The sequence below is a fragment of the Gossypium raimondii genome, chromosome 11, assembly GCF_025698545.1.
Source record: "Gossypium raimondii isolate GPD5lz chromosome 11, ASM2569854v1, whole genome shotgun sequence".
Lineage (NCBI taxonomy): Eukaryota > Viridiplantae > Streptophyta > Magnoliopsida > Malvales > Malvaceae > Gossypium > Gossypium raimondii.
In genome coordinates this window covers 36,097,448-36,241,626 of record NC_068575.1, presented here as the reverse complement: position 1 = coordinate 36,241,626, position 144,179 = coordinate 36,097,448, and the positions used below count along the sequence as shown (strand labels likewise).

General features: G+C 34.0%; 5 protein-coding genes, 1 long non-coding RNA gene and 1 pseudogene across 11 annotated transcripts; 5 read left to right on the top strand and 2 right to left on the bottom strand.

The window, feature by feature from the left end:
- Positions 1–41,973: 41,973 nt before the first annotated feature.
- LOC105804068 (receptor-like protein 44) lies at positions 41,974–43,647 on the top strand. Its single transcript, XM_012636564.2, has 2 exons — positions 41,974–43,149; positions 43,389–43,647. The coding sequence occupies exon 1, from the start codon at positions 42,280–42,282 to the stop codon at positions 43,084–43,086; it is 807 nt and encodes a 268-aa protein (XP_012492018.1). The 5' UTR covers positions 41,974–42,279; the 3' UTR covers positions 43,087–43,149; positions 43,389–43,647.
- Positions 43,648–58,288: 14,641 nt separating this feature from the next.
- LOC105804069 (DEAD-box ATP-dependent RNA helicase 16) lies at positions 58,289–63,619 on the top strand. Its single transcript, XM_012636565.2, has 15 exons — positions 58,289–58,636; positions 58,733–58,894; positions 59,072–59,161; positions 59,254–59,382; positions 59,680–59,780; positions 60,042–60,153; positions 60,342–60,473; positions 61,349–61,414; positions 61,624–61,803; positions 62,027–62,122; positions 62,448–62,582; positions 62,724–62,806; positions 62,913–62,950; positions 63,046–63,260; positions 63,350–63,619. Exons 1-15 carry the CDS (start codon positions 58,418–58,420, stop codon positions 63,437–63,439), a joined length of 1,848 nt encoding a protein of 615 aa, XP_012492019.1. The 5' UTR covers positions 58,289–58,417; the 3' UTR covers positions 63,440–63,619.
- A 10,689-nt stretch (positions 63,620–74,308) lies between these two features.
- LOC105804070 (squalene epoxidase 3-like) lies at positions 74,309–78,856 on the top strand (annotated as a pseudogene).
- Positions 78,857–79,259: 403 nt separating this feature from the next.
- Positions 79,260–84,186, top strand: LOC105804072 (GTP-binding protein At3g49725, chloroplastic). The gene is made up of 13 exons (XM_012636566.2): positions 79,260–79,759; positions 79,850–79,914; positions 80,006–80,068; positions 80,172–80,261; positions 80,348–80,460; positions 80,839–80,907; positions 81,465–81,609; positions 81,734–81,789; positions 81,891–81,941; positions 82,072–82,126; positions 82,223–82,279; positions 83,097–83,216; positions 83,288–84,186. Exons 1-13 carry the CDS (start codon positions 79,396–79,398, stop codon positions 83,828–83,830), a joined length of 1,791 nt encoding a protein of 596 aa, XP_012492020.1. The 5' UTR covers positions 79,260–79,395; the 3' UTR covers positions 83,831–84,186.
- Positions 84,187–101,710: 17,524 nt separating this feature from the next.
- Positions 101,711–105,578, bottom strand: LOC105804073 (uncharacterized). Of its 6 annotated transcripts, none has more exons than XR_008191286.1 (5): positions 105,261–105,578; positions 104,802–105,072; positions 103,623–104,717; positions 103,065–103,150; positions 101,711–102,030 (listed from the first exon to the last, which is right to left on the bottom strand). It is a non-coding gene; the product is annotated as an uncharacterized LOC105804073 (long non-coding RNA). The 6 variants fall into 6 exon arrangements; XR_008191285.1 differs by having other exon boundaries at positions 103,065–104,271; positions 104,639–104,717; positions 105,261–105,576; XR_008191287.1 differs by having other exon boundaries at positions 103,065–104,271; positions 104,639–104,717; positions 104,959–105,072; positions 105,261–105,576.
- Positions 105,579–105,964: 386 nt separating this feature from the next.
- LOC105804074 (probable pectin methylesterase CGR3) lies at positions 105,965–110,155 on the top strand. Its single transcript, XM_012636567.2, has 7 exons — positions 105,965–106,133; positions 106,286–106,452; positions 106,557–106,596; positions 106,711–106,746; positions 108,397–108,771; positions 109,294–109,349; positions 109,810–110,155. The coding sequence occupies exons 2-7, from the start codon at positions 106,330–106,332 to the stop codon at positions 109,960–109,962; spliced, it is 783 nt and encodes a 260-aa protein (XP_012492021.1). The 5' UTR covers positions 105,965–106,133; positions 106,286–106,329; the 3' UTR covers positions 109,963–110,155.
- Positions 110,156–142,680: 32,525 nt separating this feature from the next.
- LOC105801085 (uncharacterized) lies at positions 142,681–143,403 on the bottom strand. Its single transcript, XM_012632419.1, has 2 exons — positions 143,313–143,403; positions 142,681–143,216 (listed from the first exon to the last, which is right to left on the bottom strand). The coding sequence occupies exons 1-2, from the start codon at positions 143,401–143,403 to the stop codon at positions 142,681–142,683; spliced, it is 627 nt and encodes a 208-aa protein (XP_012487873.1).
- Positions 143,404–144,179: the final 776 nt, after the last annotated feature.

Here is a 144,179-nt window from a genome sequence, read left to right as displayed (position 1 = left end):
ACCCGAGTTTTACCTAATACTAGCAAATTTAAATCATAAAATCGTATAAAAACTAAATTTAAACCAAAATCCGTAAAGGCCATAATTACAGCAAAATACTCTCAAATAAAAGTAAAATCATAAACAAGTAATAAACAGTGTAAATGAAGTCATGTGGCCACCACTGAGTCCTCCACCGCATCGATCCGCCTATATCTGGGGATTACCTGTATAGATTAAACAGAAAGGGTGAGTTTACGTAAACTCAGTGTGTAATCCCCATACAAATGTACAGACAGTAAATAGATAATCACAGTCTAGGCTTAAGCCCTTTTCAGTATCAGTATCAGTCCAGTTTGGACCTTAGCCCATCTCAGTACAAAAACAGTATGCAGTAGGGCTTTAGCCCATCACAAGATGTCGATGGCGATGAGATATGCAGTCACAAAAATCCTACCCATCTAGCCTCTACACACCATTTCCGTCCAACCCTACACTCCATGTGGGGATATAATCAACCCACCCATCTCTACACTCCAAGTAGTACCGAATGCGGTGCTAGACAGTAGCTTCCAGTTGAGCTGTTAGTAAATTAAGCTCAAGGCCTTTCAGTACACTTCCTCCAAACATTATAATCCCCCAACCCAATGCAATGCAATATACAGATATGACATGCTATAACATAATATCATGCATGTAAACGGGGCATACAATATCAAATCAGTGGGATATCATTAAGCTTAATCATATCAGTCATACAGTCATTTCAGTCAATTAGGAGTCTAGGTAAGCTTACCGACCCTACAGTAGGTTCACAGTCGACTTGGGCGACCCGTGCAACCTTATCAGTCAAACAGTGAAAATGGGCCTACAAGCCATGATGTTTGCCCGTGTGGGGCCAAACACCCGTGTGGCCCACATGACTCAAATTGGTATTGGCCTCGTGATCCATTTTCATGTAACCCGTGCTAGTTAATTATTCATATGTGTTTCCACTATTTACTTATATGATCCTTCAAAGTTGTCTACTTAAGTCATTGTTACTAAATTATTTGTCTCTTAAGCTACATAATTCCAGATTAAGATCTGCAAATTTTTCTTGAAACTAGACTCACATATCTTCTTACCATAAAATTTTCAGAATTATTGGTTTAGCCAATAAGTACATTTTATTCTTTAAAGTTTCCCTTGTTTTGTTTTCTGACAGTTTCGACCTTTCTGCACTAAAAACTAATTATCTTCTCGTACAGAATTTGAATGATGTTTTTATTTGTTTCTCTTGAAAGTAGGCTCATTGAAGATTTTAAACATATAAATTCTAACCCATAATTATTTTTATACAATTTTTAATAATTTTCCAAATTCCGGATAGGGGATTCCAAAATCATTCTGACCCTATCTCAGTACAATTCAAATATCTCATAATATGAAATTCTTTTGCTTACTTTGTTTCTTTTATGAGAAACTAGACTAAAATATCTTTAATCCCATATGTTTTTCATTCTCTAATTCGATTTCCAAAATTTATGATGATTTTTAAAAATTAGCCTACTGCTGTTATCCAAACAGCAAGCTTTTTCGGCTTTTTGCCGAATCTCTTATTTTTGTGTTTCGGGTACACACCTGGTTTTGTTTGATGCTAAAACAGTCCCCCGAGCACTCCAAAGCCTATAATTGAACAAATAACACCATAATCAGTCTTACCTCGCTATTAATCAAAATCCTGAAACCAAAATACTTACTTATAAAACGATGAACACTTACCGCAAAAACTTCAAATCGATACATTTACAAAAATCACGAGGAGAGCCTTAATCTTCTCGAAATGTTGCTGCCAACACCCCAGAATTAGACTATTGAACACAAAATAATCTCTTAAAATGTAACCCAACAACTTATTGAATTTGCACAAGTGCTGCTTAACGCTACGAAATCAAGAGGAAAGAATGGTTTAGGGGGAACAAGGGAATTTCAGCAGTAGAGAAAAGAAAAGAAAAGATAATTGAGTACGAAGCAAAGAAGAAAAAAAATTCAGCAGAGATGGAGGAGAGAAAATGTTAGAAAGATGGAGAGAAAAATGACTCTCTTTTTTTCAAAAAAGGAAAAAAGTGATCAGATTTTGGATATTTTCCCTCATAATCCCCTATTTCACTCCTAAAATCTTTTTCTCACTTCCCACTACACATCCACCACTCAGAAACCTAGTTCAGCACAACTCTTGTCGAAATTAGGAGCAAAAATAAAACCTTTACCGTCTCAAAGATTCGAACCCATGACCTCCTTCACACCAACACTCCACTTATCCACCAGATCAGCAGACCTATTCTCTTAATTATTTGCCAACTTTTACTTAAAAGCATACTGAACAAAGATAGTGCTTATTCATAAAAATACCAAAATTTTCCCAAGTCTTGGCTTGAACTTAGGACCTCCCAAACACTCCCAAAACACATAACCACTAAAGTAGACAAATATTTGTGTCACACATTCACAATACCCAAAATTAAAATTTTGGGGCGTTACATTAAAAGTCAAATATAAGCTCAGTTTTTAAGAAATTAAAAGTTGTAAAATGGGGTTTGAAATTGTAGGCAAGAGGGATCAAAGAAAAATGAGCAGAATCTTCTAAGCAGTTACATATCGAGTTGAGCAAATTAGTGGAACTCAATAGGGATGGTGAGAATTTGGCTGAGTTAATTGATGTTAAACTTCACTTTAATTTGGAAACTGACAAAGAAGAAGCTTACTGGGAGCAACGTGCTCGAGCAAATTGGCTGAGGTTGGGCAATAAATACACGAAGTATTTCCACAGTTTTTCTTATCATAGAAAAAGCCAAAATAGTATTCGAAAATTGATGAAGGAAGATGGTAATTGAGATAGAAATGAGAGAGAAGTGGAGGAAATGATGTGTAATTATTTTGTTAACATTTTTTATTCAAAAGGTGTTGGTTGCATGGAACATATCTTGTCAGGAGTGAATAAATGCATCACAGATGGTATGAACCAGATGTTTTTATCCAAGTACACAAATGAGGAATATTTGCTACGTTAAAAGGAATGGGCCCAACTAAAGTGGCTGGTTGTGATGGTTTTTCAGCGGTATTTTTTTTAAATTTTTGGAGTATCATAAGGGATAATGTAAGTGCTTTCTATCTTGCAATTTTGAATGATGGTTTATTTGTGGAACCTCTAAATGTTACTAATCTAGTGCTGATTCAAAAAATTTCTTAAGCTTTGAAGGTGGAAAATTTTAGGCCTATTAGTTTATGCATGGTCTTATATAAAATAATCTCAAAAACTGTTGCAAACCGTTTTCAACAAGTTTTAGATTATTGTATAGATGAGGCCCAAAGTGCTTTTGTTCTGAAACGTATGATTACAGATAATGTTTTCTTAGCTTTTGAAATTCTTAATTCATTTAAGCACAGAAGAACAGGTAGAAAAGGTTCACTTGCACTAAAGTTGGACATGAGCAAAGCCTAAGATCGAGTGGAATGGGCATTTTTACAAAAAATGATGATGAAGATAGGTTTCGACTCGACTTGGGTAGACTTTATTATGCAGTAAATTAGCACCGTCTCATACTCTATAGTGATTAATGGTATAGAGGGCCAAAGTTTTAAACCTACTTGAGGCTTACAACAAAAGGACCCTTTAAGCCCCTATTTATTTTTAATCTGCAGTGAAGGTTTCTTTTCTTCGATGAGATTGGATATAAGAGAAGATTTTTTGGAGGGAGCAAAAGTTAGTCGACGTGGTCCGAAGATCTCTCATTTATTGTTCGTAGATGATTGTATTCTATTTGGAGAGACTTCAGCTAGGGGTGCGAATGTGTTGAAAGGTATCCTTAAGGAATATGAGGAAGTTTCGGGTCAATGTGTGAATTACGAAAAATCTACTACTTTTTATAGCTCTAATACTTCTGATCAATCCAGGGAAATTGTTTCACAGATTCTAAGGGTTCGTAATTCAACAAATCCCGAAAAGTACTTGGGCCTCACTAACATGATGGGTCAGAGAAAAAAGGAAGCCTTTCAATTACTTAAAGATCTTACAAGTAGTCCTGACCTATACTATGGCTTGCTTTCTACTTCCTAATTCTCTTTGCAAAGAAATGGAGGGCATTCTTGTGAAGTACTGGTGGCAAAAGGGATATGGCAAAAAAGGCATCCATTGGTGTGAAAGGATAAAACTTTGTGATTTAAAGGAGAATGGAAGTACTAGCTTTCGTTGCTTAAAAAAATTCAATTTATCTTTATTAGCAAAATAGGGTTGGCGATTAATTTGTTATCCAGATTCTTTACTTGTATGTGTGTTGAAAGCTAAGTATTATTCTGAAACAAATTTCATAAATGCAAGGTTAGAGAGTCTACCTTCCTATACCTAGAAGAGTATTTGAGCTAAGGATACTTTAAGATGGGATGTGCTGGAGAGTTGGGAATGGGGAAAGAATTCCAGTTATTGGAGCTGCATGGGTGTCTAGTTTAGGGAGTCACAAAATTCAAATTGTTAGTAGTATTCTAGATTCAATTATGGTAGTTGATTTTATTGTTAAGGAATCTAGGCTTTTTAATGAAGAACTTTTTAGAAGTACCTTCAGTGTGACTGATGTAGAACGTATTTAGAGCATTCTGTTGGTTCGTATTTCTCAAGATAATTTATTGGTGTGGAAAGAGGAGGCATCTGGTGAGTATTCTATCCACAATGCTTACAAAAGGCTTTTACAGTTATTGGGTGATCCTAATCATTTACAGCAGCAAACAGAATACGTGCCTTTTTACAAAAAACTATGAGGGCTTAATCTACCCTTTAAACTGAAGATTACAATCTAGAAATGCTATAAAAACTACATCCCTACTTTGTGTAATATACAGTACAGGAGGCTAATAATCGAGGTTGTTTGTCCAAAGTGTGCAACGTTAATGGAAACTCACGAACATGTGTTTAGGAAGTGTTATGTTACAAAGGATACATAAAGATCTTTAAATGCATGTTGGCCTGAGAGAAGGGATAAAATGAGCTTTAGCTACCTGGTATTTTGCATCCAATACCATAGGTTAGTATAGAATCTTTGCATGTGCAATATGGGTTTTATGGACGGAGAGAAACAAATAAATTCATGAGCGGTAAAAAAGATCTAGTTCAAAAATTGGTAATTTTGTAAAAAATTACATTGCTGAATTAGATGGGTTGGAAAAAATCTTTACTCGTGAGTATGATGGGAAATGAAATATAGAGGCACCCGCAAACCCCGTTTGTCAGAATCAACTTTGATCTTGCTTTCAACCAAACCAATAACAGTTCTTGCTTGGGGCTTGTAGTAAGGGATTCTAATGGGGGATTTTGGGAGTCAATTCTGTTCTAAATCAAAATATACGTTCTGCATTTACAGTCAAGGCTCTTGCATGTGTCTAGGGACTCCAACTAGGTGTAACAATGGGATTTAGGGAAGTGGAGGTTGAAGGTGATGCGAGATCTGTTATTAAAAAAATATAGAGTAGATGGACAGATAAATCAGAAATACAAGCTTACATTACCAATTGCCAAAACCTAATTGACAGCTTTCAAACCTGGGTTTTTCTGTTTGGGCATCGATCGAGAAATGAGATTGCTCATTTACTTGCAACTGAAAGTTTGCGTAAGGAGGAACAATGGAATTTGGATCGGGGGTTCCTATTTTTGCATGAATGGTAGCGGAGCTTGATCGACTAAGATATTCATCTGTTGGGAATTGTATGAGTTTCCTAGAAAATCTGAGGATATAAAAGGGAAGGGGAAAACTAGAAGTATCTGGTGTGTTGAAAGGATAATGAATTATGTTTTGTTGTTTTCCAATGTGTATCAAGATTAGTGTTTAATTAATGATATTGTTAAAGTTGCAGAGATGCTTCTAGAGCAACTCTTGAGTTCAACTAGGTTGGGCCATGCTTCTTGGTCCATTTTTTGCTTTATTTTTTTTTGTTGTATTGGGTTGTGTTACTTTAATAAATAATCCAGCTATTTTATTCAAATAATAATAACATTCAATAATTTTAAAATTCATTAATAATATTATAACTTCCTAAAAAAGTAATGACAATATAACATTAATGTAGATTTTAACATCCATAAATGGATTCATTATTAAGGTTAAATAGATAAAAAGAATGATTTTGAAAGTTGATTATAGATTTAGGTTTTTTTTTCAAATTTAGGGAAATAGGCTAATATTTGAGAGAGAAATAGAAAATGTGCCTTGGAGGGTGTGCTTTTAGTCCCCTAGTGGTTACCTTAACAAAAAATGATTCCTGTGGGACGCGATTTCTATTTCTAAGTTTTTTTTGTGTGTTGGAGGAGAAAGATTTATGTGTTTGTGTTCAAGTTTGACATTGTGATAGTTTTAAGGTATGTTTGAGTTCACAGTGATGTGATGGCACTTGGAGACCCATACATTTCATCTATCGTATGGGGAAAGAACCATTACCTTAGAAGCCCATCACATTGCAACTCAGGCTCCTAGTTCACGGTGGTTAGACGGTCACAAGTTGTAGTATAAGTAGGGCCCTCAGTTGATGGTGGTTATGCGGTCACGGGTTCAAGTTTCATGATACCAGAAGAGGATGCTTTATAAACCCCATACATAAGTTTGAGACCATAATCATATGGAAAAACAAAGTGATTTTCCAATATAATCAACTTTTTCTTTTTCTTCATCTCCACCAAATATGACACCCTTAACCTCATTGTCCACAACTTGTGACAAAGTTGGGAGCAGAAAGACTTTCAAGGTGATAAGTCTGTAATAATAGAGAAAAAGCTAAAACTCGAGTCGGGCGATAGTAGTTGTAGTTATTAATGAGTTCTTTAATCACAGTAATCGTTATCGCCTTGAGTCGCATTTCAGCTTTTCTCCATCGTCACAGCCACTTCTCCCTGAAAGTCTTCTTAACCCCAACTCTATCATAGGTTATAGACAATGAATTTAAGGATACTACCTTTGGTGGAGATGAAGAAAAAGAATAAATTGATTATACTAGAAGGCCCCTTTATTTTTCCCTATGATTATGGTCTCAAACTTATGTATGGGGTTTATAAAGCATCATCTTCTAGTATTATGAAACTTGAACCCGTGATCGCATAATCACTATCAACTAGGTCCGTAGCTATACTTCAATCCGTGACCACATAACCATTGCCAACTGGGAGCCCTACTTATACTTCAACCCGTGATCGTATAACCATCTTGAACTAGGAGCCTAAGTTGCAATGCAATGGGCTTCTAAGGTGATGGTTTTATCCCCACATGACAGATGAAATGTATGGGTCTCTGAGCCATCACATCATCGTAAACTTAAACATACCTTAAAACTATCACAACGTCTACCTCGAACACAAACACAAATAAATCTTTCCCTCTCAAAATTTCAACACTCATAAAAAATAATTTAAAAGAGAATTTTTTATTTTTTTAAGGGATGGTGGGTGAGAGAGTTGATGGAGTAAGGAGGAGCAAAACCCTATTTATATAAGCAACCGAGGGGAAATTTCTAAAAAAAATTATGCGAGAGCCTACGACCATCCGAGATTTCAGGGATAGGATGTGCAAAAATTATCTCGGGATTCTCGGGTTCTGAAATTTTTTCACGGGTTAGGATTAGGGTTGAAAATGTGAAGGAAGAAAACACCTCTTGCATGATGCGTTTTCATCGCGAAAAGCATGTCTTACAGCAGATATCGACAATTTACAGGTTGGAATAGAGTTTTTCTCGAAAGATAAGGTGGCTTCAAGTTCTTCGTTAAATGTCGATGATTTATAAGTTAGAATAGAGTTTTGCTCAAAAGACAAGTGCGCAATGTGTGACAACAGATGTCCATGAAAAATCATAGCATCTATGAGAAAAAATACGGGTTTCTGGACAATTAAGAAAGATAACGTTCTACATACTTATGTTATTGCAGGTACGTCACGTGATCATCCGAGATTGGATTCTGGCTAAAATTTTGACATTGTCTTAGTCATTTTGAAATTCTCATGTTGTCACAGGTATGTCATAGGATCATCCCAAATTAGATTCTAACATGATCTCTGACATTATCTTACCTATAGTGAAAGCGAGTCCTAGTATTTCAGTGTTAATTTTGATTGGCAATGTTAGTAGTCAATACAATTACACCTTGTTGTACTATAAGGCCTAAGTTGCAAAACAAAAGGCTATGGAAAAGATGTATAATGGGTGGGATAAATCATGTAATGATTTATGGTATTGGTGTCAAGTACTCATTCAATACGTCCCAAGGATTGTCATTGATCTGCAAACAGAACCTGCATATTATGACGATTGATTGGTGCCCAGGAAAATAGTTTTCCATTGTCTTTTTTGGATATTCAAGAAATGCATCGCAACATTCCGATATTGTAAACCATTAGTCCAAATTAACGACACATTCATGTATAAGAGATATGAGCATAACTTTTTGTTGGTTGTTGCACAGGATGATAATTGAAAAATCTTGCCAATAGCTTTTGCAATAACAGAAGGAGAATTTGCTGATGCTTGTGATTTCTTCTTGACTAACTTGAGAAGGCATGTTGTGTCACAACCCGATATATGCATCATTTCTTATAGGCGAATCAAAATATAGGCTACAATTGATCGATGTGGAAGCCTCTGGGACCGTGCAAACCATAGGCATTGTATACGTCATACAGGCACAAATTATATGGGCCAATATCATAAGGATGTTGAACAGAAACATGTTATTAACATAGGTATGTAGTAGTCACTATTTTCTATATCATTCTTTAATATATACATTTTTTACATTCATGGATATACTTTTTATTTACTTCGACAAGGTATGAACTCATCCAGCATCATTTTCATTAAATGTTGGAGAACTTGTGGGTTATAAACAAAGACGGTGTAGAATACCACGATGGGATACCCAATAAGCAGTGGACTTAATCATATAATGGAGGTCTATGATACGGGCACATGACAACGAACCTAGCGGACTGCATAAACTCCATATTGAAAGGGACGCTCATTTACCGATAACCTCAATGGTCAAATAAAACATATTTTCGTTTATCAGTCTTGTTTCCAAAGCGAGCGAAAAAATATGTTGGATAGATAAAGGACGATCACATTTGGTGCAAGGAGGTGATGAAAGATATTAGAGAAAATGCAAAAGTACGAACTCTATGTTTGTAGTCTGTCACTCGCATCCAAATCAAATATTTTGAGTTGCAGAGTTCCATAGACCCGAAAAAAGTATTATTGGGGATCGTACCATGCATACCTGGGACGAAGGGCCTATGACTGTGAGAGATTTCGAGCACTTCATTTTTCATGTGCACATGCAGTTGATGCATGTGTCTCAGTACGTCTAGATTGCATGAGCTATGTTAACGAAGTTTACAAACTAAAACGCATATATAAAGTATGGAAATCTAAATTCTCACTATCCCAAATGAGCGTTCCATTTGAGTTGGTACCATATACTACGTTGCGTCGCAAGCCAAAAGGTTGGTCAAATTCTACTCAGATATGCGACAATATGGATATTTGGGAAATGATAGACCAACCAATGTTATGCAGTTATTGTATGAACCAAGGGCATAGTAAGTCAATATGTTCACACTTGGGGCAACATTGAGGAGAAAACCTAACTAAGAAATTTATTCAATTTTTTATAGACACACAAAAAAGAAACAAACAATCAATTTGTTCATTTTTTTTCATGTTTTCATTGCTTCTTATTTTTGGTAAATTGTAAGTATTGATATATTATTGATGTAAAATACGAGAATACAATATAAATAAGTTTTCTTTTTTTTCCGTAGATTGTAAATAAGTATATATTATTGACATGGAATACAATAGAATACAATACAAATAATTTCTTAATTTTTTCTTAGATTGTAAATAAGTATATATTATTTATGTAAAATACAATAGAACAATTTTTTTTGATATAATTGGAATAAGTGCATTATGGATGAAAAATTTTAATACAATACAAATTAAAAGTTAATAAAGTAAATGATGATTTACATGACAAAAATTTAAAAAAAAACATTCATTGGCGTTGTTGGCCCGAATGTGTGTCACAACCCGATGGGTGTCGGTTACGAAAAGGATTTCTTCATAGTTGAGGTTTTGATTCCTCATCTTTCTCTTCACCTTGACCGCCATGTTGATCTTCATCTTCATCTCGATCCTTTGTGCTAGAGTATTGTGCCATCTAAGGTTCCCATTGTATATCTTCTGTTGTATTAACAAGTGATTGCGAAGATGACCCACATCGATAGAACAATGATGTTGTGGGTGTTTCCGACACTATCGACAGATAAGTGTATGGTGTCCCATAACCTAGTTGTAGACAGAATGTTGGAATTGTCGGCGATGGCAAATACATCGATGTTGTTGTTGGCATTGACGTGTAATATGGTCTTGAGGATGGAGGTGGTGTAAAAAAAATACTTAGAGAAGGTGTTGATGCATGTATGTTGGTGTAGTACTTGTGTAAAAAATAGGGTTAGTGAAAGCACTAGAAAAATATGAATCATACTGACTGGGAGGTGGTGCAACCATCGATGCCCCATGTAGGGTTGGAGTTAATAATGATTCCATTGAAGCATGTACTCTCAACCTAGGATTCATGTGAGGTCGTATTGGCCCCCTATAATGATGTTGCCTACTTATTTCCTCCTCCGACAGTAGATATGACTTACCATGAAGTCTAAACCATGTCATGTAATATGGAAAGGTCACCAAATCCGATAGGAGAATTGGTTCGCCCATAGGAATTTTGGCCAATCTTCATCGATTTTCCCTGTAAGCCGATCATATGCAGTTCATCGAGCTTCTAAGGTGGCAAAGGAATTCTTTGCCTAAACCCAAATTGGCACATCACTCAATCGGATTCGTACCTCTCGACCATTGCAAAAACTATTAATGACACTTTGATGTGCTAGATATTGTGGTTTTTTACTAAATTATTATAAAAAAATAAAAAATAACCAAAATATTATAATTTTTTTATTTATCAAAATATTATAAATTTTTTATTTACCAAAATATACCAAAAAACAAAACCTCAAAAAAAAAAACTTGTGGCGACTAGACTGCCCATGGGTCGGGCGGCTGACCTACCCTCGACGGCCCCGCCCAAATATGGGAGGGTTTGGGTAAAATATAAGCCCAAATATGGGCTTGGGCAAAATTTTAGGCTGTTTAAAAATGGGTCAGCCTCGGCAAGATTTTTTAGCTGGCCCGACCCGAAAAATATTAAATATATATTTTTATTTTTAAAATATAATAGTTTTTATTTTAAGTTTATTTACTTTCATTTCCTTAACTAGTGTTACAAAATAATAATAATAAAACATCAAGTTTGTTTTACTAATCAAATGTTAGATTTTATTATAACAATTAATACAATTAATACAATTAATAATTTGATAAATTTACTAATCAAATGTTAGATTTTATTACAACAATTAATACAATTAATACAATTAATAATTTGATAAATTTACTAATCAAATGTTAGATTTTATTACAACAATTAATACAATTAACAATTAATAATTTGATAATTTTACTAACAATTAATTTTAATAACAATTAGTTTTAATTTTATTAAAAAATAATTTTAATTAAAACGGGCGGGCGGGCCGGCTCGCCCCCCATTTTTTTTCTTGGTAGGCTGGGCAAAATCTTAGGCCCATATTTCGGGCCGGGCTGGGACCCGGGCCTAGTAAACGGGCTGAAATTTTTTTGTGGGCCCGGCCCGGCCCGGCCCATGGACAGGTCTAGGCGGCACCAAAGGTGCCAAAAAGATTGGCGGCACCAATGGTGCCAAAGGACTAAAATGTAACTATCTACAGTTTCAAGGACCTGACATGCAAATTTACCATTTTGAATTTTGAAGGTGAATTGTTGCCACTGTGCGTGTGGGGGGCACTAAAATTGAAATGTGGCTAATTGCCTTCTAAGCCCTCCTTATTTATTATTTTCTTTTTATTCCCCTTTAACTCACTTTTTTATTTAATAAACAAGCCCTCAACCTATTTTTGTAGTTAAATAAGCTCTTAATCTATGATTTTTACTCATAAAAGCCCTTTATTTTATTATTAAAGTAAATATATTTTACCTAAAGTAAAGCTATTTAAAAAGTATAAACTAATTCACATTTTATGTATCATTTTGGTAATTTGATGAGAATAGTTTATTTAAAAATTTACTAAATTTGATGAGAATAGTTTATAATTATAATTTATTTTTTCTATTTGGGTTACATTTATGGGTGATCAGTTTTATTATTCCTTCGGTTTTTCAATAAGGCATGCCTAGTATTTCTATTAATTTTTTAATTAAATCTAATATTAGTTAAGTGATAATTAAGATACTTAGAATTCTAATTAAGTAATAACTCTATTTTAATTTAATAAACTATTCTCATCAAATTATTTAATAACTCTATTTTAATTTAATAAACTATTCTCATCAAAATACCAAAATAGAGTTTATTAAATTAGAGTTTATTAAATGAGAATAGTTTATTAAATTAAAATAGAGTTATTACTTAATTAGAATTCTAAGTATTTTAATTATCACTTAACTAATTAGAGTTTATTACTTAATTAAAATAAGGAGGGCTTAGAAGACAATTAGCCACATTTCAATTTTAGTGTGCCCCACACGCACAGCGGCAGCAATTCACTTTCAAAATTCAAAATGGTAAATTTACATGTTAGGTCTTTGAAACTGCAGATAGTTACATTTTAGTCATTTGGCACCATTGGTGCCGCCAATCTCTTTGGCACCTTTGGTGCCGCCACAGTTTTTTTTTTGCAGGTTTTTGTTTTTTTTTTTGGTATATTTTGGTAAATAAAAAAATTTTATAATATTTTGGTAAATAAAAAAAAGTTATAATATTTTGGTTATTTTTTATTTTTTATAATAATTTAGTAAAAAACCCTAGATATTGAGATTGGCCAAAAATTCAGTCAAGATGCATTCTTGAATTATTGGATCAACGTATGACATCTATTCAAACTACAGTACGAAATTATAAATTTTATTACATGCCTAATATTAAATTTCAAATCCTTATATAAATATTATATAATTTAAAATTTTAAAAACTAACCTCGACTTCCGATTGTTAATCTAACAATAGTTGGATATCTTTGAGCTCGTCCGATATACCCACATGACTAGTGTCATTGTTCCACATATTCAAATAATATGTTATTTTAAATATATAATAAATATTATGATAATTATATTATCAAATGAATTTTTACCTTAGTACGAGTGGGAATACATAAAGGGCGTTTACTCAGGGACATAAAAATAGTAGCCGGTATCATGCCCATGGTTGAAGGAGTATGCAACCACCAATTTTAATTTTTTAAGGTTTCGTCGCCCGAAACATCTCTCGATACAATGTTGCCAGCACAGCTAATCCCCAACTAAGTTGTCCCGCTTCTTTCAAGTCGACTAGTTGTAGTAGCCACCTCCAATGTACCAGATTTCAATATTTATCTGGCATTAGAAGACTCCCGATTAACCTCAGGATGAATGTTTGTGTGTATTGTTCTCTTTCAATGACACTCACGAAGTTGTCAATATAATTGAAATTGTCTTCTAACCATTTCATCTCGATCCGACTACCACTAAACTTGTCTGACACCTTACCTAATAGTTTCTCACAAATTGCACTTCAATCGCCAATGCATAATACCCCTGTAATGATTCTCTCATCCACTAGTAAACCGAGTTGTAAAGCAACGTACTCAAGTGTAATTGTACACTCACCGCACGAAAGATGAAAATGTATGTGTCTCTGGTCTCCATCTTTCCACCAAAGCACTGATAAGTGCAAGATCAGATTTAGTCCCCTCGAGCAGACGAGACACGTGCAAGAATCTCGCCTCTTGCAAAGGTTGTTCAATAGCATGTGGTGCCCTCACACTTAAATTGTGTATATACGTCTCCATAATCTGATATTCGGTTTGATTATATAAATATAAAGAATTTATAAAATTAATAATATTAACAACTTAATAATTAAATTAATTAAAATTAAAAATTTTAATAATATTTTCTTACCATTTACAATTGAACACCAAAAATATGTTTTTTATCCAAGCAGCAACATTGACATTTTTAAAATTATAAAAATCAAAGAAATTACAAAATATAAATTAAAACAACAAGAATTTGAGAGAAATTGAATGAAAAATTGAGAACTAAATAGTTGAGAGAATTGAGAGAATAAGATTTGAATGCAAAAGGAAGAAAATGAGTTGGGTTTATATAGCAAATAAACTAGCCGTTAGAAAAAAAATTAGTCCATTAAATTTTTTGACCATTGGGAAAAGTTATCGTTAGACAAAAACGTGTCTAGCTGAGGTGGCAACAAGGACGCTGAAAGCGCGACGCCCTTTTTTGCCACCTCAACTGAAAATGCGTCTTGCTAGATGCATTCTTTGTTTCGCTCTCCAAAATCAATCTATTTACCTAACTTTGAGAAAAAAAAATCTAATTCTCCCGATAACTTTAAAAATCGACCTTTTTAGCTAACCAACCCCACATCATTATTTATTAATTGGTATACCGGAACTAGTTACGAGAATGAGATTAAATTTGTTTATTTATTAATGATAATTATGTCTTTTCTATCTTAAAAATATCAAATATATTAAGGCAAGATTTAGTTTTTTAATTCCTTTAAGACTGTACTCGCATAAAAATTCTAAATAGACCAATAATCTAATGGCATGTTTTCAAAGATTATATTTTGGAATGATTTGTTCACAAAGATCCAAACTTAATTAATAAAAAATCATTTGGTACATTTCTATAAATAGAGTTAAAGAAATTAATAAATATTTAAAAACATAAAACGATTTTTAAATATTATTTTTAAAATAAAAAAATAAACTACTATTATATTAAATACTAACCTCTAAAAAATAGTGCTTACCAACCAAATATTGCATCGACACAAGTACAAAAAGATAATGTCGAAATATAATGGTATTTTAAAAACTAAGTACCCCTTTTTTGAGGTGATGAAGGTCAAAGAAAATGTTAGGTAACATCCAAGTAGGAGCCACTTCCTCTTTACTTATCTCTCAAATTGATCCAAAGTGTGTTTGTCCTTGTTTTTAATATAACACCCACAAAGCTAGGGTTGGAGATGACTACACTCTTAAGAGCTTTTACCATCCACGAAGAGAGGGAAAGATACTCTTTTGATGGGCCGAATTTACAAAGAGTTGAGATGAAGGAGAGCGCCTAAAACTAAAAATAATAAGGGTAAATTATTAAATAGTCATTTTGGTTTCCCTCAGATTACATTTTAGTCATTTCTGTTTGAAATGTTACATTTTAGTCACTGGTCCGTTAATTGTCGTTAACGGTGTAATGGTAAGCTTATATGACACGTTAAATCATCATTTCAAACAAAAATTTTAGATTAAATTATACAATTGGTCCCCTTATTTTTTCGTTTTAAGCAATTTATTTTTTTCTTTTATTTTCTTTTAACTTTCCCTTTTTTTCTTTAATTTTCATCCTCTTTTGCTTCTCCCTCTATTTTCCTCCCTTCTCCATCTCTTTTAACGTAAAAGAAAAAAATAAAATTGCTCAAAATGAAAAAAATATAGGGACCAATTGTATAATTTAACCTAAAATTTTCGTTTGAAATGATGATTTACTGTGCCACGTCAACTTATCGTTACACCATTAATGGCAATTAACATTCAGTGACTAAAATGTGACGATAACGTAAGTAACTAAAATGTGACATTTCAAATATAAGTGACTAAAATGTAATCGGAGAGAAACAAAAGTGACTATTTTGGTAGTTTACTCAAATAATAATAATGGTGAAATTAATTATTGTAATGGTGGGTTGGTGAAGTCAAAATTGAAAATAGAAATTAAAGACATTAAATTGAGATATATGTATATATAATAAATTATTAAATAATTATTTAAATTGATAATAAAATATGAAATAAATTTATATTTTTATTTATTTAGTTAAATTATAATTGAAAACACATTTATATTAAAAATTAAATGTATAAAAACAATATATGATATTTAGAAATTATTAAATAATTATTAAATCCATTATTACATTAAAATATATTAGATATCCTATCACATGCGTATGTGTCACGGACTTAGAGTTTTTCCACACGATCCGTACGGCCTTAGGCAGTTTCTTTGCTTAAAAACGCCTAAGTCAGCCTAACTCGCAATGATAAAGGATTCAACAGCAAAAACGCCTAAGTCGGCCTAACTTGCAATGATAAAGGATTCAACAGAATTCCCTTAAGGCACCCACGAGGAACAACAGAAGAACGAAGTAAGAACGAACGTTGAAAGATGAACGAAAGCCACAGAAAAGCAAGAACACTTGAGAGAAAAGTTTGAGTGAATACTCTCAAAATTCTTATTGATAACTTAATGAATTACAATGAGCAAAGAGGTCTCTATTTATAATTGAGCCTCAAGGTACATCAAAGGCTACAATTAAAAGTTGTATACAATTAAAACTCTAAGACACAATTAGAAGTTGTATACAATTAGAACTCTAAGATTACATAATCATATCTTCTTGGGTCACTTCCCATATTTATCAGGCTCTTGGGATGGGCTTTTAATCTCTCCAGGCAACGAGCCAGTTTGGTTGGGCCAAATGACCTCCTTCAAATACGATGGATCGCACAAGTTTGTCATGGTTGCGTGCTCCCATGCGCAACCCATGACATATGCACATGGAAACCACAGATTTAGAACCCATATATGTGTTTAAAAATAACATATAATAAATAATGAAATGTGTGGTTTGAAGTTAACTAATCATAATAACATATGAAATATTTGTTGTAACGACCCGATTTTCAATGGTGTTGGAAAATACGGTTTTAAGATCCTATTTCTGTAAATCGAGTACATAAATATTAAATTATGATATTTATGGAGTTAAAATATAAATGACTTTAAATTTGGTTAAGTAATTTAGCCGAAATTGTGTTTAATTGAGGCCCATAGACTAAACTATAAAAATGCAATTGCTATGAATTTTTAATTGGCCAAAAGTTTAGGGATCTAAATTGAAATTAACCAAAGGTCTAAAATGGTAAATAAACCAATTTTTGATAGTGGATAGTGGATGATGATGGTAATTAGCATTAGGATTAGTTAATTATGATTAAAGTAAGTTAAACCATGGTTTAAACTAATTAATTAGGATTAAATTAAACTAACTAAACTATAAAAGCCAAAGTTAGTGGAAAGAAAGATGAATTCTTCTTCTTCTTCCACCGGTTGTGCATGCTTAAAGAAGAAAACTCCATTGTAGGAGCTTAAAACAATCGGCCAACAATTAGGTAATGCAATTAAATCTTTTTCTTATAATTTTTATAGATTTGAGGTCATAGGAGCTCGATTTAGCTAGCTCATATATCAATTTGTGAAACCATTAAAGTTGTAGAAAGTTTTCATTGTTGAGAATTGAATCATTTAGGTGTTAAATTGATAGAAATTAAGCTTATTTTAAGAAAAATGACTTAATTGTAAAGTCTAATTGCAAGTTTCATACATTAGAGATCAAATTGAATAAAATGTAAAACTATCATGAAATTGTAGTACGAATAGAAAATAGAAGGCCTCTAATGAATATATGTGAAATTAGATTTTAAACCGAAGGTCTAAATCGAAAGATTATGTTTGTCCCAGGTTTAGGGACTAAATTGAATAAACTGTAAAATATGTATGGCTTTGTTATTGATTATGATTTGAGTTGGAATTTGATATTGTGTATTGTAGGATTATTATTCGTAGCTAAAGGCAGCGCATGATCATCGAAAGGGAAAGGAAAGGCAGTAGCCGACGATGAGTAACTCAAATCTTCGGTTTGTATTTCTATGATTTGAATCACTAAATTGTTGCATATTTATACTATTTTGCATACTATTGTATTAAGGTAAGATGAAAATAATTATTTGAATTGAATTGTTAGAATTGAGATTGGTTATTGGAATAAAGGATTAAATTGAATAATATGTAGGATAGTGTAATTTGGTGAAAATATGAAATTGACTTTGAATTGGGCTAGAATATATTATGTTATGTGATAAATTGCTTATTTGGATTCTAAATTGGAGATGATGAAATGTAAATTGTGTTATATGATGAATTGAATAATTGATTTCCCTATTAACTGTTCGGGTAGAGTCGGATATAGTTGGTGTAACACCCCTAACCCTTACCTGTCGCCGGAACAGGGTTACAGAGCATTACCAAGATTTACAATTTTATATCATTTTACATTCATACCATGTACCTATAATAATCAATCATATTATCCCTTATATGAGCCATTGAGGCCTAAAACACGCGTTAGAATCAAGTCGGGACTAAACCGGGTACTCAGAGAATTTTTCGCAAAACTTCAAAAAATTTTCCTAGGTGAAGGGGAAAACGCCCGTATGGCTCACACGGTCAAGAGACACGTTCGTGTGGGCATTCGAAGTAAGGCACATGGGCGTGTCTCAGCCTGTATACGTGCCCGTGTAACTCTTTGACTTAGGTTACATGGCCAAGTCACACGCCCATGTGCTAGGCCATGTGAACATCATCAAATAGGTGCAGGGGTCAAACGACCAAGCCACACGCCGGTGTGCCACGCTGTCTAATCAATTCTGAGCATTCTGTTTTGAAACTTTTAAAGATGTAGGGGACACACAGCCAAAACACACGCCCATGTGCTAGGCTGTGCATCACACACGGTTGAGACACACACCCGTGTCTCTGATCATGTGGATGAAATAAGGTTATTTCCTAGCCATATTTCTCACCCAAACTTGTCTTCCACCTACATTAACACTTAAACACATTCCCAAACCAATATAAAACATTAGAATCAAGCCAAAACCAAGTCTTATGCATATCATATCATCATATGTAACCAAGTATCCATACTTAACAATTTGATCACTTACATATATATACATATTTGTATCAACTATACCAACTCAAACCATGTGATCACTGAATTTTGTCCGGTCCGTAGTTCGTGTTTTATTTTATTTTATCTTATTTTATATATATGTATTTATTATTTTTATTTTATTTTAAATTATTATTTTTCTGGGCTGGCCTCATATGGGCCTAATGATTGGGCCTGTGGGGGTTGGATAATTGAGTTTTAAATAATTGGATTTTGGACTTGTTTGGGGCTTTAGCCCATTTTTAATTTTTTTTTCTTTTACATATATATTAACTTTAAATATTAATTAAATATTAATATTAAAATTTTGAAAAATACAAAAAATATAAATTACATTTTGGCCCTTAAACTTTTCCAAATTTACATTTTGACCCCTAAACTTTTTTGAATTTGCATCGTGACCCCAAATATTTTTTAAATTACATTTGGGACCTAAACTTTCTAGAAATTACATTTTGGCCCCATGTTTTCCTGAAATTACATTTTTCCCCAGAAACTTTGCACCTTTTACATTTTGGTCCTTCTGGGCATGACAAGACCGCCCCCAATCAGCATTCGGGCGTGCCCCGCTCGCCACGCCTGGCACCCCCAATGCATGGCCTCCCTTCTCCGCTGCCACCTGAAAACAAAGAAGGTGACAAAATGGAAAGCTTAAAAAGAAAAAAATTGAAGAGAAATGAGAAAAAATTGAAGAGAAATGAGGGGGAATTTTTTGGGGGGGGGAACCAAAGAGAAAAAAAAAGAAAGCAGAGAAACCAAAAAAAATCAAACAGCAGCAAGCAAAATCCCTCACCACCGTCGCTCAACCACCGTGACCGTCGTCTTCCCTTTACCTCCACCACCTGAAAAGCCACAATCAATCAAAACAATTTTTTGGAAATATTATTATGTTCATTTTATTTGCATGTTTAAAATAAATAAAAAATAAGAATTATTTTAATGCATAAGGCAACGAACCGATTTAACATCAAGCCGTTGATTTCATCGCTATGTTGGGTGAATATCAATAGCTCGTGTTAAATACGGGACGTCCTTCTAAAAATCAAAAATATTCAAATTCTTTTTTAAAAAAAAAGGGGGTTTCTCGTGTTTTAATAGAATCACGATTAAATGTTAAGTTGAATCGATTTGACACTAAAACGACGATTTAGTCCCCATGTCTGGGTGGATATCATTGATTCGTGTTAAATACGATATGTTTTTTTTTAAAATCGTGTTTCAAAAGTTTTCATGTTTTCAAAATTTCTCGTGTTTCAAAAAATAATAATAAAATTTCTCGTGTTTCAAAAAATATATTTGTGTTTTTAAAAAATAATTTCCGTGTTTCAAATTTTCTTGTTTTCAAAAATTTCTCATGTTTCAAAAAATTTTCGACTTTTGCGTTTTCAAAAATTTTCGTGTTTTCAAAAATTTCTCGTGTTTTAAAAATTTTTGACTTTTCACGTTTTCAAAAATTTTCATGTTTTCAAAAATTTCTCGTGTTTTAAAAATTTTCGACTTTTCGCGTTTTCAAAAATTTTCGTGTTTTAGAAATTTTCGTGTTTCTAAAATTCTCGTATTTCAAAAATTTCCGTGTTCTCAAAAAAAATTATTATCATGTTTCAAAATTCTCTCGTTTTCAAAACAAAAATTCTCATGTTTCGATTGGATCACGACTAAATATTAAATTGAACTCGTATTTTTGAAAATTAAGACAACACGCGTTTAACGAGATACTAATTTTGGGCGTCGTGAGGGTGCTAATACCTTCCTCGCACGTAACTGACTCCCGAACCCTAATTTTTAGAAAAGTTTAAAAAATAATTTTTTCATTTAAAAAAGAGAATTTATTAGGTGTTCGATCACACCTAAAAAAGATCGGTGGCGACTCCCTTTTCAAATAAAATCGAGATACTGTTTTCAAATTTGCAATAATCATTTCGACTAGCGCCTGTGCCCAAATTTTTAGGTCGCAACAGCTAGCGACTCCGCTGGGGTCGCTGTTTTTGAGAGTCGAGTCTGCTGTTAAACACGTGTTGTCAAATTTTTAAAATCCTTTATTCAAATTAATTTTTAATCGTGATTCTTGAATTTTATTTTTTGAAAAGTCATGCATTTGCATTAGGTTTTTAAATTAATAATTTTTCTAACTTGTTTTATTTTTCTGTTCTTTCTCAGCTTTAAGTTTTACGATTTTTTTAGTTAGTTTGCTTTTTTAGTAAAAATAAAAAGGTTTGTGAGTTTCTCCCCACACACTGTGCACTTGCATTCTTGCATAACATGAGCTCTCTACCCGGGCTCCATCCGTTTAAGTGGAAGTAAACGCTACACCTTCGTGAGTTAACTCATCCCTCCGCACAGGCTAGTGAAATACTTCCGGGTTACATATGACTTATGCTTTCGTGAGTTAACTCGTCCCTCCGCATAGGCATAAGTAAATGTAATCCCTCTAATTGAGCTCGTGAGCCTATGATGGGTGATGACCGAGGCTCCATACTAACCTTAGTAGGTGATAGTATGGACAATTTGAGTACCTGTCTAGAACCGAAACCACATATAGTAAACCGTATGAGCCATCCAATTAGAGCCATGCCGAACCTCTGTCCGTTGAATAATCACCAAAATAAGTACACGGGAGAAACTCCTCTTACCTTTTATTTCTTTTACATTTACCCTTATTTGTAAATGAATCGGGTCTGTTTAATAAATTGGGTCTGATAGAGTGTCTGAAGACATGTGGGGTAGGCTTTTGTAAAGTATTTTGGGGCAAAAAATAAAAATGAAAATGTGTGGGTTTGTTCCACCAAATTGCATGATTGAATAGCTTAATTTGTTAAACTTTCCATAGTTTTTATTTTTCTTTTTTTCCTCTGTTTATATCTGTTGTGATCACTAACCGAGGTTATTCGTTCTTTATTCTATTTGTCATCATGCATCACAGGCATCTCATTAGGAAGGTGTTGATTAGAGATTGCTAGCCAAAAACAGGTTTCTGATGGAGGAGTCAATTACACAAGTTATCAAGAAGAATGCTGTAGTTCGAGACTAGTCTTCGAGGACTCAGAAAGTAATTGGGACAGTTTAAAGAAAGGGTACATCTCTAATCTTCCCGAGCGTGTGACCTCGAATGCTTGTCAGAATGATCTTGAAGACTTGACAAGGATTTGGAAACAGTGGGACTCAGAGACCAGAGGTATCTTCACTGAAAACTACGGGAACATAGCCCATTTGATAGCAATCAATGTGAACGAGCAGTTGGTTCAAGCCATGGTTCAATTCTGGGACCCAGCCTATCTATGTTTCACTTTCAATCAAGAAGATATGGCTCCGACCATAGAAGAGTATGTTGCCCTGCTTCGCATCGACAATGTGCAACTCAACAAGATTTATGTGAAGGAGCCTAAACCAATGACTTTCAAGAAAAAGTTAATGAAGTTGACAGGGATGACCGATACATGGGAAGAAAAATAGATAAATAAGAAGAATGGAGTTAGTTGTGTTCCATGGTTTTCTCTTCGAGAGTTAGTTCAAAATCATCCAGATATTTTGAGAAGGATAGATCTGTTTGCCTTGGCTATTTACCGACTAGTCATATTCCCAAAGGTTCTCGGACATATTGAAGTTGCAGTAGTGGATTTCTTTGAAAAGTTAAGGCAAGGAATCAACCCCGTCCCAACCATATTAGCCAATACTTTTAGATCCCTAAATGCTTGTAGGAAGAAAGGGGAATGGCGTTTCATCGGATACGCTCAGTTACTTAATGTTTGGATTTTTAGCCACTTTTGGAAAGTGGAGCACACACCTTTCCATATGTTCTCAAAAACATTCGCTCCGTTAGAAGCACACCTTGAAAAGGATTGGCCAAAGGATGTCACTGAACAACACTGGGTCTCAGTTTTTCAGAACCTCCGTGCTGAAGATATAACTTGGAGAGCACCTTAGATTCGTCCCTCTGTTTCGTTATACAAGTGTGAGAACCAAGATTGGGTGCCTTTGCTAGGATTATGGGAAGGAGTTGGATATGCTCCGTTGATAATTCAAAGACAGTTCACTTCGCGACAGTTCGTACCAGTTACTGATGGATTAGTACAATCGGAGTTTGCCTTTACGGAATAGGGTTACATCAAAAAGGTTCGAGATACTGTGAATTCTTGGAGGAAAATCTACCTAATGGAAGTGGCTCTCTATGCTGATACTATCACTGTAGACTATGAAATATGAAGGCAACGACGAGTGAAGAGCAAGCTAACCCTACGGATTGACGTTGTTTGCCAGAATCCGTTCCCAGAGGAAATACTGTCCGAGCTAGAATTGGCAAGACATGAATTTGAACGTGAAAAAGCCAAACTGTTACGAGATATTAGTTCTCTCCAGGAGGAAAACTGCCAGTTGAAGATTGATGTTTAAATTGAAAAATCCAGAACCGAGAAAGTCCAAAAAGAAGTTGAGGTCACGAGAAAGGATTTAAGGGACCTTCATTTGGAAAACAAGAAATTTAGAGGCACTATAAGGAATAGTGGTTTGGGCAAATCATCGGCAGAATGGAAGGAGGAACTAAACAATATTAAAGGTGGGATGGAATTCTGGAAAGCCAAAGCGAAGTAGGAGGAGGAAAGAGTCGCACGTGCTATGATAGAGTTGAGGAAGAAGAATGTTGAATACGAAACTGTGTCTGCAAAATTAATAGCTAGTCAGTCTGAGCGTCAAGAGCTAAAACGAAGAATCCGGAGTCTAGAAAGTACACTGGAAACTCATCAGTAACATTTGGATGACCTCCTGAGAGCTCTAAAAGAGAAAAATGGTCAGCATGACAGAGATATTTGTGCCTACGAAAGAGCCCTCCAAGAAAAAGATATGCATCTCAACAGTTTGATCAATGAAATTCGCAAGGCAGCTGCGCCGGTAGTGCAATTATCAGATGAAGCGAAAGTTCTCAGTTGCCAATACCCTCCTAGCCAAAGGTCAAGCATATCGGAGTTCCTGAAATGTATAAAGAAACAAGGCGATGTGGCTAACAAGTTTGTGTAATTGTTAAAACTAAAATGGCAAAACTTTTTGTAATGGACTCTTTTGATAAATGAAATGCCCAAATATGGGGCCATTTTGGGATCAACACCTATTTTTTCATATTTATGCATGACTAACATTCATTAGTTCCTCATTCATTTATTCATTGCATGCTCATATCACCCTAATCATTTGCTAAGGTTAAAATTGTCTAATCCACAGTTGCTACATTACGATCTGGAATCACGTCACTCTTATAGGACGCGCTTAAGAGCTAGAGCTATGGATGTCGAACTCAATGAAAGGATGGAAAGGATAGAAAGGACCCAAAGAGAGTTGCAAGAGCAACTGACCAAGTCGCAGCAAGAGGCAAGAGATTTGATGGTGAGGTCTCGAGAGGAATCACTCGAGTAAAGGGATCAAATGACCAAAATGATAGAAATGATGACAGTCTTGGTCAAAAGAAAGGGACCTATGCAGAGCCCTGATATCGTAGAGCCGCCTCAGGGAAGAGCTAGTCAAGATCCACTTTATCCTCCGGGATTCACTCCACCTCATGTCCATGCAATGCAAAGAAGATATCCCCAAAGGGAACCTACAGTCCTGAAATAACATCCTGCTCCATTTGCTCATCTATGGCAAGGAATATTTGTATCGAACTCTGGAGCTAATCCCTCAAATCCAATTGTTCCTGACCTAGATGATCCTGCAGAAATAGCAAGACTAAAAATTAATGACAATAATGCTCAGGATAAGTATAGAATCTTGGAAGAGAGGATTAAGGCAGTAGAAGGTGCTGAAGTTTTCTCTGCTTTGAGTGCCAAAGAGCTCAGTTTGGTACCCGATTTGGTTCTACCCCTAAAATTTAAGGCACCTAATTCTGAGAAGTATGATGGAACAAGATGTCCAAAGGCACATCTTATCATGTTTTGCCAGAAGATAATCGGTTATGTGAACGATGATAAATTGTTGGTCCACTGCTTTGAAGATAGTTTGGTTGGCTCAGCTCTTCGATGGTATAATCAGCTCAGTAGAGAGAGAATCTGATCATGGAAGGATTTGGCGTCAGTATTCTGTGAGCAATATAGGCATGTATCGGACATGGTGCCTGATCGACTAACTTTACAAATGATGGAAAAGAAGCCGACAGAGACTTTTAGGCAATATGCACAAAGATGAAGGGATATCTCGGCTTAGGTGGAACCCCCGTTAACTAAGACGGAGATAACGGTCCTCTTCATCAACACTCTAAAAGCGCCATTTTACGATAAGTTAGTAGGAAGTGCCACAAAGGACTTTGCAGATATGGTAATATCTAGGGAGCTTATTGAAAACGCTGTCAAAAGTGGGAGAATGGAAGGCCCCGAGGGTTCGAAAAGAAGGCAGAGGCCCATATGGTTAGAACCGAGAGCCACTATGCCCCCAATTCGTACCCCGCCCAATCACGACCTCATTATCGCCCATCTTCAAACTTCTACTTTCCTCCTCAAGGTCCTTACTATCAAGCACCTTCGTCTTACCCCGTTTATGCTATGAATAACCAAAGATCATTCACCATGTTCCCACCAAACACCATGCCTACACATAGCCAACCCAAAAATGAACAAAGACCAGCAAGACCCAATCCTTAAATACCTCAATTTACCCCAATTCCTGTATCATATGGAGAATTATACCCGAAGCTGTTGGAAAAACAATTAATATCCCCACATTACATTGCACCCCCGAAGCCTCCATACCCGAAGTGGTATGATCCTAACGCTAGTTACGTGTATCACGCTGGAAATCAGGGGCATTCTACAAAAAACTGTCTTGCCTTTAAAAGGAGGGTTCAATGTCTCATCGATGCTGGTATTCTGCGATTCAATGGTGTTATCAATATAACGGGAAATCCTCTTCCTAACCATACTGGCGGAAATGTAAATACGGTGACAAATGAAGACAATTGGCAAACCAAAGGTTATGTTGCCGAAGTAATGACACCTTTGCGGAAGGTATGGGAGATGATGGTTGAAAATGGCTTGCTCTGCCCGTCTAGTAGGATTCTCAAAGAAGAAAGTACAAAAGACTAGAGTTTCTGTAATTTTCTTGGCGTCGCAGGGCATGACATCCAATCTTGTAAGGAATTTAGGAAATTACTTCATGACATGATGGATAACAAGGAGGTCAACGTCTTTGATAGGGTAGAGGGGGCCGAAGAAGGAGAAATATGTGCCTTTGATAATCAATCGATGGCTTTCCCTTATAGCGTCGATAGACCTTTGGTGATTTATCACGAGGTAAAGAAGGAAGAAGTTAGTCGAGAAGTTAAACCAAGTTTGATAATCGAAGTACCTGCTCATTTCTCTTACAAGGACAACAAGACAGTACCGTGGAATTATGATGTCAATTTCGTTGTACCTAAAGGTGAAAAGTCCAAGGTTGTGAGTGAAGGTGTCAGCGGAGTAGGAAACTTTACTCGCAGCGGAAGATGTTATTCTCCCAAGACAGTTGAACCAAAGAAGAAGGTTGCTGGCCCGAGCCAAAAAGAAAAAGCACCAATGTACGAGGTTGAGGATGATGTTGAAATACAACTTGAGCAAGAAGTTAAAAAGGCTGTGAATGAGGAAGAAGCACATGAGTTCTTAAAGTTTATTAAGCACAGTGAATATAATGTTGTAGAACAATTAAACAAGCAACCGACCCGAATCTCGGTGCTATCTCTAATGTTGAACTCGGAGCCACATCGAAACGCCTTGCTAAAAGTGTTAAATCAAGCTTGATAGATGGATAAATAATCTGAATATAGATAATTTCAACTCTTTTAGTGATGATGAAATACCGCCAAATGGTAGAGGCTCCGTAAAAGCATTGCACATCACAACCAATTGCAATGGCTACATAGTACCAAATGTGCTCATCGACAATGGATCTACACTCAATGTTATGCCTTTGGCCACGCTTTTTAGGATGCTGGTTGATATGTCCTATCTGAGGCCTTGCCATTCTATAGTAAGGGCATTTGATGGGACACGACGAGAGGTCATGGGAAAAAATCCAAATTCCTCTAGAGGTGAGGCCTTGTGCATATGATATCGACTCCAAGTCATGGACATCACGCCTTCATGCAATTGCCTCTTAGGAAGGCCTTGGATCCATTCTGCTGGGGCAGTTCCTTCATCTCTCTATCAGAAAGTAAAGTTCATTATGGATAACCGCTTCATTACTGTCGCTGGTGAGGAAGACATCGTTGCATCGATCTCTGCTGATGCACCCTACATCGAAATAAGCGAAGATGCTGTAGAATGTTCTTTTTTCTTATTGGAATTTATCAATGCTGCATTTGTTGCTGAAGGGAATAAAATCCCTATTCCCAAACTGTTGAGGAATACCAAGATGGGAATTAAGCTGACTGTGGGAAAATGAGCTCGTGTGAGGAAAGGCTTGGGAAAATATCAACAAGGGATGGTTAGAGCTTTGAAACCAACGCACCACAAGGGTTGATACGGTTTGGGGTTCAAGCCAGATATACATCAAAGAAGAAAAAAATTGTAAAAAGATCGAGAAAGAATAATCTCGAGAGCTTCAGGCCGGGAATTAGAATAGGAGCCATTGGCATATCCTCCTTTGTCAATAACATTTATATCAGCAGGGGTGATGTACCCAAGGTAGGACAATCCACAAGTTACATTATTGATTGAAAAGGGTCTTCAGAATATCAGCCTAAATGCTATTGACAATGAGAATGATGAAATTAAGAATGCTTCAATGATACGCCATTGTCCTCCTGGATTTGCTTTGAACAACTGGACTGTTGTGGATCGTCTTGTAGTTTTTAAGTCCCCTTCAGAGTAATGCCCAATGTTAACCCTTCATTTTGTATGTCCTTAAACAGTAGGGTTCCTTTTGTAAGAGCTTATGTTTGCTCTTTATCATTACAATGAACATTAATGAAGATGCATTTTGTTTTATATTGTCATTAACTTTGTGACTACTCCTCCTATTCATATCATTTTCCGGCATGTATCTCATATCATCTCATATCATTGTGTGTTGATTCCTATACCTCAATGCTTTTCTATAGCTTTTTTTCATTCACCTTTCAGGTGCTCAGATATCCGTGGCATGAATAATCCCGTTATGAATCCTGAAATTGATTTTGATAAGGCTGTTTGTTTAGGAGAATTCGAAGCTAACGAAAATGTTGAAGATTGTGTCTCGTCTCTTGACCTACTGAGAATGGTAGAACAAGAAGAGAAACAGATCCTACCCCATCAAGAGTCTGTTGAGTTAGTGAACTTGGGAAATGAAGAAAAGAAACAAGAAGTGAAGATTGGGACTTCCATTTCAGAAAACACTAAGCGAGACTTGATCACCTTACTCCATGAGTACAATGATGTGTTTGCCTGGTCTTATCAGGATATGCCAGGGTTGAACACAGATATTGTGGTTCATAAGCTCCCACTGAAACCAGAATGCAAACCTATTCAACAGAAGCTAAGAAGGATGAGACCCAAAATGCTGTTGAAAATAAAAGAAGAAGTCAAAAAACAATTTGACGCTGGCTTCCTAAAAGTCTCCAAATATCCAAAGTGGGTAGCTAACTTAGTCCCGGTACCGAAGAAAGATGGCAAGGTGCGAATGTGCATGGATTATCGTGATCTGAATCAAGCAAGCCCCAATGATAACTTTCCTTTACCACACATCGATACTTTAGTGGATAATACGACAAAGCATTCTTTGTTTTCTTTCATGGATGATTTCTCAAGTTATAATCAGATAAAGATGACTCCCGAAGATATGGAGAAAACCACATTCATAACAATATGGGGGACTTTTTGCTACAAGGTAATGCCGTTCGGATTAAAAAATGTTGGGGCAACATATCAGAGAGTCATTGTGACATTATTCCATGATATGATGCATAAAGAAATACAAGTTTATGTCGATGATATGATTGCCAAATCTCGGGAAGAAAAATAGCATGTTGGGAGTCTCAGGAAGCTGTTTGAAATGTTAAGAAAGTTCCAGTTGAAGCTTAATCCGGCCAAATGTACGTTTGGGGCTACCTCAAAAAAATGACTAGGTTTCATTGTCAGTGAGAGAGGTATCGAGGTTGATCCAGATAAAATAAAAGCTATACAAGAATTGCCTCCCCCGCGCACACAAAAGGAAATCTGAGGATTTTTAGGAAAGTTGAATTACATTGCTCGATTTATTACTCAACTTACCAATCAGTGTGATCCAATTTTTCGACTCCTTCAAAAACATAATCCGGGAGAATGGAACAAGGAGTGCCAAGTGGCCTTCGACAAGATAAAATAGTATTTATCTAATCCTCCGGTACTACTACCGCCGACCCCTGGAAAACCCTTAATATTGTACCTGACCGTGTTTGAGAACTTAATGGGTTGCGTACTGGGACAACATGATGAGTTAGGAAAAAGAGAAAAAGCAATTTACTACCTCAGCAAGAAGTTCACAGAGTATGAGGCAAAGTACCCTTCAATTGAAAAATTTTGTTGTGCATTGATTTCGGCGGTTCGAAGGCTCAAACAATACATGTTGTATCATACGACATGGTTAATTTCAAAACTGGACCCAATAAAGTACATGATGGAGTCACCTGCACTCTCAGGGAGAATGGCACGATGGCAGATCCTATTGACTGAGTATGACACTGTATATGTGAGTCGAAAGTCGATAAAGGGAAGCGCAATAGCTGACTTCTTGGCAAGTCAAACAATGGAGGAATACGAGCCTTTGAGATTTGATTTCCCAGATGAAGATTTGATGTGCATTTTAGAAAAAGAGGGCGAGTCATCAAAAGAGAAATCATGGAAGATGAGCTTTGATGGTGCATCAAATGCATTGCGGCATGGGATCGGAGCAATCTTAGTGTCACCTGAAGGGGACAATTACCCACTCACTGCCAGATTGAATTTTTTCTATACCAATAATATAGCGGAGTATGAAGCTTGCATCATAGGACTTCGTGCAGCTATTAGGAGGAAAATTGAAATTTTAGAGGTACACGGGGACTCAGCATTAGTCATTTATCAAATTCGTGGAGATTGGGAAGTGAGAGATTCGAAATTAGTCAAGTATCATGATCTCGTTGCGAAATTGGTCAAAGAATTGAAAGAAGTGACTTTTAATTACTTTCCATGAGAGGAGAACCAATTGGCTGATGCCCTAGCCACCTTGGCTTCGATGTTCAAAGTAAACAGAGAAACTGAGATAATGTCCATCCAAATGAGTATATATGAGACCCCCGCACACTGTTTTAGCATTGAGGAGGAGTCCGATGGATGACCATGGTTCCATGATATCTTGGAGTATATAAAGAATCAAAGGTACCCTGAGTAAGCAAACGAGAATGACAAAAGAACAATTAGGAAATTGGCAATTGGATTTGTTCTTGACGGGGATATTCTATACAAAAGAGGAAAAGATCAAGTGCTCATGAGGTGCGTGGACGCTGTTGAAGCTAGAAAGATACTTGAAGAGGTTCATGAAGGAATTTGTGGAACGCATGCCAGTGGTTTCACTATGGCCAGACAGATTATGAGACTTGGTTATTACTGGCTGACAATGGAAATGGATTGCATTGGCTACGCACGAAAGTGCCACAAATGTCAAATTTATGGCGATAAAATTCATGCAGCTCCATCGCCCATTCATGTCATTACTTCTCCATGGCCTTTTTCTATGTGGGGCAAGGATGTTATAGGGCCAATTTCCCCGAAAGCTTCCAATGGACATCGATTCATCTTTGTGGTTGTAGACTACTTCACAAAATGAGTAGAAGCCACTTCGTTTGCTAATGTGACGAAGGCTGCAGTCTGTAGGTTCTTAAAAAAGGAGATCATATGTCGATACGGTCTACCTGAAAGAATCATTTCAGATTGCTTTAAATTTGAACAACAAGATGATGAAAGAAGTATGAGAGCAATTTCAGATAAAGCATCATAATTCTTCACCCTATAGTCCGAATATGAACGGAGCAGTAGAAGCAGCTCATAATAACATCAAAAGGATTATCGGGAAAATGACTGAGACATATAAAGACTGGCACAAGAAGCTACCATTCGCTTTGTACGCATATCGCACCTCTATACGGACGTCTACGGGGGCAACTCATTTTTCTCTGGTCTACGGAATAGAAGTCGTCCTGCCTATCGAAGTAGAGATCTCATCCCTGTGCGTCTTAATGGAGACAAAACTAGAAGAATCAGAGTGGGTTCGAGCTTGATATGATCAGCTCAACCTTATTGAAGGGAAACGCTTGAAGGCAATTTGTCATGGATAGATGTATCAGAAAAGAATGATCACGGCCCATGATAAAAGGGTGTGGCCAAGAGAATTCCGCGAAGGAGAACTGGTACTAAGAAAGATCCTCCCGATACAAAAAGACTTTCGAGGAAAATGGTCGCCAAATTGGGAAGGACCATACATTGTAAAAAAAGCATTCTCGGGAGGGGCTTTGATTCTCACTAGGGGTGAGCATTCGACTGAATCGAATCGAATCGAATCAAAAATTTTTGAGTTAATCGAGTTTTCGAATCTCATTTTATCATCCTAACTTTATTTGAAGTTTTCTTGAATCGAGTCGAGTGAGATGGAATTCAAATCGAATCGAATCGAATATATTTGTTCGAGTTGAATTTTAAAAAATAATTTTGGGTCCTTGTAACCATTGTCACCCATCGTAATAAAATTTGTCCACCTTAATCAAATTTTTTATTAACTTTCATCACTTCATAATTTATTTATTAATTTTTTATATACTGGTTAGCTTCTTTGCTTGCTTAGTTGTTTCAATTATCTTGATTCTTGTCACTATGTATTTTAGAATTAAAAATATATTAAATGTAAAAATATGATTTTTAATAAAAGTTATTTTAAAAATAAAATGTGAAATTGATACCAATATAAAATTTTAACACGAATATTTTATGGCATAATTAATAATTCAATTTTAATATAAATATTCATTATGACTAAACAATTCAATAATATAAATAATATAAAATGTGAAATTTAATTTAATAATATTTATAGTAGATATAAATAAAATTATTACTATTTATGTTTAGTGATTTTTTTTGGATAATTTTGATTTTTTATTTGAGAGTAAAGGGTGAGAAGTAAAAGTTTAGGGGAAAAATAAAAAGCTTTGAGGAATAAAAGTTTGAGGGAAAGTAAATAGGGGGAGTAAAATTTTGGAGGGAAAATATTAAAAAAAATATTATGCCTAAATCCAGTGAACTCAGATGCTGTGAAGAAATATTATGCCTAAAAAAAACAAAAACAAAAACAAAGAAACAAAAAAGAAAACAAAAAAAAGAAAGAAAAGAAAAAGAAAAATCAAGATGAAAACCAGAAAAGGACGTCTTGATAAACAAAAAAGATTAGGATGAAAACCCGAAAGGGCATCCTAATGAAGTAGGCTCGGGCTCAAAGGAGCAAGGTGACTTGAACGGGGAGTTGAATGACGAAGTTGCAATATTTGAAGCATTCTCAGAAGCTTGAAATCTTCTACACAATAAGCCGGGCTCGAAACGATCCAGGACGAAGAAACGTGGAGAAGTTCATGCATTGGATATCTAGAGCATTTCTGGCCATTGAATTCGCTTTCTTTTCTTTATGACAATTTATTTGTTAAACTTTCCTTGTCAATTTCCTTTGTTTGTTGCTTTTAACAAATAAATGTGAGGTATTTCTTTCATGCCTACTTTGTCTTTTTTATGCATCTCGTGTTTGATTCATTTAAATGATAAATAGTAAGATGACATATTCTAAACAAAAGGAATGTTGAGCATTGTCTGGATGAGAATTTAATAAGTAAGCGGGCCCCAAAGCAAGAACAAGGTTCAACAGGGGCAGGAGGGTGATATACGAGGAAATGTGGATTATTCGCAAAATTTGAAGATGAATACAAAACCTGAGAGAAAGTCGAAAATGGAGGCAATGATTGAAGGCCCTCACGAAAGTCAGAAAGGGTCATGTGACAAACAACCCAGAGTGCAAGGCATGATCATGTAGACATAAAAGCATTTAGGACAAACATGTGGATATCATAATAACATCATACATGACATATACAAGTATACCAATAGAACAAGGAATTTTGGGAGAAAGCTGTACAAAATCAATGAAGAAGAAAACTTTTAGTTTCACCTGATGTTTTTCAAAACCCTGTTTTTTTTCAAGAATTATATTTTTCAATTTTTGTCTCTTAAAAATCAACTCATATTGCGAGAGGTGAGTTGAGCCTCGGGTCACGCTGAGGTATTTTCAATTTCTGTTTTTCAAAAAAAAAATCAACTTATATTGCGAGAGGTGAGTTGAGCCTTGGGTCACATCCTGAGGTATTTTTCAATTTCTGTTTTTCAAATATCAACTCATATTGCGAGAGGTGTGTTGAGCGTCAGGTCACACACTGAGGTATTTCTTTTAAATTTTTATTTTTCAAAAATCAAATCATAATACGAGAGGTGAGTTGAGCCTCAAGCCGCACGCCGAGGTATTTTCAATTTCCGTTTTTTTTTTAAACTCATAATGCGAGAGGTGAGTTGAGCCTCGGGCCGCACGCCGAGGTATTTTCAATTTCCTTTATTTAAAAAAAAATCAACTCATATTGTGAGAGGTGAGTTGAGCCTCGGGACACGCCAAGGTATTTTCTCAATTTATGTTTTTCAAAAATCAACTCATAATGCGAGAGGTGAGTTAGCCTGGAATCATGCTGATGTATTTTCAATTTCTATTTTTCAAAAAAAAAATTAACAATCGAACAAAATTCAGTTCTTTTAAGTCTTTGCTCTATCTCTGTTTCACAGCGACGAGCAAAGAGGGGCAGCTGTGATCACTGAATTTTGTCCGGTCCATAGTTCGTGTTTTATTTTATTTTATCTTATTTTATTTTATATATATGTATTTTATTATTATTATTTTATTTTAAATTATGATTTTTCTGGGCTAACCTCATATGGGCCTAATGATTGAGCCTGTGGGGGTTGGATAATTGAGTTTTATATAATTGGATTTTGGACTTGTTTGGGGCTTTAGCCCATTTTTAATTTTTGTTTTCTTTTTCATATATATTAATTTTAAATATTAATTAAATAGTAATATTAAAATTTTGAAAAATACAAAAAATATAAATTACATTTTAGCCCTTAAACTTTTCCAAATTTAAATTTTGAACACTAACATTTTCTGAATTTGCATCTTGACCCCTAATATTTTGTAAATTACATTTGGGACCTAAACTTTCTAGAAATTACATTTTGGCCCCATGTTTTCCTGAAATTACATTTTTGCCCCAGAAACTTTGCACCCTTTACATTTTGGTCCTTCTGGGCTTGACAAGGCCGCTCCCAATCAGCATTCAGGCGTGCCCTGCTCGCCACGCCTGGCACCCCCAATGTATGGCCTCCCTTCTTCGCTGCCACCTGAAAACAAAGAAGAAGGAGACAAAATGGAAAGCTTAAAAAGAAAAAAATTGAAGAGAAAGGAGGGGGAATTTTGGGGGGAACCAAAGAGAAAAAAAAAAGAGAGCAGAGAAACCAAAAAAATCAAACAGCAGCAAGCAAAAGCCCTCACCACCGTCATCTTCCCTTTACCTCCACCACCTGAAAAGCCGCAATCAATCAAAAAGAAAAGCAAAGCAAAAAAGTAGCAGTAAAAAAGAAAAAAACGAAAGAACAACTTCAAAAATCTGGCCGCTCCTTCGCCACCGCCGTGTCCACCACCGCGCCCTTGCATTCCCACCACCGTCGCACCTACACAAACGAGCAAAAACAAGAAAATAAAAAACAGCAAACAAAAAAACAAGCAAAGAAGAAAAAGAAAAAAAAGGAAAAGAGAGGAGAAGAAGAGAGTTCCGCCGCGCGCCCCCTTTGACCGTCGGACTAGGCGGAGGGAGCGTCGTTGACGGTGCAAAAGGGCTAGGTTCAGTCCGAAGGAGAAAAAGAAAGAAGAAGGAAGAAGAAAAAGGAAAGAAGAAAAAGGAAAGAAAAATAAATAAATATATATATATATATATATAACAGTCGGGTCTATCTGACTCGACCCGTGCAAAACTTAACCCGACCCGACCCGGATTCGACCCGAACAGCATCACTTAGCAGCAGCACAGCAACCCAATTCTGCAGCAGCAGACCCAAATTTCCAGCAGCAGATCAGGCCCAAAATCGCAGCCCAATCCAGCATCAAACAGTAGGCTGGCCAGCAGTAGCCCAGCCCAGTTTCAGCAGCAGGCCACAGCCCAATGCCCCAGCAGCTCCAGTAGGCCCGATTGCAGCAGTGAAGCAGGCCAGCCCACTAAAGCCCAATCCGAAAAAAAGGAAAAAAATGCCCATTCTTCAAGCCCATAACTTTGGCCTTTTGGTAATTTTTTTATCCATTTTAATTTAGTCTATTTATTTAAATATTGCTTCATTTTAATTAAATTAACATTTTAAAAATATTTTTTTAGAAATATTATTATGTTCATTTTATTTGCATGTTTAAAATAAATAAATAAAAATTATTATTTTAATGCATAAGGCAACGAACCGATTTAACATTAAGTCGTTGATTTCATCGCTATGTTGGGTGAATATCGATAGCTCGTGTTAAATACGGGACGTCCTTCGAAAAATTAAAAATATTCAAAAATTCATTTTAAAAAAAAAAGGGTTTCTCATGTTTTAATAGAATCACGATTAAATGTTAAGTTGGATCGATTTGACACTAAATTGACGATTTCATTACCATGTCGGGGTAAATATCATTGATTCGTGTTAAATACGGTACGTTTTTTAAAAAAACGTGTTTCAAAAGTTTTCATGTTTTCAAGATTTCTCGTGTTTCAAAAAATAATAAAAAAATTTCTCGTGTTTCAAAAAATATATTCGTGTTTTTTAAAAAAATAATTTCCGTGTTTCAAATTTTCGTGTTTTCAAAAATTTCTCGTGTTTCAAAAAATTTTCGACTTTTCGCGTTTTCAAAAATTTTCGTGTTTTTAAAATTTTCTCGTGTTTTAAAAATTTTCGACTTTTCGCGTTTTCAAAAATTTTCGTGTTTTCAAAAATTTCTCGTGTTTTAAAAATTTTCAAATTTTTGCGTTTTCAAAAATTTTCATGTTTTAGAAATTTTCGTGTTTCTAAAATTCTCGTATTTCAAAAATTTCCGTGTTCTCAAAAAAAATTATTATCGTGTTTCAAAATTCTCGAGTTTTCAAAACAAAAATTCTCATGTTTCGATTGGATCACGACTAAATATTAAATTGAACTCGTATTTTTAAAAATTAAGACAACACGTGTTTAACGAGATACAAATTTTGGGCGTCGTGAGGGTGCTAATACCTTTCTCGCGCGTAACCGACTCCTGAACCCTAATTTTCTCTGGATTTCCACGTAGACCTAAAATTACCTCTTTTTTAGAAAAGTTTAAAAAATAATTTTTTCTTTTAAAAAAGAGAATTTATTAGGTGTCCGATCACACCTAGAAAAAAGATCAGTGGTGACTCCCTTTTCAAATAAAATCAAGATACTGTTTTCAAATTTGCAATAATCATTTCTACTAGTGCCGTGCCCAAATTTTTAGATCGCTACTGTTACAATTTGCCTATTAGTTAACCACTAATCAATTATACCAAAACACATATCAACCATAATAAGGTCATATAATTATATATATCAAAATGTATCAAACATAAGCCATTCAAATGACGAATCACAACAAAACATTTACATGCCATCAATGGCCAAATTAACCTATACATGCCATTATATCAAAGTTGATTTAATAAATATACTGAAAAAGGGCGATTGATAGTGTGATGTAGCTCCGACCAGCTTCCAACCTTAACGAGCTTTCGGTTTACTATAAAATAGAATAAATAAAACAGAGTAAGCATTTAATGCTTAGTGAGTTCGTATAATAGGAAATTAACTTACCATTCATTTACATTTAAGGTAAGCATGCAAAATACATCCAAAGTAATTTGCCAAATAGTCTAAGCACACATAACCTCGTCGAACATGTTAGTCATGTATTTCATGTGAATATCAAGAAACAGGGATGAGCTCCTCAAATATTAATTTTCCATGTGTTTTTAGGTGTATACAGGTAGTATCTCATTCATAATTCATCTTTACTTATATCAGAACTTTGCCCATTAAACCATTTGAAATATCGATGGATACACGGGTAGTACACATAAAGTTCACACAACTGTAATCCGTCAATTCATATTCAAGAATGCTCATGTGAACACAAAAATGAAAAGCTCTCTCTCAAGCCATATAATAGAAAGCTCATGTGAGCCATGTAACGGGAAGCTAATTCGAGCTGTATAACGAGAAGTTCATAAGAGCCATAATTAGGAAGTTCAAGCGAGCCAATATCGGGAAACTCCGAAGAGCCATATATCAGGAAGCTCATAAGAGCTATGGTGTGTCTACAACACATGCAGAATCACAACCAATCGGGATGCTCTGAAGAGCTATTAACGGGAAGCTAGCAAGAACCATATAATAGTAAGCTCGAGAGGGCCAAATATTGGGATGCTCATGAGAGATAATAACGAGACGCTCTTTCGATGTATGGTGTGCCCGTAACATATGCAGGACCATAACCAATTTGGGAACCCTATATCCATCAAATCTCATTTATCCAAACACGACTTATTATTTATTGGGCATTATTGGATATGTGATCAATTTCATACATATGACATTTATACAATTCACATATACAACATTCAATTCAAACATATAAATATATACAATTTAGTTACACGAACTTACCTTGACAAGTGTTCGTGAATTGTAATCTACTAATCCAATACTTTTTCTTTTCCTCGATCCAATTCCATATTTGGTCTATCCGGATCTATAAGAGTAAATTTAGCCCAATTTCCTACAATTAATATTCAATTCAATCCAATTCACATCTTAGGAAAATTTACTGTTTTGCCCCTATACTTTTAATTAATTACAATTTCATCCCTAGGCTCGGAAAATGAAATTCATGCAATTTAATCCTTATTCCAAGCCTAGCAGGTTTTTAAATGCAACATTAGCAACCCATGTATTTCATAAAATTTAGAATTTTTTCATGAATTTTACATCTTTACAATTTAGTCCCTAAATCACAATTTCATCAAAATTCACTTTACAAAAGTTGTTTATCTATCAACAACCTTTCATTTTCTACCATAAAATTTCATAATTCAACTATATTCATCCATGTAAAAATCTTAATACTTTGATAAATTTACAAATTAATCCCGAGATAGCTAGATTAAGTTATTATGATCTCGAAAATATGAAAATTATTAAAAACATGACAAGAAAACATACCTAATTGAGCTAAATAGGTTTTCTCAAGACCCAAATTCCATGGCTAGGATTTCCATCTTTTATTTGGGAAAGATGATGAAATATGATGATATTTTAGTATTTAATTAATTTATCATCTTTATTTTATCATCTTTCCAATTTAATCCTTTTCTTTTCTTAAATTTCCATGGATGAATCATCATACTTATCTACTAACTCCTTTTAATGGTCTATTTGTCATATAAGGACCTCCAATTTTTAATTCCATAGCTATTTGATCCCTTTAGCTACTAGAATTCAAATTTTGCGCTTTATGCAATTTGGTCCTTTCCATCTAATTAGACATGTAACCGATAAAATTTCTTTACGAAATTTTCATACAATATTTTAGTCATAATACAGACCATGAAATAATTTTAAAATAACTTTTCTTACGGACTCAGATTTGTAGTCCCGAAACTACTATTCTAATTTCACTGAAAACGGGCTATTACAGTTGTCATGTCATAGGATAAATTGAGTACGAGTTACTTCAATTATGTGTTAATGAGCGTTGAGCGCATTTTCCTTCGGACGTTTCAATGAGTGCAAGGCACAACTTTTATTTCGATTATACCGATGAACGCTAGGCACGATCTATCTACTTTGGATGTTTCGATGGTGCCAAATTTGTGTTAGTTGGGATCCATGTATTCGTTTGAGTTTGAGTCATATTAATAGGAAATATAAATTGCAAAATAGTTAATTGACATTTGAAAATGAGATCGACATTATGAAATTGTATTACAAGTACGCATTTGCGATATATAATAATTGATAGCATGTGAAAGATCATGCAAACCGGTTGAACAAGCCTAAGGGCTGATACAGAATGATGATGGTAGATTTGATTTCAATTCAAGAATGATATACGAATTTGATTGAATGTAATAGAGTGAAAAATAATGTGATTGTTAAGTACATTGGTATGATATATTAATTACTTGTTAATTGAGGTAGTATGTTTAGTTGGTTCTTTTGGCATAAAGAATGTATCTTGTAGCATATGTATAGTGTTATATGTATTGAAGAGTGGCATGAGTTGTATGTGAATTAGTTGGTATTGAATTGGAAATTGATTGTATGCTTTTGATTTGAAATTTGTATTAAATTAATTTGAATAATGAAAATACCATTGAGGTTTATTACTTAGCGTACGATTTTGTTTTCCATGCGCAGGTTAGGTTTATGACGAGGTACCGAGTATCAACTTCAGCATCCAGACAAAGATCCAAACTCAACAACGTTTGTATAGTTTCTTTTGTTGGTTATACGACATGTACCTAGGTTGAGTCAGAATTAGTATTTTGATTTGATTATATGCTAAATACAGGGAATTCAAAATGTCATAACCTATAATTAGGCAAGTTTTGTGGTATGATAATAGCCTAATTGGTTTTGTGTTGATATACATATGTTTATAAGTTCCCACTAGTTAAATGAAGGACTTAAATGAATTGATTGTGTATTCAAATGAAATTATTGAAATGAATGTTAACATGTATCTATAATTGGTACTTTAGACATAAATGAACTCACTAGGTGTATGGATTTGGTGGAAAATTTTATGTGCAAGTAAATTTGAAAGGTTTTAAGTGTTTACAAATAGGCACCAAAACTTATCTATTTGAAAACAGTATGTCACGTCGAGACGTCGAACGGTGGTTATCGCAATGAAATCAGGCCACCATGCCACGACGTGACATCAAGCATGGGTCGTTGAGACGAGACCTAGACAATATGTTACGTTGCGACGAGAAACCCTCTGACGTCATGACATTGGCTTGAAATTTTGTAAACATTACAATTTGGTCATATTTCGATCTCGGGTTTGTATTGAGCTTTCGTAAGCTCATATAAGACCCAAAAATAAATACAAATTAATTTATATACCTCTTTAACTTATATTGAGATGTTTATGTTATAAATTGAACCGTGATTTATTCGTTGCTGCTCTGGCAACAAATATGACACCTTGTAACTCGAACTTGGCAACCGGGTCGGGTATGGGGTGTTACATGTACAATTTTAAAATTAAAAAAATATTAAATTGTGAGTAAAACAAAATTTAAACACATAAATACATAAGATTAACAATACTAAATACACTACAAGTATTTATCATCATGTTGTCATTAATTGTAAGTTAGCATTGAATAACATTATTAATACAACTGTTGGAGATAATAAATTATGCATATTAAAATAAAAATTATAAAATACATTAAAATGAAACATTAGTTGAGTGGTACATTTAAAGTTTTACCAAATCAATTGGCATAAGTTTAAATCCTATTGTATGCAATTTTTATTAGCTTTTGTTAATTTAAAAGATTAAAGTACATTCAAATAATATAATTTATTTTAATTATGAAAAGGATATTTCATAATTTTCATAGTAGAAAATTAAATAATAGTATAAATAATAAATTAAAGGGTAAAATGAAAATTTTGATCTCTATTGAAGGTACAGCCTATGTACTGGATGTCTGCTGAAAAATAACTCAGTGTGGTTGAAAAGTAAACGAGAGGTTTATCCAAATAATCTTTCAGTCAAATTACTTTCAGTTGGATATTATTATTATTATTATTCTTATTTGCCTAAAGATTGCAACTCATGGGAGCTGGGATGCATCCAAAGGGCCCTAAGGCTTTGAGTTGAGGCCTCAATTTATAGCAGAAAAAGCAGAAGAAAAAGAAAGGGTGATTGGGGGATATTTCATTTTCATGGTAGGGAGAATGCAAGAATGGAATGGAACCCCAAAAAATGTGATGGTTCCACACTCCTTCCCCCTACCCCTGGGTTCCAGCCCTTGGATAGGGCTCTCCCTTATTTTAATTGAATTGTCGAACCATCTACTGAGTCCCTGCAATATTTTTAATGAATTAATTTGAAAATGGTTTATTAGAAATGAAGGTGTGAGTGACATTAGTCACTATGTGATGTCTGAATCTAATGCTTCTTCCCTTTTTATTTTTTGGGGTCAAACTTGCATTTAATATTGTAAGGTATTCTTTAAAGGCAAAAGTAAGTTTCAATAAATTATGTAACTGAACAATCAAAGAATTTAATATTAGTAAAGAAATAAATAAAAGTATTAACAAAACCATTAATCGATAATAAGGTTATTAATGCAGTCAATAGTAAAAAAAAAGTTATAAATTTGGAGAAATTGAAATTATAAAATTTATATTAAAGAAAAAGAAATAGTACATAGATTCCAATCAAATTAAAACATGAAAAATGAGAATTGACCAAAAGGGAGTAAATGGCAAATGGAAAAGCAAGCAAACAAATAAACAAAATATGTAAGTCTTCCATTTGGAAGAGATGATATTTCACAGTTAATTCTCTTACTCCATTTATATGATATAATTAGTAAGCTGAAAATTTATTACAGTTGATTCAACATCTGATGGGTCACAGTTTCCCATCATAAGGAAAAGAAAAGGTGGCATTAATGGTGGAACACATAGGCTAAAAGCTTCTAATTCCATCATTGTTTGTCATGGACTAATATTCCTTCAATTCAACGTTTCTAAGTTTCAATCAATCCTTCCACGACACAACTACAAGACAATCACAATTGCCTGCTGGTTCCCCACAACTCAGAACCCCCCCCCCCCCCAAAATTCCCCTCCCAACAAAAGTTAAATGACCAAATCCTCTAATTCTATTCCCTTTCTTTCACCTTTTCCCCCTTTCTAATCCGTTTTGTCACTATCCTTAAGCCCTCAGTTGTGCAGCTCTCAGCCCCACCTTCTCTTGTCTCTCTCTCGCTTTGGCCTCAATTTCATCCAACAGTATTCGGTCTTTCTCCCTCTGTCTCCTTTGTTGCTACCTTGTACCACCGCAACCCAAGGAGGATTGACCTGTTTTTTTTCCTCTTTACATTTCCTTGCCATCTGCTGACCAAGTTTTTGGGGTTTTGTTCCATGGATATGCTAATTATTCTCTTCCTGCTAACCTCCGCCGCTCTTCCATTGGCTTCACCAGATCCAAACGACGAGGCTTGTTTAACCCACGTTAGCCAAACCTTGAAAGACCCTTTGAAGAGCCTGCAAAACTGGACCAAACCCAACTTCGCTAACCCTTGCAACGGTTTCACTTCTTATCTCCCTGGTGTCACTTGCAACAATGGTCGAATCTACAAGCTTTCCCTTACAAACCTCTCTCTCCAAGGCTCTATCTCACCTTTCCTTTCCAACTGCACTAATCTTCAGTCACTTGACTTGTCTTCAAATTCCATCTCAGGCCCCATCCCACAAGAATTGCAGTATTTACTCAACCTGGCAGTGCTGAACCTTTCATCGAACCGACTTGAAGGCGTGATCCCACCGCAGATTACCTTATGTGCTTATTTAAACGTCATTGATCTTCATGACAATTTACTCACCGGCCAGATTCCTCAACAATTAGGCTTTCTATCACGGTTGTCAGCTTTTGATGTTTCTTACAACAAGCTTTCGGGGCCAATACCAGCCTCTTTAGGGAACAGAAGTGGGAATCGGCCGAGTTTCAATGTCACTTCTTTTGAAGGCAATAAGGATCTTTATGGATACCCTTTACCACCCATGAAAAGCAAAGGGTTGTCAGTTTTGGCCATTGTTGGGATCGGGTTAGGAAGTGGGCTTGCTAGTTTGGTGCTTAGTTTTACAGGAGTTTGTATCTGGTTGAAGATTAGAGATGAAAAGATGGCTGCCGAAGAAGGGAAGATGAGTCACCCTATGCCTGATTATTAAAAGCTTGAATCTAAGATTAATTACTGATCTAAAATGGGGAAAAGAAAAGACTGAAAATTCCAGGTATGCTTTTAATTAAATCCTTTCCTTTCTTCTTAATTTTTAAGTGAGGTTTGGGTTGAATCTTTATTTTCCTAAAGCAGTTGCCTTTTCTGGGTGTTTATGATCTTTTTGTGTTTAACGATCTTAGGATTGTCTATAACATTTATTTTCAACAATGTATAAATTTCTGAGCAAATATAAAGTATTTATAAGAGTTAAAGTCGATCCAATTTTAACACTGCTTTTTTGCTACTTGGTAGGCACTTCCCCTGCTGGTTTCTGCTTAATTTTGGGTTATGGAATTCAACGTTGAAGTCTCTAATCCATGGGCGCAACTAAAAGGAGAAACCATACTGTAATTGCATTTTATTATTGACAACCCATGTGACCTTGATCATTAACGTTTTAATCTTTAAATTTTGGAAAAGTGATCCCAAACCATTTTAAAGTGACCCTGAATAACATGCTCAGGTGAATTCGCTATAACATCGATTCTAATGCAAATTTAGGGCTTCCGTATCTCCAACAATTCATTTATCTACTTTTCTCACCTAAAATCCACTTGTTTTTTTCTTATTTACTCACATTTTACAATTTCTTTGTTGATCCTGTTTAGTAATTGGTTGATAGTTTATTCTTGATCGCAATGGTTGGTTTGATCAACTTATTCTATTAATTGATTTGACCAACCGATTTTATTAACTGTTTATTTAAAAGTGTTCTGTAAAACTTAACTGATATGTGTAAAATGACAAATAAGGGCGTGACACATTTTATTCTTAAATATTTATTTGTTTATAATAATTTAGTCTTTATTGGGTGAAATTATTGAAATAAAAACAATTACCAAAGAATTAAAACATCCATTATAGAAATTAATTAGTAAATACTTTTGAAATTTTAAATAAACAAATTTCTTAAGTTTCTTATTTGCGAATATCAACCTTGTGGAAATTGATAAATATTAATAGTGTACCGATATAATTGTAAACTATATTCTTAGTGATAATTATGTCATGTTCTTAGCATGTAAATTGGTAATAATTATATCACTCTTTGAATAAATTTGTCAAATAACATATTTCAATTAATATAAAGTTGCATAAGAAATCATTTTACATAAGTAAATTGAAAATAAATTAAAAATACATAAATATTCAAGAAATGGATACATATCCAAACAAGTAAAAACGAATATTTAAGAAACACGATGTTATCGTCTAGTTGCCATCAAACTAGTACTGATGTCATCGATTTACAAGGACAAAAATTTCGATAAATAAAGGCCAGAGAAAATGTACAACAAAATTTAAAAGGATAGAAATAACTAACCTTACTGAATGAAATCATCTTGCAAATGAATTTCCATAGTTAATTTTTATAGATTCACAATGGAGGTTTTTTTTTTTTTTAAGAATTACTTTAGATTTTGAAGGTGAAAGTAGAAATGAGAGAATGGAGGTTATTAATATCTTGGCACCTCTATTAGGTTTGAGAGCATGTGGCAAATGGAGTAATTTTTTAGTAAGTATGGTTAGATATGTCATTCCACATATCTTATTCATAATCACTTGTGAAAAAAGTTGCCCATCCTTGAAATTTTTTTGTTTTGTAAGTTTTAGCTCAATAAGCTCTTATAAACCTCTATTCACCAAAAATTAAAATTAGAGAGTTTGACTACTCAGTCCTCCATTTGTGCCTAAATCAACTAAAAAATGTTCAAAAATTTGTTTACCAAACACCCTAATTTAAAAAAAAATAATTGGTAAGTGAAAATTTTGAGATGGATTTAGATTTTATTTTCATTCGAGTTTAAAAAAATAAATATCAAATTTATTAGTTCAATGTGTAATTTATTACATGAATTTTGATTTGGTGCAATTATATATCTGAAATTTAAATTGTGGTTCATATGTATATATGAAACTTTGATTTTGATTCAAATGTACACATTTAAAAAATACATACATACATTTATTTTCATATTGAGTTAATATAATTATTTGTATTTGCAATATATCAATATAAAATTATGCTAACTTGATAATGTTGGTAGTTATTTGTGAAAATTGAATCAAATCAAAATTTTATATTTAAAATCGAACAAAATCAAAGTTTGTATATGATATTACATATTGAATCAAAATTAGTATATAATTTTATATTTATCCTAAATTTAAAATGTTTAATTAAAATTAAATGATTTATTTATAATTTTAACATCCACTTTTAAAACAGTAATTAAGTCCTCTATTTGACTTCTTCATTATAAAATTTGAAATTTTGTTAATGCAATTTCATGTTTGGTAGTTGTTTTTCTTTTTTATAATAGAAACATAAGAAATACAATAAATATTTTTATTTTTATTGATTCGAATCGAGGCACCAAATTTAATATTTGATAAACTGTTAAAAAATTCTTTTTGCCTTTATATGGGTTTAAATTAATGCCAATTTCTTTAAAACTAAAAATACTTATTTTCATCATTTTCACTTTTACATAACATCTTTAAAGGAAAAAATGAAAATAATTTTATATATTTTATTTTCCAAAATTATTTTTAAATTTTTAACTAAACATGTTTTCTTCAATAATTTTCATTTTCTAATAAAATGAGAACAATCTTAACAGAGTCTTAATTTCGGGTGTTATATAAGAAATTTATAGGTCATTTATATTAATTATAAAGAGTTTAAATTATATATTTTGCATGTTGTAATATTGATAACGGATTATCATAATTTATTTCATATTTTATTATAATCTATGTTGAATTCTAAAATTTATATTAATTTATAAGTGTTATATTAAAACAACATTTTATAAATAATTTATATTAATTGATGATAGCTCGATGAAGCAAACCGAAAATGTCTAGAGAGAGGGTGAATTGGCCTTTAAAAAATTTGGTGAAAGTAAAGGTAAGAATGAATAAAGAACATAAAGAATTTAGAGTGGTTCAACCCCAATTGCCTACTCCACTACCTTAGCTTTCCACTACTAAGGATTTTTTCAAATTCACTAATTTGTTCAACCTTTGAGGACAATGTTTAACCTTACAACTCCTTAAGATTTCTACCCTAAATCTTAAGTTTCAAGCCCTCTCAAAGATATACAAATGAGCAAATAAAGAAACAATCCTTACAAGATAAAATTGTTTGCAAATTAAAGCACAAATATAATGAGAAACACTTGAGCAAAGGGATAGAGATAAAGCTCACAAGTGTATGTAGGAAGAATATGAAAATTTAAGCTCTAAAGTTGTTTGATTGATATTTTTGCTTGAAAGTACTTTGTTTGATGTTGTTCTACTTTGAAAGATGATATTTATCCCCCCTAATAGATTTCCAACCATTGAGGTTGTTGGTGAAATTAATATAGCCGTTAGGGATATAAAACCAGAGCATTTATTTCACCTGCAACTACGAGTATCGATACCTCCAAAAAGGGTATCAACATTTTTTTGTCATAAATGCCAATTCAGTGATCGTTGGAGTGAAATAATCGATACTTAAAAAATATTTTACCGATACTTCCTGAAATAAGTATCGATATCGGATCGAAACTTTGTAGGGTTTATGAGAAACAGAATATTATTTTGGTATCAATTTTAAGAAAGGTATTGATTATTTTCAAAAAGTATCGATACCAAAATCATGGTATCGATAATTTTTAGGGTTTCTGAAAACAGTATGCCTTTTTGGTCTTAATTTTTCTAAGGGTATTGATATTTCCAAAATTATCGATACTTAGCCAAATGGTAGCGATACTTTTTGGCCTGGAGCAATTCTGACTTGTTTGAAAATTATTTTGATGTGTTAAAATGATTTTAACTTAATTGAGATCATTTTGACTTGGTTAAAAACATTTTCACTTGATTTTAAAATTGTTTCAAAATTTTCTAAGAGTTTATTGTAAATATTCGAGTTTTATTTCTTAGAATTCAAATTTAAAATTATTTTGTCAATTTTAGCTTATATTCAAAAACACTTTCAATTTGTTATATCAAAATCTTTTATCAAATAAAACTTAGTTTAACAATCTCCCCATTTTGATATAACAAAATATTTGGTAAATTTGTTTTGAATAATTGCTCCCTTTAATAGAAGACATTTTAAATTTGAGGCCAAAATAAAATTTGTCATTCAAGTTGGCATTCATTTTACTTAAAAATTTTGGTCACAAAAATTTGCATTTAGTTATCGACAAAGAGTAATCAATCAATTTACATTTTCTTCTCCCCTTTTTGTTATATTAAAAGACAAATAAAACTTAAAGAGAAAAGAAGTTAGCTCTCAAAAGATAGATAAAGTTAAATGAGCATCTAAAAAACATCTTAAGATACAAATAAAGCAATAAAGTGTAATAAATAGATATAGGCATAAACATAAAAATAAAGTTGCAAATGTTATGAAAATGAAATGTATGGTCTAGAGCTAATCTAATCATCATGATGAGGGGAGAAAGGAGGCGTCGAAGGGAAACGGGCTAAGAAAGATGTCATTTGCGTCTCCAAAGTCGAGAGACGAGAGTTAACATTTTTCCTAAGACCTTGAATGTCATTGCTCAAGGAATGGATAGCATCGAAGATAGCACTATTAACCTTGAAGGAGGGTCGGGCAGCATACGAAGAAGAAGCCGGTGGAGCAACGGGCTCAGGTACCGAAATATTGTCAAAAGCAGCGTCGACGTCGTCATCTTCATTATCCGCCAGATGGTCATGTTTTATCCAAGTGTTGGTGGCAGTATTGAAATGATATCTCGCATGATGTAGGCCCTATAACTAATAGGTTGATTAGAAGAAACGGGGGTGTCTCCATGGGTGCTAATGCCTAATTACCTAAACACGTATGATAAATACATACCATGAGGAAGAGTGATATTTGTATTCATCCCCCTTCTAATGACTTTGTAATGTCATTAAACAAGATAAGTGCAAGGTCAAGACGCCTATAGGATTTAAAGCAATCGAGCCACCAATAATCGGTGTTTCGAAGCTTGCCATGCTTTTTGATAGGTCTTAGGTTCCATGTGAGAATTAAATGGAGGACACGATTATGGAGATTGAGTTTGGATACCGATCCAGACTGGATAAAAAGGGAGGGATCAAAATTCTCTTTTTCATTAGAGGAACCTTCGGAAGGTAAGTGAAGATATCACCAAACTCTTCAAGAGTGAGGTGAATAGGAGTTCCCATTAAAAATGAGATGATGGCAGTAACGGTGTCATCAAACTCGTCATGTTCGAGTTTGGCATTAGAAAAGAAAGCTTGAACAAGATTTAAATAAGTTGGCGAAGAAATACTTAAAAATTCCACCTGTTGACACCATTTTCTTGTTAAAACGGGGTCGACTTGGTTTTTGAAAATGAAAACGAAAATGGGAGTCGCCACCAATCTTTTTTGATGAGGTGTGATTGGGTCACCTCGAAAAATGGTTATTTTTAATAAACGGTTTAGATTTATTAAAACAACGCTTTTGGTCTACGAAATTCAGAAAAATGGGTTCGGGAGTCGGTTACGCACGAGGAAGGATTAGCACCCTCGATACGCCCAAAATTGGTACCTAGTTGATTACTTAATGTCTTGGTGTCGAAAATTAAAAACTCGAAAAGAATTTAAAGATACGATCCTTCTTTACATTGCGTTATTTTAAAATTACTCGAATAAATCAAAATGGAAAATGCCTCCTTATCTCGAAGTAACAAGATGTCACGTCCAGTAAGTTAGGACACAACACATCGTATTTTCGAGAGTAAGCTCGCCTTTATTTTTTATTTAAACCTTATTTATTTTAATTTTTAAAGGATATTCGGTTATTTAGGATCAACGCGAGAAAATCGAAGCTCAGTAAGTTAGGGCACGATTTCTCGAATTTTCTAAATACGGAATATTACCTTTATTTTCGAAAAATCCTCGTATCGAGAAAACCAAGTGTCATATCCAATGCGTTAGGACACAACATATTGAAATCCCAATAATGAGTTTTTATTTATGTTTTTTATTAAAGAGCATTCTCGATTATTTAGATTCAACAAAAAAATTAGAACCCAGCACGTTAGGGCCCAATTCTCTCGAAGATCCCAAGTATCGGGTATTGCCTTTATTTCCAAAATTTTCCTTTTTTACAAATTTGGGTAAAAATTGATGGGACGGAATAATAATGATGATGATGTAAGTAAAATAATAATACGAGCAATAGCATCAAAGATAAGATAAATAAAAAAGGACAAATCAACGACATACAAGAAAACAAACATATAAGCAAGTGAGATTAAAATATTTTAAAATAATGATGAAAACGCAAATAGATAAAATTATAAAGACTGTAAGAAGATATATAAGTAAGTACACATCAAAGTTTGAAAATAATAAAATATAAGTAAGTAAATAATGATATTTTATATATTTAAAAAATGTCAAAAGTATGTACGTACATTTATAAGTATATGAATTAAAATATGTAAATATATAAGTATATATATATATATGCATGTAAAAATATGAAATATAAAAATATATATAGAATATGTACATGTATATAAATTATAATAAGAAATATACATAAGTACGTACATGTATATAAATTATAAAAATAATATGTATGTGCATATATAATGACTTAAATCAAATAATACAAATAATAAGAAAGATATTAGGTAAATAATAAATATATATATATATATATATATATAACTTAAAATAAATAATAGAGGAACTCCCCTTTTCTTTTAAAAAAATAAATTAATTAAATGAACTAAAGGATGAAATTAAAATCAAATCAAAATTCGGGAGTCCAAACTGTAAATAAATAAAAAAGGATCGCCGATGACTGAAATGAAACGTGCTCAAAATCAAGGGACCGATTGTGAAAATTCCCCTTCCCTTATGCGCATCGTTTTGCACAGGACTAGGTTGGAATAGATGCCAAATTACATGGCCAAAATCGAAAATAATGAAAAGGTCAGATTGCACCTCAGCGCCAGATGGAGGGACCGAATGCGCAAATTACCCATTAGGGCAAAAAGGAGCAGGTCACCCCCTCAAACGGCGCCGTTTCAATCAACATAAAGCCAAAAAAATACTTCTTTCTGCAGTTTCATTTTTTGCTGCAAAGAACATACAAAATAAATAAATAAATAAAAGGGAGAATCCCTTTTCTCTGCTAGGGTTCCAAGGCTAGAAGCCCCACCGCCGTCACGCCTCCCTACCGCCCGGTGGCCGGAGCCATGCGAGGGCGTCTCCCACTAGTTCTTTGGAGTGCGTTCAGAGACCCAGGCTCCAAAATGGGGAAACGAGGGGAAACAGAAAGCCTCTGCCCCTTCCTAAACTCGCGTCCGACGACGGCGAAGGGCCGACGACGACGACGGCTTCAAGGGCTGATTAAGGTGAGTCTTTTCTTTTCTCTTTTTTGATTTTTTTAATTACTTTAAAATAGATTTGCAAAGAAAAAAATGAAACAAAATAAGATAAAATAAATAAGAGAAAACGAAGAAGAAATAGCAAGGATTCAACCTTTTAAAATTTCGATTCCGCTTTTTGATTTCTGATATGGGTTTTTTACAAAGAAAATCGAAGAAGAAAAAACAATGACAAGCTTCGGCCTTTATAGCCAATTTCAAACTCTTAAATCTATTGTTTTTGCCGTTTTGTATTTTGGATTGTTCGTCTGTTGTTTTCTGCTTTGTTGGTTGCGTGTGGCTCTTTGTTTACAGGTGTCAGAAGGCGTGGACACGTGAAGCTAGCGATTGGCGAGCAGCGGTGGTGGCTAGGAGGCGTGCGGGGAGGCTGAAGAGGCGTGCGCAGAAGGTGGCAGCAACCACGTGCGGCTAGGGTTTCTTTTTGTGTTTGAAAGCTGGTGTAATTTAGGCCATTTGGGTTTAGGGTTAATTTTGGGTAGTGGGCTGGTATTGTAATTTTTATTTATTTTGGGGTTGGTTGGTTTGGGTCATATGGGCTCCGGGCAAAAATGGGCTATTACACCACCCACCCCTAATTTTGTAATATAGGGAGATAAGCAAAGCTAATAGCCTCTAACATGGTTATATTAACTTTCCTAGCCTCTCATACACGTTTTGATGCAAAATATGAGTTAAAAATATACCGAGTGTGAAAGTGTTGAAAACAAGTGCTAAACGATTACTCCAACTCATTAGATGGATCAGAAAAAGATGCACTAGTCCTAGAACGCTTCTTTGGGGCCATACTAGCTATTAACCACTTAGAAACCACTAAAACCAAAAAAAAAATTCTCTTTGAGGAATTTTTTCAAACACTTGGTGGGTTAAGGTTTGAAAAAATTTTTGACAAAGATCTTTAGGAATAGGTGACCTCCTACAATAAAATATGATATATATTGTTCAAAAATATCCCAATAACCATTAACAAACCTGATTTCAACCTACATTTGTCAAAATCAACAAGTTGAAAGTTTTAGTTATTTACCTAAAAAATGTTGAAATAGGAAAAATCTTCAAGAAATGATGAGCAAATCTTGTGAAAAAGATGTTTGAATATGTAAAAGGACTAATATTTGTCAAAAAATTGAAGAAATTTGAAAAACTTTGGAGAGGAGATGAGAGGATTTTCGGTGAAGAGAAAAACTAATTTTAGGGATTTTTGTTTTAAAACAACAACAGGTACCTTAAAAACCTCTGGTATCGATATTTTTACACTAGTATCGATATTTTTATAATAGTATCAATATTTTTAAGTTGGTATCGATACCAAATTACCGTTCTGTTTTCCAAGTGCAGTAAGACAAAAAAACGAGATTTTTAGGTTGTATTGTTTTCTAAGGGTCCTAAAATGACTCCAAAACTGTTCCTAAATATTTCTATGCATAAAGATATGTAATATGAGTAAAAATGCATGAAATGCATGAAGCAAAAATATGTTTAAAAAAATTACTAAGTTAATGCCACTTTTCTAAAATGTAAAAAGAAGTGAAATAAAAATAGAACAGTTTTTCACATAAAACTCCCCCTACCTTTTTGCATATAAAAGTCATGAAATCCATACTCAACAAGCTTTTTACAATAAAAATAATCTAATAATGTACAAGAAGATTATAACACAAAGTCTAGGCAAGGTTGTTAAACCTAGTTCTCCTCTAAGTGTCCAAAATCTTTCTTTATCTAGAGGTTTTGTGAAAATGTCAGCTAATTGGTTTAAGGTGTCTACATACTCTAGAACTATTTCACCCTTTTGGACATGATCTCTAATAAAATGATGTCTAATTTCAATGTGTTTAGTTCTAGAAAGTTGGATGGGATTTTTAGTGAGACAAATAGCACTAGTATTGTCACACTTGATAGGAACGGTATCTATATCAATTCCATAGTCCTTAAGTGTTTCACCCATAAAATTTAAGCACAACAACTACCAGCAGAAATATATTATGCTTCAATGGTGGACAATGCAACACTATTTTGTTTCTTTGAAAACCATGAAATTAGCATGTTACCTAAAAATTGACAAGTATCGGAGGTGCTTTTCCTATCTAATTTGCAACCTCCAAAATCCGCATCCGAGTAAGCATGCAAGCTAAAGGATGAGTCTCTAGAGTACCAAAGACGTAAATTTGGAGCATCTCTAAGTTATCTAAAGATTCTCTTAAGGGCTTGTAAATGTGATTCCTTAGGACAGGATTGATATCTAGCACACAAGTATATGCTAAACATAATGTCGGGTTTACTTACGGTAAGATAAAGTAAAGAACCAATCATTGACCTATATAATTTTAAATCAATACGTTTACCTTCCTCATCTTTGTCAAGCTTTGTAGAAGAGCTCATTAGAGTGGCGTGCGGTTTGAGAGCGTCCATCACAAACTTTTTGAGCATGTCCCTTGTGTATTTAGGTTGATTGATGAAGATACCATCCTTTCTTTGCTTGGTTGGGAGACCCAATAAGAAATTTAGTTCTTCCATCATACTCATCTCAAAATCACCTTGCATTAGCTTAGAAAATTCTTGACAAAGAATATCATTAGTAGAACCGAAAATAATATCATCAACAAAGATTTGAACTACTAACAAATCTTTGTATTTTCTTTTAATAAAAAGTGTTGTGTCAACCTTCCCTTTACAAAAATCATTCTTAATAAGAAAATTTGATAATCTTTCATACCAAGCTCTAGCTTGTTTCAAAACCATATAATGCTTTTGAAAGTTTGAAAACATGGTTTGAAAATTTTAGATCTTCAAAACCGGATGGTTGTTCAACATACACTTCTTCATTTATAAAGCCATTTAGAAAAACACTTTTTACATCCATTTGATATAATTTAAAATTATTAAAGCATGCAAAAGCTAAGAGCATTTTAATAGCTTCCATCCTAGCTACGGGAGCATATGTTTCATCATAATCTATTCCTTCCTTTTGAGTGTAACCTTAAGCAAAAAGTCTAGCCTTGTTCCTCACTATGTTACCACTCTCATCTAGTTTGTTCCTAAAAACCTATTTAGTTCCTATAGTAGATTTATCACTAGGTCTATCAACTAGGGGTCCAAACTTCACTTCTCTTAAATTGATATAACTCTTCTTGCATGAGCAATATCCAATATTCATCATTTAATTCTTCTTTGATATTTTTAGGCTCAATGCATATGATAAATGCAACATACTTACAAGTATTTCTAAAAGAAGATCTAATAATTACCCATTGGGAAGGATCTCCCAAAATCATACCATCCTTCGAGAGTTTATAGTTAAACTCTCTTGGATGAGTAACTTCCCTTTCCTCAATTGAAATTTCTTCTAGAGCATCTTGTATTTGTTCTTGAATTTTGCCTTTTGATGATTGATCCTCTTTATTGAAAAATTCTACATCATCATCATCAACACAAAAATCCTTTCTAGAAGGAGGATTAGAGTCATAAAAAATAACATGTATAGACTCTTCTACTACTAAAGTTCTTTTGTTAAAGACTCGATAAACTTTAGAATTTAAAGAATAACCAAGAAAAATTCATTCATCACTTTTTGCATCAAATTTAACAAGATTATCTTTCCCATTGTTTAAAACAAAACATTTGCATCCAAATGGATGAAAATAGCTAATGTTAGGATTTTTGTTTTTGAAAAGTTCATATGGAATTTTCTTTAAAATAGGCCTAATCATCACTCTATTAATCACATGGCAAGCAGTGTTTGTGGCTTCCGCCCAAAAATATTTTGGTAAGTTATTTTCACAAAGCATAGTTCTAGCCATTTCCTCTAAAGTTCTATTTTTCCTCTCAACAACTCCATTTTGTTGAGGGGTTCTAAGTGTAGAAAAATTATGGCTAATTCCATTTGAGTTGCAAAAATTTTCAAAATCAAGATTTTGAAATTCGGTTCCATGGTCACTTCTAATACTAGTGATATAGTAACCTTTTTCATTTTGGTTTATTTTTTAAAATGTGATGAATTTTTCTAAAGCTCCATCTTTAGTACTTAAGAAAAGAACCCAAATAAATCTAGAATAGTCATCAACAAGCACAAAGCATATTGTTTTCCACCCAAGCTAGATGTCCTAATTGGACCAAACAAGTCTATGTGAATTAGTTAAAGAACTCTACTAGTTTATACATCATTAATAAGTTTAAAAGAAACTCTTTTATGTTTACCCTTGATACATGCATCACAAACATCATTCACATCAAATTCAATTCTAGGTAATCCTCTTACTAAGTCATTTTTAACTAATTTATACAGTATGCTCATGCCAACATGTCCTAGTTTTCTATGCCATAATAAAGAACTATTCTTATTTTTAGTAAGAAGGCATAAGCTAGAGTTATGGATATTATCCAAATGCATCATATATATATTTTCTATCGTATGTCCTACAAGCATAATCTTATTAGAAGCAATGTCAATAACTTTACAACCTTTAGACTCAAATATGACATTGAAACCTTTATCACATAATTGACTAATACTTAGAAGATTATGTTTAAGACCGTTGACATATAAGACATTTTCAATAATGATAGAAGAGTTTTTACCAATAGAGTCTATTCCTTCAATTTGTTTTGTAGAGTTGTCACCAAATGTAACTTCTCTTCCACTTTTTGGCTTCAAATCGATAAAATGGCTCTTGTCACTGATCATGTGTCTTGAGCATCCACTATCGAAGTACCATAAGTTTTTCTTTAAATAACCCACCTCAAAGTAATGTTCCTTTTCCTACAAACATAGAATTAAGATTTGATTTTTGGTACCCAAATTCTTTTGGGTCCATAAGCATTAGTTCTTATAATTTTAGTCCATTTGGGTATCCATTTTGAAATCAAGCTCCTATCTTGAGAAGTTATGAGTCCTTTAGGGACCCATACACTTTTAATGATTTTTCTCTTGTAAAAATTTTGGGGACCTCTATGTTTATAGAAATTAAAGCTATTTTTAACAAAGTTCTGTTTTGAACTTTCTCCTCTTTCTAAAACTTTTTTAGAGTGAACTTTTTCACTCTTAAGCAACTCAAGTAGCTTTTGATGATCCTCATGAGCTTTTGAAAGTAAATTATGCAAGTCTAAATTTTTCTTTTCAAAGTCATTAATAATTTCTTGCATTTTTTTTACTTTCTCTTCAAGTTTATGATTTGTTTTAGAAAGTAAGTCATTTTCATTTCTCAATTTTGAAACATTTTTCTTGTGTTTTGACGTCATGACTTCAAATTCCAAAACCCATTAATCATAGGCATCTTGCAACTCATTAAAAGAATACACATTTAAAGTAGATGGGTTAGAAGCTACCTTAATATCATTGATGGCAATAAGGCAAATATTGGCTACTTCTTAATCTTCATTGTACGATGAATCCTCATCACTTCAAGTAGTAACATGAGCCTTAATTTTTTTTGTTTGCTTGACCCTCTTTTATTCTATTGAGGACACTCAAACTTGATGTGTCCCGACTTCTTGCATTGATAGCATATGATAAAGTCCTTCTTTTTAGTATATTCATTCTTGAATCCTTCTTTTTTTTTTGGAATTGTCTTCCTTAGTTGAACCTCTTGAATCTTTTTGCAAACATTGCCCTTTTTTATCATTATCATTATTACTAGAGTCTTCATCATTCTCACAAGTTGTTGATTTGAATGCAACTCCTACTTTCTTTGGAAGTTCTTTGATTTCCTTTGCATTATAGTTGATCTTCATTTCTTATGTCAACAAGGAACTAATGAGCTCATAAAGGGAGAGTGACTTGAGATCCTTTGACTTTTTTGTTGTCGTCATTTTAGGTTCCTAAGATGTTGGGAGACTATTCAACATGTTCTTTACCATGTCCTTGTTGGGATATATCTTTCCAAGAGCTTTGATACCATTGATGATATGAGTGAAGCGATTGGACATCTCATTGATTCCTTTTTCTGGTTTTGCCTTAAACAATTCATAATCAAGGGTGAGATAACTTATCTTGGATTTCTTAACTCTACTTGTCCCTTCATGAGTGACTTCAAGTTTGTTTCATATTTCTTTTGCATTGTCATAGAAGGAGATTTTATTGTAGTCATTTGGACCAATAACACAAAATAGAGTGTGCATAGCCTTTGCATTTAATTGCATCTTCTTGATGTGATTTTCATCCCATTCACTCTCTTCCTTTGGGATAACAACACCTTCGACCCTTTTTATTGGAATGGATGGCCCATTAGTAACTATCCTCCAAACTTCATAGTCGTTGGCTTGGATGAATATCTTCATTTTTGTTCTCTAAAATGAGTAGTTGGAGCCATTGAATAGTGGAGGCCTCATGGTGGAATGCCCTTCTTCTAATATAGTAGAATTTTGCTCCGATGCCATGGAAGAAATTTCTTGACTTGTAGCTTCTATCTTGAATGCTTTGAGGATATTCTCTCTTGGTGGTAAAATCGTCTCTAGAGTTCTAGCTCTGATACCAATTGATAGCTTGATGAAGCAAACCGAAAATGCCAAGAAAAAGGGTGAATTGGCCTTCAAAAAATTTGGTGAAAGTAAAGGTAAGAATGAATAAATAACATAAAGAATTTAAAGTGGTTTGACCCCAATTGCCTACTCCACTACCTTAGCTTTCCACCACTAAGGATTTTTCAAAGTTCACTAATTTGTTCAACCTTTGAGGACAATGTTTAACCTCACAACTCCTTAAGATTTCTACCCTAAATATTAAGTTTCAAGCCCTCTCAAAGATATATAAATGAGCAAATAAAGAAACAATCCTTACAAGATAAAATTGTTTGCAAATTGAAGAACAAATATAATGAGATACACTTGAGCAAAGGGATAGAGATAAAGCTCACAATTGTATGTAGGAAGAATATGAAAATTTAAGCTCTAAGGTTGTTTGATTGATATTTTTGCTTGAAAGTACTTTGTTTGATGTTGTTGTACTTTGAAAGATGATATTTATCCCCCTTAATAGATTTCCAACCGTTGAGGTTGTTGGTGAAGTTAATATAGTCGTTGGAGATGTAAAACCAGAGCATTTATTTCACCTACAACTGCGAGTATCGATACCTCGAAAAAGGGTATCGATATTTTTTTGTCATAAATGCTAATTCAGTGACCGTTAGAGTGAAACAATGCATATTTAAAAATATTTTATCGATACTTCCTGAAATAAGTATCGATATTGGATTGATACTTTGTAGGGTTTATAAGAAATAGAATACTATTTTTGATTTTAAGAAAGGTGTTGATTATTTTCAAAAAGTATCGATACCAAAATCATGGTATCGATAATTTTTAGAGTTTTTAAAAACAGTATGCCTTTTTTGTCTCGATTTTCTAAGGGTATCGATATTTCCAAAATTATCGATACTTGGCCAAATGGTATCGATACTTTTTGGCTTGAAACAATTCTGACTTTTTTGAAAATCACTTTGATGTGTTAAAATGATTTGAACTTAATTGAGATCATTTTGACTTGATTAAAAACATTTTTACTTGATTTTAAAATTGTTTCAAAATTTTCTAGGAGTTTATTGTAAATATTTAAAGTTTTATTTCTTAGAATTCAAATTGAAAAATTATTTTGTCAATTTTAACTTATATTTAAAAATACTTTTAATTTATTATATCAAAATCTTTTATCAAATAAAGCTTAATTTAACAATTGATTTGTTTAAAATTAAAATATTATATATTATAACATTAAATTTATTCATGATTTAATAACCCGGTCCACTTTTGACCCACCTTCACAAATCATCACCAATTCACCATCCACTTCTAAAACCTTAATACCTCTAATATCTCTCTCTTCCCGCTTTTTCTCCAAAACCCTAATTTCTCCTTGTCGAAGCTAAAACCTCCCTTAAAAAAATGGCTAAAAAGAACAAGCAGAAGCCTCCGCAAGACCCCAAACCTAGCCAGGAGGAAGAAAAGAAACAAGTAGAGCGCAAGGGAGAGGAAGTAGAGGATGAAGAAGAAGAGAAAAGCTTCGAAGACTTGGGCCTCGACCATCGATTACTCCGAGCTCTTATCAAGAAAGGCGTTGGCAAGCCTTTTCCGATTCAACGTGTTGCAATCCCTCTCATTCTAGTAAGTTCATATCATGTTCAAATAGTTGCTTAATTTTAGTTATTTTTCGTTGATCGATGTTTAATTGCTTTCGGTACGGCGAACGCGTGTTATTAGCAAGGGAAAGACGTGGTAGCTCAAGCTAGAACAGGCACTGGCAAAACCTTTGCATATCTTCTTCCGTTACTTCAGAAGCTGTTTCCGTCGGATTCCGGTTCAAAATCCCGGCTTGCTCCAGGCGGTTTCATCCTCGTTCCCTCGCGTGAATTATGTCAACAGGCATGATATATATATTTTAAACTCCTTTGGTTTGTTAAGTGCATTTGAAAAGGAAATAACTTTTTGTGGTAGAATTGGAAATTTTCAATTTATGTTTCGTGAATAACAAGTAGGTAGTAGTTTGGGTATTATAATTTGATTAACTTTTAGGTATTTTCGTGTATAATTGGTTTTCAGGTTTATAAAGAGGCCGTATCATTGGTTGAACTATGTAGAGTTCAATTGAAAATTGTGCAGTTAACCGGTGGAATGCCAGCTTCTGATTTGGTTGGTTTGATTATCGATGTATCGTTCTTGTAATGCTTTAGCACTGAATCACCTTTACTAATTTTTTTTCCCTTATATTGTTAAACTTGCAGCGAGCTGCATTGGCAGGGGCTCCTGATATTTTGGTAACCACGCCAAAGTGCATAAGGGATTGCTTGGCTGCTGGATTACTTCAGCCTGCTTCTATCAGTGAATCACTCGAAATTCTAGTCCTTGATGAGGTAAGAGTTTGAGTAAAATGTAGAGCGACTTTCTAAACTTAGTTCGGTTCATGCAGCTATTTTTATCATAAGTGAAGTTATGATTTGAGCAAGTATGTACTCATGATTTGCAAGCCACACTTCAAACATGTCATACTGTTATCAGGAATGGAACTGTATACCTTAAATGCTTGCTCTTTTCTAACGTGGTTAGCATATATCGAGTAAATCTGTAACCTATATTGCCTTTGCTGTTTCTGTGCACTTTCTACTAATGAAACATGCAAGGAGGTCATTAATGGATATTTGTTTTTACAGGCTGATCTTTTGTTGCAATTTGGCTTTGGAGATGATCTTAAAGCTCTTACTCCTGCCATTCCTAGAAGTTGTCAATGCCTTCTAATGTCTGCTACCTCAAGGTGTGTTATTTGTGTAAGCTTTGTATTCTTTGTAAACCAGGTTATGATGTTTGTGTTAATCGTTTTCACTGTTCTTTAGAGCCCATTGATTTATTTCATCTGATCCATCCTTCTAATTGTATTTTGCTTTGATGATTAAATGATTGTCAGCCACTGCATGTATACGATGTAAAACTGCATTTTAAATTTCCTATTCTTCTTTTTCCATTAAGATTGGCAATACCTGCTGATCAATCTATTTTGGCATTTGGTATTTGGCAGCCCTGATGTTGACCAACTTAAAAAGCTGATTTTGCACAATCCATTCGTTTTGACGTTGTCAGAAGTAGATGTTAAAGATGAGGTTATCTCAAAAAATGTTCAGCAGTTCTGGGTATGAACCTATAACCACTATTAGGAAATTTTTAAGGCTATTCCATTTAGTTAGTTGGTTTTTCTCTAAATTTGGAACAATGGTTTACCTAAATTATTCTTCCCTGTTCTTTAATGGATTGCAAAAGTTATTTGTAGTTCAAGCAAAAAACTTCCTGATCCTTTACCCCTTTATCCTATGTTTTTCAGATTTCATGCAGTGCAAGTGATAAGTTACTTTATGTTCTTGCTCTCCTAAAGTTAGAGTTGGTGTTGAAGAAGGTTTTGATTTTTACTAACACTATTGGGGCTGGTTTCAGATTGAAACTATTCTTTGAAAAGGTATTCTTTTTGTCATCTTAAACTTAACGCTTCCTCATCCTATTCGATAATTAGCTTAATTCTTGCATGCTTTCCATTTGTGTGTCTATCATAAAATTGAAAGTAGTTGCCAACTTGCATAGTTTTAAAGTATGTCAAATGAGCAATGTAGATTTATATCATTTTTGCTGAATGTCAAGACTAAGGTTTTGCTTGGTAGGGTGGAAAAAAATTAGAAAGATGAAAAATTAGAGGAGAAAACAGAAATGAACTATATTTTTTCTTCTGAATTAGTGTGCTTGGTAGGAAAGATAGAAAAATGAAAAGAAAAAGTCATTTTCTTTCCATGCTTTGCTTGGTAAGGTTGAAAAATAGGAGGAAAGAAAAGGATAATTTAAAAAAAATGCATAATCTTGTAAATTTGCACTCTTATCTCTTTCATTTTCTCTCTTATCATTCCAATTTGGAATGACTTTTTCTATACATTAGATGGAAATATTCATCTTTCTTATTTTCTTTTCTCTCACTTCTCTTTCTTACCAAGCACACTCAAAACTTATTTTCTTTTCCCTCTTCCCTTTTCCACTCTCTTCTTTCATCCTTTCACTTTTCCATTGAACCAAGCATACCCTAAGTGTTCTGTTGCATCATACCTCTATCTTAGATTAGTCCTAGTTTTTTTTAAGTTTTTATGTATCTCATGGAGATTACTATGTGTATGACATAATTATTCTATTTTTAAGTACATTATTTTGACTTTATAATATTTGTTGTCAAGTTTAGCTACTGAGGCTCGAGCACTTTTTAATTTTTTCTGTTCCTCCTAAATAAGAAAACAACCTGTCCTGTAGTCATTAATTCAGTATACCTATTTCTCATGACGTTTACTGTGGCAGTTTGGAATCAGGTCTGCTATATTGAATGCTGAGTTGCCTCAGAACTCTCGTCTACATATCCTGGAGGTATACTAAATAGTCCTGTTTCAATGAATTTTATTTAGATTTAAAAAGTTGATTTTATATGTATTTTTATTTGTGTTATGCTAGAGTTGAAAAATGAAAATTTTGATGATACCATTTGCAACCTCCGTTGTGATTGTTTGCCTGGCTGTATCTACTAACAATAGTAAGTTTAGTTGCTTATGACCTGTGTTTTTTCTCTCTTTTATCAGGAATTCAATGCTGGGCTTTTTGATTATTTGATTGCAACTGATGACAGCCAAACAAAAGAGAAGGAACAAGTTAACAGGGACAAAGACATGGACTCAAGGAAGTCCAGAAAAGGTGCTAAGCCAAAAATTGACTCTGAGTTTGGTGTTGTGAGGGGAATTGACTTCAAAAATGTCTACACCGTAAGCCCACTTTTTTTAAAGAAAATATTTTAAGCTTTAAACAGTTGTTTTATGGTTAATTGTTACTGTTTTAGGATAGTTTTATCTTCATATTTTGCTTTCTACTATAGTTACTGGCCTTTGCACGCAAGGTGGAGTTTGTCTTCTTCTTTCTTCTTTTCTTTTCCTTTTTCTTTTCCAAACTTTGATTTTACTGTTGTTTCCACATTCCTTTCTTGAGCAGGTTATAAATTTTGATATGCCTTCAAGTGCTTCAGGATATGTACATCGTATTGGACGAACTGGAAGAGCATATAGTGCTGGTGCTTCTGTTTCTCTTGTCAGTTTCCTGACTAAATTATAAATAACTTCTATAGGGGCTGCAATTTTTGCTGAATGACTTATTAATCCTGGTGCATTTGATATGAATTCACTCTGCACTCCCGTTTTACCATTTTCAATATCTTTTATTTTGGCATGGTAACAGTTTATTTTTTGGTGTCATGTGATTCAGGCATTGATTAGAGAACCCTCTGTATTTAGGCTAGATGCATCTGATAATGATGAGCTGGACGTGTTGGATGACGTTTATGATTGTTGCATAATACATTTTATTTCAACTTGTTATTCGTAGCTCTTGCCAATTATTCCTTCGTCGTTAACAGGTTTCACCAGATGAGATGGAAATTTTTGAAGAAATTAAATCCTTCTTGGGTGAAGAAGACATTGGCACAAATACTATCATGCCATTTTCACTGTTGACCAAGGATGCGGTGGAGTCTTTACGATACAGAGCTGAGGTGATATCATTTGGTTCCTTCAGTGTCCAATGTATCATTCATGGTTTCTTTTATAAAATTGGGGTGGATAGCTTCATTATATAGCAAGTTGTTTCGTGGTTTAAGTGCATGTTGCCTATTTTGAGAGGGGGAATCTTGCAGGATGTGGCAAGGAGTGTGACAAGAGTTGCTGTTAGAGAATCACGAGCTCAGGATTTAAGGAATGAAATTCTCAACTCTGAAAAGTGAGTAATTACTGATTGTCAAAGACATCAAAAGTCAACCGGTAATTTAGCCTTGTTGCAGAGTTTAATCTTGCGTTTACTGAGTTGCGTGCTTCTGTTTGTTTAGGTTGAAGTCTCATTTTGAAGTAAATCCGAGAGATCGAGGTAATGAACGTAGTAGGCTAACGCTTTCATTTATTTCTAGTGCACTTGTAAAATCCTGAATCCTGATGTCGGAATATGAACTTGTACTGTACCAGATTTATTGAAACATGATAAGGTTCTGAGCAAGGAACCTCCTGCACCTCATCTTCGTGATGTGCCCGACTATCTATTAGACCAAAAGACACGTGATGCCAGCAAAATGGTCAAGCTTACTAGAGCCGCGATGGGAGATAACAAATCCAGTCGTCGCCAGGGAGCCAAGAAAAGATTCAGAAAAAGCAGGGATCCTCTCAAGAGCTTTTCTGCTGAGGTAAACGGTTTTATGTTTATCTGAGAATAGTGTGCATTGCCTACGTTTAGTGATTTAATCTTAACATCATTCCTATTGTTTGGTGTCAGGCACCGAAGAGAGTCGGCAAAGATGGGGTGAAAGGAGAGAGAAAAGGTTTGGATTATACCCATAAATCCAAAAAGCAAAAAGCTGTTTGATTATTCTGTACAACAATGTCTGCTTATTGCCGCAGGCAAAAATTTTGTTCTTTTCATTTATTCGAAAACTGTTGTTTTCTTTTTTCAAGTTTCGTTTTGTCTGGATTTTGTTTACCCCTTGTCTGAAGAGAAGATAAACACCTTTCAATTAATGTAATTGTCTACTACTTTTTTGCCGAATATTTAGAAACGAACAAAATAAGTAATAAATTCACGGCGCCTCTTCAAAAATTGGTTAACGGAAATTAATCATCTTTGGTATATAATCTGTTATCCCCCCTCCCCCAAATGATACCATAATTCCTGGTAATAATATTTAAACAATAAAATCAAATGAAACAAAATCCCATTTCTCATTTTTGATGTGGTTTTGCAACTCTTTCACTATTATAAATATTTGATTTTATTCAAGATTTAGCTTTCCACTATACCTGTTTTTCCATTCTAGTCCTTCAATTTTTTGTCACTTTAGTACTTAAAACTGTTATTTTATTTCAGTAAACCCCCCAAAATACTAGAATAGATGGCATTATTTATCATGTGTCACGTTTTTATTGGATGGCATTGAGCTTTTTGAGTAAACTCGGATAAAGTGATGGTTTAAATATCAAAATTGACCCAAAATAAGAAAATTAATATAATTCAAAGGCTAAATTATAAATTGAACCCCAACCTTGGGCATAACGTCTATCGAGTGTTGACCCTAAAAACTCACATTGTGGATTTGAATCACATGAGCATTCTTGTTTGTGGTGTGTGAGTTGGTTGTGGTTTACTCCTATCAGGGTGTGTAAATTGTAAATACCTTGTTCAGGTTGAGGGTGATATTTAGGTTAAGCCCTACCAACAATGATGACTCTTGGATTCAAACTTGATCCAAATAGCTAGGAAAGAAGTCTACTTCCACTTCTTCAAATCACTTATTGGTTTCTTACTTCTTAATATACTAATTGTAGAAATCTTACACTTAAAAAAAATAGTGAAACTTATAGCTCCTTATCATGCTCTAAAACTCCAACTCTTAAATCCTTGGTAAAACTCTAACTCTAAAACTAACCAAATCAAGCCTTCTTTTTATTTTTGCAATTTGGGTTAAGCTTTTCTCATCATCAAAATTCAGAAGCTTACTCTATGCCATTTTTCCCCATCAGAATTATCAATAGCCTTTAGGGACATTTTAATTTGCAACGATTATATTGATTCGATAACTTTATGTTTTTAACAATGTTAAAGATTTTGAAATATATGGAATGATCTCTGAACGTACAAGTGTTCAACAAGAGGAAGAGAGTGAGGAGATGGTCGTGGAGACAAGGGGTCGATTCACTTGTGACAAGTGGGTAGCCAGGGTAATTGAAGAGGAAGGAGGAGAAATGAGCTAAGGAGAGGAGAAAGAGATTGAGTGCTAAGGTAATTTGCCTAGGGTAGCTTAAAGGAGAAGATCCTGTTATCATCATGCCTTAGGGTATTTATAGGGCCCAGGGTAGCTTAAAGAAGAAGAAGAGCCTGTTATCATCGTGCCTTGGGGTATTTATAGGGGGAAGGTCCTTATGCTTGGTGGTGCCATGCCACTGGCAACATGGGTAGTGGCCCGTGCGTATAGTCAGCCAGGTGGTAGGTTCGTTAAATGTTGGTTATTGTTAAGCAAGGTACAGTTTGACATTCCCTTTGTTGAGGTAGTATGAGGTTGTTACACCTCAGTAGTCCTTTGGTGGTCCCTTATTGGGGACAAGTGTGCACCTGCTAATAGTTAGTGGCCTTCATGTGGATAGTGTGGGGCTTCAAGTAACTGATCGTTGGGCGATCATCTAGGCTGTGTGAGGAGTAGGGCCATCCGTGTGTGACTCAAGTTACTTCTTGTGCTGCCATGTGTTTAAGCCGAGGTAGGGGTAAACAATTGTTCGCCCCCTAGTTGAGAAGTGTTGGATCTAGTTCCCTTAGTGTAGTATTTTCATATTTGTATACTTGCATTTCTCGAATAAATTGGTTTAATAAAATATCCATTAATTATATTAATATCATTTGTATACTTTCCTCAACGGTTTTTGCATGCAAAGCAAAATTGAAACAAATATTGGCTTACTGATTATCTAGCATTTAATTAATACTAAGCGATATTACGTTGTCAGATCGTGATACGAAAAGATAACTTATATTAGTAGATAATCTAAACATGTCTTTATTCTAATCAGAAACAAGCAAACTGGTCGAAAGGCTAATATGTCATCTATCAAGTCTAATTGGGGAGATACCTTGTCTTGGGTATTAGAGCGGGTGACAACCCAAAAGATAGAGACATAAATGTGACTGACTAAACTGATAGTATATCAAACAGGATCCAAATTGACTAGATTTCACTTGTGATGTTCATAGTGTTACATACCTTAATCTTGAGTGGGTGATGGAATATGTATGCGTGACTCATATATTTTGATGTAAATGAAAGCTTGAGTTCAAATAGATAAGGAACCAGATGCTGGTACGTTTAGTATGCAACTTTTGCAGTATGTAGTGTCATTCCATAATAGTGAAATCCATAGCCTAACTAAAGGGTAAATGATATCCTCTCATCAACATTACATGATAGATAAAAGTAAACGTGACCACAAGTAATTTGTCTTTGTGATAAATGATTTGATTACTATTTAATAGTAATTGACTTTTCTTGAAGGAAGATGTAATGGTTATCATGAGATAAAATAGGATTATATTGGGAGAATGAATTTATCCCAAAGAGATTAAAGATATCCTATGAGGGTAACATACTTATGAAAAGGTAATTGGATGGGCACTTATTAAATAGCTTTCATTATGGTATATAATAAGGAGAGTTCAATCACGATACTTTAGTGAAATGACATTATGACTAAATAAGTTTATAAATTAATAAGTGACAAGCCCGAACTTAATTATAAATTATTTGAGGTCTAATTATATATTTCTAATCGGTATCTTCTCTAGCTTAAGATTACTAGTAACAAATTGCATGTAGAACTGGTAGATAGAAATGAATAGAAATGATGAAGTAAGAGAAATCGATCGTATGAATCACTACCCGCAGTGAATGTATTTTTTTGCTAATTAAAAAATTAACTTGAGAATTAATTTAAGGTTCATTGAATTATTATTTAATTAAATAATTTAAGTTTGAAGATGGAATTAAATTAATTAAATCATTATGAATGGAAGTGGGAAGTGATCTTTTCGAGTGGCCTCATTGAGCTTTCGATAGTCGATACATACTTACCATTCCGTCACCGTTCGTGTAAGGACCAGTTCATTCTTCTCATTAGAGACTATAATCATCCCCTTTTTCTTTGGAACACAGTGTGTAACTCATTCATTATCGAAAATGGTATAAACAATTCCAACATTTAACTAAAGTCAATTCCTTCTTCACTACCTCTTTCATAGTGGGATTTAACCTCCGTTTAGCATCATCAACCATGGGTTTCTTTCCTTTTTTCAAGTAGACATTATATTTGAAAATGGACAGAATTATGCCTTTTATGTCGGCTATAGTCCACCTAATGGCCTTCTTATAAGTCTTTAACACTTGAAGCAGAGCCAATTCATTTTCCAAAGTTAAACATGCAGAGATGATAATCGACAATGTATTGTTCTCTCTTAGATATCAATATTTCAAATCCTCAGAATGGGGTTTCAATTCTAACTTTAGCGGTTTAATTATGGACGATATCATCTTTTCAAAAGCTTTCTCGAGAGGTCCCAGTGGTTCTTTACAATTCCTCCACCAATCCAACTGATTTACACGTTCACTTTTGAATTGGACCTCAGTGTCTTCTTGGGATTTCTAACCATCATTATCGATAGATGGTACATTTTCTCTTAGAGATGTGATCTCCCTATGCTCCTTTTGTAATTCAGTTCATATAGATTCCATGCTTCTGACATCATAAAATCGTTCAATGTCATGTTAGACTGGTTCATCAAACGATTCATCTTCTATAAGTGTAGCTCCCATCAGTATTGACAACTCATTTACCTGTCTCATTCTTTGACCTAGTGCTTCTTCAAAATTTTTGCTAGAAGCTTCTCTCTTAGATGAACTGTTGTAGCTCCAGGTGGAATCATTGCCGTTAACATTCTTAAATAGGATAACTACTTCCCGTGCAGTTTTTTGTCCAAATGTTTCCCTAAAAAATGATAGCAAATTGTGATTTACCGTCCTCATCGAATCCGACATAGAAGTATTGCAATTGAACTGCACTCTCAATATCGGTACCAATTAAACCTCGCAATATCCTTTTGAACCTTTCCTAAGCTTGGCCTAGTGTCTCCATACTTTTTTGATTAAACTCAAACAACTCTTCATATGCAATGAGTATCATGGTCATTGGGAAGTTCCGCCTCAAAAAAAGTTGAAGAAATTCTTCCCATTAGGTAATGGTATCCAGAGGCAACATATCCAACCATTCCCTTGCTTTTCCTCCCAATGCAAACAAATTCAACAATAACCAGATTGTCTCATTCGGAACCTCATAACTAATCACTTTGCAAATTTGTTCGAACTTACAGAGAAAACCCACTAGATCTTTCTTTTCACCTACATTGAATTGGAGATTAGAGATAACCTAAGATATTAGAGACGAACTAATTTCGAAATGCGTGATGCCAATATATGATATAGTTATATCGGGTCGTAACCAACTGGTTCGTAAGAGAATGTGCAAGTGTACACTGTCATTATCAAGTAATAAGTAAGTATAAGAGTTATCGTCTCCACAGGGACTGTGTTTAAATCGATAATGAAAAATTACCATTTACAAGTTGGTTGAGAAAAACACAATAATTTTGAGCGATAAGTGTCAAATTAAATTAATTAACTAAATATAAGTTAACCTAAATGCAAATGAAATGAAATACAATGTGATGGTTTAGCAGCAATTTCACGAGTTAACAACAATAACATTTATATGCTAGAATAATTACAACATTTGACTTAATTCATTTTTCATCATGCTTAACAATGTTACAAAAAAATTTTATAGCAGCCCGATCATTCATTAACTGGGAATCTAATATAAGTTCTTTCGAAAGCTTATACCTAAAAAAACATGTATATTTCAATATCCATATTTAACTAAGGATTCCTTAGAATTTATGTGAAGTAATAGGGACGTGTTAGGTTTGAAACAATTTAATCACAAAAACCTAAAAGCTATGCAAGGTAATAAAGCTCTTTCGAGTTAGGATCACACCAACCTTTAATTTAGTCGGGTTAAGATCTAAATTACGCATGCATCTTTCAATTATTGCGTCCATTAATCGCCATCTGGTTAGGATCGATCAACTAATTCTAATGCATTCACACATGTTTTAATGCATGAAATACATAAATGATTTTAATTGGAAGCATGAAAGACTGAGGCACAGAACGTCATAAGCATGAATCAAAATGAAATTTATCAAATTAATGTAATCATTTTAGGTAAAATAAAATTAAGTCATCATGGTCAATGGAAAAACATCAAAACCATTTGCAAACGTGTTGAATAAAAAAATAATATTAAGGAAGAAAAAACTCTTGATGATTTCGACAGTTCTCCGAAGACTAATCATGGTGGCTTCCGCCAATTTTTGTGATTGCAAAATGCTCCTCAAGGTGGCTGACCAAGAGTGGTTTTCCTTAAGGAAAAATGCTAGCTAAAGGGAAGTGGGGAAATGGAGGGCTTCTGCGTAGAAGAGATGAAATAAATATGAGAAATATTGTGAATTGAGGGATGAGTGAATGATGATTGAATAAGAAGTGAGGAATGGTATTTATAGTAAAGGGATGGCATGGGAGTTTGCTAAAAATAGCTTGGAAATCCCTTGGTTTTCTCATTTTCTTGGTTGGCCATGAAATATGGAGAGAGAGGTTAATAGTTGCTTGATTCATGCTTGATTTCAAGCATGAATCATGCAAGGGGTTGGATGATTTTAACATATTTATTTGAAATCTAATTTATGATTTTTCCATAAGTGCGAGGGTCTTCAATTTAATTATCCCAAAGTTAATTTGGACTGCTCTCATGCCTTTGCCGAATTTGGGCCATTCTTTCCCCTTATTGAACAATTTTAACAACCCAATTGAGAGCCGGCTTCATTCTTTTCAGTAACCATCTTCCAAGTTGGGTTAAATTGAATTTATGAGTCCAATTTGATGAGCTTTCCGTCCATATGGAGTAGGAATTACTTTTGTTCATGTGTAATATTGTTGACTCTCGCATGAATTAATTACGTGGTCCAACTGCAATAAATTGAGTAAAAAAATTAACATGTAGCATAAAATAGCAAAATTATGTAAAATTAATACTAAATTGTATAAAATTACAAACTTCACTCAAATTATGTCTAATGTCTCAATATAAATTAAAATAACTCAATTGGCTACCCACATGCTCAGAATTTGCATAAATTATGAGTAAAAAGGTGTTAATAAAACCTATATAATTTAAATGTATCACCAACTCCAATCATACAACATTGTGTCAAGTAGAGATGTCATTCTTGGCCTAATCGACGGTTTCTTCCTCCTCAAGAAAGCTTAATTCCCTACAACAAATAAAAGAATCAAATCAAATAAGCGAACCATACGAATTCTCCAATTAAGACTTTGGATATTCAATTATGAGAAAGAAAGAAAGAAAAACATTGTATCAATTAACTTAGCTTTGGTCAATTATCTCCTTAGAAAATATGCAACACTAATAAAAATCACTCAATCATGCATCGACTCCCCGAAAACGGCACCAACAACTTGATCGCTTCTGCCACTGGTGCACGAACACTGAGGCGGATAATTAACACTAAACAATCAAATATAATGCGTTATTTGCAAGTGTGACAACTCAGTTGTAATGTTTATAATGTTCAATGGAATAATAAAGTATCCTAAGAACCGAACCCAAATGAGTCAGCAATTAAGTGACCCCTAAATAATTAATATGCGGTTACATGAGTCCAACTAACTTCGTACTAGGTGTTATATTACGACAAATCATAATTGAGGGTGAATTAAACTAATTAATTATCTAAAAACAGAGAAGGACTAAATAATAAATCATGCAAATTATGAAACTATCAAATTCGATAATAAATAGCGGTTGGTTGATTTCTACGTAGTTGGTTAACCTTTGAATTAGGGATCTAAATTGCTAATACTCCTAAATTGGCTTAATTTTACCTCTTGGTTTCAAATTTACCAAATTAGATAGATTAGTCCGGTTTATCTCTCGACCTCACCAAACTAGCCCGAGACAATCAACTTGGTGCCCGATAAGATCTTCTCTCGGTCTCCCTTATCTAGATTTTCCCTTAGGGTCGTCAATCCTAAGTTTTGAATTCCATTTGATTTAGTTTAGATGTTGCTATTTAGTTCCTGAACCCAAAAATCAACTAACGAACATTCCCATCAACCAACCACCTAGGATTTAGCTACTCATGCTCATATCTAAACACACCAACAATAAATAATCAAGCAAAAATGACATTAACTTAAACTCAAAGAAAAGTAATAAAAATCCAAGATTTCATGCAAATGCTTGGAGAACACAACAATGAAAGCAAGATACATGAATAAAAACACCAAAGAAATTATTTTTTAACATATAAAATGAAAAGAAACTAAATGATATTAAACTAAAGATTAAAGTGGAAATACAAAGAAAGTTGAAGTATTAAAAGGCAATTAACTCCAAGCTATAGTAACCTTAACTAACTAACTAACTAACTAACTAACTTAACATAAAACCAGAAAAGAAAAAGCTTGAACCCTAAAAGATAAAGAAAAATAACTAAAACCCTAAGCTAAAAAGATGTTAAAAGCTAAATAATATGAAAAATGTTGTTTCTCTAAGCCAAAAGAAGGCTTTTTGTTCTGATTACAACCCAAAAATTGTGCCCAAAATGCCCATCAGTGTGTATTTTTTATTGGTGTTGGAGTTGGACAATGACTACCATTGCAATCATTTTTTGTCACTTCTCATCAAGGGTATTGCAATACCCATAGTCTGGTATCGTGATACCCACGTCAGTCTTGAAATGAGGGAGTCTTGGGACATTAGGTATTGCGATACCACTATAGATGGCCTCAATCCTCTTTGTTTCAGCACTCTCATGGGTATAACGACTTTCATGCTTTGATATCGCGATAACCCCTTCTAGGTGATGTTTTCGTTCATGTTTGGACCACCGTTGACTCCCTACAACACTCAATCAACCATTAGAGTCCCTATGACGCATTTGGCCAATTCGGGTATCAAAAATAGCATAAAACACACCAATTCACTAATTAAAGCAAAGAACTAAAACTAAGTAAAAATACGAAAAATACCTTCAAATTTCTCAAAAATAAACTCGTCAAGTGTAATGGAGAGCCTAATTTGATGTATCAAATTATGACAGATCACTTATACCTTTGATATTGGCAATAGTCCACCCAATGGTTTTCTTATGTGCATTCAATACTTGAAGTAGAGCTTATTCCCATTTCAAACTCAATTGAGCGGAGATGATAACCGAAAATGTGTTGTTCTCTCCCAAATATCCATATTTCAAATTCTCAACAAGGGGTTTCAATTCTATTTCAAGCGGTTTAACTATAGAGGGTATCATCTTCTCAGAAGCATCCTCGAGAGGTCTCAATGGTTCCTTGCAATGTCTCCATCAATCTAGTTGATTAACCTGTTCCCTTTCGATCTGAACATCCATGTCGTCTTGATAGTTCTAATCATTCTCATCAAATACATTGTACATCCCTTTTTGGAAAGGTGAGATCCTTATAGTCAACTTGTGATTCAATTCCCATGGATTCTATGTTCTGACATCCGAAATCACTCTAATTCACACTCTTCGGGTCCCTCACTCGACTCCTTCTCAATGGGAGTTATCATAACCGGTGCGAATAACTCCTATACATGTTCTACACTTTGACTGGTGGGTTCTCCTGCACTTTTACTCATAGTCCCACGGTTGGGTGAACGTTTACAGGTCCTGCAGAATCATTGCTATTAACATTTTCCAGTAAAACTATTACTTCTTGTGCGGTTTTTGTCTAAATGCTCCCTCTAGAAATGATATCAAATTGTTTTCTACTGTTCTCACCCAATCCAATATAAAAGTATTGTAACTGGACTGCACTCTCGACACCGTTTCCAATCAAAATTTGTAATATTCTCTTGAACCTCTCCCAAGCTTGATTGAGTGTCTCCATGCTTTCTTGTTTAAATTAGAACAACCCCTCATAAACAATGAGCACAGTAGTCATCGGAATATTCCACTTCAAAATAGTTTAATAAATTATTTCTAAGAATTAATGGTGTTCGGAGGTAGCATATCAACCATTCCTTCATTTTTCTCTAAGAGCAAGTGGAATCATCAACAATTGTATTGTCTTGCTCGAAACCCCTTCATAACTAACAATGTTGCATATATGTTCGAATATACAGAGAAAACCCACTAGATCTTTGTGTTCATCTTTGTTGACTTAGAGATTCGAAATAACCTAATATATGTGAAATGAATTAAGCTAATGTAAGCGCAATCCTATATGATGTAATTCAGGAAATAAAAGATTTTTATAATCCATGCTTACCATTAGAATTATATAATTTTATTAATAAAATATGGAAAACCTATATTACCGAACAAAGAGCAAACTTTAAAAGAGCTCTTACTAAGCTTTCACAATTTTAGTTGAAAAAAAACTAAAGAACAATAAACTCATGATTTATTGTTAAATTCTATTTTATATCGTGATTGTGAGGAACTAGAAATCGGTTTCTTAGATATTAAAGAGATAAATAATTTTCTTGATATATCCCAATGTTTTATAAACAAGGAACAAACAATCCGATTATAAATAAAATATTTTAGATTATGTTTATATAATAAAGCTAGAATTATTTTACCTATAGAAATTTTAATAAAATTGAAGGAGCTATTTGCAACCAAAGAAGCTCAATTTCAAAAGTTTTTTTAATTTCTTTAAACTTATGTATTTACAAATAATTTAGACGAAAAATTCCATACTATAAAATTTAGACTCGATCACGAACCATTTGATATAAGCAGATTGAATGTGGTTTTGTTAGGAAATAATAGTTCAAAATTTTCTTTTCATTTATTAAAAAATTTTCTGACATTTATAAAATCTATGTTATTAGGTATGGTATATGAAGATGATTTTTTTTACTACTTTCATCTTAAAATCAGCAGCCTCACTGGTATAACTGAAACAGAAAAAAATTATTAGCCATATTTGAACTATTTCAAAAACACTCGGAGAAACAACCTATCTACAACAACAGAGTAGAAAGAACACTTGATAAAATATATTGACAAATATTATAATAATATCAATTACTATCAAATCCAAGTAGAAATAGATTTAATACCCAAAGCCGAATATGTATTAAAACAAAATCAGAAGAAACCACAACTACATCTAGAAAGAAAGAAAAAGGAACATATGTGCAAGTAACCACAATTGTATCTTAGACAAAAAAAGGAAGCTAAGTGGAACCAACAACAGCTCAAAAAAAATGTCATTAATCAGCTGTGATGGTTTAATGGTCAAAATATTCGCTACTTTAGAAGTGACTTAATTTGAGTCTCATCAATAACAGACATCACCGTGTCCTCCTCTCCGTGCTTTTTCATCTCTTCTACCTTCAACTTTGCTTCTAACTTCTGTTTCAATTTTTCATGTAAAAACCACATTTTTTTTCTTTAAACAGGAAGACAAGAACAGAGTCATGGGTTTTAACTGTAAATTTGTTAAGAACAATAATAAAACGAGACTTGCTTTTTAAACCTTAGTATTTCATCTTCTTCAATCCATTACTTAGCATAATCCTAACATCGCCTTCCTTCTCAGGCCCTGCTCCTGCTCCCATCTCCTACAATATCTCTCAAATTCACCACATATCGGAGTTTTCCATCAAAAACAAGGCTAAAAAAACCCTTCAAAGCTACCACCACTTGCCGCTTCTACAAAAACCAAGAAAGCTCTATATCCCTTCTTGTGAATTCCGCTTCTGGGTTTCGTCCTTTGAAGAGAATGACGATGGTTTTCGATAATTATATTATTGGGGGAACATTCTTGGTTTCTCTTTTTGGCTCTGTTTTACTTTTCATTTTGCGGGATGATAGCTATAGAGAGAAGAAAATCGAGAAAGGTTCTAGGAAATTTGAGATCCAAACTGACACTGTTACCGGCACAGAAACAGGAAAATGCTCCCCGGAAAATGATTCAGGCGATGATATCATCATTGTCGGTGCCGGCGTTGCTGGTGCTGCTCTTGCTCATACTCTTGGCAAGGTCATTTTATTATTTTTTCTTATGCGCTATAAGTTATTGTGTTCTTTTTTATAGATTGATTTTGTCGAATGTTGGAGTAATTATTGAAATTTAGTGATTACTCATTTTCCTGTTTCTTTTGATTAACCGAGATTTCATTGTTACTGAAAATCTGGGTTTTGTTTGTTTTGGCTTGAAATTTAGTTGATTATTGCCTGAACGTAAGCTACTTATGGATACTCTTCACGAAATTGGTGTTCTTGGAGTTGATAAGAAGTTTGCCTTTGTTAACGTAGTGAAAAAGATATCTATCTACTGTACATTTCGTTTGACTAATAATTTCTGTTTAGAATTTTATTGGTATTTAGTGGAAATTTATATCTTTTGATCAAATGAGTAATTGGCTATTGTTTAGAATTTAACTTGTAAATAATCAGATTGTTGACTGTTGATTTGAACTTTGAATTCTCAGAAACAATTTGGATTTCATTTTGATTGTTGTCTTCTTTTCTATGTAAGATTCTACTGCAATTGAAGAGATTCTAGAATTAGAATAACCTGGATAGGTTGCCCTTAAGGGCAAGAGCTTAAGACCAACTTGAACTTCCTTGCAATTTTACTTTTCCATGTATTTGCTTTGTTTGGGGAAGGTTGCAGATGATTTCTCAACCATTAGAATAATAGAAGGGCTTAAACTGGTGTTCATTTGCAAGGATTGTTTTTTAGTTATTTAGTGCTGATTTACTTACAGTCTTATTGCTTATTTCAGGATGGAAGGCGGGTTCGTGCGATAGAAAGAGACTTGACAGAACCCGACAGGATTGTTGGGGAACTCCTGCAGCCTGGAGGATACCTTAAATTAGCTGAATTGGGCCTTGAAGGTATGCATTGAAATTGTTATGCATCTATTAAATTGTGAACAAACTTTGGTTTTTGTTGGATCTGTTCTCCCTATTTGATTCACTCAAAGAGAAAAAAATGATATCTCTTGGTTCTCTTCTGGTTACAGATTGTGTGGAAGAAATTGATGCACAAAGAGTGCTTGGATATGCTCTCTTCAAGGATGGGAGAAATACTAAGTTGTCATATCCCCTGGAGAAATTTCATGCAGATGTTGCCGGGGGGAGCTTCCATAATGGGCGTTTCATACGGAGGATGAGAGAAAAAGCTGCCACTCTTCCCAAGTTATCTTTTTTGCTTCCCGGATTTGTGCTACATACATATTAATGACCGACTAATTGCAGCATTGTTGATTTTGCAATTCTTTTTCATGCGTAATATTTCATTTTACATTTTTAGGTTAATGAATTACGAGCTTGCAATTGATCTTCTTTCACCATCGTATGTAAAATTATCAGTGTGCGGTTAGAAGAAGGAACTGTAACATCTCTGCTTCAAGAAAAGGGAACAATTAGGTTAGGGGGGTGCAATACAAAACTAAGGATGGTCAAGAATTAAGAGCTTATGCTCCTCTTACGATTGTATGTGATGGTTGCTTTTCAAACCTACTTCACTCTCTTTGCAACCCAAAGGTGAAGTTACGATTTTCTATTTGTTATGTGAATACTTTGTCATCTTATCTAATAATGATATAGAAAATCATGTTGATGAGACAGTTATCTTTTGGCAGTGGTGACGCCAAGAAATTTTCGTTGGGGGCCAGGATAAGAATATAAATTGTTGGAGGGCCAAACTTAAAAATTTCATGCTAAAAGGGTTAAATATATTACAAAACAATATGAGGGTCTAAAATTGTAATAAACCCACTTTATCCAAGGGGGACAGCGCCCCTGCCTGCCCCCTTTTGGTTTCTCCCGTCTTTCAGGCTATAATTTCTTAGAGTTGCATTGTCTGCTTGAATACTAAATGAAATCATTTAATTTGCATGTCCTCAGTTTCTTATGATGTTCTAGCAGGAAAGTAAATTTAGCATTTTTAACTTTTCAACAGGTAGATGTGCCCTCTTGTTTTGTGGGTTTGGTCCTAGAGAACTGTAAACTCCCATTTCCAAATCACGGACATGTTATCCTAGCAGATCCTTCGCCTATCTTGTTTTATCTGATCAGTAGCACAGAGGTTCACTGCTTGCTTGATGTTCCAGGGAAGAAAGTGCCTTCTCTTGCAAATGGAGAAATGGCAAATTATTTGAAGACCATGGTGGCACCCCAGGTAATCAGCTAATTGTTGATTGATTCATGATTTTGGATTAGTACCTATTTCTTTATAGTTTCACCAGAACATTCAACTTTAATCCTTTATTGGTGTTAAAGCATCCCTTGCGTTTCTGCACATGTTACCTTGGTTTAATCGAATAGAGTGTCTGTTTCAGGTTCCACCTGAGCTTTGTGAAGCTTTCATTGCTGCTGTTGACAAAGGTAATATTAGAACCATGCCAAATAGAAGCACGCCAGCCGATCCTCATCAGACTCTTGGAGCACTTCTAATGGGTGATGCTTTCAACATGCGTCAACCTTTAACTGGTGGAGGAATGACTGTCGCATTGTCTGATATCGTTGTTCTTCGGGATCTTCTTAGGCCTCTGCATGACCTTCATGATGCAGGTGCCCTGGCTAAGTATCTCGAATCATTTTACACGTTACGCAAGGTTAGTTGGCTGCTTACTCTATGATCCTATTTTAGTAACAATAGCTCTTTCACCATTTGATTTCCTTTGTGCCCCATGTCATATAGTTGGCTTCACATGCTTCGATTCTAACCAACTAGCTAGGATTGTGTATTTCGTTTCGTTTCAATAGCACTAGGTTTTGGCGTCATCTTCAAAAATCTGAACTGATGGTCTAGCAATGTTCTTGAGATAAAAGAAAAAGAATTCTTCAATTCTAGGTTCGACCACTGACATTTTGCCCAATGGCGGAGCCTAGTAGAGGCCGAGGGGCCATGCCGCCCCCCCCAAGTTTAAAATTTTTGCAATTTAGCTCTTTGTAGATATATTATGGCCCTCCCAAAAATATAAGTAGGCTTCCCCAAGGTTTAATATTTTCGCAATTTCCCCCTTTGTATATATACTATAGCCCTCCCAAAAATCAATTGTTTATATGTTTAAATCGATTGTTATGTGGCATATCTAATTTTAGCTAGGCACCCCAATATTAACATCTTGGCTCCGCCACTGATGATGCCCCTTTTCTTTCCAACCTGATTGGTCTTTGGAGATATACAATGAATCAGAGATGTTATTACTTATTTTCAAAATTTTCTGTTTGGTGTACTGCAGCCTGTGGCTTCTACAATAAATACGCTGGCCGGTGCTCTTTACAAGGTGTTTTCTGCTTCCCCTGATCAAGCAAGGTCGGAAATGCGAGAAGCCTGTTCGACTATTTAAGCCTTGGGGGTGATTTCTCAACAGGACCAGTAGCTTTACTCTCTGGTTTAAATCCTTGCCCATTGAGTCTAGTTCTTCATTTCTTTGCTGTGGCAATTTATGGAATTGGTCTCCTACTCTTACCATTTCCTTCACTTGGACGTATGCTAATTGGAGCTAGGTTAATTTCGGCATGTATTATTCCATTCTTTATACAGTTGATGCCTCTCTTTTCACCTTTGCTCCTTCCTTTTGTTTTCCTTGGGACCGCACTCTACTTGTATGAAGTAGATATTCTAACTGTACAATTTATTTGACATTCCACACAAATTTTCAATAGATACCATGGTACAAAGGTTTCCATTAATATGTGTTAGCTCAACTTAAAATCAAAGCTAAAAGTATAAAATCTGTGTATGTTGAACTGGATTTCGCCACCTTGCGATGATATTTTTTTCCTCTCATTCATGCAGAGTGCATCAGGTATTATTTTCCCCATAATCAAAGCAGAGGGAGTGAGACAAATGTTCTTTCCTGCCACTGTTCCAGCAGTATATCGAGCTCCGCCCGTTGATTGATCTACCCCATCATGGTAGCGTCATCTTTTAGCACCCAAGATTTAGTGGGATGACTGATAAATGATAAGTGCATCCTAGGACATTGTTCAACTGTGCGAACTGTTCATTCATTTATGAAAGAAGTTGTGGCAAAAACCAATTTACTTTATATTTGTTGTATTACACTGTGAGAAATAATAAAAGAAAAGATTCATCATTGTTGAGTAAATAAATTTCAACAATCAAAACACTGAGTGAAGAAATATCACTTGAACAAAACACAATGGAAGCTGGATGAAAGCCGTCATTCATAAACATGCAATAAGCTATATAAAACTACGTTCTGGAAAAAAAATTGAATGTTATATTTAAGATCACATTACCTAAAATATATTTACAGGATAAATTTTACTTAACAATGAATATGAAAATTTTAATTTGAATAGAGAAAGTTTCTTTAAAAATGATATTGAGTAAATGGGGCTACTTGCTAAAACACAAGGCCGAAAAAGCAAATTTTGGATCCTCAAAATGGTGAATGGGTTGGACAGGCATGGAGTCGTAGTAAAAGTAGGAGATGGGCTCCGAGGGTTTTAATTTTATAAGCTGAAGGGCTAAAACATGACCGACCGTCCGATTACGGAACCCCTCCCCTCGATCAAGTACTAGAGAAGCGAAAGAAGAACGTTCCTCCCATAGTCCCACTCCAGGGCCCTTTTCTATTTCATTAGAAACTGCAAAATTTTCTTATTAGCCAACAATTTTCAGAGAAATGTTAAGAATTCTCACTTGGTCACGGTCCTCCCTCAGGTCCCGATCTCAACTTTCTCCTTCTTCTTCATTTTCCATTCTTTCATCATCATACTCAACTTTGAACCAAGGCTCCGAAGACAATCAAAGCACCGCCGGTTCAGTTTTCAGCAGGGATCCATCTGACCCACCTCGCCTTTTCGTCGTCCAGCCTCGTGTCCGTCCCGCTACTTTCTTGCAGGCCAAACTCAACGAGGCTCTTTGTTTAGCTAACTCCCTTGAGGAACAACGTGATGGCTACTTTCATTCTGATTTCTTCGATAAGGAGTTGCCTCCTCATGTTGTTGTCCAAAACCCTTCTCTTAAATCTGCCAAAATCCGCGCTGGTATCTCAACTCTCTTGTTTAATCATGTTTCTAGTCACTTCTTCCTTTAATGTTTTGTTCTTGATTTTTATTTTTATTTTTTATTTCTAGACACGTATTTTGGACCTGGAACTGTAGAAAACATCAAATGCCATTTGAATGCTCTGGAGTCCAAGGCAAGACAGCTTCTTCTTATGTTCTTCGTAACGACCTTATGATTTTAATGCAACTGTGGAAACCTTATCTATCACCATATGGTTTTACTAGGATGGAGTTGATGCTGTTTTTGTCAATACCATCCTGTCTGGAGTACAGCAACGTAATTTAGAGGCAAGTACTGGCTGTCTAATTTCTCTCATTCTTTTGGTGGCAATGGAAACTCAAGCTGTACTGTAATGTGTTTTGCTAATATATTTTCTATTTTCTTTGGCAGCGAATTTTGGGAAAACCTGTCTTAGATCGTGTTGGCCTTATAATAGAAATATTCAATGCTCATGCACACACTAAGGAAGCCAAGTTACAGGTGCAATTCCTGGCTTTACTTGGCATGGCATCGCATTTTGAATTCCACTATTTTCACTAAGACTTGTTTCACTTGCTATTATGCAGGCTGAGTTAGCAGCTCTTATGTACAAGAAGAGTAGACTTGTCCGTGTACGTGGGCTGGACGGCCGCAATACGTTTGGAGCTAGTGGAGAAGTTGAAGTTGTTAGTGCACGAGGGTGAGGCCTGAGTTCCCTGTAGAACAAAATAGGACTAGATTATAAAGCTTTGAAGATTTCCAAGATGATTTGGACCATTATTCTAGCTGCCTTAGATTATAAATCCTTCCTCTTTTTTCTTTTAACCAAATAGGAAAAACACTATGACCTGAGAATAAGTTGAAATTAACTTTATAGGGTGGGGTAATGGGTAAATGTTTTTTCTTTTTTCCAATATTCTCTTGTGAAGATTGAAATGTTTCCATAGTTTAAAGTTCAAACAGTTTTGATTTCTCTCTATCCCCTCAACATATTCATTTGTCATGTACATAAATGCTTGTCACTAATAATTGTCTATTCTTATAAATGGTTTTGATTATGCATATGTATTGGTTGCAGGAGAGGAAGTGGGGGTCGTGGTTTCATCAGTGGTGCTGGAGAAACTGAACTGCAGCTTCAACGCCGAAGGTTTGTTCTTTATGCTACATATGTGTGTGTGTGTGTGTGTGTGTGTGTGTGAAGCTGTCTCAGATGCTTATGTACTCACAAATGTCTGATGACCTGGATACCATGTGAATTTTTATATGCATGCTATAGTTGTTCTTGATTTTTGAAATTTCTTTTTTAATGGGCAATGTCTGTTCTATTATTATCTGGAGATGCCCCATCCCCTCCATAATAACTGAATACATTCAAGAATGTCTACTCTTCTTTAATTAATGGGAGCTTAGGGTATTCTGGTTTAGCATTGCCTTGTTGATTATATCCCTTCCTTTCTAAGATGGTGATAACTATGAAATGCGTGCTCTTTTATTAGAGGTTTCTAGCCATCCATATTGACTATTTTATTCATCCTTTGTCCTCTCATCTCAATTTGGATCTGGCTATTTGGATTGTGGTATGCCTGTTTTCAGTCTCTGTATGTTGCTCTTTTATAACTAGCCACTATTTACTGTGCTCTGTTATCATAATCCTTATTAACTCAGTGTGTGTTTATATGTTCGCTGACTGGAACTTATTCTCAGAATCTTGGAGCGGCGGAATCATTTGTTATCCCAGATTGAAGAGGTTCGCCGTACCCGAGCTGTGCAACGTGCAGCTCGTAAGAAACGAGGTGGACTTGATGGCCGAGGTTTAGCTACTGTTGCTGTTGTAGGATACACAAATGCTGTAGGTGGCCAAATTCTGACCTAATCTGCATTTTGTTTCAACCAGACTAACAAGTTAGAGATATCTTGTGTTTTTTCCCTCTATTGTCTCATGCTCAACATTTACCCTTTTTCTCAATTAACAGGGGAAGTCTACATTAATTAGTGCACTCTCAGATAGTAATCTGTATAGTGATGCAAGGTATATTTTTCTTTAAAACAATTTTTCCTCGAAGTTAAATTCTTTGTTATAAGTAAAAGGATGGATGTTTTTGCCTAATTGGAGGCAATGGCTTTGTGCAGATTGTTTGCAACATTGGATGCTAGATTAAAAAGTGTTGTTCTTCCTTCAGGGTGAGTTGGTCCATATCTAATCTAATTTCCTCTCTCACAAATTTTGGCAATCAAATATAAACATGCTTTTTAATCATTGACGAGATTACAATCTTATGCAATTGATCTAATTATGCACATAATAATTCAGGAGGAAAGTGCTTCTTAGTGATACTGTGGGATTCATATCTGATCTGCCAGTACAGGTAACTGAAAATCATTGAGTATCTGTGTCATTGATTATATTTTTCCCCTTTTTGCTATTTTCGGTCTTCATTCACTGATGGATATTGCTCTTGTAGTTGGTGGAAGCATTTCATTCAACCTTGGAAGAGGTGCTGGAGGCTAACCTCCTTCTGGTATGAACGGATAAACTTTCCCTTTTTTTTTTTAAAAAAAAAAAAATTGTCTATTGTAAATTGTAGTTTCGACTTTCTTTTCTTCTTTGTCTATTTATAAAAGCAGATTCTTTTAAAGATGCTGTCCTTTTGATCATCTTTAATCAATCAAAGCTGATTAACACCATCGAACCTTATCTTGGCTGTATACAGTTCTAAAATCCAGATAAATTAAAAAGAAAAAAAGAAAGAGAATATTTCTTAGTAACTTAATTTTATCCTCCTTACAATTCTGAAGTTACATATTCTTTTGTTGCGAAGCAATGAATTATTGAGAAATGACTTTCAAGTAGATTCTATTACGAAAGAATTGAAACTTGAAAGGGCAGTATCTTGGTTAAAGAATATTGATATCTGCCTTTAATCTTTTCTTCCTTACACCGGATTTTCCCAAGCAGCTTTTTTACCCTCTTTAGTAGTGTTGCATTTGCCAAATCTCCTATCACCCAGATATATCCTCTTTAAGAGGTCAATTATTATGCAATCAAGGGTTTGCTGTCACTCACTGTTATTATTGTTGTTATTGTTATTGCTTTTCTTTTGAGTAGTCTGGTTCTAAATGAATTTTTCTTCATATGGTCAATTGGCCACTGTAAGTAATAAATATGATCAGCAAACTCTGATGAGTGATCCTTGAAACATGTTTAAATTGTCCTTTTTTCAGAATAATTGAAGTTTCTTTCTTTGGACGTGTAATTTATGTGAAACATTATCTCCTGAGTCAGAGAATCAAGATTTCTGTCCTGCCTGCTTATGGATTTTTCTAATAACTATGCAGCATGTAATAGATTGCACTGCACCTAACCGTGATGAACATCGGTCCACGGTGTTGCAAGTTCTTCAGCAAATTGGAGTGTCAGAGGAGAAGCTTCAGAACATGATTGAAGTCTGGAACAAGGTATTTTACCACTCTTTCCTCTCCAAAAACAACAATAAAAATGATGTCTTCTAACTTTACAATCTACTAAGATTGATTATGAAGAAGAAATGGGTGCTGGTGAATATATGGATGATGGTGAAGATGTTGAGATGAGCAATTTCTCAGCTGCAGAAGATGGTGAGACTAAAGATTCTCCAGGAGAAGATTGTGATGTGGCATTTGAGCTATTAGATGGGAAATCAGTTGATGGTAGTGATGCATTGAAGCCTTCACTTGGAGAGCTTCAACAGACCATGGATGACAAGCAAGACGATTACTCTGATGGCTGGCTGTTGTCAGAGGACGACACTGCGGATGACTACTGGAATACCCTGAATGAACAGCAGCAAGCTGAGACCTCCAATGAGTGTAAGGTGGAAAAAGATTCCGAATCTCAACCTCAGCATGTTCCTCATGTCAAAGTGTCGGCACTAACCGGCGTGGGCTTGCAAGAACTATTGGAACTTATAGATGAAAAGCTCAAGGTGCAAGATGACCAGCTGAAGTCTGAAAAAGTAGTGGGAAACAGTTACATCGATCGAAAATGGAGGCCCCCTCGAAAAGAGGATGAAGAGGTAGCAGTTGAACAATAAACAGCAGGCAAATGCAGTTCATTTTCTTCACCTCTGGTGACTGTCAGCATATCACACACACCATCATCAAAATACTGGTGAAAGCCCTGATGGCACAGATGATGAATAAGCCGGAGAGCAACTTGAGATGAATCTCACCGTTTCCCTAGGTCGAGTTCAGAGTTATGGATCTCCCAATGAAGACAGAGTTTCCAGGCATTGGATTATGCTGCATGAGAGCTCAAACTTTGTTGTATATTTAATGTAGAATGTGATGCACTTCCTTTGCTTGCAAAATTGTACTTATTAAAAGGTTTGAATCCCAAATCTTTAGATTTTGTGCACACGAACAATAATAAAAATCATATTAACCCAAAGATTGTTCATGCTCATAACGACCTCGTTTACCACACCGACGCGCTATTGACTGTAATAACACAAAGCGAGCGTGGCGATCCAGATCATTCAGTCTGAGATAGAGATCTTAGCTTTGCGCAAAACTAAAATAAAAAACTAAGAGAATCTTAAAAACTATAGTTTTGAAGGCATCAGTCCTTACTTTATTTCACGTGAAAATGTTATTATACAATCTTTAACTTTAATTAAATTAAACAAACATCTTTAAAGTTTATTTCAATATCTCTTTTTTATGTTCTTGAGAAGGCATGGCATGGTTAAGTAATTTATTTATGTGAAATGTTGAATTTTTTGGTTTTATCATGAAAACTAAAGAACCACTATCCCCATTCGAACCTAGAAATTGGCAATCGATTACACAATTTTGACAATGTTTATCAAGTATATTTTTAATGTTGGCTGCTTGCGCTGACATTTCTGTTGTTATTTAAAATTTTCTTTTCCTAGGATTTTCTCTGAATTTTTATGTCAAGAAAGAGAGTTTCCAGGCTGTCCAAATCTTTAATCCTCTTCTACCTAAACCCTTGTCATACCTAAGAAAGTCAATTAACTCCCTAGGTACATCTTTGATCACCTGTATATCCTCCTTCCCAACAAAAGACATTTTGGCTATAACTTCAGCAACTTGATTACAAGCCTTTTCACCCATTGATTTCTGCTTTGTAGCATTTGTTGAATTCACCGATGCAAAGTCGAATTCAAAGACACAAAGTAACCTTCTTGGATAGCTTTGATTACTGTAATACCCAATTTTAGCCCGGGCTCACGTATGGAAACATAATTTTCGAGGATATACAATCTTAGATATGATATATGCAATCTTAGATATGATATATACAATCTTAGAAGATATGATTTTGTAATCTTAGAGATTTAATTTGTAGATACCCTTTAATCTTAGCCGTTGATGTAATTGATCTGTACTGTTAAATTTGGGGAGGCTCAGCTATAAATAGAGGCCTCTCCCTTTATTGAAAAGAAAATGAGGAAAAAAAAATAGAACGATTGGCAGTTTTTTAAAGGTGGCTTACTATTTTTTTTCTTTCGATTATTTTTTACTCATTTACGATTTTAAAAAAGGGAGAAGGTGATACCACTGCGAATTTTATTTATTTATTTAGCCCCTCCGCCATTTAATGTTTTTGTAATTAAGTTTTTTTTATTTTTAAATTTACCCCTTTATTTATTTTCGATTTCAATTCTATCCTGATTGGACGACGCCGTTTAGGGAAATAGGAAAAATTTCCCTTCCGGTCCCTCCATGTAATATGTGCATTCAATTTGGTCCTTCAATTTCCATTTATGTATAGATTTGCCTCAGAGTTTTTATTTATAGTTCAAATTAGTCTTTTTTCATTTTCTTTATTTTTTTTATTAATTAGTTTTTTTATTCTTTTTTTATATTTAATTATTTTTTTAAAAATATATGTATATATATTTTCATATACATATATTTTTTTGTAGTATAATATAATTATTTATTTATTTATATGTAATTATTATTTTTATCTATATGTATATATTTATTTTAGTATACATATGTATGTACACATATTAATATTTTTAACTAATTTATATATATATGAACATATTTATTTTTTTAAAATGCAAATATATATTTTTATATACTTTATAATTTTTTTCCTTTATTTTCATAAATGCATCATGTATGTATAAGTTTCATAGCCCAAGATTTCATATGTAAATTATGTGTATGACTTTTAATTTCAATGCATATATACTATGTGTCTTTTATTCTTTATATATTGTTTATTTTCTTCATTCGATTATTAATTCATGTTTTCGTTTATATGTTAAAATTTTTTTTTATTTTGATCATTCATTTGATATTTTGTATGTGATTATTTTTTATTATGTATATTGATTCTATTTATTCATTTATTTATATTATTTCTACGACGCTGTAATATTTATTATTGCATGGTATATTTAATGTAGCATCACATCATTTTTTTACTCGATTTCAAACTTTTCAAAATTGAGATAATGCTCGTATTTAGGATTTTCAAGGAAATTGAGCCCTAACGTATTGTGTTCCGATTTTTCTTCGTTAAATCTAACAATCGACCATTTCTCTTTAATAAAAAAATAAAGAACTCATTATTGGGAATTCAACACGTTGTGTCCTAACATATTGGATGCGACGCATTGATTTCTCGAAATAAATATTTTTAAAAAAATAATAAAGGAAATATTCCGAGTTTGGGATTCTAAAGGAATTGTGCCCTACCGTATTGGGCCGCGATTTCTTAAATCTTGAATAAATGGATATTCTTTTAAATTTTTATTACACTAGTATTTTGGCCTAATTCCTTTTTGGGGAGGGAATTCAACACGTTGTGTCCTAACGTATTGGATGTGACGCATTGATTTCTCGAAATGAATATTTTTAAAAAAATAATAAAGGAAATATTCCGAGTTTGGGATTCTAAAGGAGTTGTGCCCTAACGTATTGGGCCGCGATTTCTTAAATCTTGAATAAATGGATATTCTTTTAAATTTTTATTATACTAGTATTTTGGCCTAATTCCTTTTTGGGGAAAATTAGAATGTCGTGCCCTAACGTATTGGGTGTGGCATTTTCTTTCTCTGAAATGATAAAGGTTTTAATACGTAACGTTTTTAAATTTTTTCTAAGGATTATATTTCTTCAAATTTTCGACATTAAGACATTAATTAATTAACTAGGTACCAATTTTGGGCGTACGAGGGTGCTAATCCTTCCTCGTACGTAACCGACTCCCGGATCCGTTTTTCTAAAACTTGTAGACCAAAGCCGTTTCTTTTAGGTGATCCAATCACACCTCAATAAAAGATTGGTGGCGACTCCCAATTTTAATTTTTTTTAAAAAAGGTCGACAACCTAAACTTTTTGTTTTTTTTTTCAAAAAATGGTTTCGACAACTACCTCTAAGCAATCTGTTAACCCAGCATCAAAAATTGAGCAATCACCCAAATCATTATTAAACCCAACAATCCACTCTCTGGACTGGTCTCGCACCATACCGCTAGCAGAGGCTAACCTTGTACTCACATTCCTCGCCCCATCAGTATGTAGATAAACAAAGTTACCTGACAATGATTGATCTTAAGTGTCAATACACCTATCAGATGGTTTATCCTTATGTGAAAACAAAAACTGCCTAGCCTAGTGTAATGAAACTTTAACAATCTCAGAAGCATTCCAAGACAAACCTTGGAATATGATTAAATTTCTATTTGTTTATAGGCGCCACACAATTAGGCCAAAAAGGCAAGACCAGTTAACATCAGCAGAAATCAAATCCAATCTAGAAGATAAATTAGAAACTAACTATTCAACAAGATTGGTAGAGAAAAAATTGCTACTCTGACTTGCAGGCACCACTTATAACCAAACCTTTTTCGCAGCCGAACAATCTCTAAGGACACGAAGAATGTCTTTTAATTCATAACCGCAAACTGGGCAAAAAGGATCCTATACCACGCCTAACTCGTTCCATGTTAGTGAGCAGACGTTACTTGAAGCCAGGCAACATAAAGAGAGACTTTGTGCGGTCATTGAATTTTCCAAATAGTTTTCCAGAAATCATCACTAGGGATCCAAGAATTCTCCCAGAGCAAGTGATACGCACTTTTAACCAAAAAAGATTCGTTAGAATTACGACTCCAAGCTATTCTATCCTGACCCGCAAAAGGCTGAGGAGGCAAGATACTCTCTATGGCCTGACAAAATCTTCAAACACCTACACACGAAACAAATCTAGATTCTAAACACATTCTTCCGTTACCTTCTCATTAAGTCTGCAATCAAGTTTCAAGAGAGCATGCGAAGGAATGTGTCTTGTCAAAGGGCCTACACTCACAACCCAAGGGTTTTTCCAACATCGAATTGATCTACCATCCCCTACAGAGTACACTAGATTGTCCCTGAGTAATGGCCAAACCTTAAAGGGAGCCCTCCAAATAAAGAGCTCTTACCTCGCGAGATACTTTCCGGCAACTGCTCCTTCATACTATTCTTCGAATGGAGCACCCTAACCCATAAGGCATTATCATTCGATACCAAATTGAACCCTAATTTTATCAGGAAAGATTTATTATGATCCTTCAAATAGCGAAACCCAAGACCTCCACAAGAATGAGGTTGACCACCTGAATCCCAATTAACTAATGTTAATTTCTTTCTTCCATTCAAAAAACCTAAATAAGCTACCTGACCAAACATTCTACCTCTTCACAAATACCTTCGGGTATCATTAAAGATTGCATAAAACAGTTTGATATGGATAGAAGCACAAGTTGTGCTAAGGTGACTCTCCCAGTTAGAGACAACTTCCTGGTATCCCAATTGAATAACTTACTGTGAACCTTATCCACCTCAAATCTAAGGGTGTTATTGGTGACTCTCTCGTGAAAAAGAAGAATACCCAGGTAGAACCGATATTTTCCACTCTTTGGAATCCAAGCAAACTATTAATTCCACTCCCTAAAGCTTCATAAACTCCTTTCAAGAAAAAAATATTGGTCTTCAGTGCATTAACATGATGACCAGAAAACTCACAAGAATGATCCAGAATCACCTTAAGAATCTGGCTATGCTTGAAATTCATTTTGCTAAAAATAATCAAATCGTCAATGCAGAGGAGATGTGACAAACCCAGACTTGCTCTAGATAGTTTGATAGGTCACCAATGACCATTCAAAATTGCCGAGTGGAAGCCATGCCCAAGCCAATCCATACACAACAAATAAATATGGGGATAAAGGATATTCTTGACGAATCTCCCTAGTCAGCCTAAAATTTTATGTTGGAACCCCATTCCAAAGAATCTGCATGGTGGAGTTTGATATTGCAGACATAATAATCTCCATCAGAAAATCTGAAATACCAGTAGCTCTAAGCGAGACATTGATAAAATCCTAGCACATTTGATCATAAGCTTTCTCCAAATAGATTTTAATAGTCATCCAATACTTTTTATTATTCTTGCTTCTTATAGAATGAATAACTTCTTATGCAATGAGGATGTTATCCGTTATGTTCCTTTCTGTAATAAAACTCATCTGTTTATACACAATTATTTTTGGGAAAAATAAACTGGAACCGATTAGAAATAATTTTTATGATCAACTTTTACAACACTGAACATAAGCTGATCGGCTTAAACTGTTAACGACACTCAAGATGTCTAACCTTAAGAATGAGAACAATAAGGGTATTGTTCAACCCTGAATCAATCGAACCACTATTAAACACCCTTTTGACCCATTCACAAATAACGCTTTCTACTACATCCTATTGAATTTGGAAAAATAGAGCATGAAAGTCATCGCTACCTGGGGCCTTCAAAGGGGCCATATCAAAGAAAGCTATATTGATTTCCTCATCCGAAATATCCTTGCCTAGAAAGTCAATATCACTCGAATCAAGGCTTGAAAAAGGATTCGGCGGTAAAGATCCCAAGAGACTTGGAATTTCGCCATAAAGGTTTTGAAAAAACATTATTCCTCAGACTGAAGAACATTTGGATCACAACACCATTCACCTTCTGAAGTCGCAAGTAGAAATGTGGATAAATTTCCTCCTCCAAAGTGTTTGACTATGAAAAAACCTAATGTTCTTATCACCCATTTTTAGCCAATCACATTTAGATTTTTACTTCCACAATAACTCTTCATGATACATGACTGATTCTAACTCATCCCTTACCTCCTTCTCTTGCATAAACAAGCGAACAGAACTAGACCTCTCCATCGCTCTCTGAATACCAGTCAAACAATTAACAAGATGCCTTTTCCTATAATCAATATGCCTATAAATAACTTTATTCCACTTTTTGATATCTATGGTAAATCTAGAAATAGTATCTGACATGCACCTATTAGACCTCCACTCTGTTTTAACAAAGTCCGTGAAATTCGGGTGTTCAGTCCCCTAGCCAAAAACCAGAAGGGACGCCCCCTATGCGTATTTTAATTTGACCTAAAGGAGAGCTAAATAGGCTTATAGTCTGATTTGATCCTCGAAAGATGAGACACCATACAATTAGGGAAAGCAATTGCCCAAGCATCATTACCAATTGCAATATCAAGAGTTTCAAAGGTTTGACCTTTTTGCCAGGCGAAAGAAAGGCCCTTAAAACCTATGTCTTGCAAATTTTCCGAGTCAACAAAATCACCATATATAGGGCACCTTCTACCTTTGGATTTACCACAATTTTTATCATTTTTGGCCAATAATGCATTAAAATCCCCAATAGCTACTCATGGAGTCGAATCATAAAGAATAGATGACTTCAGATCTTCCCAAAGCCTTTTACGCTTCACTTTATTCGGGCTATCATAAACAAAGGCAATAAAAGCACTAGTAGAAAAATTGCTACTAAGAACATGAACCAAAATAAACTGAGGATGGCTTCAAACAACTTCCACTTGAATCGAATCCTTTTACCCAACTCATATACCTCTAACAAGATCAGTCGCTTCCACTCGATGAGAGTACTGCAACCCCAACTTAGCAATAACAACATCTGCTTTTGTCCTATATACCTGAGTGTTCCTGATCATTTTGAATCGACTTTCTCAATCATGAATAGTTCTATTGAGATTTCTTTCAAATTTACCATCTCCAACCTTAATATTAGTAGCCCATCCTTTGGAAACTATAACAGTGTTTCCCCTGACTCTAGAAAGACCAACAACACTTGAAAAAATCGGCGAAGGAATCGAATTCTCTTTGAATGCCACTATCAAATGTTGCCCAAAATCTAGATCTCCCTTCGTTAACGGAACTGCTACCTTAACCGCCTCTTCAAAAATCAGATTAAAATGGGAATTTATGCCAGACCGAGTTCTTGTCGGAGAACAAATTCCAGCAGCTACACTGAATGAACATGGAACAACAACAATGTCAAGATTAGGCCCTAGATGCTTTGACCTTGACCCGACCTCTACTAAGCCATCAAAATGTGCACCGAAAACTTTGAGGCCTCTAAAGCCGGATTAGAAGGAGATTCCTTTAACAACCCGTCTGATTTCACTAGATTAATAAAACCCAAATCACTAGGTTGGGCCTTCGTCTTTTCTTGGCCCTTTAAGCTAGCTTCCCCCAAATAAAAATATCCACTGTCACCCGTGCTCCCTTCCTTGACTCTACTAACCCATTCATTCCTTCTTGATCCACCTTATTACACAGCCCAACTCTGTCCCGAGAAGATCCAACACCCACCTTTCCGTTATTCCTCTTAACCCCTTTCAAAAAAGCTTTGTCATTGCTTTTGGTAATTGAAAAATTAGCATTTCCCTCCTCTTTTCTGCCATCCTTTCCATCTACGAGAGTCAACGCATTAAACCTTGAGTCAAAAATTTTCTCTCCCTGATATCTAATCTATGATTTTTGGGAATTCCTTAATTTCCTCATTGATTTTCTTTCAACTATCATCTATGGTCCATAAGCTTCAGCCCTTCTGCAATATCATCTTCCACCATCATTGAATCATCTGACGAAACTTTATCACCAGAAGATAAGACTTTGTTGTATGCTTTTGAACAGGGTACTGATTTTGGAAAAACCTCCTTTGCATGACTATAACGTCTGCAAGAAAAACAAACCACCGGTAAATATTCATACTCAATTCGTTGAAGAGCACCATTAATTAAAACCTGAAAGATTAATGGTTTATCCAGATTTACGTAGACCGCCATTCTAGTAAATCGTTCTCGTGCTCTATTATCAGTATTGAAAAATAATTTTGCAACCTTTCCCCCCATCTCACCAATTTCCCATAAAATTTTTTGCTTACACATATACCCCAAGAGTCTTGGAAAACAAATCTAGACCATTACCATGCTCCGGTAAGGTTGAGCAAAATTGAAATCTATTTATCATGGTTGCACTGTTAATTATTTCCTGTAAATGACCCAAGGTTCTTGAGAAAACACCTTCTCAAAATCTTCATTGTTCTAGAACTTAGCCAAGTAATACCCACCAGTTTGAATGGCATAGAGGGCTTTCAAAAATTGTAAACCCTATTTTGGAGAGTAGCAAAACCTATGTTTCGACCTAAGAGTTTAATCATACAGTAGTAGCCATATCTTTTACGAACAACTGATGAACCCTCTCCGAGAAAACCATCAAAGAAATACCATTAACAGTTGATCTCATGATATCCCCTTCCACGAAATCAAAATTATCATCCACTTCCAAATTTGCTGAAGTGTTTTCCCTTCTCAATCAAATGGGTCCTTTTCCCACCAATCTTTCTTTCCAAAATAACTAAGGTTCAAGTGTGAAATCTACAACCATAGCTATGTCAGAAACAACGTACTGATCCTTGAGACGCATTTTCTTGGTTGAGTGATCTTCTACATATTATTTTTAATTATCAATATATGTTAGTATGAATAGTAATTAAAATATTTTTTTGATAAAAAGAATATTTTAATGTAATTCTAAAAAAAATGTCTCTATCTATTGACACGCTTTGGTCTGTCTCTCTCGCATTTACTTTTCGTTTTATTTTTTATTTTCAAAATTTTTCATATTCACTTTTTTATCTTGTTCTGGTTTTGGAGTGTTACTGTTTTCACCGTGACTTTGTGTGAGTGAGTAGTTTCTATGGAAAAAGGGTATGGAGAATTTGCGGATCAAAGATGACGAAGAAGTGAGATGGGATAATAATGGGGAACAGAATACACATGGATCTATCTATGAGTTCTGCCTAGTAGGATGTTGCTTAACTGCTAGTGTAGTTTATTTCCCAGCACTGAGGATGACAATGATAAATCTATGGCATCCTTTTGGGGGGACCAAATCTCAGACTTAGGGTATAAATGCTATTTGTTTAAATTTTTCAACAAAATGGATAATGAACGGGTAGAAAACGGGTCACCGTGGACTTTCAATAACCATTTACTGATTTTACACCGATTACGAGATGATGAAGATCTATTGTTAACCCTATTAATTTTCTCTAATTTTTGGGTTCAAGTGCATGATTTACACCTAGGATTTTTCTCTAAAAGAATGGCAAAGCAATTCAGGGATTTTATTAGTTTATTTGTTGAATATGATACAAAGTAAGGTTCTGGTGTGGGGAGAAAATTATGCGAATTAGAGTCCAAATTGATATTCGTAAGTCGCTAAAAAGAAAGAAGAAGCTAATAATCTCTCTCAATCGTTCTACTTATGCCATCTTTAAGTATGAAAAACTGTCATTATTTTGTTTTGTTTGTGGCATTTTAGGGCATGGAAACAACTTTTGCCTAGTTCGACTTAGTAATGGGGGAGAAGAGATCCCGTTAGGATGAGATTTGTCTCTTTAGGCGCTACCAAGGAGAGCTTCAGTGGATAATAGCGTTTGGTTACGGAAAGATGGGGATGACAGATTATTTGACGCAAATAAGAAAATGAGAGTTTGTGAGTGATTCTAGGAGAGAAGGGTGGAAAGACAACTATCAGTAAATTAATCATATCTTGGGATTTAATTTAGAAGGACTTTCCTTAAAAAATGAGTTACTGAAAAAAGATTTGAATATTAGGTTAGGTTTACAAACAGTGAGTCATGACTTAGAGAATGACCCTATTCAAGTTGGGGAAGGGAAGAAACAACCTAGATCTGCATATTTCTCTTCAAAAAAATCCTGTTCAACATCCAATAATTCTACTAATGGTGAGGAAATGCAAGCCTTACAGATATCGGTGGTTACCAAGGGGCATGTCTGCCAGATGCAATGAGACTGTTATGCTGGAACGTTCATGGTTTGGGGAACTCGAAAAATGTTCAAAGGTTTCAACACGTGTTGAAGTTATACTCTCCTCATATTGTCTTCTTTATAAAGACAAAATTTTGGTTTCTAGGATGGAGAAGGTGCGTATGGAATGTGGTTTTCTATGTGGAATCGATGTAAGGGCTGATGGATCAAGGGGTAGCTTAAGTCTAGGATGAAGGGAGGGTTGTTCGGTCATATTTAGAAGTTACTCAAACAATTATATTAATGTGGAGATTCAAGAGCATCCAGATAACTCAAAGTGGAGATGGACCGATTTTTATGGGTCTTCGTATAATCACAGTAGAGAAGGAACGTGAAACAAGTTGAAGAACGTGAAACAAGTTGCAAAATCTAAGTAGATTTTGTACACTCCCTTGACTTGTAATTGGAGATTTTAATGAGATACTATTTTCTTATGAGAAAAAGGAGGTATCCCAAGGGATGATCGAAGGATAGAAGAATTTCGTAATGTGTTGGAGGATTGTGCTTTAGAAGACATCGGGTATATTGGTCCTTGGTTTACTTGGGAATTTGGCAACTTGCGTGAAACTAATATAAAAGAGCGACCCGACAAAGAGAGGTTACTACGGTTGAGTAGGGGCAACTTTTCCCAGATTTTTGCTTGAGGTATCTTCCTCACTCATTTTCTGACCATTGCCTATTGCTAATTAGAACTTATCAGAAAGAGTCGGCGCATCGCCGAAGGTCTTGTAAGTTTGAATCTTAGTGGTGTATGGAGGAATCGTGTGAGGCCGGAATTTAAAGATTGTGGACGTTACATGTTGGGCCTTTATCAGAAAAATTAAGATCTGCTATGATGTGCCTTTAAAAGTGGGCAAATACAATTTGGTATAAATAGAGTGCCTTAACAAAGAGGTTGAGTCAACGTCTTGAGGAATTAAATCAAAAGGATCAAACTGATGAGGTGTTGGCTGAGATTATCAATGCCAAAATAGATTTTAACTTTGAAGTGAAAAAAGAAGAATGCTTTTAGGAGTAGAGAGCTAAGGCCAATTGGTTAAAATCAGGTGACAAAAACACCTTTTTTATCCCATAAATTTACTTATAATATGCATCATTTCAATAAGAATAGAGGCTCACAAGATGTTGATCGGCGCATTGTTTCTCATTCTGTTGATATAGAGAGAGTGGCTAGGAATTATTTTAATGATTTATTCTCCTCTAAGGGTACCGGTGACACAACCCATTTACTATTTGGTGTTAATAGGCGTGTTACTGTTGAAATGAATAACGGGTTGATAGTAAAGTTCAAAATGGAGGAGGTTCAAAAGGCTCTTAAGTTTATAGGCCCAACAAAGTCTTCGGGGGAGAATGGCTTCCTTGCGCTCTTTTATCAGAAACATTGGCACATTATTAGGGGATAGGTCAATAACTTTTGCTTAGATATTGATCAGTTGTTTAACGTTACAGCAATAATGTACAAGTGTAAACTGTCGATGCAAGTATAATAGACAGATGTGAGCCTGTTGGATATCGATCCCACAGGGATGTGTGTCTTTTGTCTATTAATATCGGTGCAATAACTTGATAATAATGAGATAAATTGTTAGGATAGTTGTCGATGCAATAACTTGAGAACAATGAAATAAAATATGATAATGATAAACTGAGATCCCCAACATGAATCTTCAGTAGAATACTAAGTGCTCACAAGGTATAAAAGTATAGGTGATTGTCGATGTAATAAAATTCAATGTATATCTTACTTAGTGATACTCTTCTATTTAATCTCAGACTTAACCATGCATATTAACCTCACCTTTCGATGATGGCAGTATGGCACTATTAAGAATAAGTGGACTAAATTCCTCTAATCCTTACTCAACATCCATTGTAATGCTTGTTAGCTTAAACTGTCACTGCACTTTCCAGTGTTAGTGACTACAATAACACTTCTGTGTTAAAAAACATTCAAGCCCCAAGATTAAATAATAAAAGCAAGATTAAATAAGAAAACAATTCACCAAGAATTCATCAGTACTTCCATATAATCAGAAATTAGAGAGCAATCACCAGCATTTAGAAAGAAATAAGAAAGAATCGAATGGAGAATACTATCCCTAGACAACTCGAATGAATCTCTTTATTCCATCGTGTCGCGCACTTAGGTCTCCTCATCAGGAGTTAGTCCGCATCTGGTTTTTACGTTGGCTCACCCGTGAGAGGTTTAAGTTGCCATGGCCGTAAGCTCCAAGGCTAGATGATGAAGATGATGATGGAGAGAAAAAAATTTCAAAAATGCCCTTTTTCTTCTCATGTCCACCTTTTATGTCCTCCCCCACAGTACATGTGTCATTTCCTGAAAATTATTCTGTCCTTGTTCGTACAAGTTGGTTATACCAGACTGGATAGCTCACACAATTTTGGTTATTATCTGGACAGCTGTCAGGTGCGGCGACGATTTTGAACGCAATCTGGAATTAACCCATGTAGCGACATTGCAAACATTTGTCAGGTGCGGCAATAATTCTGGACGTAATCTGGAATTAACCCATGCAACGACATTAATGCAATTTACTAAACTGAAAATACTAAAATGTATGCTAAGGATAACTAAATGGGAACAATTTAACCAATACCCTATGTTCTTTCTAGTGCTATCAGATATTCTTAATAAAGGATCATTGATGGAAGTCATTAATAAGATGAATATTATTTTGATACCGAAGATTGGCAGCCCCACCAACTTGAAAGATTTCAGGCTAATTAGCCTTTGTACAATGCTTTACAAGATTATTGCAAAAACAACAGCAAATCATTTGTAAAAGATGTTGCAATCGTGTATAGATGAGGCACAAAGTGCCTTTGTACTCGGGCATCTCATTATGGATAATGTTCTTCTAACCTATGAGGTACTTCACATGCTTAAAAACAAGAGAATTGGAAGGAAATGGAAAATGACTTTGAAGTTTGATATGAGCAAAGCCTACGATCTAGTAGAATGGCCTTTCATTGAGCTAATGGTGAGAGTAGTGGGTTTTACGGATTCTTAGGTGAATTTCATAATGAGATGTATTAACTCGATATCCTATTCTGTTATTCTTAATGGGCAGGCTGGTGGAATTTTTAAACCGAAAAAGAGATTGAAACAAAGTGACCTTTTGAGTCCTTATTTATTCTTGTTTTGCAGAAAAGGGCTTTTTATGCTAATGAAACTTGCAAATCAGGAAGGATTGATAGGGTTGCGAAGGTTTGTAGAAGGGGGCCACAGATTACTAACTTAATGTTTGAGACGATTGCTTACTATTTGGGGAAGTGACACGTACGGGTGATAATGTTCCAAAATGAATCTTAAGGGAGTATGAAGACATTTCTGGGCAGTGCATCAATTTTGAGAAATCCGTAGCGTTTTTTTAGCTCAAACACTACAAACGCGAGTAAGAAAGTGGCTTCCTAAATGATAAACATACGGATTTCTACTGTACTAGAGAAGTACCTAGGCCTACCAAACATTGTTAAAGGTGGTAAAAGAAAAGCTTTTCAGAGTCTCAAGGACAGGATGCGAGCAAAAATTTCTGAATGGAGTATTCGACATCTCTCAGAGGAAGGCAAAGAGGTATTTATAAAAATCAATCCTCCAAGCTCTCCCTACCTATTCTATGTTATGTTTTTTTATTACCAAAAGCGTTTTGTTATAAATTAGAAAGCAATATTAGTCAATTTTGGTTGCGTCGAAGTAGTAATAAGCATGGTATTCATTGTTGTACATGGAACTGATTATGTGAATTGAAAAGTTACAGTGGCCTAGGTTTTTGCTCTTTATCTCAATTTAATTTAGCCCTACTTGCCAAACAAGGATGGAGGTTGCTTAGTTATCCAGATTCATTATTAGCACGTATTCTAAAAGCGAAATATTTTCCAAATACTAATTTTATGGAGTCAAGTTTAGGACAACTACCTTCCTATACTTGGAGAAGCATATGGGCCACCAAGGGCATTTAGAGAGGCTGAAATGTGTTGGAGAATTGGTTCGGGTACTGAAGTCTCGGTGAGGGCAGATGCATGGATACTTGGAAATGAAAATCAATGAATTCAAAATCCTATACAAGATGATTCTATTTAAAAAGTGGCAGTGTAACACCCCTACCGCGTATCCGTCACCGAATTTGGGGTTAAGAGGCATTGCTAATCAAACATAACTCAAAACAGATATCCGGTATAGTTTAATAACTTTTAGAAAATTGTTATTAAATATAATAAGCAAAGTCTAATATTAAAATAAGTATAATATATAAATTCTACTTTGATCATTTTAAACAGAACATAAGATTTGAATCCAGTTAAACTATAAGAAAATAAGCCATATTCGTATGGTTATTAACTACATATATTGTACATCAAGTACGACTTTCAAAATATTATCCAATCTATACATGCCATAAGTTAAAAATTTAAACATTTAATACCGAGACTGTAGATAGAGTGATGATCTTGCTAACGATCCCCGAGCCTGAAACTTGCTCTTTAAGTCTATAAAACAGAGAGACGTAAACAAACAAAGTAAGCTTTTATAGCTTAGTAAAATTGTTAAGATCACAAATATCCAATATAATTACTGTTCAAACACTAATATCTTAAGTCATTTTGTTGATATCTAAAAGAATTTATATTTAACTAATACATATAAACGAACATATGTATATACATTATATGCATATAACCATATTATTAACATTCTCATTAATTTCATATTTTGATTACTAGTGTACTTATCACTTGCACTTCTTCGAATGCATATATATATTATTCAAATACATATGCCAAAAGCAAATAATTATACTTATCAACCACATGTGCTGAATGCACATATATATACTTATAATTCACATATGCTGTGTAACAACTCGGTTTTGACCCTAATCGAAATAATGGTTTCGGGACCACAAATTCGAGTCAAAAAATATTTTAACATTATTTTTAATGTTTATTATATGTTAAGTTATAGGTGTGAAAAATTCGTGTGGAAATTTAATCGTTTGAAGGTTCAATTCGATGAAAAGGGTTTAATTGTGTAAAATAAAAGTTAGAGGTTAAATTTTAAAAGCACCTATTTGTTGTTGTCTTTTTAAGTGGGAGGTCTAAATATGTAATTAGACCAAGATTTAGTTAGTGGGTGGTATATGACAACATTGTCCATAATATATATGCTATAAGTATTTATTATAATAAGGTTAATTTAGTAAAATATTAAATTATATCTTATAATTAAAATAAGTAAAGAAATCATAAGACATTTTCATCTCTTTGGCCGAATAAGGAAACTTTGGGAATTTATTCATGGCTTTCTAGGGTTCGGCATTTCTATTGTTGATTAAGGTTAGTTCTTTGTTCGATTTTTGATTATTTTTACGTTTTTGAGATCGTTGTTTCGAATACTATCCGACCCATGTTTGAATTTTTAATTTTGATGAATATTTGAGTTGTGCCATTGATGAACATTTGTGTTATGTGATGTTTGATGATGAATAATGAAAGATATATTTTAAATTAATATGTTTTGTATTGGAAGTTTTGGTGAAATTGAGTAGTTAGAGTTAAATTGTGAAAAGAAATTTTTGAGGGACTAAAATATGAAATAAATGAAATGCATGGAATTGTATGAGTATAATGAAGATTCGGCCTAACCTTAGTATAGTAAAAATTTGAATGTTTTGTGTTTTGTATAAATTTGGACTAAATTGTGAAAAATGTAAAATGTTAGGGGCAAATTTGTAATTTTCCCATTTATGTGTTTTTGGATTAAATTCAATTTAATAATATTTAAACTAGCTCATTTTGAATATGTTTAGATCAAGAACCAAAGAAATCGGAGCTAGATCGGGGAAAAACCAAAATTTTCGACTAATTATCCGATTTCAATCTTTCACTGTCCGAGGTAAGTCTATTAGCTATTTAATGTTATTAAATCGGTATATAGGTATGTAAATGTATTGTATTTTGTTGAACTTTATTTTAAAAGCATATTGATTGAAATAAAATAAAGTATGAATGATATACATGTATTATTAAAGTTCGAATATACATATATATGTATATACGTGTATAAACCTTTGGGATTAATTTAAGACATGTAATTCATGAGTATATATGTAGTATTGAATAGGTATGTTTACGTGTGAGTTGAAAATATATGCATATGCTATATTTGATTGGATATGTTAACATACATGAATAGGTACTTAATCCGAATTTAGGTAGGATATATGTGTAAGATATTATGAAATGCGATGAAGCAAGTATATGCAAATATGTTCTTGAAGTGAATTTAGGTAAGGAACTTATATATGTTTAAGAAAGTTTCGATTATGTGAATTTATTCATGCGAAAGTTCTTGAATGAAAATGAATATATGAGGTTGTTAGTTTGAACGACTAATATAAAGTGATCGAATGTAATTCAGACTTATTGTCTAGCAGGCTTGATGCCGGTGATATAATTCAGACTCATTGTCTAGCAGGCTTAATGCCAGTGAAATTATTCAAACTATAAGTCTAGCAGGCTAAAAGTCGGTGTATTAAATCAGGTTTTACAACCTAGCAGGCTAAATGCTGGTGATTATAGTACTGGATTCGATATATTAAATATGTACGTGATATGTAAATAATATAGATATTTGAAGATCAAGTATATATATTTGATAAATAAGTTTGATGAGCAGATAAATACTTGTTATTATATTTGGAGAGTATATATATATTTATATATATATACGGTTTATTGCACTTGTTATATATGAAATTATATATATATTTGGTTATATGCATATAGTAAATTTATATATGCATTTGATATATGTTTTGAAGGAATATGTTTGTACTCGTGTTATATATATATTTTGGTAAATGTGATTATATCGAATATATTTATTTGATGTATATGTATATTCATTTGGTTATGATAATTTGTTTGGTGCAAATACATAAGCATTCGGTTATTCATAATTGAAATGTATATAGATTAAGTTTTAAATTATGAAAATTTCGTATGCATATGATTATATACAAATTATATGTAATGCATTCGTAAGTAGGACTTTTGACGAATGCATATATATATATATATATATATAAATTGATGGTGTACATATTGTTTATATTTATATATGAGTTTAGTGATTTGTATTTTGTGAATTCATATGTTTGATTATAAATAAGGGATTATGAATAGCAAATATTCAAAAGACAATATATATGTGATTTTTTTTTAAAAAAATTCAATAGATATACCAAGAACTTGTTTAATTGTTTTTTTTAATTCTTTATATAATTTGTTAAGCTTTAGATTTACTAAGCTTTAATAGTTTACTGTGTGTGTTTTTGTTTACCTCTGTTTTATAGATTTTGGAGTCGCATTACGAGCTCGGGGATCATCAGCATAGTCTATCACACTATCGACTTCTTTTGGTATTTTGTTAAAGTTGAACTCGATCTTATGGCATGTATAGGCTTGATTGTGTTTTTCGTTAGTTTTGGATCATAATATATAAATAGCCATGCGAAAATGGTTTAATTTCCATGCTTGTGATCAGTTTGGTTTAAAAATGGCTTGTTCATGATCATTTTTGTTTAAATTGGGTTTTATGTGTTTTTGAATGTGTGCTTTGTTTAGTAATACCTCGTAACTCTAATCCGGCGACGGACGCGGGTCGGGGTGTTACATGCCTAATGCATACATATATATATCCAACAATTTCATGATAACCAATATATATATATATACTCACCAAACACAAAGATTCGAGCTTTTATATGCTCATCAAAAACATAGAAACAGATGTTCATATATTTATTCAATACAAATAACCAAATCATATACATATATACCCAATGTATATAATCACTTAATTAAAATAGATTCACCGGCACTTAGCCTGCTAGGTTTAAAGCCTGATTCAGATCACCGGCACTTAGCCTGCTAGGCTTATAGTCTGATTCAGTTCACCGGCACTTAGCCTGCTAGGTTTTAAGCCTGAATTGATTCACTGGCAATATACCTGCTGGGCGCTGAGCCTGAATATGCAATTCACATCAGATATAATTCATTTTCAAACTATATTTGTATACAAAGTACATGCATAAAGATTTAGCTTAGAATTCATAACTTATATCATTGATACACATGGTTATATAAAGTTCAATCACCAATTCCAAACTTGATAATTCAATGATTTAGCCGAATACATTTATATATAAATATATCTTTATACTATAGATTGAACTACTACTATCATAATATTTAACTTCTATTATACTTAAATAATATACATTTCACATTCGAACATATTAAAATAATCTAAGCTAACAATTTCATACTTTTGATTCAATGCAAATCTTAAACATATATATACATATACATTCGACCATATATATCAATATATAATTCCATACCTAATTTCAATACAAGAAATTATACCTGCGTATATATATATACATATTCGAATTTATCATGTACTTATGTAAATTCATACTTAATTTCATAACAAGAATTTATACATGTATAATGCATAATCAAACCTCACACATTTAAATAATAACATATCTAAATTCAATACAAAAAACATACGCATGTATATTTACATGCTTAATCAATTTATTATATAGTTTTAAAACATACGTATTATAAATCAAATCCAAAAGTTTACCATGTATATACTTATAAATTCATTCGACCCTTTTGTATATATTTATTTTATTCAAACTTTTGATTAAATCAATAATTTATACATGAATATACATACATGAACTTGAATCTTGTATATACATACAAAACTCTCATACTTCAATCATGATCAAGAACATTTATAAATATATATGCTTATATACCTTTCATACTTTAACTGTTTGCAAAAATTTATATAAGTATAAACTTATATGTTCGAACATTAGAAATACACACACACACACATATATATATATATATATATAAATCATTCATTCTTTAAATATATTAAATAGATATACTTTAAATTATAGTTCTGTAAAAATACAATACATATACATGTATATATATTAATTTAATAACATTTAATAGCTAATAAACTTACCTTGGACGGTGAAAAGTCAAAACTGGACTATTAATCGACAACTTTAGCTTTTCCCCGATCCAACTCCGATTTCTTCGGTTCTTGATCTAAATATATTCAAAATGAGCTAGTTTAAATATAATTACATTCAATTTAGTCCAAAAGCACATAAATGAGAAAATTACTATTTTGCCCCTGGCATTTACACTTTTTGCAATTTAATCCCTATTGCATAAAACACAAAATACACAAAATTTCCCCACATTATATAAGGGCCGAATATCCCTAATGCTCATACAAGTCCACACATTTAATTTATTTCACATTTTAGTCCCTCAAAAATTTAATTTCACAATTTAGCCCTAATTACTCAATTTCACCAAAAACTTAAAGACAAAACATGTTAATCTTCCACATATCTTCCATATTTCATCATCAACTATTACAAAGCTCAAGCATTCATCAATGGCATATCACAAAATCAACATCAAATTCAAAAATTAAAGCATGTGTCTTGTAGTACACAAAGCAACGATATCAAAAACGTAAAAATTATCAAAAACCGAAACAAATTCATACCTTAATCAAGTTTGTTTTGTGCTGAAACCTAGCTTGGCTTTTCTTTCTTTTCTTTTGTTAATATTCGGCCATGGAAGAAGATGATAGCTAGTTTAAATTTCATGTATTTTTAATTACATATAATGTAATAATAAGCTATTTACCTTACTAACCTTATTTACTAAATAATATATATTTAAACATTAAGGTTAGTCTTGTCCATAACCATCCATTATCTATATAGTAGGTTTATTGCACTTTTAAGCCTCCTAATTAATAAGACATCAACAAATAGATGCTTTTAAATTAGATCCCAAAGTTTTCATTTTACACGATTAAGCCCTTTTTATCAAATTGAGCACTCAAACGATCAAATTTTCATACGAAATTTTTACACACTGAAATTCACATACTGTAAACACTAAAAATAATTTTAAAATATTTTTCTGACTCAGATTTGTAGTCCCGAAACCACTTTTTTGATTAGGGTCAAAATTGAGCTGTTACAGGCAGATTTAATAGATCAGCAAACAAATAATTAGAAGGAGGATTTAATCAATTCTACCTTTGCTGTTGATAATGCTCGATAGATTCTAGCCATTCCTTTACCCCTGGTTCTACAGAAGAATGTTCACGGTTGGAGTGGTGAAGCTATGGGGGAATATACGGTCTGAAGTGCTTGTAAATGGTTAATACACAACCATTATGGAATTTCTACTGATGGAAATTTCTACCCCTACTCCAACTTATAAAAAAGGCTCTGGAATATTGATCTACCCTCCAAAATAAAAATTACAACATGGAGGATTATGAACAACTTTGTGCCTACTTATGCAAACTTATACTACAAGGGGTTGATGAACTCTGCGAATTGTCCTCGCTGCCACAATGGTGTGGAAACAGTTGAACATGTTTTTCAAGAGTGTTTGCACACAAAGAAGATTTGGCAACAGTTAGGGTTCACACAATGTACGCAGATGCATATGACTCAAATGGCAGAATGGGTAAACATTTTTTTTGAAAATAGTTCCATGTACCTTTGTCGATTGTTTTGCTGTGGGTTGTGGGCAATCTAGGTTGCACGTAACAAATTGCTACATGAAGGGCAAAGAGCGACTGCAAGGGAGACAATATATTTCATCAGGAAGTATTTGGGTGAAATTATGGGGGATAAGGGCAAAACTGCAGAGCGAATCGTACCCGTTGGTGTGTGGAAGGTGCCTCAGAACCCTTTTGTCAAAATAAATTTTGATACAGGATTTTGCAAGGAAGATAATAGATCTTGATTTTGGGATTGTTATTAGAAATGACATAGGTAGTATTCTCTGTTCAAAAACTGTTTTGCATGCCAACATACCTTCACCATTTTGCAGCAGAGGTGATAGCTTGCTTCTAGAAGGTTTTGACAGGAGCTTAAATGGGTTTTCTAAATGTAGAAGTCGAAGGAGATTGCTTGTACGTGATTCGTAATCTGAAAGAAAATAAAAGGGAACAATCAGTAATTGGAGCATATATTCATAATATCCGCAAGTCATGTGTGTTTTTCCAAAAATGTGTTTTCCATCATGTACAAAAGCATATAAACGATGCTACTCATGCTTTGGCTACAATGGGTCTTAAAAGAAATGAAGTAACTTATCTTGTGGGCGATGTTCCTACCTATGCACTTGATGCTGTTGAAGTAGATCGGCGATAACCACATCGTACAAGCCACATCTGATATTGGTTCCCCGTTTTGGAAGAGGGGAAGGAAATAATTGGAAAAGGAATTTTTGGGGCTTTTTAGATGAAAGAGTGCCAAGATTTTAAAAAGGCGCAATGGTTTTTGAAAGAATACCTTCCAGTATATTATTGAAGCAGATTGATAGGATTGATGGGATAATACTCTGATAGGTTGCTGAAAGGTTTTGCTTTTCAGATGCTTTGGAATTGAACAATCTGTTTGGGTGGTTGGGATCATTTATGTTAATTTTAATGCCTTGTCGATTTTCTTTTCTTCCATTAGAACTAATTTCCTTTATGTTTAGTCTATTCATTGGGTCAGTCTTATTTATTTTGGGTTGCAATTTTTGTTATGTTTTGTTGCGCCTATCTTTATACGCTCCTATTTGAATAAAATCCCAACCATTCTATTTCAAAAAAATAAAAATAAAACAACCGAATGCATAATCTTTATTTTAATTGTCAATATGCTCTTTTTTTTCAATCTTATTAGCTGCTTATTTCATAAATAATTTAATTAAAATTTAATTGAGTTAGAGAGAAGTTTATATATAAATGTGTGTATAATAAATTTTTGTGTTTAAAAAAGGATGATATAGAAATGATTCTTTTTTTTAGGATAATATAAGTTATTTAAAAAAAATGCAAAAGCAAATAAATAGCGAATTTTGAGCTGCTTTCATAATTCCTACTGAGTAGTGTTTGCAAGGGAAAAAGAAGCGAAAAGAAAGGCCAAAAAAAAACTGGCTGACAATCACAGATCTAAGATCCCAAATCCAAGTGCCCCTTTCTCATTTCTTCATATCAAAGGTGAACATTGCCCTCTGTCTTTTCTCTCTATCTCATAGTCAAAGCTTTCTCATGCTTTGGATCTGATTTTCTCGTTTTGATTGTTTGCCATTGATGTTTCTTCTTCCCATGAAGCTGGAATTTTGTGTAAATATCTTGTTTTCTTGTTACAGTGTAAATAACAGGCAAGATTTAGAACGATAGTAAGCAAGCAACCATGTCAAGGAGGCAAGCTAATCCCATGCGCCGCTTTGTCGACAGCGGAAGCTTTTCTCTCGCTGGTGCCCTACATTCCAAACCCCGATCTTCTCCCATTTTGCCAATCGGTCTTGTCCTTGTGGTATTTCTCTCCCTCTTTTTTTCCCCCTCTTTATTTAATTTTATTTCTAATTTTGTTGCTTTTAGCGAAGGAAATTAACTTCGGTGGTAAAATTGAACTTTCAGGGCGCTATCCTTCTTATTGGCTATGTATATAGTGGCTCAGGTATCCTTACATTTTTACTGCTATTTCTAGTTTAGATTTACTTGCTTTGTTATTCAATGCGCTAATCTTATTTGTTCAATTAATTAACCGTTACGTCTCTTCGGGGGAATATAGGCAAATTCCGAGGCGAAGCAGTTAGTCGGATCGGAGGTAAATTTTATTTTAGTTTGATTTTCACAATTAAATTAACTTACGATTGTGAAGTTACTGGTTTCCGTGTGAGTGTTTTAGGGTCCGGTTCCCTTTCGTACTTTTTAGTCTATTTCTTTATAGTACATCTTTAATCAACGTTTAACTTTCACAATTAACGAGTGATTCCTACTAATTTGAATGTTAATGATGAGTGCAGTAATGAACTGGAAACTAATGCTATGTTTCCTTTTTTGGATAGATTTTATTTATTCATCCAAGTAAGCAGTAGTTTGTGATTAATCCCCCATGCTATAGAAATGTGGTTGTTTAACCTATCATTCATATTGACTTTGTTATGTACCTGTTTAATTAAACAACATCCTTAATTTTGGATACTAATGCTATGTTTGTGAGTAGTTTTGAATTTGATATTTTTCTCATAAATCAAGGATAAAATAGACATTTAGTTAAAGTTGGTTAAGATTTAGTAAACCTATATTTTCATATGCATTTGAAACTAATTATTAAGCTTATGGTTTCATGTATTTTATTATGCAATTTGTTCTAAATTTGAAATCTGTATCTATTCTCCCAACTTCAAGTTGTATGATGCAACCTTAACGAATTGGAGACCTTAAGTTATTTTAAGGTGCATCTAGATGAGCAGTGAGATTGGCTTTAGTGAGATTAAAAACGACAGTGGAGGTGCGATTGGTTATTGTAGTGGTGAGATTAAATATTGTAGTAATGAGATTAAAATTAGTGGTAAGACATGTGTGACTATTAGTGATATTAAATTAAATTGATATAAAATGGACTTTGTAACATTTTCTGAAAAGCTAATAGTAATTAAAAATTACTAAAATTAAACTAAATATTTTAAAAATAAAATTAACGATAGTTATGAAAACAAATAAAGAATATATTTAAATTAATAATTCCTTTATTAAATATTATTCAAATAATTTATTAAATAATAAAATTAATATCAAGTTTTAAATGATAAATTATAAATGAAATTTTAATTTTAAAATACCATAAAGATAAAGTAATAAAAATGAAATTACAAAATTATAAATACAAAAGACAAAAGAAAGAGGGATAAAAATGGAAGTAGCTCCCAAGTGGGTTTCACTGAACACTTTTAAACCAGTGAAAATTTGGTTTTGCATTGGTGTCCACGTAAGTTAATTGCACCGGAGGTGTGCTATCCAAAGGGATAGCAATTGTGCTATTGCACCAAAAAGGTTCTCAAACTCACTGTCCTGGAGCTATGATGGGTTTCCAAAGGAAGCCTTAGCCTGTGTGTAAGATTACTAAATTCAACAGCGATTGTATTTTGGGAACAGATTTGATCTTAGAGGTCTTGTTTCTGAATCTTATTGTATTCAGGCGTTCATTCATTTGGTACTTGTGCCATGACCTTTTTCTTGAGTGATGCTTAGAGGTAACACCCTAAGGCGTAGTTTCTCCATTGTTTCATTCAATTCTGACCCCAGGAATAAAAAAAGTATACCAGTGGCAGTTATATAAAGGGGAAATAGTTTCCATGTGTTCTGATTAGTGTAACATTCATGTGTGATTATAATGGAATTCCCAGGTTTTGAAAAGTGTATTTTCATTAAGAATAACATTCCAAATATCAATTAATTGCTTGTGATTTTGTAGGCGACTATTCATGTTCAGTAGAAGTTCAGAGGGTAATACCTTTTTTAAAGAAGGCATATGGTGACAGCATGCACAAGGTTTTGCATGTAGGCCCTGATACCTGTTCAGTGGTAAATAAACTTTTGAAAGAGGAGGAAACTGAAGCCTGGGGTGTGGAACCATATGACATAGAGGATGCTGAGGCAACCTGCAAGAGTCTTGTGCACAAAGGAATTGTACGGGTGGCAGATATCAAGTTTCCTCTTCCATATAGGCCAAAGTCATTTTCGCTTGTAATTGTATCAGATGCCCTTGATTACTTGTCTCCAAGATACCTGAACAAGACTCTACCTGAGTTGACAAGGGTGGCCTCTGATGGTCTAGTTGTTTTTACAGGTAATCTCTTACACTTTCAAGTACAAATTATAAAATGAGTTAAACAGGCAGAGAAATTGATTCTATAATGATATCTACTTGTAAAGATAATTGTGTCATAGATGAATTGTTCTTTTTTTCTGATGTAACTACACTAATGACATCTAACGATGAATAATCAAACACCATGGCCTTCCAAAGAAAGTTAATAAGTTAAAAAAATGTTTTTCTTTCTCTGGTCCCTTTTTTTGCCATGCCTGTCGGAGTACTTGTCAGACACCTAAAACCTGCTAGTTCTAAATATGCATGAATTATTATGATAAATAGATGCAGACGGTTACCAGTCTGAAGCAACATTACCATTCAGAATGGTTTCCTAGAGGCTATAGGTGCAGCCATGAGTGATTTTTAGATGGATATGGTGCATATATTCATTGTTTTCTTTGTCATCCTGGGGGATTCTTCAAAGCTTTTCTTGATATATTTGATGCATTGTGGTTTATTTGAGTTAAAAATTTTAATTGATTTCATATTCTTTTTCAGGTTACCCTGGTAATCAGAGAGCTAAAGTGGCAGAATTATCCAAATTTGGGCGACCGGTCAGTCTCTATCTGCTCCTTATTATAACAATGAGATTTGGAATTGAAAGTGGCCATAGCATATCTTATAACTTTCATTGGAAATTGTCATACAGCATTTTTGTTTCAGTTAATCATGTATTTTTTATATTGATATTATCATATTCCTGTTGGTTGTTCATTGGGACTTTAATCAAGAGTTCAGCAGATCAAGGTATTGATGAGATTTTATTGTCATTAGTCGGAACTTTAAGTGGTCTAAATGTTAAGCAAGAAAAAGGCCCAAAAGTCTGGACTTTGGTTGCAGATATCATTCACTAAATTAGCGAGGGATGAGGTTTCTGTGTAAAGTCTGATAGGAGCAAAGATGTCATATTTCACTTAGTTCCAGTTGTGGTCCTTGTTTCTGAATTATCTCTTAGCAGTAACATTATTGTGCCAAGTTGGCTTTAGCATTCATATAGCTGTTTCATTTGTGAAGGCTAAAATGCGGGGTTCATCGTGGTGGGTTCGGTTTTTCCTCCAGAATAGTTTAGAAGAAAACGAAGGTGCCATTAAGAAGTTTGAGCAGGCTGCATCAAAGGGATCATACCATCCAGCTTGTCAAGTGTTCCACCTAAAGCCATATCAGTGATACAAGAGAAATTTCATCAAGATCAAATTTTCATTAATTTCTTCTATCTGTCATTCATGGAAGATAAAGTAGTAATATATTCTCATCTCAAATGAAATATAGCATGTTGGGTAAAAAGAGATATCACTATTGTTGTGGCCCTTAACATTACAAACTTTATATTTATTAATTTAATTGATGGAAAATTCACACATACATTGTTTTTTTTTTTTTGCACTGGGGGTTGCACCTGTTTTCATCTCAATATTTCTTCGTCTTCTCATGCTTTAAAAAAAAAAAAAAACTCTAGACTAGAGGTGCTTATGGGCCGGGTTCGGGCCAGACTCATAAAAAATTTTGGCCCGAGTCCTAGGCCCGGCCTGAAATATGGGCCTAGAATTTTGTTCAAGCCCGGCCCGGGAAAAAATTTCTAAGCCCGGGCCCAGCTCATTTTTAAATAAACACCAAAAAAAAATTAGAAAATTAAAAAAGTATTTTAAAATATTTTTAAAAATAAAAAATATATATTTATTATATTCGGGCCGGGCCCGGACTAAAAAAGTGGTGCCCGAGGCTCGGCCCGTTTTCTAAACAGGCCTCATTTTTTTGCCTAAGCCCATATTTCGGGCCTATATTTTTACCCAAACCCTTCCATATTTCGGGCGGGCCGTCGGGCTAGGCCGGGCCGCCCGGCCCATGAACACCTCTACTCTGGACCTGTCTGGTAGGAGCGAGATACGTTGGGTTCAGTTTTTCCATTTTCTGAACAAAAACTGAATCATTGGACATAAAAAAAATCCCTTATTATCGAACCGTTTTCATATCGTTTCTAGGCTTGGAGCTTTTTAATTTTATTTAGATAATATTTATTTATTTATATTTTTAGAAATTATTTGATAATTTTAATTTTTAAATTATATATAAAATTTTAATTAACATATACGTGTTTATTAAAAATAAAATTAAATCTTGATTTAATCACTCAAAGCTCATTCAACATTATGAAATGCTAAATTATTCATCTACTCTGAAATGTTAATGATGATAAAAAGCACCAACAAAATTTTAGAAATTTTAACAACATAATAATAGAAAAAGAGATGAACACTTAGTTCTTAGAAATTTTAGAAATTTTAACAACAATAATAAATAAGCAAAGAATTTGTGAGGGCTGATATTGAAAATAAATTTAGTTTTTTATTTAATTATAGAATATGTAAAAGTATAATAAAAATTATATTTAGAATTTAGAAGTAAAGGGCTTTGTTTTGGGTTTTAAATGTCTTTATATGTTTTAAAAAGATATTAGAAAATTTGTTTTGTTTTGAATTTTTAAACAGTTTTTTTTTTTGTAGATTTTTTGATGTCCAATAGAATAAACAGAAACAAATTATTCAAATTGAATTTCTGGGTTTTATTGGTATTTTACTCGGCCCACTGTGTGGTGGTCCATACCAGCTCTTTGAATCAAGAGAAAGAAGCTCTTCGCGTTTAATGGGCATCTTTTCTCAACGTTTGGTTTGTGATTTCCAGGGTTTATTAGTAACTTTCATATGCATTTGTTGAATTCTGATTTCTTATTGTTGTATGGTTAAGTATCATACTTTGTAAAGGTGAAAGGCTCATAAAAAAGCATGTTTAGTATCCAAAGAACTGGTCCATCAAAAATTCGGCTAATGCATCAGAAATGTTCCATACTATCTCTGTAATGTCTATGAGTTGGTGCCGCAACCAATTCCAGTTGTGAAAAGTACTAAAAAAATCAATTTCCTTCTTAAATCAATAATCTTAAAAGGGTTTTTTATTTATTTATACAAGTTTTAAAAAAAAATTCCCCATTAAAAATTATCATTCGTTTTTAGAATCTGTCATTTTATTTTACATAATTTACTTATTTCGAGAACAAATAACTATATTCATTAAACAACCATACTGTCTTTTAAAAATTGCCATTTTATTTTAAAAACATTTTTTTTATAATTTTGTTTTTCTTTAGTTCATGTAGTGGATGCGGTATTATCTATGCCTAAAATCCATTGATTATCATCTTATTCCAACAAAGCCCCTCAATCTCTTTGGACTCCACCCGTTTTTCTACCAACAGTGTTGGGTCAATACTAGTAGCAAGGTCTCACCTATGGTAAGGAGGCTTTCTAGGGCAGCACAATCCCAGAAGGGGTTAAACGACATTTAGATCATCCTTATCCTGAAGTTAATGGAAGCAAGTTCCATTCAGCAATACGACCAATTAGTTTGTGTAACACCTCCTACAAGATAATCACAGAAATAATAGTGATAAGACTTCACCCATTACTACAAAAACTCATCTCTCTATTTCGAGGTAGCTTTCTTCCAGGTCATCAGACCTCAAATGACCTCAAATAATGCCATCATTGTACAAGAGGTTAAACGCTCCCTCAAAAGAATTAAAGGAAAGAAAGTAGCTATGCTTCTGAAGCTAGATTGGAGAAGGCTTATGATAAATTGCAGCGGAGTTTCGTCTGCAAAGTTCTCCACTACCTTGATTTCCCTAGGCCTTAGATTAATCTCATAATGTATTGCAATATTTGGCAAATTTCACGGTCCTCTTGATTGGCTCTAAACTAGTCATGTTTCAACCATCACGAGGATTAGACAAAAGAGATTCATCATTGCCCTATATCTTCATGTTGTTCATGGAATTTCTCTACAGAGGACAAAGCGTGGCTACCCTTACGCGTTGTGAGAGAAAGACCACTTCTTTCTTTTTATAGCACCTCTTATTTGACCTGATCGTCTGATTCGAATAACGGAATATCACATTCATTGCAAAAGCAACCCACATCAAATAGCTTCAAACTTAAATACAATTTATATAATTGCAAATCACATATCATACATCCATAATAAATTGAGATCAATAAGGACCTAATTTTAAAAATCTAGACATAAAATGGGATTAGACTGTAAAATTTCATAGTTGGTATCGATATCTTATTAAAAATCGATACCAATTTACGATTCATTTTCTTTGCAAATAAAGGTATTGATATTTATCAACTGCTATTGATATTTTATGAGAATTATCAATACTCATATAAAATCAATACCATTTTGGCATTCTGTTTGTTTTAAAACTGTTCATATAGTCAAGTATCGATACCAAATGTTAAAATATCGATACCCAAATCTAGAAATAGTAAAATCTCATCTCTAAAAATGTTCATTTCATACCAAAATCACCTAAGTTCAAATGGTACCTTAGAAGTAAATAGAGACATGAAATCATTAATAAAAAACATACCAACTCATAACCAAGTACCCTTATAACCATCTAATTATCAATACGACATTTTCATTACTATTTATACCAAACCTTATCACAACCAAACAATACCAATATGCCCTCAATGGCACCTCAACAAATCAACAAACATGTATACATTCATTCATCCATTCAAACACACCTACATTTGACTCCATAACAACTATATAAAATCTACATACCATTTCGTTAAACTGGAATTAACAATTTTACCTTCACCTACTTAAGCACAAAATAACCTTAAAGTCAATTCCATGATTTATGCATCAAACTTACTAAATATCACCTAAACTTATCATGCATCATTCCACACTCAAACATCAACCAAGAAATATTATATAACATGGTACCTCCTCAACTATAAGGAGACCTGACATATGATCCAAGCAACCAAACAAACCATCAACCTCATGACAAAAGCTATTACATCTATACATATATATATTTACAAAGTCTTCAATTACCAACAAACCACAAAATGACTATTTTAAATATAAAACATCCTAAGTACATGCCAAGACCAAAAAGAACCATTCACTAGCACTTGAGTTCGGGATTATCGCTGGATGTTGGAACGATGATCGAATCTTTAAGTACCTAACCTATGCACAGAAAAAAAAACAGTATGCTGAGTATAACTCAATGGTATTTCTATAATCCAAACATTTAAAACATACTATAAGTCGTAATGATGCATAAACTTAATAAAGATGACATGTAATATGCAAATTCAATAGGCTAATTCACATAGTCATTAATCCTAACATGCTCATTTTACCAAATATTAAGACATGGCAATCACATTTCGTAAGTCATTTGTAAATTCAACTAATGTAATGGCACATTTCATCTCAATTCCTCATTTCAAGTGCTCATTGAACCAATGAAATCAATATTTATAGTTCAATCCACCATTTCATAATTCCATTTCACTTTTCATTTCCATTTTGCAACATTTTTTCCATTTTAATATCAAATATCTCGATTTTACCATTTGTTTCCCTATTAAAACAACTTGGACTCAGACGGATACACGGATCCAACCAACACACTAGTTTGGCACCCAGTGCCTCATCGGATAAATTCGAAGTAAATAGTTGCGTCCAGTGCTATGTAAATTGACACTTAGTGTATCATCAGTTAAACTGGAGCAAATTGGCACCTAGTGCCTCATCGACTTGTAGTCGAAGTAACCCTGAACTCTTCCTATCCTATGGCATGCCAACTATATCTGACTCTGCCCGAACAGTTAATAGGATATTTAATTCATTTTCAATATCATTCAATCAAACATATGGAAGCATCAAATATCACATTTTGTATTCAATTTTCATATTTATATAAACATACGTATGTTTTTCATATGTAATCAATTTAGTTACTATAATTATCAATAAGTTCAAATCATTTTAATTAAACAAGGAATTTCACCTTACATTCTTACCATGCACAACCAAATCAAAATGTAGCAATTACAAGTTAGTTCGGATTACAAAAACACAAATCGTAAACTTTGAGCTATTCGTTGATGACTTTGTCCTTTTCTTTATTTTTCGAGGAATCGGGTTGATGTTAGCTACGGATTAAAACAAATATAATAATTTTATCAATACACAATCAAATTCACATTCAATTTCTAATTTATGTAACTTTTTCATTTTATTCAATTTAGTCCATAAAATCGGGACTATCATAACTTTCAATTACCCAAATTGCTTTCTTTTTAGTTTGAATGAAAGGAAAACCTGGGACGAAATCCATGATAATCATGTCCCACTTCTACTCAGGAATTTATAAAGGATGCAACTTCCTTGAAGGAACTTGATGTTATGGTTTCACTTGCTGGCATGTCAAACAACTTGAGACATACTCTGATATCTCCTTCTTCATTCCAGGCCACCAATACAAACTTTTTAAATCACAATACATCTTAAAGCTTCCTGGATGAAACGAGAAGGGTATTTGGTGAGCCTCTTTTAACAATACCTGCCTCAAATAATTTCCTGTTGGCACATACATCTTACCCATTATTTGAAGTTCGCCATCCCATCCCAAGGTGAAGTTCATAGTATCGTTAGACGCCATTCACCTATTGTATTCATCACACTTCGTATCTTTTAACTGTTCCTCTAAAATCTAAGAGAGAAAAATAAGTCTGACAGTCAATTCTACAAAGAGTGATCCGTCGTTTTCCAAGTGAACACTTACTCGAAAGGATGCCAAAGCTGCCACAGTTTTCCTACTTAAAACATCTGCCACTACGTTTGCTTTTCCAGGGTGGTGCTCGATTGCTAGCTTGCGGTCTTTCAATAGTTCCATCCAACATCGTTGGTGTGGATTTATGTCCTTCTATGTTAACGAGATACTTTAAGCTCTTGTAGTTCGAGAACACACGACATTTACTCCTCATAGAGATAATGTCTCCAGATCCTTAATGCTAGAACCACAATAGCTAATTCCAAGTCATGTGTTGGATAATTCTTCTTGTGTGGTTTGAGTTGACAATATGCATACGCTACAACTTTCCCTCTCTGCATGAGTACACATCCCAACCCATTTAGGGATGCGTTAGTAAACACCGTGTACTCCACGCTAGACTCTATCTGAGCCAAAAAAGAGGCCTCTGTAAGAACTACTTTTAGCTTGTCAAAGCTCTTCTGACATGTCTTTGTCCACTCGAATTGTTCTTTTTTTCTTAGTAGTCGTATGAGGGGTGTTGCCATAATGGTAAACCCTTATACAAATTGTCTGTAGTAACCTACTAACCCCAGGAAGCTACAAACCTTAGTGTCATTTCTTGGTGGATTCCAATTGAGCATTGCTTTAATCTTATCAGGTTTTACCTTGATACTTTCTGTAGAAATAATGTGATCCAGGAAATGAACTTCTCTCAGCCAAAATTCGTACTTACTGAATTTGGCGTATAACTTAGCACAATCTCTAGGTGTTCATCATGATCTGCTACACTTTTAGACTAGATTAAAATATCATCGATAAAGATGACTACAAGGCGGTCCAAGTAGGGCGAGAAAACTCTACTCATTAGATCCATAAGTACTGTTGGGGCATTCATTAATTCAAATGGCATTACTAGAAAATTGTAATGCCCATAACGTGAGAGAAACACAATATTTGGAACATTATCACCCTTAATCTTCACTTGTTAGTAGCCAGACTGAAATCCAATTTTGGAGACAATGATAGCTCCACTTAGTTGGTCGAACAAGTTTTTTATTTGAGGTAGTGGGTACTTGTTCTTCACAGTCACGTTGCTTAATTGGCAGTAATAGATGCATAAGCAGAGAGTCTTATCCTTCTTTTTCATGAATAGGATTGGCGCACCATAAGGTGAAACAATTGGTCAGATAATTCTTTATCCTAAAGATCTTGTAGCTACTTCTTTAAATCTAACTCCTATGGCGTCATCCTGTATAGGGTACAAGCTATGGGCACAGTACTAGGGGCTACTTCAATTGAAAACTCTACCTCTCAGTCTGGTGGCATGCTTGGGTGTTCTTCTAGAAACACATTGGAGAACTCCTTTACAATCGATACTTGGCTGATGTCCTTTCTTATGTCAGTTGAGTCTATAATATACGCTAGATAGGCGTCTACACCCTTAACTAATAGCATCCTAGTGGATACTACCAAAATTATGCTACCTGCCATACAGGTCTGCACGCCAGGTAGTAACACTTTTTTACCTTCAACAGTTACAAGTCGTACGCCTCTAGTTTGGTAGTCTACAATGACGTTATGTATGGTTAACCAATCCAGCCCAATAATAGCATTGAACTCATGAAAACTTAGTAGTAATAGGTCCTCCAAAAAGATGTGTTCGCCAAAAGTTAGTGGGCAATTTCTAATTATTCTATTGACCACTGTACTTTAACCAAGAGGGTTGGCATGAACACATTTATCTCAAAAGAGACAACTTCTAGACTCTTACCTTCCACAACCTTTGTACAAATGTATGAATAGGTTGATCTAGGGTATATTAATACATGAATATTATGTCTCAAAAAGGAAAATTTACTCGTAATAACCTCGAGTAGGTCTACATCTTCCTTAGCCTTCATTGCATTGGCTTTGGCAGACATCCCTGAGTTAGGCTTGGTGTAGTTTTGCTTTAAAGCTCCCAGAACTGATTTAGATTTTGTAGCTATTCTAGATCTCACCTCTTATTGAGTACTTTGAGCCTTCTGCACAGATTGTTCCAATATGGTATCAAGCTTTGAGGGGCAATCTCTATTTTGATGATCCAATAACCCACATACATAATAGGCTCCCTATTGTTTCCAATATTTACCTAGTGATTCCTCTCATAGTGTTCGCATATAGGGTCCCTTATCAACTTGGACCCACTTGTGCTTGCTATTGAGGTAGCTTGTCGTGCATCTCTTTCTCATCAAAAACTTGAGAGCTGAGAATCTCTCCTCGGTGAAGGGAAGCTTTTATCTTTCGATTTCTTGAAATTTGTTGGGGGTGGAGGACTAGAGAACCCATGCTTCATTCTTTCTTAAATAATCATTTCCATATTTTAATCCTTGGTTGTTATGACTTCTAAACTTTAAACTTCTTATGCTGCCACTAGGGCACGAATTTCATTTCTTATGCCCCACTAAAATTTTTCGCACAAGGCTTTTTCGGTTTGGAACATGTCTCGTACATAATGATTGAGTCTAACGAATTCTCGTTTATACTCCATTATTAACATTCGTCCCTACTTGAGATACGTAAACTCTTTCTTCACTTATTCGACATACATCAGATTAACATACTTTTTCCTAAATTTTATTAAAAAGAACTCCCAATCAATCTGCTCCTCAGGAGTTACGCTTATCCGCGTCTCCCACCATTGATATGCCTCCCCCTCCAACAAGGATAAATCGCATAAAAGGCTATCTGTCAGCAAACATTTCAACTCTATAATTACTCTACCTACGTAAAACAACCACTGTTCTACTGTGGCAAGGTCATCAACCTTATCTCTAAAGAACTCTTTAGCACCACGTTTGCGTATCTCTCTCACGGGGTCCCCTTTAAATTGATTTGCAGCAGAGGTATAGGTCGCAGCACTTTGGGCTAAGGTTGTTGAGGTTGCTGAGGTGGAGGAGGCACTTGGGTTGACCTCATGAATTGGTTAAACCATTGACTCATTATCGTAACAAAGACATTTTGAAAACCATTTCCAGCTGCGGCTAAATCTATTGCAAGACTTTGTTCTTGCGCCAGAGGTACATGGCTCTCAATCTCTTCGCCTGTCGCTTCTTTTCAACTTTTAGACATATTTCTTGGCTACAACAAAACTTAAATAAATCAAACTATATACACTAAGCCAGATATATATCATGCATGGCGGGACGTGAGTTAACCATCAACTTTCTAAGAACTGGCTAAACCTAGGCTATGATACCAAAACTTGTAACACCCTTAGCCCATTAGGAAGACTTGGTGCACATCATTCAGCCAGGCATATCGCCCGATACATTGGGGCGTTAATGACAGATTCAAAATTCTTTGGTTTTAGTTAAATATTTTAGAAAAAAGTTATGAAGGTATCCTTTTTAGTTACAAACCATTATTCTTTTCTCTAAATTGGTAACACATCTTTAAAGGAGAAAACAATGGGGTTATAAAATATTGGCTATTAATCAACCGCTGCCATCAATGGAGAATACATACAAAAGAGTTCATAAACTACAAATCAAGGAAGATTAGCGTACACTTTCATAATAAGGGGTAAATTCTCTTTAAAAGACAAAACAATACAGACGATGAAGTGAATTACAAAAGTTGATTACAAAATAGATTTATGCGCCATGCACCAAGGTAGCCATGCATGATACAAACATTAACAAGTGAGCCACTTACAGACGCAACTTTGGTGTAATCCCTTTTAATTAATCTTCTTCTACTAATCAAATTTCTGAGAAAGAAAAGTAACGAAGTAAGTTCAATTGAACTTAGTGAGTTCCAAATAGACAAAAAAATGATTATCAGGGTACTGATAATCAACCTAGGAATAAAGACATTTTCGAGACTCAATCTGGAAGACACATTAGGCCAAGTTACCAGTACAGTCACTTGGCGACAACATTGCATTGATATAACACACACAGAATCCTTAGTGGACACATATCACTAACTTATACATCTCATAATCGTATATGTCTACCTATGACCCAAATTTGTACCAGCCTTAGACCCATATTTCATAAATCAAAATCGAAAGTAGCCAGACTTATATTTATCTTCATATTCCTAGTTAAATTAAACATGTGTTCTCCTACAAGGTTGAGTCGTGATCTACTAGTCCAGTTTGCAATAAAGCTACCCTACTAGAGGCATCACAAATAAAGCTTATTTCCACATTATTTACATGTTACAAATAGTTTTCTACTGGACTCGCACACAAAGTGGGTATTTACCTCGACCATGGTCATGCTCACACATACAACACTGGTTCATTACACACACGTCAATTCACAACACATCGACCAATCTTCTCTAGGGACAACTTACCTTACACAATCCACAAATCATAGTATTTTCATAACTCAAAGGAAGTAAGAAAGAACTCACCAGAAGCTTTAGGACAAAATCTACTCTACTGGTCCTTTGCCTTGACCGCTCGGACCTTCATTAGCTTCTTGAGCTAAATAAGAAACAATTAAAATCATCATACCATTCTCTTACTAGAATTTAATCATGCATGCACCAATGCAAGAACGTAAATGTCCTCGACATCAACCTAAGGGTTTTCCAGAAATTACCAGTTAGCTGGTTCTTATCAATGGTGTTTTGACAAGTTTTTGGAAACCTTCCTCGTCTCCTCTAGCAAAGAGACGTAAGGAAGAACACACAGAAATACAAAGGTGAAACATGTCGGCTATAGGCACCCTTTTATAGCACTGTCAACGGAAAATAAGCTTAGTAAAGAGGTTAGAAATCCCACTATCACCCTTGAAATCTGAGACTAAATTTGCCTAACAAAAATTAAAGTCTAATCTTTTACCAACGCAACTACTACCACTAATCAGAGTAGTAAAACATTTCTTGTACACTTAAGTAACCAACTAAACAAGTCATTCAGCTACCTAAACTCATCAAGCTGTCATTTATATACTCTAGTTCAATTCCAACTAGGTTTCAACTAAACTTTAACGATACTCATCGAGTTATCGTTTCCATGCTAAAGCACAGAAGAACAATTTTATCATTCTGCAAATTAAGAAGTTTTCCCAAAGTATCTGGGGTTGGCAGGTTGTCTCACAAAAAGTCCGTCAAACCTTTAAAGTTCACCAAATGCCGAATTCTAGCGAGGCGTTCCTTACATAAGGATCCTCACAACACACCACCCAAGTATTTAACGAATCAATCATTAGTCTAATCCTTTTACTACCCTTGGCTTATTCAACTATAAGCCAATTAGTATCTATACGGTCTATACCGAGCGGGCTATTATACCGCTAACTATATCCCTTACATTAGCAGCAACTCAAAAACACAGGTGACAGTCTTATTAGCAGGAAAGTCTACCTAATAAGGTTCTTACCACAACAAAGATATTTTAAGTCCACGTAGTGAAACTCTGCAGTTTTGACGAAGTTTAACGAAGTACTTCGCCATGAAATTATCATCCTTATCTGGTCTAAGCCTCGCGACTTAGGCGACATTTTCTAGTGTAGTTCCCCAAACCGAACCAACTTGCCAAACAAGGGTGTGACAACTCCCACCCTTATAAAAATTTAGTCCTTAAAATTTTATACCTACGAAGAGATGCAAATACTTCCTCTCACTGTGCTTTCCCTCTCACACGTAGCCTTTTCAACTTTGTTGTTCCACTACAACACTTTAACCAAGGAAATTTCTTTATTTATGAGCTTCTTGGTTTCTTTTTCCAAGATACAAACAAATTTTTCCTCGTAAGACAAATTTGGATCTGAGCGATATCTTCACAAGATTGACACATAAAACACATTGTGGATCTTAGATAGTTCTGGTGGAAGAGCTAATTGATATTCTACTGGCCTGATGCACTCTAAAATTTCATAAGGTCCAATGAATCTTGGGCTAAGTTTCCCCTTTAATCCAAAATGAATAATATTTTTCCAAGGTGAGACCTTAAAAAACACTTTGTCGCCAACTTCATAAGATACATCTTTCCTTTTTTTTTTTGCATATGCTTTTTAGTAGTCTTGGGCAATCTTTAAGTGGTTCTTGATGACCATTACTTTCTCTTCTGTTTTACGGACTAGGTCTAGGCCAACCAGCTTTTTCTTACTAAGCTCCATCCAACAAATCGATAATCGACACTTCCTCCCATACAGTGCCTCAAAAGGTGACATGCCCAAACTTGTGTGATAACTGTTGTTATATGCAAACTCCGCCCAAGGTAGGTACTTTTCCCAATTCATCCCAAAATCAATCACGAAACTTCTGAGCAGATATTCTAATACTTGGATCACCATCTTCATTTGTTCATCAGTTTGAGGATGGAAGGCGGTGCTGAACCAAAACTTGGTTCCAAGAGACATCTACAACTGCTTCTAGAACCTTGATGTGAATCTGAGGTCACAGTCAAATACAATTGATGAAGGAATACCGTACAGGCGAACTATTTCTGAAATGTAATGCCATAAAGTGAGTTGACTTTGTTAACCTGTCTATGACCACCCAAACAAAATTCTACTTTGATGTACTGAGAGGCTACCCCAAAATGAATTCCATCGTGATCCTTCCATTTTGGGATCTCTAATGAACATGACTTACCCGAAAAAACCTGATGTTTGATCTTGCTACTTTGACAGGTTAAGTACTTAATTACAAATTCTGATATCTTTTTTTTTTCAGCATTGGCTACCAAAATAAATTCTTTAAATCTCGATACATCTTTACACTACTTGGATGAAGGGAGTAGAGTCCTTGGTGAGCTTCCTTCATTGTCTCCTACCTTAGGCCTTCTTCGTTGGAGACATATAACCTTCTCATAAAGCGTAGCTTTCCTTCATTTTTTAGGCTAAAATTCCTAGCATCGCTAGACTTCATGTGTTCCCTTATCTCATTACATCATGCATCCTTGAATTAAGACTCCAATATCTGGGAAAGGAAAAATGCCCGCGCCCTTAATTTGGCAAGAATTGACCCATCATTAGCCAGACGCATTCTTGCTCTTAGGGAAGCCAGAGTTGAAATGATTTTCCTACTTAATGCATCAACCACCACATTTGCCTTACCTAGATGATACTCAATGGTTAAGTCATAATTCTTTAACAATTCGATCCATCTTCACTGACGTAGGTTTAGTTCCTTTTGGGTGAATAGATACTTCAAGCTCTTGTGGTATGAAAATATGTTACTTTTCCCTATAGAGGTAGTGTCTCCAAATCCAACACCACGACTGTTAATTCTAGATCATGGGTTGGGTAATTCTTCTCATGAGGCTTGACCTAGCAAGGCACATAAGCAATCACTTTTCCCTTCTGCATGAGCACAGACCCTAACCCATTCAAAGATGCATCTGTGAACACGACGTATTTTATTCTCGATTCTGGTTTACTCAACATTGTGGCTTCAATCAATGTTTTCTTCAGCTCATCGAAATTGTACTAACACTCTTTAGACCAGTAAAATTTCTTATCTTTCCTCAATAATCGCATTAATGTCGTTCCAATTGTGGGGAACCTTTTTACAAGCCTTCCATAATACCCTACCTAGCCGAGGAAGCTACGTACCTCTGTAAAGCTCTTCTGCAGATTCCATGTAGGTATAGTCTGGATCTTCTCATAATCTACCTTCATTCTCTCCACAGAGATGACATGGCCTAAGAAGCGAACTTCTTTTAGCCAGAACTCACACTTGTTAAATTTTACGTATAGTTTATTTTCTTGGAGAACATTTAAAACTATTCGCAAGTGTTCCTTGTGCTCTGCTTCACTCTTCGAGTAACCAAAAATCATTAATAAAGATAACAACACAATGATCGAGGTAGAGCTAGAATACTCAGTTCATCAAATCTATAAATATCGCTGGCTTAGTAGTCAAGCTGAAAGGCATCACTAGAAATTCATAATGCCCATAGCGTGTACAGAATGCAGCCTTAGGAATATCATCCCCTTTAATCTTAACTTGATAATACCCCAACCATATACCAATATTTGAGAACACCTTCGCTCCACTTACTTGATCGAACAAGTCCTCAATTCTAAACAGCGAGTACATATTTTTAATGGTTACCTTGTTCAGCTGCCTATAATTAATACACAATCAGAGAGTCCCATCCTTCTTCTTGATAAATAGTATTGACATATCCCAAGGCGAAACACTTGGTCTGATGAACCCCTTATCCAACAATTCTTAAGTTAAGCTTTCAACTCCTTTAGCTCTACTGGAGCCATTATATATGGCGCGCTTGATATAAGAGCAATCCCTGATGTCACATCAATAGAGAATTTCACGTTTCAGTTTGGTAAGATCTCCGATAGTTCTTCTGGAAAGACATCTTGAAATTCATTCACAATTGGTACTTATTCAAAGTCTTCCCTCACTATCTTAGAGTCCAAGATATACGCCAAGTAAGTATCTCCACCGTTTGTAATCATTTTTTATATATTAACCACATCTTTTTGGACTTGCACCTTATCGCCTTATTGCCATTTGTGGATATTAACCACAACCCTCTGGACTAACACTCAAATATTGTGCTATATATGTTTCGTTAGCCAATCCAACCTTAATATAGCGTCGAACTCATGGAAACTCAAAAGCATTAAGTCCACTACGAAAACTTGTCCGCCAAAACTCAACAAACAGTCCTTAACCACCCTTTTAGTACAATATTTTGGCCTGATGGGTTAATGACTATCATGCTAACCTTGGCGGGGGACAACTCTAAGACTCTTACCAGCTAGAAACTTATCACAAATGTAAGAATGAGTAGACTTAGGGTCTATCAATGCATATATATTAGTGTCAAATAAAGAAAATTTACCCGTAATAATGTTGAGGGCTTCAGTGTCCACTTTTTTCCTACATGACATATACTCTAAATGAGGTTTTCGGGCTAGGCTTAACAATGTTTCTTCTCGAAGCTCTCTAGGTCGATCCTGATTTCGTCATTGTCCCAGTTTTCACTTCAGGTTGGAACTCCTTAACTATCTAAATAGAGTGTTTAGTATTTCCTCCTCATCTCATTGGGTAATCCTTTTTGTAATGGTCATGGGCTCCATAATTATAACATCCCCTGATGGCCTTTTAGTATATACTAGTATGATTCTTCTCACAACTATTACAAACAAGAACCTTCATTCTCTGAAATCCTCCTGTGCTGGCCATGGATGTTGTTTAGCATCCACTTCACTCTCGGTGGAAACCCCCAATCTGTGACTCCTTTGCTGAGGCAGCAGAGTGCCCTTTTACATCCCTAGGTCTTTTGAACCTAGAGTTAGGGATCGCACCAGAAGCTTCGTACTTGCTCCTTTATTTACCCTTTACCTTATTTCTCTCCTAAATAGTTGTCTTCATTTTAAGCCTTCACAAATAAAGAAGAAAATTCTCTGATCTCAAGGGTGGACAATAACACCTTAAGCTCCTAATTTAATCCTCATTCGAACCTAACACAAAAGCCTTCCTCATGTAAAATCAAGTCCTTGGCATACTTACTCAATTTGAATAGCTTTCTCTCGTATTCAAATACTGACATCATTCATTGCTTAAGGTCCAAAAAAATTTTCATCTACTCAAAGAAGAGTTTGTTGATGAACTTTTCTTTGAACTTTTTTAGGAGGAATTTCCATCTCACTTGCTCTCTTAGGACCATGCTGGTCACCGTGGTCCACCATTGATACACCTCATCTTCAAGCAGGGAGGTGGTGCATCTCAAACTCTCGATTAATGAGCACTATAGGTCCTCTATTACACGACTGACTCAAGAAAGCCAATTTTTTGCCACAACTTGATCGTCTTCTTTAACGCCTCTGAACTTCTTGGCACCTTGCTTACAAATAACCTCTACAAGGTTCCCTCTAGACACTGCCACAACCGGGGCTAGAGGTGCAGGGTTCATCGATGGTGCAACTTCTGTCATTCGTACCGTCTCCTCAAGTCTCACAGGTTCATCACGACATCTATGGAACGAGATTGGTGCAGGTTTCATGTGTTTGTCGGACCATTGCCCTATAACATGGTCCATCATTTCCATCACTGCCTCCTCAGCCTCTATTCCCAAAACTCCTTGGCTCGCAGAAGGAGCAGGGCTGCTTACTTGTGGAGAGGCATTGCTTTCTATTTCCTTCCCTTCAGCGTCCCTAGAATTTATTGACATTCCTCATTCTTTCATTCTTTGCTACATTACACAAATTTAGTTAGCAAAACTATGAGGGATCCAGCCAGATATATGTAACATGTATTGTGGGGTTTCTAACTAATAATAGGTTTTGAGAATCAACTAAATCGAAGCTTTAATACCAATAAAACTATAACATCCCACGGCCAACCCTATCATCAGATTCGGGTATGGAGCGTCATGAGTCAAAATTATTTAAAGCACTGAACCCTTTTTAAAAAAAAACAACTTTCCAGTTTGACGAGTACCCACTTACTCGAGCGTGTTCTGTTAATTTGAACATATACATGATTGAAAGAAAAATTAAAATGGTACTATGCTACTTTTAAAGATTGAAGATACAAGTGAATAACCTTTGTTAGCAGGTTAGAAAATATCCATAAGATCGAATGAAATTTTCCTTTCGAGTTACTGTTCGAGCTATAATTGAAAACTCAACTCAATTTAATCTGATAACACTAATAATCACATTTAATAACTAGCCAACACAACTACCAATAAACATTTAAAAGCATAAAATATCATTTTCAAAATATAGTTTGTTGACTTTTAAATGGCGGCATTCATGTTACCTAAAAAAGAACCTATGAACCTTGCTATCACAATGTTCAACCTAAGAACCTAAAAAATAAGAAGCTAGGTAAGTTTAAAGAACTTAGTGAGCTCCCAAGAAATGAATCTCACTATAAATACCATCAGACATTAAGAGGTTAGACTCAAACTAACAGGCTAGCACACCATACTTGGTGGATACAACTCCCTCTAATCCAAACTATCTGCTGGCCAATACTACTGTGATCAGACTCAGCCTACTGTTGGACACTAACTATTTTTGGAATATCGCATATGATGGACACGGGCACAACTACTCCGCGTGTATATCACTTGCGCGGACTACCCTTTTAGAACTGTTAGGCTTACTATTTATATTTCATGCAATGTACACTCCTTATTTTACACACATGCACATTTTTTTCCCACATACTCCCTTCATTGCGCTAGCTTCTAATTCTAGTTTTGAAAAACCATTTTCTTGTATCTTCATACTACTCATCAAATCTATTTACCAGTCATTACCTCTGTAACCCCTAACACTCTTTTTTGTTTTCGAACACATACGTGTTCCCCCATAAGGCCAGGTTTTAACCAGTCATGGTTTGCACCAGAGTGTCATATCAGAGGCAAACTATATTATCTTATGTCTTTTTTTCATCATCATACACATCCCTCCATTGCCTCCTTACTCCAGTTTGGATACAGAGCTTGTGCATAAAGGAAAGAGTATTTACACCATATATATACCAGATTTCTAGGTCTATTTAACAGATTCTACCCATACATGCACAGACTCTTTAAATGTATTTCTTTAAACACGAGCACCAGAGCCAAAGGTTAAAGCCACTTACCTAGATGTATAATGATAAAGGTTAAACGAAATAACACAGAATTTAGACTCAATGTATGAATGAAGTCACCAGAATTCTTTACTCAGAGCTTTATCTACTTTACAGGTTCCTTCCCTTTGGTATTGGGACCTTCTCTTGTTTCTTTGGCTAAAAAAAATTAAATGATTTCTTTAAACATCAAAAACAAAAAAAAAGTTATGAAATAACATTAATATGTAGACATGCAAACAATTTTTGGATAGAAGTTTCCTCCCTATCCAGTATCCAAATGAAAATTCTATTGTACCACTCTTACTGCAACTTCCTTCTATATGGTAAAACTTAAATGAAGGTTTAAGAGTTTACCAGTAGACAACTAGGACATAAGCTCTTTTAAGCTTAACGGACAACACCTTCGTTAACAGTGAATGACTCTCTTGGTTTTCTTGGAGGATAACAAAGGATAGTAGGGAAGATGAAACTTAAGTCTTCTCTCCACTACTAGGTTATCCTATTTAGAAATAAATCACGTCCAAATCTCACTTAGGATTAACTCGGATTAGTCATCATTCTCACACGCTTCCACTAATTAGTCACATCCTACGATTCTCCCTAAGTGTCATAACTACTGACACGTTACATTCACTAGGATGCTAGATGACTTAAACATGACCCACTAACTAACTTCTTTACATTAGCAGCGACACAAAAACATGGGTGGCAGTCTTTTTCGCGGGAAAGTCCACTTAATAAGGTTCTCGCCACAATAAAGAACTTTTAAATCTACGCAGTGAAACTTCACAAGTTTGACGATTTTCAATGAAGTACTTCGCCACGAAGTTACCATCCTTATCCAATCTAAGTCTCATGACTTAGGCGGTCTTTGTCAGCGTAGTCTCCTAAACCGAACCAACTCTTCAAACGAGGGTGTGACAACCCACAAGTTCTTCAAGATATTTGTGACAGATCTTTTGATTGTTCGATGGCAAAAACCACATATAATTTGTGCTCTAATAATCGCAAAATTTGTTCCATTACTCTTACGTCAGCAAGAGTTTCATTGTTCCTTTTTATTTCATTTACCACTATTTTCACTCGGGTGACATAATCATCAATATTTTTTCAAACTTTCATTTTCAATGTCTCAAATTTGGCTCTTAGCATTTGTAAATGTACCTTTTTGGCCTTTTCAGCTCATTGAAGGGATTTTTGCAAAATTCGCCATGTTTTATTTGATGTCTTGAAATTTGAATTCTTTTTCCAATGTTGATTCATCAACTCTTTAAAAAATAATCAACAATGCCCTCTTATCCTTTTTACGATCTTCTTTCAATGCTCTTTTCTCTTTGTTTGTCAAAATTGCTTCGACAACTACATTTTCGGGGTCAAGATATCCTTCTTCAACAATATACTAACAATCTTAAGAGCTGAGTAAAACCTTCATTTGGATGCTCCAATTTCCATAATTTTTCTTTATTAATTTTGAGATCTAGTTTGAATCATGTTCGCCATTGTGGCGTCGACACAAAACTAGCTTGAGCAACACTTGTTGGAAGCGTAATGGTCAATTAATAATAAAAAATAATTTTATTACTCACACAAGTATTACACATTACAAATAGAAATATTTTTTTTCTCAATACACTAACTGCTGCTAGTTTTTCTCACTCATATAAATTTAACATTCACACTATCTTTTTTCTCTCAACATTCACTCATATACTTTTCATTACACTAACATATAAAACATATTTATAAGCATATTTAATTGACTTAGAAAACTCTAGCAAACCTTGCTTCCTAAGACTTTTCAAACTATTGTTGCCATAAATATCAATTATTTTTATCCTTTAACATTTCATGAAACTTCCAGCAAGTTTATCACTATCATTATTTTAGTCCTTAAGTAATTATCAGCAAGCTGCCAAGTGTTGGATTTGGTACCCTAAGTGTAGTATTTTCGTTTAAGTACACTTGTAAATTTTAGAACAAATTGGTTAATAAAATTATTCATGAATTACATTAATACTTTGTACATCGTCCTTACATGGTTTTTGCATGCAAAGCAAAACGGAAACAAATGTTGCTCATTGGTTGTCTAATGTTTAACTGATACTAAGCAGTATTATGTGATTGGATCGTAATACAGAAAGATAGTTGGTATTAGTAGATGAACCTAAACATGTCCTTAGCCTAATAAAAAATGAGTAAACCTACTAAAAGACTAATATGTTGTCTATCAAGTCTAATTGGGGAGATACCTTGTCTTGGGCATCGGAGCAGACGACTTCTAAAAGATAAAGACATAAATGTAACTGAATGGACTGACAATACATCGAATAAGACCAAAGTAGGATAGTCCTAAATCTGTTTATGGATTTATTCACTTGTGACGTTCATGGAGTCGTATACCTAAATCCTTATTGGATGGCAGACTATGTATGTGTGACTCGACACTTTGATGTAAGTAAAAGCCTGAGTTCAAATAGATAAGGAACCGAAAGTTGGTGCGTTGGGTGTACGACTTCTACAGTACGTAGCGTCATTTACAACAGTGGAATTCAAAGCTTGAGACATCCTGAAACATGGGTAAATTATATCCTCTCATTAGTATTACATGGTTGGTGAAAAGTACGACTTGATTACTATTTGATAGCAATTGACTTTTTATGAAGGAAGATGTAATGGTTACCATGAGATAAAATAGGATCATATTGGGAGAACGAATATTATTCCAAAGAGATCAAGGATATCCTATGAAGGTAACAGACATATGATAAGGTCATTGGATGAGCACTGAGTAGTTGTTTTCGTAATGGTATGTCGTTAGGGAGCGCTTAGTCACGATACTATAGTGGAATGACTTCTTGATTAAATAAGTTTATAATTAATAGGAAAAAATCTGAAACTTAATTATAAATTATTTGAGCCCTAATTACATATGTTCAATAGGTCCCTTCGCTAGCTCGTTGAAGCCATAAATGAATTGTGTGCTTGAATCAAAATAAACATAATGAATAGAAATAGAGAGATGAAAAACATTCAGAAATGATTATGGTTTTCTTCGAAATAGAGAAATAGAATCATTTGGAAATTAATGTAATTTTCTCAAAATGGAAATGAAAATGAAAATGAAAATGAAAATGAAAATGAGAAATGATTCATTTGCAAATGTAGATGAATTAGTTAAAATGATCGGAAGAATGAATTTATGTTTTGAGCTATTTTAAGTCTAATTTTTTTTGAGTTATTTTTAAGCCCGAAAATAAAAATAAATCATTTGATCGTAGTGAACATGTTGAGTGGTGAAATATTAAACATATTTTCTCGCAAATTTTACCAGAGGTAAAATCGTCATAATTTTACATTCGATAAAATTGGGATGATAAATTTATTTTAATGTAAAATATTGAAGTTTATTTTGGGAAATAGAAAAACTGAATCGGGTTGGATCAAATTACAAAGCACTGGGTTGAAAAGTTTGGGAAGTATTCATAATTGGACTCAATGTGAGAGAGGCCCAAAACCCCCTTACGGATATGAAGGGGGCGGCAATCCTAGTAGGAATACTAGGGGATGTCATCCACCCTTCTCTTAGTCTAAGTAGGAAGTTGTTTTTCTATTTGAAATAAACCTTTACAATTCAACGGGGGTTATATCTTCTCTTCCTATAAATAGATGACACCGCTAGAGCTATTAACACAAATTTGAGATACAGCTACTCTACTAAAAAATAAAGAGAATTTATTCTAAACTATTAAATATATTTTTCCAGAATAACAATTCTACTGGTTTTTATTAAAGAAAAGAGAATTTTCGTTTTCACCAAAAAAAAAAAAGAAAATTATTTCTAGTTCTGTGCTTTGATTCAATTGGTTCGAGCCCACACTCGAAGTAATTCATGGTACGAGAATAGCGGAGAAGATCATTTAGTTGAAATTTGGAAAACATTAAGGATCCGCTTATCTGAAAACATATGTACGATTTCGCTCTAAGGGTTTATTGCTATAAATATCACAAACTGAGTCGATTTTCAAAATTTTAATTTTCCACTGTGCAAGAAAACCGTTTTCAAACTAGATTTTTTCCAACACCACGTTACTAATTTTGCCAAGTTGCAGACCCATCTTTCCTAACTCACCATGACCATGTTTAGCCAACCTTGAGAAGGCAATTTCGCTCTTAAAAAAAATCAACTCAATCGACTAAACAGAAACTTTCTCTGTAGGGGTAGCGAGGGAAGCAAGAAAACTTCATTTAGTGAGATAGGAGAAAGTCACTAAACTAAAAGTTGGAGGGGGCTTGGGCTTACAAAAGGCTGAAGGTTGAAATCAAACGCAAAACATGAAATACAATTAGAAGCTCATCCACAAAAGAGATATGTTGTGGGCTCAGATGCTCTTTACCAAATATCTTTCAAGCTTATGTTAATAGGCTAGAACTTTAGTCTCACAATCCGTGCAATTTTAGGCGATTTCTTGGTTTTAAATCTACCTAAGTCAGCCTAACACTCGAAAAGTGAGAATTCATAATAGAAATTCTTCAAAGCATTTAAAATAAAGTGGAAGCAACTCAAAGACAAATAATCAATGAGAGAATATAAAAACCACAATAAAGTAACACTCACAAGGTGTTTGAGTAAATGCTTTCAATAGTATTCACTTACTATGAATAAGGATACAATGGGATGATTACAAATGAGGGGGAAGGTCTCGATTTATAGTTGAACTCCCCCAGATCCAACAATATAGTTTACTTTACATTGACGGTAAAGATTAAGCCAATCTACAATTTGATATTTTTAAGGGATTGACACAATCCTCTAAGATTACAAAATCAAATCTTATACAATTACAAATATTCTAAGATTAGTTTCCATTTTTTGTTGCTTCGGTCTTGAAGCCAGCACCCCATAGGATCCCATTGTATTCCATTCAGAGTTAGTGAATATGTTTTGAGAGCATTTACTCAAACACCTTTTGGGCGTTACTTTCTTGTGACTTTTCTATTTTTTTGTTTCACTTTTGTCTTTGAACTGCTTCCGGTTTATTTTCGGTGCCTTAGAGAGGTTTTATTGAGAACTTTCACTTTGTGAGAGTTAAGCTGACTTAGGCAGATTTAAATCCAAGAAATCACCTAAGGCTACACAGATTGCGAAACTAAAATTCTAGTCTCATGAAAATTACATCAACTTCAATAATATAAAATCAAAGACACTAAGCTAATTCCAAACAGACAAATTTAATACAACATTCTTTAATTAAGTAAAAGTCATATAGGTATAATTCAAATATTTTATTTAAAGCAGTATAGATTTATTCATTCAGAATAATAAAACCTTGACATGATATAAATTATATTTTGAAACATTAACTAACAAAAGAATTTCAGTGGAGAAATCATATATTCTTTAATAATACTTTGATATCAAATGTAAATTTTCAAAATCATGATATTATGCATATCAAAACTTAATTATTGTATAATTAATAATTCTAATATTTTTAAAGTAATATGATTTTCTCAAATATAAACAATTATTTGATGTGAAATTGAAGTTAAGTATTGGATTTAATCAAAAGAACATCACAGTAAATTGATTTCTCCATCTAAACTTTTTCCCTTTAGTTATACAACCCTTAATGATTGGAGCTACGAACTTTCTATTAATTTTATGTGTAAACCTAATAGGTAAAAGATGGATCAATTTATAATAATCAATATTTATTTTAATACGTCCATCAAGTTTTAGAATGAATGGATACCGAGATAAGATTTAATTTCTATTAAAGGAAATAACTTAATCACTTTAAATTGAGTTACTTGATTTTAAATTTAATTATGTCCATAAATATGGGCTAATCTTACATAATTAGCAATTCATATAGTAATTTATCATCTATACTTATATTAAGTAACGGGTTAGTGTCATAAGTCAACTAGACACCAATTTAGTTAAAAATTACTAGAATACCCTTTTATGTACAAAGTTATATTATTTTTAACAATTTTTTTGTCTTTCTACATTTTATAAATCAATGAAAATTTAATCATAACAAGATTTGAGCCAGAATACATAAATTTAACCAAAACACTAATTAATTTTTATATGAAATTTTAATAAGCATATTTGTTACCAGTTTTGTTGTCCCATAATTTAGTATTATTAGTAATTTATATGCAATTCATTAGCAATTCACACTTAAATTTAGGAAAGTTTAAGAATTTATTATCATTAGCAATTCATATGGTAAATTAATAATATGTTTAGAATCCATTAAGTTAGCAATTCATTAAATCTCATTACCGATTGTACTCCATAAATTAGTAATAAGTTTGACCTAATTGTACTCCATAATTCAGTTACACATATAATGTGTCATTATCAAAAAATTAAACATGTTACATTGAGATTTTTCTTAAATACATAATATATATATATATATATATATATATATATATATAATATGATTAGTGATAAGCGAAGTAAATAAAACCTCCTAGTCCTAACTAGGGGCAGTTTAGCTTCTCGTTCTGGTTTTTATTTGTGTCCTTAGATTATATGCCCAACAGGCTGTGGCGACAAAAGTGTAGGTTTATTACCCACAATTATACAATCACATGAAAGAAAAAGAAACTCGTTAAACAAAGGATAATGACAAGTGACCCCCAAATGGCCAAGATTAGTAGTCTTAAAAACGACGGAAGGGTTTGAAACAACGACCTCTGGGTCTCCCCAAGTGGTACGCATTTAAGGCCCAGCATGCATGGCATAATGCATATTACGTAGGCCATAATATTGGGGGCTACCAAATTAAAAATCACTTTCAAGCTAGGCTGGAGACCAGTCTATATCGACGGAATCAATCGGGGCAAGCGGCATGGCTTTGTTGGAATTGTTTTGATATTCAATCACTACTGTGAGTCCCAAATTATTAGAAAGCAGGTTCACAGTTGAGACACACCCTTTGTTATACCAGACTAAGCTTACACTCCATGCTCATACCCACACACTATGTTAAGTGTTAACATCTCGACCCACCACTCCCATAATTATAGTGTCTTTGAAAGTAACACCCCATAACTAAGACTGGAGATTTTAATGGCTCCATGGTCTATATATTCTAATGCAAGTACAGCGAAAACCTGAAAAAATGGTCTACGAACCTTATTTTAATATATAGTTTTATTAAGGGAATATTATATGTTAGCTAAGTTTGTTTTGCCGTATATCAGTTATGAAATTATACAATTTGAATGAAAGAAAAATGTTGCTTTCTTTTAGTCGTTGTTGGATATATCTTTGTCGTAAAGCTCAACTTAATTGTATTCGATTGGTCAGATTTCATTGTGAGTACTTATTAGGAGAATTTATTTATTTATTTTAGGATGCTTCATGGATATATATATATATGGGTATTTACTGTTCAGATTTTGTAAGGGCATCGAAATGTTATATTCGTTGCCGAAGCAGCTTTAAAAAATATAATTCAAATATTCTTTTTAGTCAAGTTAACAAAATAATCTACGTTTTCGTTTCCATTCCAAGTTTTACTCAAGCTTTCTTTAGCTCCTTCAATAGCTTATAAACCATTTGGGACTTATTTATAAACTTTTTAAAACTTCAGGGACAAATAAAAATTTGTCTCAAATATTTTATAAGTAGAAAGTTAGTTCGAAAGGAGTCAAGTATAGATACTCTCTATATGGTATCAATACCTTGACTCGGGTATTGATACCCCTGACTAGTATCGATACCAATTCGAGCTTCAATGTTCAAATTTTAATCATAAGTATTGACACCTTGCTTGAAGTATTAATACCTTCCTCAAAGTACTATGCCCCTAGTATCGATACCAAAATATGGTTCAATGTTCAAAATTTAAGAGAAAATTCATTTCAGGACAATTTGCACCTTACACTCTAACTTCTCATAATTATTACATTTAACCCAATATATATTAAATTTGTTATCAAAATTCGTTACTCATTAACTTATTTTTGGAACATATATTGTCTTAAAGAATCCTATGTACATGTCATTTATATCAAAGTTTATAAAATTATTACAAATAATTGAAGTTTTACAAATAAGTCCATTAGAGGATTCACACTTTACAAAAATAGTTTACTCTTTCTACATACCGTCACTATTGCCAATTTTATCAATCAATTTATCAATTAGGACTCCTTAATTTATTTTATAACAATCACTCACTTAATATTTCAACATTTCATTTGAGCTTCTTTTATATATTAATAAATCTGTCATTTGCAACAATTTATTAATGTTATAACTCTTCTATTATTTTCCTCCTCCTCCTCCTCCTCCTCCTCCCCATTCCACATCCTATATGTATATGTATTTATATAAAATATTTTACATTTAGTATGACATGCTTATATATAACATTAATTATTCTTTCACTATTTACACATATACTTTGACAAAGCTGTCTTCAAGTAGCAATTACTAAATTATTTATATCTTGACATACAAAATTCAAAATTAAGATCCGATTTTTTAAAACTAGGTTTAATGTTGTTTTAACCATAAAAATTCAGAATTTCTACATAAGCCAATAAATACAGCTTTTCTTCAAATCTTCTTTTGTTCTACTACTAGGCGCTCGACCTTTCTTCACTAAAATTAATTATCTTTCAAGACAAGACTTGTATTATATTTCCGTTTTTCCATTAAAATAGACCTATCAAGATTTTAGTCATATAAATTTAATCACCTAAACAATTTTTAAAATTTATAATGATTTTTCAAATTCAAAACAGAGAATCCAAAATCATTCGACATTATCTCACAAAAATTCATATATATCATAGTCTACAATTCTATTACTTACACTGTTTCTTTTATACTAAACTAGACTAAATAAAATTTAATTACATATTTAATTCACCCTCTAAATCGATTTCTACAATTTTGATATATCTTACAAGTTAATCTACTGTTGTTGTCCAAGAGTGTTTTAGTGAAAATTTTGCTCTTCCATAATTTCATTATATAAGTTCTTATCACTTCATTATATAAGTTCTTATCACTTCATTATATACAATTCAATTACACTCTTATATTCCATACACTTTTAAGATTACTTGATCTTTGAATTTTCATCTCATCAATTTATGGATTATTTATGAATTTAGCTCATTTTACCCAAATTAAACATTTCCTCATTAAATTACTCTTAATACTAATTTCGTCATTTTAATATTTATATCACGATATTTAGCAAAAATCATTTGATTATACATAACATTACACTTTTCATCATTATTCAATTTAGCTCTTAAAACTCACATATTACCAACATATAAAATTGGTCCCTCATACTTTTCTACTTATTCAATTTAGTACTACACACCAATTTCATGTCCTAAGAAATTGAGTTATTTTCACTTTTGGTACTTTAACTTTCTTGTGTTTACACTTGACCCTTCAAATTTCAATTATCATATTTGAATCCTAAATCTTCTTATTTCAACTTTCTCGACATCACCAAATCTTCTTTTTATCATTTTTGGTTTTTTTATTTCACTTTATTGAGAAGTCAATCGTACACAATTCTCGATTTATTACAGATTTTATAGTATAACAATTTTAAGAGTATTACAGAGTTTGACCTGGGAATTAATATTTGTAGCTCTAGTTTCCATCTAAGGAAATATATAAATCGTTTATTTCAGCAATTTTGCTTAAAGTAATCTTCAACATCATTTTCTGAAAAAATATGGGAGTGTTAACACTTTTTTTTTTTTTTGAACAAAGGGAGTGTTAACACTTAACTCATAAATTAAGGGTCTTTTTTAGATTCTTAAATTTCCTATAAACCCTAAACCGGAGGAGATTAAGTGTTTAAGCGAGTTTCATCTCACAATCCTAAAATTACCTTGACATACTAGGCTAGTAGCTATAGGTAGAGTGGGTATCCATAGTTGTGGTTGACCTAAGTCTTCATTCCAGTATTTAAATGGATAAATACATATGTTACCTACGTCGAGCATCAACGTCAGGAAGAAGAGACAAAGGGGTGATTGATGGAGAGGGGCCTACGTTATTGAAGCAAAGGTTAGCAAATGGTCCATGGTTGTGTCTCCTGGGAAGACTATGAAGAATGGATAAAACATGCAGCCTCATGTTCGTTGTCACCAAAGGTAGAGCTAGCAACTGCCCAAATGGTCCCCGCCCGATCCCAACCCTACCCAATGGGAGGGAGCATGTAAACAAGGGTTTCACATGCCCTATTAACACCCCTTCTACCCCTCTTCTTCAACAAAGCACGTGGGCTTCAATTATTTTCCACATCTCAAATCATTCTAAAACCCAAATGTAAATCCAAAAGGGGATTTCAATTAGGAAAAGTTTTGCTATCACTTCCTGTAATATACGTGAGTTATAGATTTAGTGCTTATGTTTTAATTTACTCTGTTTTAGTCTATGTAATTTTTTATTTTTGAAATTTTAGTCTTAACAGTTGAATTTGCTAGGTCATATTATACTATTATTCATGTACTACTATGTGTAAGCTCTAGATTGAGTCCATGTTCTCTTTTTAATAATTGTTAGTCCCTATACTTTTTAAATTTTAAATTTTGAATCCTACCTCAAACGATAATGGCTAAATCTACTAACTAAAATGACGTGATTTTTAATAAATATTATGTAAAAATAACAAGTTGACATGATATTATACATGTAATAATATGTTTGCAAAATAAAAATAAAAAAACAAATTTTAACTCAAAGAATTTAACACTCGTATTTAAATCAAAACTAAAATTTTAAATTAAAAAAAAACCTAAAAACCATCGAATTAAAATATAGGGGTTAAATAAGCAACATATGCATGGTAAGCATGATAAGAGCCAAAATTGGATTTCCCTTGTGCCCTTGTCAAGGGGGTTACTAGCAGGTCGGGTTCATCTCTAGCAAACTAAAAAATTTATTGCCGTCCAAAAGATCATCATTACTAATGATAATGCTGTATATAAATAAGTTGATGATCTAAGGTGAGTACTGTGAATATATAAAACCACATTACATTATTAAATTCAGGATTTCGCGTCATGCTTTGGCTTGTCGTTCAATGGCCATGTTTATGTCTCTCAAACCTAAGGCTTATGAAATCGTATCAATCAGGTCAATGTAAGCATTTCCAGGTCCCATTTGCTGCATCGGAACAAGGATTGAGGGACCTTTTATTCATACACCATTATCAATGATGTATGCTCATCAATACTTGGATTTTTATACACCTGCCATTCTCCACATACAATATACTATTTTTTGGACGTTGGGTAATTATGGATTTTATTATTGTCATTATAAAAAATATATATATTAACGTCATTGTAAAGTAGTTTAGCCAATTTCTCTGCCATAAGGAAGTTGTTTGTCACTTTCCTCAAAGCTTGACAATTTCATTTCACATTAATTCACATGGTCTATATCGGTGAAGAGAATTGTTTACTTACATATAACATTAATGACCCAAACCCTATCTGTCCCTAATTCCCTTTCTTTCTATGCTTGTTTGACTTCAATATCAACCCTCCACAGCATGGAGCTGTATCTCATGGTTGACTTTCATATTGCCCAAACCAAGCCACCTTTTTTCGGTTTGCCTTTTCTTTGAATGATAAAATGAATTTCTATTTTTGTTTTTTAATTACGTGTTGTGTCAGCGTATAATTTTTATAGGTCGATTATGAATTACACTATGTTACATTTAAAAAAAATCTTAATTATTATATTTATTTTTAATAATTTTAAAAATAATGTTTTATTATTAATTACTTTTGACCAAACACATTTGAGTATAAATTCTGCTGATATCTAGAATTTAATTAAACAGGAACTCCAACGTTGAACCTATTGGTTAATATTATTTATTTTATCCCAAAACATGACATCAATCTGTAACTTTAACTTTGTGTTTGTAGGGGTATTAAAAAATTCATTAAATAAGGGAGAAGAAATTTTTACGTAAAGAAATGGTCCACACTAAGGTTACTTCAAAGTGGGATCTTAAACGAAGGACCCCCGCCCTCCCCTTCAAATCTCATCCAACTTCTGTAATTAAACTCGTGAAAGACTACGTGATTATGAGCTGTCCCTCACTTTATTTCTATTGATCCATTTATTATTAGATTTCCCTCTTTCGTTTTACTTCACCTTCCCCATGTGATCATTCAGACAGAGAGACAAAACACACTATGAAATCAGGTAGCCAAAACATTCAAAACAAAGGGCGGATGGAACGATTGGTTACTCACGACTTAGAAGGTTGTTAAGCAATAATTGCTTGGGTTGGAATATCTATCTCATCGTGTTTTCTCACCCTATCCCCATTTAATTTTCCTTTTGTCATTGACAAAGATTTTTAGTTTAGTAATGGTTAATAACTTCGATATATGACCAAAGTTGGTATATAAAATAAAACCATGGCATTGCATTTAATATTAATAGGCTCTAGATTTCTTAATTTTCATTACTAAATTATTTTGATTTAATTAATTCAAACTCAAAATTGATGTAACTTGATTTAATAACAAGGTAGTCAACAAAATGAAAATTGACTTAAATTCAAAACTTGTTTGAACTGTTAATGTTGCCTGTTATACAGTCAGTTGAAACTCACTTTGCAACTAGATTGATTGCAATTGGTGTATTCTATTGGCATATTTTTACCTAATTATATTGCCTATTTTTGTGCATCTTTTTAAAGGATTTCAAGCATAATTGGTAAAGATATTTAGTCGATATTTTTAAAGAGTTCCAATATATTCACTTGCATTGTTTAAAGATATTCCAGATTGGAAAAAGTTTATTTGGTGAAGAAACCTTTTTATTTCATGCCATATCAAGAGTTTAATTGGGAAAGTAATTAGTTGCTTAATTGGATCATACTAATTGAGGTTCACATGTTGAAGACTTGCTTATTGTTTTATGTATGAGTTAGAGAGAGTAATAAAATGTTCATTAGAGGAACTTACTAAAGTGCAAATTGTATCGTAAACAAATTGACTTCATCAATTTTTGACTAAGTATTCAAGGGGAAAGATATAGTGGAAGAGTAGATCTAAATAATTGTATAGGAATGAGGCTACAACATGGTGAATGAGTTGGCTTAATTCACAGGTTCTACTTTTGAATTATAGTGGATTACGGTCATGTAGAAGTAGGATAAAGTTTCAAACTGCACAACCAAATTGTGTGTTCATTGTTTTACTTTTTCAAATATAAATGTATCTTTAGTTACAACTCACTATACAACTAGTAGCAATTCAAAATTAACAATTGTAGTAAAGCTTGATACGGGACAAAATTTGTGAAGACCCTTCTATTGAATTACTAAAACATAGAAGGAAGCTCAACTTCTAACTCTTTATTATTGATGGCTCCAATGTATTCAAAGACACTAGTGAGGGCGTTTATTCAACACATATATGAGAATATGTGAAGAGAAATGTTTATTGGTTGGGATCTGTTCAGAAATGTGTCCATATTATAGCAAACTTGTAATTGTTTTCTATGTATTTGAACAATGAATAAATAAATAAAGTTGATTTCACATTTCACTATTTAGTATTTTGTGTTTCTGCTTCATGTTTTGCATGCATAGCGAAATTGTGAACATTTGCTAATCTATACGAGTCCGTAATCCCGAAAAAGAATCAAAGCGCGCATTTGATTCAAATATTTAGAAGGATTATTATGTCGTTTAAAATTAAAATTGGGGAGATGGCTAGTCTTGGCTCTTGGAGCATTTGACTCCACGGGTAGAGGCTTAGATGAATTCATTGGAAGAATGATACATTGGATTGGACCCAAGATGAATTACTTTTCAATCCATTTGTGAATTAATTCACTTGTGACGTTTACGGTGTGATTTACCAAAATCTTGAGTTAGTCACTGACCATACGTATGCAACTCATGTGCTTTGATATAAGTAGAGGCTTATGCTCTAAACATGATCGAATCCATAGTCGATATGTTGGGTACATGACTTGTGTATGACATTGTTTTACTAGTAACAATAACATTCATAGCTCAATTAAAGAGTTAATGATATCCTCTCATTGGCATTGTGTAGATTGATAAATATGAAACGTGGTCACGAGTTACTTGTTCTCGAACAAGGAATTTATTACAGTCATTTATTGATAATGATCTCATTAATCATTAAGAAGACACAATGGTGACAATGAGATAAAATAGGATTGTATTGAGTGTACGGATTTAACTTAAAGGAATCAAGGATATCATATGAGGGTAACACACACATGACGAGGTCATTGAAAAAAGTAGTTGGATGAATTGTTTTCGTAAAGAGTATACAATAAAGAGTTTTCAACCATGGTACTTCTTGTAGAATGACTCCATGATTAAGTAAATTGTGAATTATCGAAATGATACTTCTAAACATAATTGCAATTACTAGAGCCTAATTGTATATGTCTGATTAGTCCCTCTGCTAGCTCAACAAAAGCTCGATTGTTCTGCATTTGAATTAGAAAAATTTTACGACTTTGGAAATAATTTAATTGAGTTAATTTATTCGATGTGGAATTAAATTGGACGGTCATCAGAATTGGTCAAATAGAAAATTTGATTAAAGAATTTTCTTGAAAATTTAATTTTGGAAAATTTTAGTGAATTTTGAAAAATTAATTTTGATCAAGTAAAAATAAATTAATCAAATTAATTAAAATAAATATAATGTTTTTGAAAACTACTTTTCATGTTAGACAATTGGCTCAATGGGTAATTGAACTTAAAAATTGGACTTGAGATAAAAAATTATAACAAAGAACCAAAAACCAAGACTGAGACCCAAAACTAGTCTAACCGAGCCCAAATTGGACTGACAGTCCAACTGGTGGCTAAACCGGACCAATCGGGCCATCATTGGCCTGGACCGAATCGGCTCGGGGTGCCATGAGGGTGTCGTGCTTGCGATGACACCACCAGGCATGGGGGTGCAAACAGCTGCGACGGTGGCATTCTAGTGGTCAGTGGATGCTAGGTGGCGGTGGTTCTTTGATGGTCTAGCAGTGGAAGAATCATACTCCTACTAGGACTCTAACGGATAATTTGATTTCAGATTAACTATTCCAAAAATAATAATATTTTAATAAATTTAATATTGAATTTAGTTTAATACTTATCTTAATAGTATTTTATTAATTTAATATTAAAGTGATTATCTTAATATTAAATTTAATTTAATATTTATCTTGTAGATAGATATTCTATTAATTTAATAGATTTAATATTAAATTTAATCTAATATTTATCTTGATAAATATTATATATATATATATTTTTTGAAAAATAGTTGCAGATTAGGCTGTATTATTGAAATCAAATAAAGAAAAAACAAAACAGAATCAGTCCAGGCCCAGTTTGAGCCTTAATCCTATCCCCAAAACAAAACAATAAAAAATAAAAAAACTGAAACGTCAAAAGCTACCATTAAGTCCTAAAAAGCAGCATAACTGAACCTTCTGGAAGCCATTAATGCTGCTGTAAAATCTTTCCCAATCAGCATCAAAACTTTCAATCGTCTTGTTCCTTCACCTGCCAAAACTTCTTCAAGATGAAATCATACTCCCGAGGAAACCCCTTGTTCTGTCATTTCTTTACCTGCTACCTCTCGGTTTACCTATTTCATTTTCATCCCTGTCATTCAATCTGATTCCCCCCTCGATCCCTCCCACTCTGATCTTCTGCATATTCTGGGACTACCTCAACCAGGTATAATATTCGTTTATCCCTCAACGTTGCTTTTGCTATCATATGCGCAAGGCTGTTTACTGCTCTTGGAACATGTTCAAATCTACATTCCTGGAAACTTGATTGTAGTTTATGAATATCAATGATGTAGGCACACATCTTTGATTTATCTGGGATATTAGATCTGCATTTCTTTATTATCGAAAGTGAATCTCCTTCAATAATGATTTTTCTCCATTTCATTTCTTTACCTGTTTTAATCGCTTTCCGGCTCGCGAGCGCCTCTGCCGCAAAAGGGGATGCCACATGTTTGTAAATCATCGAGCATGAGAGTAAGACCTTGCCTTCGTTGTCTCTAGCCACAATCCCCGCAGCCGATTGCTTACTCTTTCCGTCATATGCTGCATCAAAGTTTATTTTCACAAACTGGTCAGGTGGCTTCTTCCACTTACTTGTAGATTTATAAGATTCTGCTTTACTTTTTCCTATCCCATCCAACTCTTGTATGTAGCTACTAACAAATCTACTTATTTCTTTTCCAGATTTGCCCACTTTATTATGCACTCTATTATTTCAGTCACCCCATATAGCCCATAATGTACAGCAAAACATCCTACACTGAGATTCCGAGTTCTTCACAAAAACTTCGGTGAGCCACTCTGCAAACTCCATCTGTTGTTCGTGCATCAAAACATTACATGGTAATTCCTTCCATACTAATTTTGACTCAGGGCATTCTCAGAAAAGGTGATTCATACTCTCTGAACCAACTCCACATCGTGGACACACTGTAGTGTTTATTAGCTTTTTCTGAAATAGATTAACTCGTGTAGCTAAAAAATTCCACGATATCTTCCAGATTGTAATTTTGATTTTTAAGGGAAGATTTAGCAGCCATAATTTCCTGTAGAATTCCTTGTAGCCTTCTTGTAAAGCATAAGCTCTAGGGTCATCCTCGATATTCTGTAATAGTTTATAGGAGCTCCAAACTGTGAACTCTCCTGACACGTCAGCACTCCAGACCCGGAAGTCTTCATGGGGATCCTTTGCCAATGGGATACTAATAATCTTCTCAGCTACATCCTCCGGAAAGGTAGAAAATATCAACTCTTCCTTCCATGTTCTGTTATTTTGATTGATTAGATCGGCAACTTTACAATTGTTCAAATTCGTGATTATAGCTGATAATCTGTTTCTTCCCACATCGGGGATCCAATTGTCGCATCCAACTGTAATTAGATCTCCCCTACCGACTCTCCAGCCCATACCTTCCTTTAAAATACTCTTTGTAGCCCAAATACTTTTCCACGTATACGAAGCATTGTTCCCCAAACATGAATCTAGGAAATTATTATTCGGGAAATATTTTTCTTTTAAAACTTGAGCTAATAACGAATCTGGATAGGTCAAAATTCTCCAACCCTGTTTAGCTAATAAGGAGACATTAA

Bases quoted from the DNA above. Each gene is read 5' to 3' on its own strand.
- LOC105804072 (XM_012636566.2), top strand. From the start codon at position 79,396: ATGTTAAGAATTCTCACTTGGTCACGGTCCTCCCTCAGGTCCCGATCT. The intron at 80,461-80,838 runs GTGAGGCCTGAG...TATTGGTTGCAG, and splicing joins GAAGTTGTTAGTGCACGAGG to GAGAGGAAGTGGGGGTCGTG. The intron at 81,942-82,071 runs GTGAGTTGGTCC...ATAATAATTCAG, and splicing joins AGTGTTGTTCTTCCTTCAGG to GAGGAAAGTGCTTCTTAGTG.
- LOC105801085 (XM_012632419.1), bottom strand. From the start codon at position 143,403: ATGGAGTTTGCAGAGTGGCTCACCGAAGTTTTTGTGAAGAACTCGGAA. The intron at 143,217-143,312 runs GTGACTGAAATA...TGGATGGGATAG, and splicing joins TACATTATGGGCTATATGGG to GAAAAAGTAAAGCAGAATCT.
- LOC105804068 (XM_012636564.2), top strand. From the start codon at position 42,280: ATGGATATGCTAATTATTCTCTTCCTGCTAACCTCCGCCGCTCTTCCA.
- LOC105804074 (XM_012636567.2), top strand. From the start codon at position 106,330: ATGTCAAGGAGGCAAGCTAATCCCATGCGCCGCTTTGTCGACAGCGGA. The intron at 106,747-108,396 runs GTAAATTTTATT...GTGATTTTGTAG, and splicing joins AGCAGTTAGTCGGATCGGAG to GCGACTATTCATGTTCAGTA. The intron at 108,772-109,293 runs GTAATCTCTTAC...ATTCTTTTTCAG, and splicing joins TGGTCTAGTTGTTTTTACAG to GTTACCCTGGTAATCAGAGA.
- LOC105804069 (XM_012636565.2), top strand. From the start codon at position 58,418: ATGGCTAAAAAGAACAAGCAGAAGCCTCCGCAAGACCCCAAACCTAGC. The intron at 58,895-59,071 runs GCATGATATATA...ATTGGTTTTCAG, and splicing joins CGCGTGAATTATGTCAACAG to GTTTATAAAGAGGCCGTATC. The intron at 62,951-63,045 runs GTAATGAACGTA...GTACTGTACCAG, and splicing joins AGTAAATCCGAGAGATCGAG to ATTTATTGAAACATGATAAG.